This window comes from Vipera ursinii (assembly GCF_947247035.1).
Source record: "Vipera ursinii genome assembly, chromosome: 2".
NCBI classification, from domain to species: Eukaryota; Metazoa; Chordata; class Lepidosauria; order Squamata; family Viperidae; genus Vipera; species Vipera ursinii.
The window spans coordinates 93,175,552-93,319,730 of NC_139513.1; the positions used below are offsets into that span (position 1 = coordinate 93,175,552).

Consider the following 144,179-nt stretch of genomic DNA (forward strand, 5'->3'; position numbering starts at 1 on the left):
GTAAATGTGTGGAGAACTGCTATCTGAGCTCCAAGCAACATCCCAGCTTGGCCTACAGGAACTTGCTTTAAGGCTGGGGAAGGAAAAAAATGACTCTTTATCCAGGCAGCAGCCTAGAAGACAGGTTGCTCTGGGCTTAGGTGAAAGCTGCCAAGTAGTATCTAGAACTGAGACTGAAAATTAGTTCAGATAAAAACAAAAACAACTGGTAAAAAAGAATGGTGTTGGAGTTTTGTGGGAAAATGCATGGATAATAAAGAGATGATAAAATATGACAGAATGCATATTGCAACCTATTCAATCTTTTTCATGATTTAGAAACAAAAACTGGGAAGAATGCCCAAGAAATATTTAAAAGAAAGAAGATAGGGTTCCAAACAAATAATATGCAACATAAAAAGACCATTTGGGATCCAAAAGTTCTGGCAAAAACAGTCTTTTGCTAGCAAAAAAAAAAGTGGCCCTATCAAGAAAAAATGAAGTGAACAAATGAGCTTCCAGCTGATACAATATTTTTTGATCCCTCAGCACCTTTATATTCTTTTACATTCATCTATTTCTTTCTCCCCATTTTTTCACAAAAATCCTGTAGCAGTGAATGAGTGGTAAGGGAAAAGCAGAAGCTTGTAAAAATGCTTTCCATTCTTTTGTTCATATCTGATGGAAGGAGGATCACTAGAGGTTGTATACATAGGGAGAATTGGATGGAGAGAGACTACATCTTCTCTGGGAATGAAAGCCTCAGCGATTGCTGCTAATAAAACAACAACCCTTCATTTATCTGAAATTCCTGCCTTTCCCTGAGTTTCTTAAATAAGAAATGTAGAAATGATCATTTAAGTGCACAGATGGGTGATATACCATTTTGAAAATTGGTGATTATAAGTAAGCCCATTAAATTTGGTATATACATCAATTTATCTGAACTAAATCTATATGTAATGTCTTTTGGTGCACTTAAGGAGCAGTGCTACAAAAACATCAGGTGCCATCAGAATAAAAATCACTTCTTGCACTGTATAATCAATTATCTGTAAATAAATAATATCCTTCTGCTACTATTCAAATAACTTGTAAGTGCAGAAAATAACTATCGCTGCCATTGTGAAGATGAGAAGGAAGTCATCTTATTTGCTAGAATAAGAAATCAGAGTAGAAATCAAATAAAGTAGCTTGTGTATTGGGTTTGATGCATTCTTATCTGTTGTGAATAAACTCTGCTTTGGAACATGCTGATAAAAGCATGTGGGATTGCATTTTTACAATGGAAGCCTAAATATGTTTGCTAAGACATTCACTGTAGTATTATCACTGGGATTTATTCCCTAGTAAGCCTGTTTAAGATTACGTTTTTACAGAATAATAGCTTGGAGCCCTACTTAGCAGTAAATCCAGCTGAATTCAATTGGTTTTCCTTTGAAGTGGGTGAGTCCTCAGGTTTCATGGGTGCTTGAACATTATGTTTCACCAGACACTAAAAATGTGAAAAGTAATAAGTTATCATAGTAGTTTATATTGAAAGAAGCTATAGGAAGAAAATTAATAAGGTTCTAATAGTGTCTTGTTTACATTAGATGTTCAATTCGTATTGGATCACAGTTCTAACTGTTCCTCGCTGCTAACATACTGCCTGGAGTTTATGAGCCTAGCAACCCAAACATTTGGAGTGCCAGAGGTTGCTTATTGCTGGCCACCAGAAGTTGCAACGTTTGAGTAGTGTTTTGCTGCTTATGTGTTATATTGCAATCCAACTTTAAGTAGCTTTTACAGATTCCTTGCTGGGTCTGCTGACTAATGATTTCAGTCATGGTTTATCTCTGATCATCTATGTTATATGTGTTTTGATTACTCTTTAATATGCTCCTTTTATTTGAGAACAATATTTTTTTATATTGGCCTCTCACAATGTTTATTAGTAAATTTATATCTCACCTTTATTTTGTATAACCTAAGGTGGAGTATATAATGTCCCTTTTTCCTATTTTTCCCACAACAATAATCCTGTGAGGTGGGTTAAAGTTGAGAGTCATTGGCCCAAAGTCACCCAAATGGCTTTCATTTCTGAAAGGACTACTGCAACTTACAATATCTAGCACCTAAATTCTCTTCTATTTAAATATTTCATTTTTTTTACATTAAACTGAATAACCATCCACCATGGGGAAATTCATGTATCTTCACATCTTCTGTCTGAATTCTAGTTATCCATTTAGGAACCACTTCTACACATCCTTCTCCATATTATTACTAAGTACAAATACTACACACACATTAGAAAACATTGAAAGTAGAAATAGGGAACTAATCCATGCAGCAAGTAAAGTTTTGCCTGGGACAAGCTCTTTCACAACATTCCAAATAAGTGTAGCTGGATTTGTTCATGGTCAAATTCCTACAGTTTATTGAGCGGTTAATTCTCTCCTTTGCCATTCTGCATTATTTTAACTTCTTTAAACTGTGGCTGGCATGTTAGAGTTCCCCAAATCTGCATCTTAATATTCACAGAATGGCAAAATCCAATAAATAGCTGTGATAAAAAAAAGTCTACCGGTACTCCTTGACGTACAACCACAATTGAGCCAAAAATTTCTGTTGCTAAGTGAGACAGTTGCTAAGTGAATTCTGCCCTATTTTTCAACCTTTCCTACCACAGCTGTTAAGTGAATCAATGCAGTTGTTAAGTTAGTAACATGGTTGTTAAGTGAATCTGGCTTCCCCATTGATTTTGCTTGTCAGAGGGTTGCAAAAAGTGATCATATAACCCCAGGACACTGCAACCATCATAAATATGAGCCAGTTGCCAAGCATCTGAGTTTTGATCATATGATCATGGGCATGCTGCATTGGTCATAAGTGTGAAAACTGGACTTGAATCATCTTTTTCAGTACTGTTGTAGCTTTGAACGGCCACTGAATGAATGGCTGTTAACTCGAGCACTACTTGCACTACCTTTAGTAAAACTAAGTACTGTAGGTGGTCTTGCTTAGAAGTTTCTCATTCATCTGAGAAGTCTGGATCCAGAATTTCAACTCTAATTTGGAGAGTTTCTCATTCTTCACTATTCTCAAACTACAAATATAGTAGAATACTGTCATTGCTAGAGTGATGAATTTTGTGTGTATCCTCAACAGAAAATCCTGAAAAAGTTAAACTGAAAAGGAGAAATGAAATATTTCAAGACTAACAAAGAATGTACATCTAAATAAATTTAGTTTGGGGCTATAATGGTTAGCATTATTACTCAGAGAGAAGCTACAACACTTGATGTGGAACTACAACAATGTTTTAAATCATTGTCTGAACTTGATATCTGCAGGCAAAATAGTAACTGATTAGTTAAATTAAACATTAAAGAAATAGCCATACAGCCAGGCACAATGAGATAAGGAAAGAATGGGATGTCAATCACAGAAAATATTCTTACAGTAGGGAGGGGGGGAAACCCATGCCTACTGCAAAATCAGCATTTAAAGCATAAGCTACTATGGTATGCAACCTAATAAAGCTCATGCTATTTTTAGACAGTTGCTGCAGTGTCACCCAACATTTGGTTCAAATACAAGCTCACCATTGCAAAGCACAAATAAAAGGACTGGAGGATTTGGTGCAGGCAGATTGGAAGATTTTTTTTTATGGTGAACTACAAAGGTAAATAAAATTAAAGCCTTGAGGCTTGTATTTCAGGAGCATTTGTGCGGCTATTCTGATCCATCAGTAATATAATTTCAGGAATAATAATTGGCACAGTAGATTTATGAATTGGCTTTTGGCCAATCATTGTTTTGCATAGGGAAGGACATCATTCATAGAGAAGTATGAATGGTCACTGGAGGCAAGATTTACAGCCCCCTATGGTTGATATTTTATCTTTATTGCCAGAAAACAACAATTTCCACCATTTTCCTTTCCATATGAAACTTTGGGGGATTAACAGGTGTTTCTCCTTTCTTCACGTTCCCCCAAGCATAGCATGAACACCGATAGTTGCTTGTTTGTTTGTATCCTTAATACTTTTTACTAAAAATAGGTTTTTTTCATGAAAAATATTAATGTTTATATGTAATGAGTTTATTATTGTTATTTTTACATGATTCAACAAATAAATAAATATTATCCACATTGGGAGAATTTAATTTTTAATACAGTAAATATGACCTATACCAGGGGTAGGCAACCTTGGCTCTTTTATGACTCGTGGACTTCAACTCCCAGAATTCCTGAGCCAGCATGGCTCAGCTTGGAAACCTCTCCCTTTCCCCTCAGCATGGCTGGCTCAGGAATTCTGGGAGTTGAAGTCCACAAGTCATAAAAGACCCAAGGTTGCCTACCCCTGACCTATACAAACAAAAGCTCTTTTGGAGTCCTCCATAATTTTTAAAAGTAAAGAAAGGGACCGGGAAGAAAAAAAAGTTTAAGAAACACTGCTCTAATTTGCCACAGGCTAGGTAATTTATCTCATTTTGTAAACTCAAAAAGTTCTACTTTGTTAAAGCCCTCAGTAGGCTGCCATCATACATAATTAGTGACTGTATTTGCTCTTTTCACATGAAAGTTTAATATGTGAATAGTTTATCAGCTGATTGGCTTATTTAGCTATTTGTTGTATGTACAAGCTACTGGTTGCAGAGATGTTGTACACAAGAAAGGTTAAAATTGGCATTCCACACCATTCCCCATATTCTTCTATGCTGCATTTGTCTGTAGCATGGCCAAATAAATTATTTATTTATTTACTTGTATCCTAGTTTTATTATTTTTATAAATAACTTAAGGCAGTGAACATATTTATTTTCCCCACAACAACAACCCTGGAAGGTGAGTTAGGCTGAGAGAGAGAGTGACTGGCCCAAAGTCACACAGCCAGCCTAAAGCAGAACTAGAACTCAAGGTAATAGCAGTAGCAATAGCACTTAGACTTATATACTGCTTCATACCACTTTGCAACACTCTCTAACAGTTTAGAGTCTCCCACTTTCTAGCCTGATTCCTTAATCACTACACTAAACTGACTAGACCAAATGCAGTTGAATAGCAAAGCCCCCCACACCATGGTATTGTTCAGGATGAATGGCACTGGAACACCATGGTGCCATAGAGTTTTCAAGAAGCAGTTAGATCCCAGGAGCAAGGAAGTGAGAGAAAGACTGAGTTCCTACTAATGGGCAGCCAGTTGTTCCGTGACAAAAATAACTGCATAGTCTTCTCTTGAAAGAGTAGCTAATCCAGGAAATGTTCAGAGTAAATCAGTTACTTCTGCAAAGAGGCCTCTTGGGGTTATGGGTGCACATATATAGTGCCAATCCCAGGATTGCCCTTAGAAAGAAGCGTTACATGTGTTAAGATTTTGTCCGCAAGTTCAATCTTACTTTGCCATATTCCCCTCTGGCATTACAGTGAACCCAAAGATCGTTGGTTTGAGGATTGTTAAAACTCCTGGCTTTGTACCAGTTCTTGTAACTGTTATATTCAGGATGAGACAAAGTGGAGAAATTTGACATTTAACTGCAACAGTACAGTTAAGAAGAGAAAGGGTTGACTATACAAGCATAAGGCAGCTATGAGTTCAAACAAACATAGTACAATGCCTTTTCATATAATGCCACATTTGGAAGACTTTCATAAGAAGTAAATTCTTTTGTCAGGATTGGGATGCATCTAAAATGACAAAAGCATAGTTGAGTTAGGAAACTTAATACGGTAATTTGCATGGATAGAATAAACAGCCTTTGATCAAGCTGTATTGTAATTATAATTGATTTCATTTTTATCACTTTCTGCAGCCAGAATGGTTCTCTGAAATAATGCACTACCAAATAAAGAATGTACATTACATTAAAAAAAAGGTTGTACATTGTATAAAATATGCAGACATCTACATCTGCTGCTGTGTGATGGAAAAGAGTTTCTTTGCAAACTGTCCTTTCACAACTGTTTGAATTACAATTATAATTGTAGGAATTTAGATCTTTCTTCAATTATACAAGTCCAGATTTTTATATAAGCTGAATTTAAATTGAAGGGCCTTTTTCAGTCATAACATGTATAATGATTGCTTTGTACATGAAAAATAATTGCTTTGTACATGAAAAATAATAATTTAAAAGATAAAGGTTCCCCTGTATAGTCATGTCCAATTCTAGGGGGCAGTGCTCACCTCCGTTTCCCAACTGAGGAAACCAACATTGTCTGAAGACATCATGTGGCCAGAAGGATGGGAACTCACCCCATCACACGTTACTTGGATCTCGAATTGCCAAACTTCTGGTTGACAAGCTCAGTGTCTTAACCCCTAGGCCACTGCTATTTTTGGCAAGATTTCCAAATTGACTTGCCATTGCCTGCTTGCTAGGACTGAGAGACAGAATGACAGGCCTAACTCACCCAGCTGGCTTTGTTCTCCAGGTAGGACTAGAACTCATGGTTCTCCTGGTTTCTAGCCAGAAGTTGAAACTATTGTTTCTCTCTCTTTCTAGCCTACTGCCTTAACATTCACTGGGAATATGAGGGATATTTAGTCCTTTTTGTTGTTAGTTCCAAAGTCATTTCCAACCCATCACGACCCTATGGACAATGTTCCTCCAGGCCTTCCTGTCCTCTACCATCTTCTGGAGTCCATTTAAGCTCATGCCTACTGCTTCAGTGACTCCATCCAGCCACCTCATTCTCTGTCGTCCCCTTCTTCTATTGCCCTCAATCTTTCCCAGCATTAGGCTCTTCTCCAGTGAGTCAAAGTATTTGAGTTTCAACTTCAGGATCTGGCCTTCTAAAGAGCAATCAGGGTTGATCTCCTCTAGGACTGACTGGTTTGAATGTCTTGCAGTCCAAGGGACTTGCAGGAGTCTTCTCCAGCACCATAGTTCAAAGGCCTCAATTCTAAGGCATTTCTTATGGTCCAACTTTCACAGCCATACGTTGCAACTGGGAAGACCATAGCCTTGACTATATGCACTTTTGTTGACAGGGTAATGTCTCTGCATTTTAGTGTGCTGTCTAGATTTGCCATGGCTTTCCTCCCAAGGAGCAAGCGTCTTTTAATTTCTTGGCTGCACTCTCCATCTGCGGTGATCTTGGAGCCCAGGAAAATAAAATCTGTCACTACCTCCATTTCTTCCCCATCTATTTGCTAGGAATTGAGAGATCCGGATGCCATGATCTTGGTTTTCTTAATGTTAAGTTTCAACCCAACTTTTGCACTTTCCTTCTTCACCTGCAACAAGAGACTCTTTAATTCCTCTTCACTTTCTGCCATTAGAGTGGTATTATCTGCATATCTTAGGTTGTTGATATTCCTCCCGGCAATCTTAATTCCAACTGTTGATTCATCTAGCCCTGCCTTTCTCATGATGTGCTCTGTATATAAGTTAAACAGGCAGGGTGACAGTATACAGCCTTTCGGACTCCTTTCCCAATTTTGAACCAAGCAATGGTTCCGTGTCCAGTTCTCACTGTTGCTTCTTGGCCCGCATATAGGTTTCTCAAGAAACAAATAAGATGGTCTGGTACTCCCATCTCTTTAAGAACTTGCCACAGTTTGCTGTGATCCACACAATCAAAGGCTTTAGCATACTCAATGAAGCAGAAGTAGATGTTTTTCTGGAACTCCCTAGCTTTCTCCATGATCCAGCGTATGTTGGCAATTTGTTCTCTAGTTTCTCTGCCTCTTCAAAATCCTGTCCGTACTTCTAGTAGTTCTGAATCCTATACTGATGCTAAAATTCTGTAGGTAATTGCTGGCCTCCCCATTATGCAGAAATAAATCAGTGGAATAATATCTGGTGGCACATCTTTGGTTAATGTGCTAAATTACTACCTGTTGCCAAGACTACCCAGGTAAGTCTAAACATGCTTGAAGGGGATCCACTTAATTCTGAAGCTGCAGAATCTAAAATCGATTTATTTATTGTTGCTTTTGCTTTAGCGCCCTATTTTTGAGCTCTTATGTATGTGTGTGGAAACTCCCAACAAAATAGCAAAAATCCAGATACAAAAACACCTGAATGATAGAGAGGTAGGTATGAATTATTCATATTCCTAATTGATTCACTTTTTTAAAAAAAGCTTTTATTAGTATAATCTCTCTTCCTCCAAGGAAGGTTTTCTTAAAAAAAATGCAATTTTTTTATCATAGCTCAGCATGGAGAAATGTAAACACAATTAGCACTTTGTGCCTTAATTATATAATTATATAACAAATCTCAAAGCTTACTGCTAGAAAATAACCATTAATATTCTCTAGCACCCTACTGACATTGTTACAGGTTATTGCTAAAGGTTTCAGACACCCTGGTGAAAGTCTCCACAACTCTGATGAAAAATACAGCTGCTAAACTAGATAATAGCAGGTACATTATTTCTACTGTGTACAATTCTACCATTTCCAATGTGGCTTAAGTAATTATTTTATAATTGTGCTGGTACAATGTATGCTGTTGAGGGTTTCTTTGTGTTTTTCCCCATAAACAGATGGGGAATAACATGCCAACAAGTTGGAAGGGGGGACAACATAGTAGACAGTGGTTGTTGTTGTTAGCTGCGAAGTTGTGTCTGACCCATCGCGACCCTATGGACAACGTTCCTCCAGGCCTTCCTGCCCTCTATCATCTTCTGGAGTCCATTTAAGCTCACCCCTACTGCTTCAGTGACTCCATGCAGCCACCTCATTCTCTGTCGTCCCCTTCTTCTATTGCCCTCAATCTTTCCCAGCATTAGGCTCTTCTCCAGTGAGTCCTTCCTTCTCATTAGGTGGCCAAAGTATTTGAGTTTTAGCTTCAGGATCTGGCCTTCTAAAGAGTAGTCAGGGTTGATCTCCTCTAGGACTGACCGGTTTGATCGCCTTGCAGTCCAAGGAACTCGCAGGAGTCTTCTCCAGCACCATAGTTCAAAGGCCTCAATTCTTTGGCACTCAGCCTTTTTGATGGTCCAACTTTCACTGCCATACATTGCACTGGGAAGACCATAGCCTTGAATATACGCACTTTTGTTGACAGGGTGATGTCTCTGCTTTTTAGTGTGCTGTCTAGATTTGCCATGGCTTTCCTCCCGAGAAGCAAGCGTCTTTTAATTTCTTGGCTACAGTCCCCATCTGCAGTGATCTTGGAGCCCAGGAAGATAAAATCTGTCACTACCTCTATTTCTTCCCCATCTATTTGCCAGGAATTGAGAGGGCTGGATGCCATGATCTTGGTTTTCTTAATGTTAAGTTTCAACCCAAGTTTTGCACTCTCCTTCTTCACCCGCAACAAGAGGCTCTTTAGTTCTTCTTCACTTTCCGCCATTAGTAGACAGAGAAGTGAGTAATAAATGGAGATGCCAAATAGTACAATAAAAATAAGGCATTCATTACAGAAGAAACACCCTGCTAAATCCAACATGGACTTTAGCCATTTATAAAATCCAATAAAAAGGAAATCTACAGATTGTACCAAGCTTCCATCTGAAAAAGCAGGTAACAACATTTATATATCTGTTGTTCTGGTTAAGAGCAGAAGTAGGAGTTGTTTGTCTGCCTGCCTGCCTTTCTGTCTGTCAGGACAGTGAACAGCAAAACAATCAAACACAAATATTTAACTCTGAAGAGGCTTTTGAATGAATCTTATTCATGTCTGTTCTGAACACTTTCCAGGTGGACTAAGATGGCTCTCTGAGATCTAGAAAAATGTGAAAAATAAATAAGAAAATGTTATGTAATAAATTAAATTAATTAAAATATCTGTAAAGAATTATGATATTCCCAACACCTTAAAACACAAAACAGGGCAAGAAAACAGTTCATATTCCTTCTCAGTTCAGCAGTTTCAGTAGATTCCTTTAGTTGGCCTATGATGACAGCAAACCGATATGTGGGAATCTTTGGAAGAGATGTGAATACCCAAATATGCTTTGTCCTTTTCTTAACATAAAAACCACCAACTTCAGAAGGTGTAACCAAAATTCTGAGAGCTAATTACATACAATAGTCCATGAAGGAAAGATCATCCTTTCAACAAAGTTCTGCCCTCTCATCTGAGGCAGGTAGTAACATGTAGTGTGAAGGAGAGGGAGGAAATGTTGTTTGAAAATATCCCAAACAAACCTTCTCACAGACACATTTTGAATGTTTTCTCAGTGGCCTTCAATTTTTAGCCTCTTGTCGAAATAAAAAACACAGTTAATGTAACTGAAATCAGAAATTCAATAGTGACTGTTGAAATGTAATCGAACAAGTAACTAGGAGCCCCACATTGCCAGTTGATACATTCAATATTCTCAATGATGTAAATAAAATCATATGAAATGAAAATAAGAAAATGAGTATCAAGGCCTTTAGGGACTATATTTCATTTGGATATTTTATGCACACTTATCCTTTCTAAGAGTATTTACGCATGTGTAATCTTTCTACGGTATTTTAATTGTTTTATGTTTATGCTGTTAAGGAGATATTATGAATACTTTCTCTATAATTTGCATATCTTTTCTTTCTTTTTTTTAACTCAGACATTCTGAATTAAAGACGCAAGATTAGGAATCTAACATTTTTCTATATGCAAAGTGGGTGCTAGATTAGGGCTGCAAAATGCAGGTGACCATTAGATGGAGGTGCAAAAAAACTCTCTGCTGCTATCTGGTGGTCATTTAGATGTTGCAGCCCAGATGTGGTCCTCTTAGGCATGATCAAATAGCATTGATTGAATGTTCCTATTTTCCAGCTGTGATAGATCTGGATAGATCCCATTTGCACTGGGATCCCAACTGGAGCTTTCTTTGGCATGTTTCTAAAGCAGAAGGTATTTGTGGTTGCACTGCTTCATATATTTTTGTTGTTGCAACAGTAGAGAAAACTGTACTACAGTACTTCTTCCCTTAACTTGGCACTATGAACATATAGAATAGCTGGAAGGGACCTTGGAGATCTTCTAGTACAGCCCCCTGCTCAAGCAGGAGATCCTATACCATCTCAGACAAGTGACTGTCTAGTCTCTTCTTAAAAACCTCCAGTGATGGAGTGCCCATGATTTCTGGGGGCAAGCTGTTCCACTGGTTAATTGTCCTCACTATCAGGAACTTTCTCCTTAATTCCAGGTTGCTTCTCTCTTTGATCGTTTTGCAAACATTGTTTCTTGTCCTGCCTTCTGGTGCTTTGGAGAATAGTTTGACCCCCTCTTCTTTGTGGCAGCCCCTCAAATACAGGAACACTGCTATCATGTCTCCCCTAATAATATGCACCACTCAATGTTGGCAGAGGAATTATAGGATCTGTGGTCCATTGTCTTTGTAGGCCACCAGAGATTGGCTTTATATGGACCATTGCTAATGTGATCGTGATTTTATAAAAACAAAACTATTGAGAAGTAATTACAGCCAAGATAGCATTTTATTCCAGCAGCTGGGTTATAATTACAAAGGCAGGAAATAAAAACTCTCCAATAAAATGAACTGTCTAAGCAGGAGAAAACACAAGAAGAAACACTGGTGAGTGCAGATGAATAGTTGAAAGATTATTGTGTTAGATGGGAGAGATTTATCTTTCCTAGTATATCTTCCTAATCTAAGAAAAATAAATGTGGACCTTCAGATGTTGATGACCTGGAACTCCCAGGATCCCTTGCCACTAGCCATGCCAGTGGAGGCTCTTGGAAATTGTGGTTCAGCAATATTTTAAGAGTCACAATTTGCCACCTGCATTCTACTTTTATACGGCCTTTTTTTAATTTTCACACACGGGAAAGTCACACCTGTGTGCAACCTGATTCTGACTGGCCTAATGATCAATAGCAATAGCAATTTGTCACATATAGTAAATTACCTATGTTGTACAACCAGCTTGCAAGAAAAATAATAAACATATAATTTTCATAACAGTAGTTTCACATGCCCTTTCTCAATAATCCCATAATAGACATAAAATTACATATGTATTTCATTCCAAATGTGGTCTCACCTATGTGGAGGATTACAGGGGTCAGTTCTCTCGCCCCTCCTGTTCAACATCTACATGAAGCCACTGGGTGAGATCATTCGTGGTTTTGGGGTGGGGTATCATCAGTACGCTGAAGATACCCAACTGTTTTTCTCCACCCCAAACCAACCCAGCGATGCCCTTGCCGTGATGTCCCGTTGCCTGGAGGCGGTCCAGGTCTGGATGGGGAGAAACAGGCTTCGTCTCAATCCTGCCAAGACTGAGTGGCTGTGCATATCGGCATATCGGGTTAACCAGATTATTCCACCTTTAATGATAGGGCTCGCAACTTGGGCATCCTCCTGGATTCACGGCTCAATTTTGAAGATCATATAGGAGCCGTGACCAGGGGGGCTTTTGCCGAGGTTCGCCTGGTGCGCCAGTTGCGACCCTACCTGGACCAAGATGCCCTACGTACAGTCACTCATGCGCTCGTGACCTCCCGTCTAGACTACTGCAACGCTCTCTACATGGGGCTGCCCTTGAGGACCACTCGGAGGCTTCAGCTGGTGCAGAATACAGCTGCACGAGTTGTGATGGGGGTTTCCCGATACTCCCATGTAACACCTCTACTCCGCGAGTTGCATTGGCTTCCGGTTGCCCTCCGGGTGAGACTCAAGGTGCTGGCGATGACCTATGAAGCCCTAAATGGCTTGGGTCCAGGATATCTGAGGGAACACCTGCTGCCGGCATCAAGTTCCCTTCGTCCAGTGCGCTCCCACAGGGAGGGTCTTCTCAGGGTGCCGCCGGTAAAAGACTGCCGGCAGATAACACCCAGGGGAAGGACCTTCTCTGTGGGTGCACCTGCCCTCTGGAACCAGCTGCCCGTGGAGCTTAGGACTGCCCCCGACCTTCGTTCATTTCGCCGGGACCTGAAGACCTGGCTCTTTGAGCTCTCCGGCCCAGGTTGAGAATTTTTAACTGGGGTTTTTAATTTTAGGGATGATTTAATCTTCTTTTAATTGTTTTTAACTTTTGTACTGGTTTTGTTTTAAATACCCTGTAAACCACCCTGAGTCCTTCGGGAAAGGGCGGTATATAAATCTAATAAAATAAATAAATAATAAAATAAATCACATTCCATCTCAGGAGCCCTGGTGATGCAGTGGTTAGAATGCAGTATTGCAGACAAACTCTGTCCACAGCCTGGAGTTCAATCCTGACCTGCTCAAGGTTGACTCAGCCTTCCATCCTCTCGTGGTTGGTAAAATGAGAAACCAGAATTGTTGGGGGCCATATGCTGATTCTGTAAACCACTTAGAAAGTGGTGTGGGACACTATGAAGCAGTAAATAAATCTAAGTGCTATTGCTATTGCTATTACTTGACTTCAGTCTTAACATGGTCGATGAAATCTCACCAGGAAATGATGCATTCTCCAGCTTTCTCTGGAGGTGTTTGCGTGGAGTGCGAAAGAAAGAAAGAAAGAAAGAAAGAAAGAAAGAAAGAAAGAAAGAAAGAAAGAAAGAAAAGAAAAGAAAAGAAAAGAAAAGAAAAGAAAAGAAAAGAAAAGAAAAGAAAAGAAAAGAAAAGAAAAGAAAAGAAAAGAAAAGAAAAGAGTGTTTTGCCTGTGTTGTTTCTTTCTTTGTGGCATGCTTTGTTCCTTACAGGTTATTAATGAAATAGCATGCTTAATAGTGTGCTAAATTGCCCCCAAACTACCATGACAAGGAAACTCTTGACCATCCTACGCTGCCTTGGTCAAGTTTAGAGGATGAAATAAGAATATGGCTTATTACAGAAAAGTTTATACATCTGAAAGCATATGTGTAAGATCAGAGGGATCTCTGTTAAAACAATGAGCTAGCTCTTCAATTAAACCAGCAGAGTATAATATTCTAGGCATACAGGATATTCATTTCAAAAGTGGCTGAAAGCTTTCTTTTAAAAAACCCCAAATAAAAGAGTTTGTCATTACCACCAACTGAATGAAAGCATTGTGAAAATATGACATCTGCTGCGGGGTTGTGTGTGTGTGTGTGTGTGTGTGTGTGTGTGTGTATACACAAACATTGAATTTTCACAAAGGAGCTAAAAAATTTAAACATGCCAAAATAAAAATAAATTAAGGATTTAACAAATTGATAAGTATTCTCATAATATACTTATCATGTAATATGCAATATGTAATATACATACAGACTGCCTATTGGGATCCTTACATTAAAGCAACATATTTGAGAGTCAGTTCGGTGTAGGTGCTGGCCTAGAAACCAGGCAATTATGAGTTCTAGACTTATTTTAGGCATGCAAGGTTGCTAGGTGACTTTGGGTCAATCACTCTGAGTGTAATCCACTTACAAGATTGACTCAGGGGAAGATAGGAGGAGGAAGAAGAAGTATTAGATATGTTCACCACATTGAGTTACTAATAAAAGTAATTAAAGGCAGAAAGTAAATAATAAGATAATAAAATACAATAAAAAATAAAATATTTCATGAGTATGTGTAATCAGAACCCAAATATTATACACAACACAGCCCTTTATCTGAATAAATTGTACAATTGAGAACTGCAATGTGTATCTGACTGGAGTAAATTGTAGGGATGACACAGATATATCATTTCCATCCTTTTATTTCAGCCTTTTACTTTATTTTATAACACATGGTGTTAGCATTGCTTTTTGTTTCGTATTAGAATGGCCTAATGGCTAATCAATAAAGTATCATGATTATAAGTGTGCTGGCTTCATTAAGCCATTGTTTTGTGAAAATTTACACACAGCATCTCTTTTTTTTTCTCTCCACTAAACATTATAGAAAGTACAAACTTTAAGATTTAGTAATAATGGCACATTTGATATTAATAATAAGATGTCTATAAAAGGAAAAACTTCAGAAAGCCCACAAAAGGTAAAGCTAGATTTAGCCCCTGCCAATCTTGTTTTTGTTCATCTTTGTTTCCAGCCCATTGGAAATCCCTGGCAAGAAGCAGAAATGATGTTTCAGGGCCACTGAGAAAGAGGCATTTCAAATCTTCTTCCAGAAATCCCTCTGGCTGACAAAGGTGCTTAACAACATGTAGTCGCAAAGCTATCTCCCAGGGAGATCAGGAAAATATATTGTCTTCGCTCTCCTGATTTTCCCAATATAACACAACACATTGAAAACAACAGATCGGCTGTAAATCATAGGAATGGGTGCATTTGGTTCTCTCTCCGCTTACCTGGGAGAGAGATGGGGGGTTGTTATAAAAATAATATGAGCCATTGAATTTATATAATATCCTTTGCCATTGACAATGCAGTAAGGCCTTTCTCCAGGAACTGAAATAAGCATGAAGATTAAGAATACATATTTCTATTTCTTCACTTTAAAAGCACACCTGCGAAGTTGAGAGAAAAAGGCAGCATGACATAGGAATGGCATGCATTATGTATTAAATGTTATGTATTAAAGCATGAAATTTTAAAAACTAGAACTTTACTCTTCACCGTTTTCGTTCACAATCAGACTTCTTTTATTATCAAACCATTGGGGGTTCAGACTTCCTATAGGAACTCTATTAGGTAGAAAAAAAAGTATTCCTAATTTCCATCCTCTAAACACAACAGAATAAATTTCTTTTTTATTAGACATTCAAGATGCATACAAAGGTGTCCTATTTGTTCAGCATTCTTACAAAATCAAAAGAAGAAAACCTTGGGCGAAATACCAAAGGAAGGGTTATATTTGGGCATTGATTGAGAATTCTGCTCCCAAGTACAATCGTTAAGCCAAGATTATTTGTAAGATCCTTGTCATCAATCTCACTTGTAACCTGCATCTGCACCTTGTTTCACCCCTTCCCCTGACCTCATCCCAATTTAAATTCTATATCAGATTAGTAAGTAAGGTGAGTTTATTCTACATCATTTTACTCCATCCATCCAACAAAGAGTGCTGTACTTCACAAAAAATTATGACTTTTAATAAAATGTGTGACTTTGAAAGAGCGATATTCCTATTTATTTTTGGCTACCAAAGACTAACACAACTCTCCTCCTGTAACATCCAAAAATGTTGTTCAAACATTTTAGAAAGTCTGTTCTGGAGATATAGAAGCAATCTGCCATAGCTTTCTTTGGAATAAAATGAAGCAATCCAAGGAAATTTCTGCTTCAACACTCACGGATGAATTGAGTCTACTTATATTTGTCATTCTTTGATTCAATACTTGCGCAGTTATAAATATCTGATAAAGCTACATTCCCCTCCCAAGAAAGTTCAAGAAAGTTAAGTCCAAAATTCTGGATGTTGGAGAAACTCAGAAACCACAACCATTGTGGTTTTGATAGATGTTAAAGAATGTCCATCAGCAAATTTGGCACATTGTATATGCGAAAACTTGTTACACTGGCATGACCTATTTTTGCACTGAATCAGTTATCCCTCCTTTTTATTTTTTTACTGTTCCCATGTGGATGCCACATAGATAGCAATCTGAAAAACAAATACAATCTATTTTACCCTATTCAACATGAATCACCTTCATTTTAATCCCAATCAAGATTGGAATCACAGCATGTGTGGGATAGATAATAACCCTTTTCCTCTGCTTCATACCCTCAGTGAAAATTGCTCTCTATAGTTCCAATGTTATGTGTTACCTTATATTCTTAAGCCCGCTTTTGTATTTATCCTCTTCTTTTTCTCTCTCTCTGTTGAATCTTACCTGATTCTCCGAGACTGTCTGAATAAGTCCCTCTAGTTTTCTTGATAAGGGTTTTTCAGAAGTGGTTTGCTGTTCCCTCTTTCCTCAGGTTGAGAGAAAATGACTGTTCTAAGGTCACCCAGCTGGCTATGTGTCTAAGACAGGACTAGAACTCCCGGTCTCCTGCTTTCTGATCCATGGTGGCACAGTGGTTAGCATACAGTATTGCAGGCTAACTCTGCCCACAGCCAGGAGTTTGATCCTGGCTGGCTCAAGGTTGACTCAGCCTTCCAGACTTCCAAAGTCGGAAAAATGAGGACCAAGATTGTTCAGGACCATATTCTGATAGTATAAATCATCCAGAGAGTGCTGTAAAGCACTGTGGAGTAGTATATAAGTCTAAGTGCTATTGCTATTTCTGGACTGATGCCCAAGCACAACACTAAACTAGCTCTTGTTTATCCTCTAGCATTTTAGAAAAAGGTTTGTATTACCAGTGTATTGTCTTTTTTTACCTTTCAACTGTGTCACAACTCACCTCAGAAAAAGTCTGATGTGAAAAGTTGGCTTCTCCAATTTTCGAAGGCAATAAAAATAATTATGTGCATTTTTATTACCAGGTCATATTGCCTGGCCTTTCTTTCTAGTCATGGATTATGGAAAGGCTACATATAAGGCACATTTCCCTTCTACTATATTTTAGAAGAAGGAGAAATGAAAAACTTATTTGAGCTTTCTTGGCATTCACTCTGTTTTTTTCCAAGCAGGAACCAGGTGCAGGCAATCCCAAACAGCTGCTCTTTATGCTAGGCACACAAGAGAATCAAGAAGCCGGTCTCAACATTTTTCAAGTAATCAAGCACAACAAGATATGCATGCCTTCTTGAAAAGTTGATACTGTGATTTTTTAACAACACAAAACCCCCAGAATGTATCATATCGGCAGAGGCAAAGGAGAAAGAAATGGCTGCAGATGAGAAAACATACCGTACATGCATGCCAAGTGAATTTCCTTAGCTAAAAGGAGGGTGTTTCAATGCAGCTTGGCAGATTCTCCAAACAGTTGGTGTCTCCCTATCTCTTTTGTTTGCAGATAGACTTTGGCCTTTGTTCACATGAAGGTGTCCTCTTCACTGCAGTTTGAACCTGTGTTTGTCATTTTGAAAAGCCTGACTGCTTTGGCATCTTAATCTGGGCTGATTGCTCAGGTTTCTGCCCAAGTCCTTTTCCAAGGACTTATTACATAGAGAGGAGAATGTAACTTCCCAATGAAGGGGCTGTGATGCTGGAATGCTGAACTATGAAGGGAAAGCAATGAGCAATGCATTATATTTGCCACCTGAAGGCCTCCCATAAAACTGTCCTCGTGATGGTTTAATCTCCCATTGGCCTGTCAGAGCACCTTAGCTACAGAACAACTTTAAGTTCTACAGCAGCTACTTCCCCCCCCCAGCTTTCTCCTAAAACCAAGTGATACTGAAGCATGCAGTAACCTTTTCACCGCTCTCTGAGTGTTTGTTACAATCCAATGTTTCCAATATTACAAACCTGTCAAATTCCTCTTCCTTCTCTGCAGATTGCACGTCTCTCGGGTTTTCCAAGACTTTCAGCTTTTGACAAAATAATAAATAGGGCCAGCGCTGATGTAAAAGCAAAAACAGTTCTGTAATAGGATGCCAGCTTAAAAATGTGGGTTTCCTCATCCCCAAAGCAATACGCTTCCCATATGGATTATCACTCAGACTGATGCAGAAGTACAGCAGATCTTTGAATATTGTTTTAATATATTTGTCAAGGCTCAGGTCTATTAAGTCGTCCTCCATCAAAGATTGCATAATTCAGAGAATCCAGTTTGTCATCCATCAAGAGCAAGGAAACACATGTTCTCTACTTTACAAGAAAAAAAAGGGGAGCCAGCTAGAAAAGTTAAAGATGTGGTATCATGAATATAGAAGTTACACAGAAGGGTGGATGCAATCTTCTGATTCTTTTTTACCTGCAGGGTATGGCCTTCATCAGGAACCTCTTGACTTTAACACCCATACAAAAATCACGGGTGGGGGGGATTTCTTTGAGGCATGATCTCTTCTTCAGAGGCATTTCCTTTTCCTTTGTGTACTTAGAATGGTAGCAGAACTGTTACTGACCATGTGGTTGTCCTTTCTCCTACTTGTTTATTTCCTTGATTATATGCTGTCTCTCAGCATGGCTTATAGTTCCAAATAACATAAAAGTTACTGATGCCATGGCTCACAATCAAGAGTAAATGCAGCCTGAAAACTCCTCTACCCACCATGAGCCCTTCCATACTGTGCAGTTGCAGAAAATCAGGGTGAACAGCTCAGCGAGGTGGATGGTGATAATACGTTGTGCTACTTTTAAACCCTTCATTGCTTTGGAGATTTAGAATGCTTGAATGGATCTGAAAACTAGCAATACAAGGAAACACCAAGCCAGTCATCTGGGGCACTTTTCTAGCACTCTGTCCTTCTGTTCCCCCAAGGAAGAATGGGGAATACGGGAAGAACTGTGGCGAATTTCCACCCATTCAACTCTGCCTCCCATTGCATTGCCATTTCTAAAGGAATAGCACGGTGCATCAAAAAAAATGATAAGATGGAGGTGTTTTTTAAATTTTTCTGAGCTGGGAAAGGTACACAAGATGTATCAATCTACAGTGGATACTCAGTTTTCACCCTGCTAGTTATTGTTCTTCTGCATCAGTACTGAGTCATGATAAAAAGAGGGATACAAATGGGATGTTTATATGCTGTACATCTGCACACTCTGGTGCTTTCATTATGGGAACCATTCCTGGTGTCTTTGCTGCCATGTTCTTCTTTTCAACATCATTCACTATTCCTGTCTACAGATCTGGGTCCTGAAGAAAATTAGGAAGCAAGTTTTCCCCTCACTGAGGCTAATGGCATCATTCGCTTCCCAGGGTAGTCATACACAAATACAGACTGTGCTTTTTGTCCCCATGCCAATGTAGTTGTGTTACCTGAATTCATATCTGCAAAAAGATGAATAATATATGTAGAGTCAAGTTATCATCAGCCGGAGCTACCAAACCCTCCATGTAAATATATTATCATTTTTTTTCCTTCCAGATGGTGCAATTCCCTCCAAAAAAATTGTTTTTAAATTATGCCTTGCAGAGATGCTGAGAAGTGCTGCTAATAACAGGCATATTTCAAGTGAATACTGACCCCTTTTTCTTCCCCATCAAGCTAATGCATCCAAAGTGCTGCCTGTATTTTGTATAAATTACCTGCTCAGTAAGAACTTAAACTGGAGCCTCTACTTAATTAGAGCCATTTAAGTGCCATCTCTTTCCAACAGCTTATGTAGGTTTTGAATTGAAGACAAAAATGACTGCAAATATATATATATGATTAAATTGCAGAGAGACAGACAGAATACCAATCTTAGTCAAAATTAAAGTGTGTTATTTTTTTAAAGGCAAACCAAATTAATGACACTTCTATACAGGGCAGTTCTGACTGCTTCTACGTGCTGACCTCTCCCAAACCAGGTTGCATGAGACCTTCAATCTTCTCTATTTCAGCCAGTTTCAGAACCCACAGAGCAAGCAGGAAATATGAAGCAATAAGTTTTCTTACCAGCTGATCAATGGAAGAGGAAGGAGAAACAGATGGGGAGAAGCAATCCTGCTGTGAATGAACCATTACTTCCATTAAAACCTTATATTAGCTACGATGCTCAAAGGGTAGCATGGCAATGATTTTACTAGTTCCGCTTCACAAGATTATAGGTTAAATACAGGCACATGTGTGTCTTTTTGTGTTTATGTGTGTATGGAGGGAAAAGAGGAATATCTCACATCAACCTAGAAGCAAGGAAGCAAGGGAGGAAATAAAGCTGCTTGTGTAACAAGGGAAAATCAAATTAGACACTTTTTTTTACAGGAATTGCAAAATTGACTAGAAATTGTCTTACAGGTGTAAAAGAGCATCCACTAATTACATTGCAATTATTCCTCCCCCCCCTCCGCCCCCGCAAGTTAAGTTTCGGCTCGAACTAAACAAGAATTTGCTTGCAGTCAAAGATTAGGAATACTGAGAACAACGTTATAGAAAATAAATTGCAATAAATGTATAAAAGTTAAAGTAGGTTATTCTCAAGCTCCAGAATTGTAGATAAAAAGTCCAGCTTTGCTATGGTTTCAGAGAAATCAACATGGAGACAGAAAACTGCCAATTCACTGCCAATGGATTTAAGCGTGGGTTGAAAGGGGATTCTCAAAATTTCAGATTTTTAAAATGTTGGTATAGTTTTATTATCATTTCATATATGAAAGTATGGCTCGTGTACCTTTCATTCATTATGACATGTTTTGTTTTTGCTATGTTTCCCTCAAAACATAGATTTGTGGTGCAGTATGGTGGGTATTCTCGCAAGTTCAATTGTTGCACAGACTTATTATCTGCCAGCACTTCCTAAATCTAATCTCTACAACTTCTTGTAATTTAGGGCCTAGCCATGTCTAAATCCAGCCTTACAACTCAACAATATCCTACATGGGACAAGCCCAGAACCACTCCAGAAGCTATCCAAAGAGTGTATCTGAGAAAGCCATTAGTAATATCTTTTATTTCAGTGGAAAAGTGAAAGGTTAATTTCATGGACAGGGCTAATGACATCCTTTCTTTGAAATGGTTCTCCATGCCAGTTTTCCAAATCAACTCCAATGGGCTCCTTCTATGAAAATAGATACTAGCAAAAATTACCATTCCTGCTATGCACCAATAACTGACAATCATGTTATGGTAGAAGAATGCTTTCAATAGATTGCACCGGGGGGCAGTGAAAGCAACTTTAACAGCTCTGTCCTGCGTTGATGAGGTATGTAAAATGGAGTCTGTCCACAGGACACACAATATAGCTGCCTTGAAGGCAAGTCAACATCAACATCAGGGTATTATTCCAAACACATTCTCCCCTTGGATTTTCCCCTCCTACTGAGCTTGTTTTGTGATTGTCGATAACTGGAACACATCCAGATGGGTCAGTGGCAAACACCTACAGTCCATTTCATAAAGAAACTAACTTTGGGGGAAAGGGGTGAAATGGTCAGCCTTTCAAGACAAGTGGCCAGTTTCAGCAATTCTCATGTAATCAATCCATCCCAGCTGAAAAGGAAGGAACTGGAACATTAAGTGATACCAAATATCCCAAATACGCTTTGCTCTCCTTTTATTCTGACTGGCAATTGTTTCAGTGCTGCTTTTAAGAGCAGAAAGACATCAAAAGATCAAGTATTGATTTGGCAAAACAAAAATGCATTGGTCACTAGGGCCAGCAGCTCAAGCAACACCATTATACTGTAGAACTGATTGTGCCAGCCATGGGAGGGGAGAGGAGAGGAGGGGTGGGGAGGGGAGGAGAGGAGAGGAGAGGAGGGGTGGGGAGGGGAGGGGAGGAGAGGGGAGGAGAGGGGAGGGGAGGGGAGGAGAGGAGGGGAGAGGAGAGGAGAGGAGAGGAATTCAGTCATAATGGGACTAATAAGAATGGAGAACAGGAAAATTAGGTCAGTAATTAGAACTGATATGTATTCATCTGTAATTGTATTAACTGTTAGTTATGTTACATCAAGTTATGAAATGGTTTCAAATGCTACGTGAGGTAAATCACCAGTGACAGTTCAGCACGCGGCAATTTGACAGCTGTCAAATTGCCGGTAGCAACTACGCAGGCGCAACGTTGACAGCTCCACACGCGGACCCGAGCTGTCAGAAACCAATGCAGACGATTGGCCCATCCGGCGAGCGGGAAAGCAGCGGGTCCAGGATTGGCGGAACCAACGAACAGCAGGCTATAAAAGGGAGCTGTAACCCCACTACCTCGCCTTGGTGTACCTCAATAAATCTAAGTAGCCGAGCCTGCTGTCTCCGCGTAATCCTTGACCCACGTATAAACCACTGGCAATGAGGATGGGATCGGCTTGCTAAGCTGAAGTCACTGAGCTTAGGAAGGTTCCCTTCTGGAGGCTCAGAGCTAGTCACTGGAAGTTGTAACTTCCACCTCAAGCAAGCCGAGGGAGAACCGAGACAGCATGGCAGCTTTCGGCCAGATACGCAAATTTGACACCCGATTTCCCGAGCGTTGGGAATCACACCTTGGCCAAGTTGAAGGGTACCTGCTGGTTAGAAAAATAACCGAAGACCGGGCTAAGGCAGCAGCACTCTTATACCTCAGCGGGACCGCGGTGTACGACGTGGCCGTCGGTCTGTGCAGCCCGGAGCCGGTCGCGCAGGTAACCTATGCTGAGCTCACAGAAAGGCTCAGCAAGCACTATATGCCAACCCATTCCGATATCTACTGGAGGGTCCAGTTCGTGAAGCGTCGCCAAAGACCAGGGGAAACGGCAGCCGACTTTGTAGCGGGGGTAAGACAAGCCGCCAGATGGTGTCACTTTCCGGACCTGGAGGACCGGATAAGGGACCAACTGGTCATCGGCCTCCGAGACGAGCACCTCCAGAGAAAAATAATGGCGAAACTGTCCCTGAATCTAGCTGAAGTCACTAGGGAGATTCAGGCGTACGAGAACACCCACTCCGAAGACTTCGCCAAGGCTGAAAATAACCAAACCGGGGCTGTGAATCAAGGGGAAACAGTTCCCAGAGACCAAGGAGAACTAGAAGACCTCACCGACATGGACGCCATCCACCGTCAATTCGAAAAGCTCCAAACCCGAAAAGCCGACAACAGGGAAGGGGCGAGACCCAAGAACAACAACCGAGAGCCCCGAGTCACTTGTGCCAGCTGCAGAGGAAACTACATCAGATCCTCCTGCAGATTCAGGAACGCCCAGTGCCACAACTGTGGAAAATCGGGGCACATCAAAACGGCATGCAGAAGCCGCAACCGCGGGGAGCTCCACGAAGTTGAAGCAACGTCCCCAGGTATGACACCCCGGGGCAGACAAAAAACCAGGCCCCCCAGCCACCTAGTACACGCTATTAACAAAAAGGTAGGAGGGGTGGTAGCCACAGTCTAACCCCTAAAGTAAAAATTAAAGCCAAGCTACAAGGGGTACCTTGCGAACTGGAGGTAGACTCCGGCTCAGCAGTCACCCTCATTTCAGGGAAAACCTTCAAGGAAATTTGCCGCAAAAACAGGAGACAAATCCCTTTAAAACCTCCCCAGGTGATCCTGGCGGACTACCAGAAGTCCCTAATACCCCTAAAGGGTCAAGCAAAAATTCTAGTGGAATTTAAAAAATTCCGAGGACCCCTTAACGTCCTAGTGACCCAAGAGAACAGATCCAACCTAATCGGACTAGACTGGTTCAGGGCACTAGGCATAAAACTAACGGGCATCAACAGGGTACAGGCCGCAAGCCTCGAAGACATCTGCAAACAATTTGCAGACGTCTTTGACGGCTCCCTTGGAACTTACACAGGGCCCCCGATCACCCTTAATCTAAAACCAGAGGTACCACCCATAAGAATTCGAGCTCGAAGGGTCCCGTTCGCCCTCAAACAAAAAATTGAGGACGAGCTGGACCGCCTCGTCAAAATAGGAGTCCTAGAACCCACCGACGGTGGGACCTGGGAAACCCCTATAGTGACACCTATAAAACCTAACAGCCAAATTAGATTATGTGCTGATTATAAAGCTACTCTAAACCGGGCACTAAACGCACATGCTTACCCAGTCCCCGCGGTGAAAGACGTCCTCTCTCCTATTAGGTCCGGCGCCATCTTTGCCAAACTTGATTTGGCACAAGCGTATTTGCAGCTTCCAGTAACTCCTGAAACCGCAGATGCGCAAACGATTGTAACTCACCGCGGGGCTTTTAAAGTCAAACGCTTACAGTTTGGCATTTCAGCAGCCCCAGGAATCTTCCAAGAAGTAATGGAAAAAACTTTAAAAGGGATTCCTGGGGTATGCCCCTATTTCGACGATGTCCTTATCGCCGGAGAAAATAAAGAAATTTTAGCAGAGCGCCTGTCAGCTGTTCTGACAAGATTCAGAACAGCAGGTCTTAAACTTCACAAACAGAAATGCCAAATAGGGGTTCCCTCAACAGAATTTTTAGGCTATAAAATAGATGCCCACAGAGTTCACCCCACTGATGCTAAAATCAAAGCTATCAAAGCTGCCCCAACACCTAAAAATAAGCAAGAGTTACAAGCGTTCTTAGGACTCTTGAACTTTTATCATGCATTCTTACCGCATAAGGCTACTCTAGCCGAACCATTGCACCGCCTCTTAGATAAGGGACAACCCTGGCTCTGGACATCCAAACACGATGCCAGTTTTAATACACTCAAAAACGCCCTATGCCACAGTTCTACTGTAACATTATTCAGAGAGGACCTCCCACTCTGCATCGCCTGCGATGCATCTCCATACGGAATAGGAGCAGTATTAAGTCATCTCTTAGACTCAGGGGAACAAAAACCTATAGCATTCTATTCTAGGACCCTTACAAAGGCAGAAAGAAATTACGCCCAAATTGACAGGGAAGCGCTAGCCATCGTTGTGGGGGTCAAGAAGTTCCACGACTACCTATATGGTAGAACGTTTACCATATACACCGACCACAAGCCCCTTCTGGGCATATTCACGTGGAACAAGCTAACCCCGCAAATACTTTCACCTAGAATACTGCATTGGTCAATCTTCTTGTCAGCTTATTCGTTCCAATTAATCCATAAGCCGGGAAAAGAATTAGGACACGCAGACAGACTCAGCAGGCTGCCCCTGCCTGACTCAGATCCAGACCCAGCTCCAGCTGGGCGTATTCTGGCAATCACAGAACTTCCAGATACCCCCTTGACAGCTAAGGACATCTCCTCGGCTACAGCCACTGACAAAATTTGCAGCCGAATATATCAATCGGTCTCCGAGAATGGCCAACCACTTGCCCGGGGGAGGAATTTAAGCCATTTTATGCTAGACGACACGAGCTATCAGCCCACCTAGGGTTGCCTTCTATGAGGAAACAGGGTGGTAGTGTTCTGAACCAGCCTGCTACCGGCCTTGCAATAAGGCAAACCCCTGTTCAAACAGTAGAGACTGGAGAGCGTCTGAGGCTGAAAAGCGTCTGCCAAGATTTATTACTCAAACAACAGAACAAGAAACAAAAACACTGGAACTTGAATCCTCAAACGGAAGGGTTGCTTTCAGCAACCAGCCCTTCCCCAAACACTCCTTTTATTTAGAGTTCAGGGCGTGGTCTCCCTGTGCCTCCTCCCGAGGAGTCCCACAGCCTTTCTCTGCTTGGTCCTGCTCGACTGCCTCCTGCGTCGGGCGTCCTTGAACAGGGCCAGCTGTGGGTCATCATCCTCCGCACTATCGGGCTCACGCAGCTGAGAAGAGGGCCCCGGCTGGGGGCTCTGTGAAGCCTCCAAGCCGTCATCAGCCAGTTCGTCTTCCACACCCTCCTCCTCCCCCTCATCTGAGTCATCCGAGACATCTGAGCCGGCTGCCGGACCCACAGGCTGGCCCTGAGTCACAACACTATCCCGCACCGCAGGGCCCTTCCCCCGGGGCTGCCGATCCGGATGCGGTCGGGATGGGAATTGTTCGTGAAAAGTAGTCACCAACGCAGGGGCATGAACGGCAGTCGCGTCTTCCCATGTGAAGTCCTCCGGCCTGTACCCTTTCCACTCGATCAGGTACTGGAAGCGACCTTTCAACCAACGGGAATCCCTGATGCTGGCGACCTCGTACTCGGGGGTGCTGCCTCCATCACGAGGTCCTGATGGGGGAGGTTCCGCTTGGCGAAGTGGACAAGCCGGTTGTTCGGGGACCAACAAGGACCGATGGAAGACGGGGTGCACGCGCAGGGAACGTGGCAGAGTTAAACGATAGGCGACCGGATTGATGACAACCTCGACTGGGAACGGTCCAAGGTAACGGTGGTCCAGCTTCCTCGCCGGCCGTGTGGATGGTAGGTTCCTGGTGGACAGGCAGACCCGATCCCCCACCGATAGTGGAGGCGTATCCCTTCTCGACCGATCGGCGAACCTCTTGTAGTCGGCCTTGGCCTTCTCCAGCTGTCGTCGCACCAACCGATGGATCGCCTGTAACTCCGCCATGAAGTCGTTCGCTGCCGGCTCCGGTGAGTCCACGGGAGAAAGGGGGAAAAACCGGGGGTGATAACCCACATTGGCCAAGAACGGTGTCATCTGCGTGGAGGTGTGCTGCGAGTTGTTAAAGGCAAACTCGGCTATGGCCAAATAGTCCACCCAATTGTCCTGCTACAGGTTAACGTAGCAGCGCAGATACTGCTCTAAGATACCGATGACCTTCTCGATACCCCCGTCAGTTTGAGGATGATGCGCGGACGAGAGGCAAACCTTAATGTCCAACGCACGCATCAACTCCTGCCAGAAGCGGGCTGTAAACTGGGCCCCCCTATCGGAGACGACTCTATCGGGGAGGCCGTGCAGCCGAAACACCTGTTGGATGAACATGCGACTAGTGGCACGAGCTGACAGTAAGCCGCGACAGGGAATGAAGTGCGCCATCTTGGTCAGCATGTCCACCACCACAAACACTGTCGTGAAGCCGGAGGATGGAGGTAGATCCATCAAAAAGTCCATGGACACAGCCCCCCAGGGTCTCTTGGGTGTTGGCAAGGGCTGCAGTAAACCAGGCGGGGGCCCTGTCGCTGACTTGGCCTGCCTGCATGGGATGCAGGAGGTGACATAAGACTGGACGTCATGTCAGACTCGGGGCCACCAGAAGGTACGGGAGACCAGGTTCAGAGTCTTGAACAGACCAAAATGCCCCGCAGCCGGGTTATCATGACACTGGCTGAGGACGAGTCCCCTGAGTGGCCCTCCCGGAACATAGAGCCGGTCACGATAATACAAAAGTCCATCCGTGACTGACCAAGGCGAATCTGGCCCCACCTCTTCCTTCCGCTGAGCCACCCACGCCTCCTGCTGCTGCGCCTCCCGGATCCGAGCCCGTATATCAACCGGCTCCCGCACCGCAGCAAAAGACTCGACAGGGATCACTGTCCTGGGCAGAAGCTTGTCTTCCACTCGGGTATACTCGGGCTTCCTGGACAGAGCATCCGCTCTCTGATTGTGCCCGCTTGGTATGTACCGCACCCGGAAGTCAAACCTCGCAAAGAAAAGGGACCACCGGATCTGGCGTTGGTTCAAATTCCGAGCGGTCTGCAGGCTTTCCAGATTCTTGTGGTCCGTCCGGACCTCGATTTGATGCCGCGCCCCCTCCAGATGATGCCTCCAAGCCTCGAACGCCGCCTTGATAGCCAGCAGCTCCTTCTCCCAGATGGTATAGTTGAGCTCCGAGGGATTCAATTTCCGAGAGTGATACGTGCAAGGGAAAAGGGTACCGCTGGGCGTCGTTGCCTGGAGTAACACGGCCCCAATGGCAATGTCGGAGGCGTCCGCCTCCACGACAAATGGCCGTTGCGGGTCAGGATGCTTCAAGATGGGCTCCTTCATGAAGGCGTCCTTCAAAGCCTGGAACGCCTGTTGTTCGGGGGCGTTCCACTGGAACCGAGTCTTCTTCTGCAGGAGCCGGGTGAGGGGGGCTGTCAAGGCAGCAAAGCCAGGGATGAATGTTCGATAGTAGTTGGCAAATCCAAGGAGTCGCTGAACATCCTTCACGCGACGCGGGGGTTGCCAACTCTGCAACGACTCAACTTTACTCGGCTCCATGGCGATGCCCTCAGGAGAAATGCGGTGACCCAGGAAATCGATGGTCACCTGGTAGAACTGGCACTTCTCCAACTTGGCAAACAGCCGATGTTCCCGGAGGCGCTGCAGGACCTGACGGAGATGCTGATGATGCACTTCACGCGACGGGGAGTAAATCAGGATGTCGTCCAGGTAGATTACGACAAACTGGTCCAACAGATCCCGAAAGATGTCATTCATAAAATGCTGAAACACAGCGGGGGCATTGGTCAGGCCAAACGGCATCACCATGTACTCGAAATGTCCATAGCGAGTACCAAACGCCGTCTTCCACTCATCACCCGGCCGAACCCTGACGAGGTTGTAAGCTCCATGCAGGTCCAGTTTCGTGAAGATCTTAGCCTCCCGGAGTCGGTCCAAGAGCTCGGGGATGAGGGGCAGCGGGTAACGGTTGCGCACCGTGATGGCGTTGAGTTTCCGGTAGTCACAGCAAAGCCGTAACTCGCCCGACTTCTTTTTGACGAAGAGCACGGGCGCAGACACTGGCGAGGACGAGGGCCGGATGAAACCGCGAGCCAAATTCTTTGTCAGGAAGTCCCGCAATGCAGCCAACTCGGGCTCCGACATGGAGTACAAACGCCCCACTGGGAGAGGCGCATCAGGGACTAGATCAATGGAGCAGTTGTAGGGCCTGTGCGGGGGTAATTGGTCCGCCTCTGACTCGCTGAACACATCAGCAAAGTCGGACAGTTCGGAAGGCAAGGAAACCCCTGAGGAACCCTCCACCTGGCCGGCACAGATATGGCGGGTGTGGTCCACGCACTGCAAACTTGGGAAGGTGACCAAGTTCTGAGACCAATAGATCTGTGGATCATGCGCCCGGAGCCACGCCAGTCCCAAGACCACGGGGAAGTGCAGATCCGAAGTGATGTAGAACTGGATGGCCTCCACATGGGAACTGATGGCCATACACACTGGTTGCGTGGTGGCCGTAATAGGCCCGGACAGGAGCACTCGACCATCGATAGTCTCCACTAGCATGGGCGGATCCACCGGACACTGGGGAACAGCCCATTTGGCCACAAAGGCCGAGTCCATAAAGTTAGTGCTAGCCCCAGAGTCAATTAAGGCATGGACCGGAATCCCCTCTGGCTTGCCAGGAAGGATCAGACGTGCCTCCAAAATCAAATGCCGTGGAGGTTCACAGGCACCGTCGGAACGGCGTCGCTCGGCGTGGTCGTTGTGGGTCGCCCGATCTATCACACCGTCTAGATCGGGCTCGGGCCGTTTCCCGACAGCAAAGTAGGGGACTTTCTCGGGGCAGGCTTGGTCACTGATGCCCGCTGACGCTTCTTTGGGCAAGAAGCAGCCAAATGTCCAGGGTCCCCACAGTAAAAACACAACCCCCCCGATCGTTGTCTGTCCATTTCCGTCACCGATAGACGGGACCTGGCGGCACCCAGCTCCATTGGCTCCTCCCTCTGGACTGGGGGCTCACGCTCAACAGGGGCGGCAGGGGTCTGTGGGGTGGCACGGCGACTCTTTCGCTGCTGCAGCCGGGCATCGATCCGCAGACAAAGATGGATCAGCCCATTCAGGTCTGAGGGAATGTCCACACGGGCCAGCTCATCCAACATCTCCTCCGACAATCCATCCTGGAAGGCATCCACGAGCGCAGCCTCATTCCAGGCGGAATCCTGGCTAAGCAGCTGGAAATCGCTGATATAGGCCTGTAGGGGGCGCTGACCCTGCCTCAGAGCTTTCAGGCGTCGGGTGGCAGTCTGCGCCTTAATTGGGTCCTCGTACATTAGGCGCATATGGTCACAAAACCCCCCAAAGTTATCCAACAAAGGGCTAGGTTGTGCCAGCAGAGGCGTGCCCCAACGAGCTGCATCCCCCGACAGAAGGCTTAACACGGATCCCACCTTATCCCGGTCAGTGGGGAAATCAGCTGCTCTCACGCTGATAAAAAGCTGGCATTGTCCCAGGAAGGCAGGAAACAGTTCTGGATTGCCAGCAAATTTATCCGGCATTGCTATCTGACATTTCCTCCTGGGTGGGGGTGCAGCATGTACCTGAGCTTGCAGTTGAGCCACCTGAGCTGCCAGCAAAGTGAGTTGCCGGGTGAGCTGAGCATTCTCGGCACGTAGCTGCTCCATCGTAGTAGTAAGGGGTGGGAGGCTGAAAGCAAACTGTTCTGAACCAGCCTGCTACCAGCCTTGCAATAAGGCAAACCCCTGTTCAAACAGTAGAGACTGGAGAGCATCTGAGGCTGAAAAGCGTCTGCCAAGATTTATTACTCAAACAACAGAACAAGAAACAAAAACACTGGAACTTGAATCCTCAAACGGAAGGGTTGCTTTCAACAACCAGCCCTTCCCCAAACACTCCTTTTATTTAGAGTTCAGGGCGTGGTCTCCCTGTGCCTCCTCCCGAGGAGTCCCACAGCCTTTCTCTGCTTGGTCCTGCTCGACTGCCTCCTGCGTCGGGCGTCCTTGAACAGGGCCAGCTGTGGGTCATCATCCTCCGCACTATCGGGCTCACGCAGCTGAGAAGAGGGCCCCGGCTGGGGGCTCTGCGAAGCCTCCAAGCCGTCATCAGCCAGTTCATCTTCCACACCCTCCTCCTCCCCCTCATCTGAGTCATCCGAGACATCTGAGCCGGCTGCCGGACCCACAGGCTGGCCCTGAGTCACAACAGGTAGTTCCCCAAAAGCACAGAGAAAAGACCCTATTAACACTTCACGAGGGCCACCCCGGGATCGTAAAAATGAAAGCCCTAGCAAGGAGCTATGTGTGGTGGCCGGACATAGACAGTAACATTGAGAATTATGTCACGGGCTGTTACCCATGCCAATTGACAAGATAAGCCCCACTTCAAAACACACCACACAGATGGGAGGCAACTAAGAACCCATGGTCCAGGGTCCATCTGGGTTTCGCTGGACCATTCCAGGGGCAAACATTCCTAATTGCAGTAGATAGTTTTTCAAAATGGCTTGAAATTGCCCCAGTCCACAGCATCACCACTACCAATACAATCCAGGCTTTACGGGGTTTTTTCGCTACACACGGCCTCCCTGACACCCTTGTTACTGACAATGGACCCCAATTTACATCTCACGAATTTCAGATATTCACGAGGGGCAACTCTATTAAACACGTTACATCAGCTCCCTTCCACCCCTCCTCCAACGGGATGGCTGAAGTCATGGTAAGGTCCACCAAAGACGCCCTCAGAAAAATAGTACAGGGCAACTGGCATCGCAGACTCTCCCAATACCTTCTCGCCCAGCACACCACTCCATGCACCACCACTGGAAAATCACCGGCAGAACTACGATGGGGACGAAGACTGATCACCCGACTGGATAGAATGCACCCGGACAGAGGCAACTTCGAAAGCGAACAACCCCTTCCGTCAAGAACATTTTCCATAGGCCAAACCGTATGGGCCCGTAACTATGCATCGGGACCAAAATGGCTGCAAGGCAAGGCACCATAATCGACCAAACAGGGCCACTCTCATACATTATACAGACTCAATCCAATGGACACATCCGCAGACACATAGACCAATTACGGAACCGGCAATCCCAAAACATCCCGCCACCAACCCCGCCCCGCACATCACCCCCACAAATGACAACCGGAACCTGTCAAATTCCCACATTCCACCAACCAGCACCAGGGGAAGGGGAACAAGAGAACGACGGAACCCCAAGACGCTCCTGCCGAAGGAGACAACCACCAACATATTTGCGAGACTATGAATGGCGGGGTAACACACAACAACATAAGGAGAGGAATTGCACCAGTTCGGGGGAGGGGTAAGGGGTGATATGTATTCATCTGTTAATTGTATTAACTGTTAGTTATGTTACATCAAGTTATGAAATGGTTTCAAACGCTACGTGAGGTAAATCACCAGTGACAGTTCAGCACGCGGCAATTTGACAGCTGTCAAATTGCCGGTAGCAACTACGCAGGTGCAACGTTGACAGCTCCACACGCGGACCCGAGCTGTCAGAAACCAACGCAGACGATTGGCCCATCCGGCGAGCGGGAAAGCAGCGGGTCCAGGATTGGCGGAACCAACGAACAGTGGGCTATAAAAGGGAGCTGTAACCCCACTACCTCACCTTGGTGTGCCTCAATAAATCTAAGTAGCCGAGCCTGCTGTCTCCGCGTAATCCTTGACCCACGTATAAACCAAGAACATTTAATATTACTAATATTAGTAAATTAAAAAGAAGCTTCAATTTTTACTGTAGCATAGATTCATTATGTGGTACTATCTGGAAGACCTCCAGGTATCTAATTGACCCAATCAGAATTTAGAAAACTGAAGCTTATTTCCTTGAGCCATATATCTGCCCACATGCTATGCAACTTGATAGATGGATGCCAAGATACAGAAGTAATGGACGATTAATCCTTAACCATTTCTTTGATTGTTAGCAGCTGCTCTTAGTCTAGTGCCAACAATAAAATTAAAAAGGCTACATTTCTTAGTATTCTGTGCTTTCTGTACAGCAGAGATGCTGAGCTGAATGAAGTTTGCACATTTTGTTTTTAGGAAAACTCTTGCAAGCCTACCAATAATATGCTAAAATTCACCCAGGCCAGATAAGAATCAGGGCTACATTTCTCTACAAATATTCTGAGCAGACATGACATCTAAATAATGACCAAGATGAAGAAAAAATAATAAAACCAAAAAAGGAAGTGGGGTTTTTTACATTATAATACTGGAAAATAAGGAATTTATAAGGATGGGAAATAGGTGAATTTTTTTTAAAAAAAATTGCTGCAGAGTTTTGAACAACATTCCTTTAAAATTATATTTTTTTAGGTGTCTGCAGCATTGTTTTAGGAGAGACAATGATGAGATGCATAGTAAAGTAGCCCCATGGCAAATTTCAGACACATAATTTGAAGAAATTTAGGAGGAAAGGGTATTCATAAGGAATTGTGATTTCCCTTTGCTGAGTATGACAGAACTGACTAATAATAACAATACTAACAAAAACAACAACAACAATAATAATAGAGTTGGAAGGGACCTTGGAGGTTATCTAGTCTAGATATTGCAATGGAGTTTGGCTTGGACAAATGTGCCACACTTACTCTCAAACAAGGAAAAATAGTGAAAACTTAAGGAATCAAGATGCCCCACAAAAATAACATTAAAAGTCTGGATGAGAAAGATTACTATAAATACTTGGGTATCCTTCAAGCTGACAACATCAAGCACACTGAAGTCAGGAAAAAGATTAGAGGTGAATACATCGATAGAGTGAAGAAGATCTTAAAGTCCAAACTCAATGGAGGAAATACCATGAAGGCAATCAACACCTGGGCAATTCCAGTCATTAGATACACAGATGGAATAGTAGACTGGACTCAAGCAGACTAAAAGCAATGGATAGGACGACCAGAAAAATAATGACAATGAATCATGCCCTTCATCCACACAGTGACATTAACAGACACTATCTACCAAGGCAAATAGGTGGACTTGGGATGCTGCAAGTACATCAGATGGTTGAAGAAGAAAAAAATGGATTTGGAAGAATATCTGAAGGACAATGATGAAGATGCACTGAAATTAGTATATCAGGAAGGCTTACTGACTACTAGAGAGACCAAACTGGTCTACAAGAAAGACCAAATGAAGAACAGAATAGAGGTATGGGAAGACAAAGCACTACATGGCCAGTACATTAAAAAAAATAGCTGGGAGAGCAGATAATAACAAGACCTGGCAATGGCTAAGAGCAGGAAAAGAAAGAGACCGAGGGACTAATTCTGGCTGCACAAGACCAAGCCTTAAGGACAAATGCATACAAAGTCAAAATTGAGAAGACAGCAACAGACAGTAAGTGCCGCCTATGCAAAGAAGCTGAAGAAACAGTGGACCACCTGGTAAGCTGCTGCAAGAAGATCGCACAGACTGACTACAAGCAACGGCACGACAAAGTAGCAACAATGGTGCATTGGAAGATCTGCAAGAAATATCATTTGCCTGTAAGCAAGAACTGGTGGGATCATAAAATAGAGAAAGTCATAGAAAATGATAAAGTTAAACTGCTCTGGGACTTCAGAATTCAAACAGACAAGCACCTGCAACATAACACCCTGGACTTAACAATTGTCGATAAGAAAGACAAAAAAGTCTGGATAGTGGACGTGGCAGTGCCTGAAGACAGCAGAACAGACAAGAAAAAACTGGAGAAGATAACAATATACAAAGACCTACAAATAGAAATAGAAAGACTGTGGCAAAGGCAAGCAAGGGTAGTACCAATATTAATAGGTGCCCTGGGTGCAATCCCAAAACAACTGGAGCACCACTTGAACACCATTGGCATTGACAGATTCACCATTAGTCAATTGCAAAAGGCAGCCTTACTAGGAACTGCTTCCATCCTGCGACGATATCTGTAATACCATCAAACACCCACGTCTGCCTATCCCAGGTCCTTGGTAAGGTCTCGATAGGTAGACAAAAATGCCAAATCCAATCTGAACATCTGGCTGACTCTGTGATGATCAATAATAATAATAACAATAGAGTTGGAAGGGACCTTGGAGGTTATCTAGTACAACCCCCTGCTCAGGTAGGAAACCCTATACCATTTCAGATAAATGGTTGCCCAGTCTCTTCTTAACAACTTACAGTGTTGGAGCATTCACAGCTTTTGGAGGCAGGTTGTTCCACTGGTTAATTGTTCTAACTGTCAGGAAATTTCTCCTTAGTTCTAGGTTGCTTCTCTCTTTGGTTAGTTTCCATCCATAGCTTCTTGTCCTGCCTTCAGGTGCTTTGGAGAATAGCCTGACTCCCTCTTCTTTGTAGCAACCCCTAGTGGAAGGAATGAATTCAATGGCTACTTCCATAAAATAAATCCAACACTAAGTAAAGAGACATAATCATTGCAACTGAGAAAAGATCATTAAAGATTTGTCAAGGAAGGAAGAGTGGAGGCAAGATGCAGAGCCACAGGATTGAATAGCAAAGAATCTTTCTCCACCTATGCCTTTCCCTCCCTCAAACATTTGTGACTGAGTTCACCAATGCTGGCCTAAATCAAAGAATCGTTTTAACTTGGTGAGATAGACCATAGTCGCCAATCTCAGGTCGCCTTCCTTTTCACTAGAAGTTTCGCAAAGGTGACTAAAGAGATTGGACTGGCGAGTGTCATGTGGTCACAACTCTTTCCAAAGTTCTCCAGAAACAGTGAGATCATTTGGAATTCTCTGGTGGAAGAGGTGGAATTTTCTCTGGTGGAAGAGATGTTTTGGAATAAAGCCAGGCAAAAACAGAATTCCAAATTATCTCACTTGAAGTCATAAGTGGGACTAGATCAAATGCTCACCCTTAATATATAATATAGTGTTTCATACCATGTGTAGAGTTATAGGTTTCAAGCATAGAAATTCATGCATAGACAGAGGGATGTCTACGGCACAGGAACCATGCATATCTTTGTTAATGTCAATTCTCTGCCAGCAATTTTAATTAATTCAGTGCATCTAAAGGTCTGTACTTGCCTGAATTATCTGATATCACTTAAATATTGAGTGTCCTTGTCTTGACAGATGTTTGGCAGGGCCTATTGATCTCCATTCTAATCCTGTTGTAAAACATTTTTTCAGTGTTCAAAGACACCCTTTATATATAATGGTAAGCCAGAAAAAATTTGACCATTCTTTTTCTGATCCAGTGTGTGTTGAATGCATAGTTGGTACATCACGCTAAGCCAAAATCAAACATTCCATATGATGGCTTAATGTTACATCCAAGGAAAGCCAGGAGGATATTAATCTTTTATCACAAGGAAAAGGAAGGATGTGACACTCAGAGCTGTACCAAACTCCATGGTTCAGAGTTCGTAAAGATACTCATGCCTATCTGGCAAATAATTCTGGTTATAATTGTCATATTATCAGTAAGCTTTGAGGAATATTTGATGATTGGATATATGATGATCACAATTTACCCATTCATGAATAAGGATGGTGTACCAAAAAGGTGTTTTCTGGCCAGGACTGAGAATTTTAATTGTAATTTTATTTTAATTGGGTTTTAATTGGAGTTTAATAGGGGTTTTATTTTATTCAAGGACTAAATTTAATTATTTTAATTGTTCTTAACTTTTGTAATTTGTATTGTTATTTTAAATTCCTTGTGAACCGCCCTGAGTCCTACGGGAGAAGGGCGGTATATAAGTCCAATAAACATAAACATAAACATCCTTATAGTAATCTGTGTAGTAGAACTGTGCATCTACTTGAAATGACAACCAAATATTATACTGGGGTTTTCTAGAGGAATTTCTTTCTCAGAAGCAAGCTGGGCCTTCATTGGAAAGTCCAAGGTAAACAGGATAGAAAGCTCACACACTTAAGTGTCTGAGCAGGGTGAGTTTTTAACATTCCCCCCCCCATCCCACTAATGGATTAATTACATAAGCTTTTACACCCAAGAGAGAACAGCAGAAAAACATTCTGTGATTGATAAGTATATCTACTAAATATCTCTTTCCCCCAAATTTGGAGTTCATCAGTGAAATGTTCGGGGAGGGATAATGGAGAAACATATCAGAGTTCTTTTAATACCTTCAGCACTCATTTCAAAGTATTGAAAGAAAGCAGAAAGAGGCTCTTCAGCTTTGCAGCTATGACCTTATTCAAATCCCAGTTTGTTTCTGATTCCTTGCTCCCCAATTCTTGTTTGCTGTTATTATTTGTCTCTGGTTTGAGTGTGAGTTTCCTTCTCATCCACCCACTACTGTGGCTTTCTGGGTGTTTAAATTAGGGTTTAATATTTGTAGATTTATATGTCTCAGACCTCCCTCTGTGGTTACCTTTGAACACAAATGGTTTATTTGCCCTGAGAAGCAGACCAAATAGAACAGCGTTTCCACCTGAACCTTCACTGCAATAAATTTCTGCAATGTCCCAAACCATATTTTTATTTTATTTAGGTATTTTTTATTTTTATTAGATTTATATACCGCCCTTTCCCGAAGGACTCAGGGCAGTGTACAGGGTATTTAAAACAAAACCATATAACGATATGTCCTTTATCTACAGTCCTTCCCAAATAACATTTTGGATTCATTTCTATATTATATTTTAAATTTTAGTGCAGTTTCTTATTTTCTATTGCTGTCCCTTTTATTTTATTTTATTTTATTTTTTGGTAAGAACCTGAGAAGTTGCATAGAGATATTCTTGTTACATATTACCCTATGAAATTAATGTATGGTTGCACATCTGTTGAACATTATTATTTGGCCACAAATGAATAGTATGTGACACAATTAAGCTTATCACAGGATGAGAAGAATGATTCTTGAGAAGAAAATTATGTTCCTGAGCCTTATATCTTCTCTAATAACCATTCCTGAGGGAATCCTCTTAAGGGGCAGGAAAAAAAAGATAGGACCACCATCTCAGCAGCTGCTTCTGCCAGAGTTCTTGGTTTGGCTTTACTGTAAGGTACAACTCCACCTGTTTTGGTTTATAAACTGTTGCTTGGCATAGTTTTCTGAGCCAAGCCAGGATAGCTTGTTTAAGAAACTGTTGAAGGAAAATTCTTCATCAGGGTCCAGTCCAAATGGAGGCTGTTTAGGGAAGAAGGTTCTGTTTATTGAGATGCCAGAAACTTCAGTGACACAAAATGTTTCTGGGGTAGTTGACAAAATGGAGCTGGGAATGGGTGGGTTTTTTATACCTTTTTAGGGGGTTGTATTTAGAGTTGTTCCTATTTGAGGTTGTTCCTGTTCCTGTGTCGTGTACCTTAATCTGAGCTTTTGGAATTTTAATGGTGGCGGGTTAATCCTATTATGTCGTAAAGGTCATGTTCTGTCCTTGGGAGTCTTTGTTTTTCTAATCCCATCAGCTCAAACCTTCTCTGGGGCTGTGGCTGAAGGCATTTTGCTTATGAATAGGTGGCCTAGTCTTTCTGAATAGAATTATCAGATCTGCATTTCTACAGAGCTGGCCTGCTCAGTTTCTGCCTGGGGGAGACGTGGGCAGAAAAGCCTTTTAAGATTTTTTTCCCCTCCATTATTCCTTTGGGGAAATATAATATTCTTCCTTTTTAATATCCCCCAAATATTTCATTCTCTAGGGAGGGGTGCTGACTTCCTACAAAACCATGATGAAAATAAATCACATCTTAGTGTGATATGTGATCGCAATATACAGTAAGTGGACACAGGAGGAACTTAGAAAAAAAAAAGAAATGATCAATATAAGAAGAAATACTTAAAAAATCAGTTATGGAGCCTGAATGGAAAGACTGTTCAGGGGAAAAAAACTATGCATGAATTTGATAGTCACACTTAATTAGACTCAGTAGTACCTAGCAGAATCAGCCAGATAAGTTTTTATAGCTGAAACAAAAAAATTATGATTTAGTTCCAATTTCTGGCACTAAGTTAGCGTAAGTTAGCCTTCCTTTGGGCTAGAAATTTTCTTTTCAATTTTCTTCTGTTAATAAATGCAGACTTCATCCTACTTAGTGTTGGCATAAATTCCTCATAAGATTCCCACTGCCTTCAATCAGAATTCCCCTGAGCCTTAAAGACTGATGTGTTAATCAGCAACACATAAAAGTTGTAACAGTCCTGAACTCATTTCAGCTCACATGAGGTTCCTTAAATCACTCAAACCAGAAGGCTGACTCCCCATACCTCCAAACTGACCTTTGGGAAAATCAAGATCAACAATATAATACGTGGGATCAAAATAAAATACAGCCGTGGCACAGAAAGTATTTCATCACAAAGTTGCTTTCTTTCTGATATGAAATTCATGAATAAGATTTGCAACCAGCCCCATCTCACAAGTTCTATTTTACTCTGGATTTCATTTCAAGCAGGAAAAGAGCACACAGGTCTTCTATATGCATGTGAAAGCTGAAAGACAAGCATCAGCTAGCCTATATATTCACTCTTTGCCCAGTTTGTTGCAGGTGTGCAATGCAGAGATAGAACAGAGTTGAAACGTACCACACTTCTTTCCTGAGAAAAAAGTCTGCTACAATACAATGTGGTTGTGCCAGTTGTGATAGGTATGGGGGAACATCCTTTCCAGGCAGAATGTCTGGAGCAAAATCTAATATTATGATCTGTCACTCAGCTCAGGCGTTTTAGTGCATTAGTTTGGCACATATCTACAGGTAATAATGAAAATATTCAGAAACTTTCTTGGAAGTAATGGTAGATTAAAGACAGCTCTGCAAAAGCTAAGCCAATGATGACAACAGAAAGAAGAGCTGGCGAGTAGACCAGCTGTTCAATAATTCCTTTCCAAGCAAGGAGAGGACTTGAGATTGCCCACAAGTGCTCCAGATCAGGGGTCCCCAACTCCTGGGCCAGAACTGGGGCACATGAGTGGTGGGTGAGCATATATGCACATGAGCAGCCTCACTTGCATGAGTAGCAGGCGCTCGTGCTCATGTGAGAAGCTACATTTGTGTGAGGAGCAGACACATGTGCATGCCGCTTGTACAAATGGAGTTGCATGCACACGCATGCCCACAGCTCATACGGAACCATGACCCCCCCTTGCCAGACCACCAAGGCAGAAAGGTTGGTGACCACTGCTCCAGACAGTTGCTTCTCATGAGGAGATTGCAAGACAGATTTAGACAAGTCAGGGTAATAACCATTTTGCTCAGACTGTGATCAGTGCCTTTGAAAGGCCACTAGATTTATAAACTTTCTTCTCTAATCACTTTCTAAAATTGCTTGTTAACTGCTATTCAGGTATTAGGAACTTTTGGATCAACAAGTTTTACAGTACCAGGTGAGCTTCCTCCAATTATTAGGGGGGAAAAAATTAAAATACAAGTTTAAAAATATTTTCTTGGAATAAAGAGCAAAAAAAAATGATTCAGACTTTGATTTTAGAAAATTACAAATGGACCAAGGATCCAGATAAATTTGAAAATTTGGAAGATTATAAAGAATCCTAAAGAAAATTCTTTAGTTCTTATTTTTTTTAAAAAAGACATAGTAAGCTAAAACATTTTTAAAAATGGCCATTAGAGGGAACTAAAGAAACTAAAGATTACAATTAAAGGAGAAACACACTGAAATTTGACTTATTAAACAGAGTGAAGCAAAATATTGAAGGATATTTTTGTCCATTGGACTCAGATGTTAATTTTAAGAGTGTTCATTTCTATAGATTGAGTTTGAAAGATATTATGAAATATATTTTACCTGATGAAATATGGATTGATCTGAAAGTGGATTTAAAAATGACAGACTACAAAAATAATATGGAATAAAATGCTACACTGGACATACAAAAAAAACCCAGTTATTTGAATAATTAAAAAGAATATACAAATAACAAACTAAAAGTAACCTGGATAATGTTCCTATATTAGAGTTACAAAAAACATTTGTTAAAACTTTGAAGAATGTAAAGAAGGAATAAAAAAACAAAGTTTTAGGACATTATGTCAAAATTGTTAAGAGTAAAAGGAAGGAATATAGCATTGGTTTAATTGATCAAGGTTAAAATAGAAAAGCACTGGACCTTAGAGAATTGGACTTTTATATCTCCCTGTGAGGGTTGAGATGTTTTGAAAAATACAAAAGTGAAACATGCAAACACATATGTGCAAGTCCTTCTTAAGTCTATTTTCTTATATTCATTTATAATATACAATGTTCTCTATATTATATTCTACTATATTCTATATTATCACTTGTGCATCTATGCTGTATTATTATTCTACTACAGATTATACTATTGCTACTATACTAATAGCAATACTAGTATACAAGAGTGTTTTTAACTCTTATAGACCTTGGTCTGTTTTTAAATCCTCTCTTTCTCTCTCTCTGATTTTCTTCTGTTGCTATTTTCTTCTTTGTTGATGGGCAGCGAATACAGCACTGACATTTTCCCAACACCAAGCTTCGCTTGGCTTTGTTGTGCCTCTTCTTTTTACCCCAGACCCTTCATTCTCTGCAAAGAAAATCCCTTCTTTTATTTGGCTGCTGCAGCTGCTAAATTTCCAAAACACACATCTCCTACCCCCAGCGGTTTCAAGGTGATAGCTTCTATAAGCAATTCCACCATGCTGATGCTGGGACAAAGCTCAAAGAGGAGGGGTGAAAGGCAACACGGGTGCCTGCAGTTTTCTCAGCAGCCTGCTCTTCCAGCAGCTGAAATAATAAGCTTTTAAGGATTTGTTTATAGATAAGGGATGGAATATGGGAAGAGGTTGTTTTATATTTTAAGAGATGGTGATAAATTAATAAATGGTTTATACTTGTGATGAAGGGGAAAGTCACTTCTTTATATATTTTTTATCTTTTTCTTTACTACATTTTTTTCTTTTCTCTTTTTAATTTTCTGCACTTTCTATTTTTTTCTTTTTTACTGTAATTTTTTTTAATAAAGTTACTATTAAAAAAGAAACTTCCAGAGAAAATATATTGAATTCTTCCAAAAATAATAATTTTTAAAAAACCACTCAGAACCAAAGAACTGAAAGATGTACAAGTTGAAATAATAGAAAATACTTTTTTATTGAAAAGTTTTAAAATACATTTTGAATACAAAGAAAAAACCCCCTCCTCCCCCCCTCTCCCCAACCCCCCCACCCTCCCCGACTTCCCAGAGCTGAATACAGGGTATAAAAATACAAATAAACATAATCTAAAATATGCTAACAACAATAAAACATTAAATTCTATTGCACTTTAACTCTCCATCGTCCAAATAATAATAAAATAACTACAAACTAATTATACATCATATAGATCCACTACTTATTCAAATGAAACTTTTTGGTCCCATAATAGAAAATACTTGTAGCTCGACTTTTAGATTTTGGCAAGTGGTTTGCTCTCCAAGCTTGTTTCAATTTAGTTTCTGAATGTTTTGTTACCAGTCTAGGTAACAGCATCAGTAGGATTTTCTGGTCCTATTCTCCTTAGCTTATAAATGTCTTGTGTGACAGTGTGGTCAGTTGGTCATGTGATTGGTTGTTCGTTTGGAGCTACATTTAAATTCTGAGCAGCTGATTGGTTCTCTTGTTGATTGGTAGTTTGAATGGTCTGGTTTCTTATATATTCAGATGCTGGATCTAGATCAATGTGCTTGTTAATTGCTCCTTTGGTGGAATACCAGGCTTCAATAAATTCACATGTGTGGTGTGTGTTGGCATGCCCAATGATTTTTGTTCCATCCCAATCAAACTAGTGTTGTTATCAAGTTTTCTTGCCAAAGAAAGTTCCTTAGCTGTAAGAAATGTATATATTGTGTGTTTATATCTTTAAATTTGAGTAGTTTCCAGCCAATTAATCCCTGGTGATTGGCAGATGGCACTTAATAGGTATAAAACAGAGTAGCAGATAGCAGAGATCCCTTAGAGGGAGCTTAGATGTATCTGTATCAAGCCTTTAATGAAAAATTGACTTTGGTTCCATGGTGGATTCCTGAATACACTGACATGATTTGAGTATGCAATGCTACATTTTGAAGCCTTAAGTGAACACTGACAGGTGATGCTCTTCTGGAATTTAAATGTCGCAATGCTGCCATTAAAAATACAGTTACAAAAGCTAAAAGAAATTGCTGGGAGCAGTTTTGTGGAAATGTTTCTATCACCTTGATATACAGAAAGATAATGAACCTGTGTGAAAGTAAATCTCAGCAGAAAAATTAACTGCATTGATAACTGATTAGGTGCATCATTAATGTGAGTGACACTGAAACCTTGGAAGAAGCTTACATTAGAAGTAGCACCCTGGAATATTGGACAAGAAATTTTAAGCAACAGCAGTTGGCTCAGTGGGTTAAGACGCTGAGCTTGTTGATCAGAAGGTCGGCAGTTTGGCGGGTCAAATCACGAGTGCCGCGTAGCAGAGTGAGCGCCTGTTACTCATCCCAGCTTCTGCCAACCTAGCAGTTCGAAAGCACGTAAAAATGCAAGTAGAAAAATAGGGACCACTACGGTGGGAAGGTAACAGCGTTCCGTGCGCCTTTGGCGTCTAGTCATGCCGGCCACATGACCACGGAGACGTCCTCTTTGGCTTTGAAACGGAGATGAGCACCGGCCCCTAGAGTCAGAAACGACTAGCACGCATGTGCGGGGGAACCTTTACCTTTACCTTTTAGTTCATTTTTATTAATTCACTAATTTGGTGCACATCGTAGACTAAAAAGACTATTGAAAAGGAAAAACACAACTAAGACAATTCACATAAAAGCTTTTGAAAATAAAATAAAAATCAAAGTTACAAGCGCAGTGAGGTGTCTTATGACCATTTTTCACACTTTCGGCCATTGCGGCATCCCCATGGTCACATGATCAAAATTGAGACACATGGCAACGGGTTCATATTTATGATGGTGGTTATGTCCCAAGGTCATGTGATCCCCTTTTGCAAACTTCTGACAAGCAAAATCAATGGGGAAGCCAGATTCACTTAACAACCATGTTACTCTTAACTGCAGTGATGCACTTAACAATTGAGGCAAGAAAGGTTTATAATCTTTATAATGAGCAGATTAAACTGGTATCTATTTTAAGAGTAAAGCTTTCCTAGCTGATTAAGAAAAATTGTTGGAATTTTCTGCATGTGAATCAGCTTCAAAATAATTGTGAAATAGACTGGCTGTTGTACAGACAAAGACTTTGAGATTAATTTGATTTATACAGCCCTTGTTATCTGCAATATTCTACCAGGAGAAAAGGAAATAGCCTTTGTCTTTGAGATAGAAATCATCCATTTCTAAAACATACATTTTTGGAAGATTTAGAACAAACCAACCCCCCCCCCAAAACCCACATCTTGACAGAGAGCATAATTAACCTGTGGATTCATTATCTCAAGATGTGATGGCCACTAACCATACAGTTTTAAATGGCGAATGGGTAAATTCAAGGAGGTCAAGTCTAGGTAGTCCTCATTTACAACAGTTCATGTAGTGTCAATTCAAAGTTACAAGGGCACTGAAAAAGTAACTTCTGGCCATTTTTCACCCTTATGATCATTGCGGCATCCCCATAGTCACATCATCAAAATTCAGACAATTGGCAAGTGACTCCTTTTTATGACGATTGCAGTGTCCCGGGATCATGTGATCACCTTCTGAGAAGGAAAGTCAAATTGGGGAATCAAATTCACTTAACAGCCCCGTTACAAACTTAACAACTGCAGTCACCCACTTAACAACTATGGTAAGAAAAGTCATAAAAGGGGGCAAAACTCACTTAACAAATGTTTCACTTAGCCACCTAAATTTTGGGTTCAGTTGTGGTCATAAGTTGAGGACTACCTGTATACCAAAAGCAAGAAGTCTTTAAACATCCAGGGTTTCCTCTGGATTCCCTTTACATACCACCTTCACAAATTTGGAATTTGGGAGGTATGTCTCTGACTCTTGTTTTTGAGCACCCCGTTATAATCAGTTGGCCACTGTTAGAAACTATATACAAGATTAACCTTCACCTGATCCAGCACGGTTAAGCTTTTATTCTTGCATGATTTTATTTGCCACATTTTGCTCTTAAATGTGCAGTATGTTCATTTTTCTCCCCAAATTGCCAGCTTGAAGCTCTATCCAAATCAGGTCTCCCATGCCTGCAATTTTTATAGCCAAATCTAAAGAAAAAAGAAAAAAAAATCCTTTAATGAATAAATAGATATTTAGTTAGACATGGAAGACTAACTTCTTGTAGTACTTTTAAAAGGGAATTATTGTTATTACTTTGCATTAAAATTGGAAGAAATGGGGACATAGCTATTTAAACCAGCATGTGGGAATGACGGAATCTTTCTATGGCCAATATTTTATTATCCCTCAGAACTATCATAAAAAGTGTGTCATTTTTGTACCAGTTCAAATGATGACACACAAACAGTGTTTGTTGTTATCCGGGTGAGATTCAAGGTGCTGGTGATGACCTATAAATGGCATGGGCCCAGATTATCTGAGGGAGCACCTGCTGCCAGCGTCAATTTCCCATTGTCCTGTGCGCTCCCACAGGGAGGGCCTCCTCAGGGTACCGCCGGTCAAGGATTGCTGACGGGTGATCCCCAGGGGGAGGGCGTTCTTTGTGGGCACGCCTGCCCTATGGAATCAACTGCCAATGGAACTCTGGACTGCCCCCGACCTTTGTTCATTTCGCCGGGACCTAAAAACCTGGCTCTTTGAGCTATCTGGTCTGGACTGAGGGGTTTAATGTTTTTAAATTGTGATTTTAATTTTTTATGGCTAGACTTAATTTAATTTAATTTTAATTTTATATTGTATTGTTTTTAAATTTTGCCTTGTAAACCGCCCTGAGTCCTTTGGGAGTAGGGCGGTATATAAACCGAATTAATAAATAAATAAATAATGCTTCTACTCCAAAATAATTATCTGTCTCAAAGACACTCAGGGTGTGGGTTTTTTTTAAAAAAAGTTATTTTTTATGGATGTTTTAAATTTGCTCTCTACTTTTCTCTTTAAAAATATGCTTCATACGTCTAACAACACGAAATCTGAAAATAAATTAAAAGTTAAAAATAATTGTATATACAAAATTAAAATAAGTAAAAACAACAATGATAAAATTATGGGAGCAATTCAAAAGGCCATAAAGCGTTTTGAAACATTCTCTACACAATTAGACAATACAACTGCTGATACCTTTAGAATGTGTGACAGGTTAAAGTGTTTTCTTTATGAAAAGCACACACTATAATAGTTAAACCATATTACTGCTACATTTCAAAATATATTCCCTCAATGTATTTTCAGCATTTTGATAGTTCAATTTCCATGCAATTTTTAAGTAATGTGAAAATCAGGAACTTAAAAATGAATGTTCAAGTCTATATACCAAAGAATTATATTTCATTGTTGTAAAAAAGTTCAGTGAATGAATCTGCCAGTCAATAGTATATGATATAATTTATCATTATTCTACCACTTGAAAAAAGCTACTTTGAGCTCCAATAAATACTGCTTAATGTTTTCACTGATATTCTCATTTCCTTTATCTTATTCAGGATATTAACTCTCAACTTGTAATACATTTGCAGCAGCTGAAGACATTTTTTTTCCATTTGATGAGACTTGATCACTTGAATAACTTGTTCTAATTATCTCTAATTGGTTTCTCTCTATGAAAAGAATAAATTGGGTAGATCACAGTTAATAACCTCTAGAAATAAAAGAAATGGTAAATGGTTTGGATAATGACATAGGATGGAATGTATCTGTGTGCCACCAAATAATTCAGTTAATAGGAAAAGATAATTAATAATATCACCATCACCAATATTGCTGTGGGGAATCATGTTGTGGTTATTCAGTTGCTAAGTCATATCCACTTCTTTCCAGTCCACAGGAAATAGCATTCCAGGCACCCCTGTCTTCCACTGTCTCCCAGAGTTTTCCCAAATTCATGTTCATAGCATCAATGACACAATCTAACTATCTCAATCTTTGCCCTACTCTTTTTGACTTCAATCTTTCCCAATGTCAGGTTTTTTTCCAATGTTCTTCTTTTCTCATTCAGTAACCAAAGTATTTGAGCTTCAGCTTCAGCATCTGTCCTTCCAAAGAACAGGGGGCCCGGTTGTTCACCAAAGCACAGAGGGCAGGACGAGAAACAATGGTTGGAAACTGATCAAAAAGAGAAGCAACCTGGAATTAAGGAGAAACTTCCTGACAGTGAGGACAATTAACCAGTAGAACAGCTTGTCTTCAGAAATCATGGGCGCTCCATCACTGGGGATTTTTAAGAAGAGACTGGACATTCACCTGTCTGAGACGGTATAGGTCACAGGTCTGCAACCCGCAGCTCCAGAGCCGCATGCGGCTCTTTCAGCCGTCTCCTGTGACTCCCAGTCCTCTGCCATGTGCAGTCCAAAAAAAAGAAAGTTCAACCAATCAATTCAAATATGCAGGGTAGGTGCATATCTTGCCTTGGCTCCACTCTTCAGTCAAACCCTGTTCTGGGCATGCGCGCATGTATGCACATGAGCACACATTTTTTTGCGGCTCCTTTTTTCCTTTTGTGAGGGAACCGGTTCCGAGTGGCTCTTTCACAGTTTCAGGTTGCTGACCCCTGGTATAGCTTCCCCTGCCTGAGCAGGGGGCTGGACTAGAAGACCTCCAAGGTCCCTTCCAGTTCTATTCTATTCTATTCTATTCTATTCTATTCTATTCTATTCTATTCTATTCTATTCTATTCTATTCTATTCTATTCTATTCTATTCTATTCTATTCTATTCTATTCCTTTAGGATTGACTGATTTGATTTCTTTGCAGTCCAAAGGACTCTCAAGAGACTTCTCCAGCACCACAATTTGAAAGCATCAATTCTCTGGTGCTCAGCCTTCCTTATGGTCCAATTCTCACAGCCATATATTATCACTGGGAAAACCATAGCTTTGACTATACGGACTTTTGTTGGCAAGTTATGTCTCTACTTTTTAATATGCTGCCTAGGTTTGCCATACTTTCCTTCTAAGGAGCAAGCATCCTTTAATTTTATATCTGCAGTCACAGTCTGCAGTGATCCCAAGAAAATAAAATCTGTCAGTGCTTCAATTTCTTCTGCTTCTATTTGCCAGGAATTGATGGGGTTGGATGCCATGATCTTAGTTTTTTTTTATGTCGAGTTTCAAGCCAACATTTGCACTCTTCTCTTTCACCCTCTTCAAGAGGCTCTTTATTTCCTCTTCACTTTCTGCCTTCAGGTTCTTTGGAGAATAGGGTGTCCCCCTATTGGTATTGTCTGCATATCTGAGGTTGTTGATATTTCTCCTAGCAATTGTAATTTATAGCTTGTGATTCCTTAAGACAAATCACTGGTTATCAAACAATGAGACTACATGAGAGATGGATGGATGGATGAATAGATAGATGGACGGACAGATAGACAGATTTTGTACTTGTTTTGGTTTTTATGAAAAGTTTCTCTATAAATCCTGTCTTGCGTCCTTCCATTTTATTACAAAATGGAGAACTACTACCACCTACCAGGTAGAATAAAACCATTACATCATTTGCAAAGCTCTGGTTTTCTTCTTCCTCCACCTTTAACCTCAGATAGGTATCAGTTTCCCATTCAAGGATGGTGTACATTTTTTGGGGGGGGAGGTTCCTCCTGGATTAATAGTTCAGGATCAGCGACCGGCTAGAAGCTATGTCCAGGAAGGGCTTTGCACAGCTTCAGCTGATGTGTCAGTTTCACCTTTCTCTAGATCAGAAGGTCTACATCAGTGATTCATGACCTGGTCACCTGCAGCTTGACTACAACAATGCACTCTAAATGGGATTGCTCTTGAAAACTATCTAGAGGTTCAATTGGTCCAGAATGGAGGGGGGTGGATTGTGATGGGCATTCCCCAGTATGCCCTTGTAAAACCTCTGCTTTATAAGCTAAAGCCATGTAAAACCTCTGCTTCATAAGCTTCTACTAGTTGTGATTCAAGATGCTGGTTATTACCCATAAAATTCTATATGACATGGGGTCTGGTTACTTAAGGAACTGCCAGTGTCCCATTATATTTGCCTGGACAATTCATTTTGGCAGGGCTGCCATGCATGAGGCTTTGTCAATTAAACAATGTCATTTGAGGCTTTGTCAATTAAACAAGAACCATGGTGGTGCAGTGGTTAGAATACAGTATTACAGGCTAGCTCTGCTGACTGCCAGCAGTTCAATCCCGACCAGCTCAAGGTTGACTCAGCCTTCCATTCTTCCAAAGTTGGTAAAATGAGGGCCTGGATTGTTGGAGGCAATATGCTGAGTCTGTAAACTGCTTAGAGAGGGTTGTAAAGCACTGTGAAGAGGTATATAAGTCTAAGTGCTATTGCTATCTATCAGGACCCAGGAAAGGTGCCATAATAATAATAATAATAATAATAATAATAATAATAATAAGAAGAAGAAGAAGAAGAAGAAGAAGAAGAAGAAGAAGAAGAAGAAGAAGAAGAAGAAGAAGAAGAAGAAAATGGTTGCCCAGTCTCTGCTTAACAACCTACAGTGTTGGAGCATTCACAGCTTTTGGAGGCAGGTTGTTCCACTGGTTAATTGTTCTAACTGTCAGGAAGTTTCTCCTTAGTTCTAGGTTGCTTCTCTCCTTGACTAGTTTCCATCCATTGCTTCTTGTCCTGCTTTCAGGTGCTTTGGAGAATAGCTTGACTCCCTCTTCTTTGTGGCAGCCCCTAAGATATTGGAACACTGCTATCATGTCACCCCTCACCCTTCTCTTCATTAAACTACACATACCCAATTCTAGCAACCGTTCCTGATATGTTTTAGCCTCCAGTCCCCCAATCATCTTTGTTGCTCTTCTCTGTACCCTTTCTAGAGTCTCAACATCTTCTCAGTAAGAATACCTGCACTTAGGAATGAGGTTCCCCTGAAAATTCAGGTGGCTCCTATCTTGTTGGCATTTTCAAGGGATCCTCAACTGACTCTTCACCCAGGTTTTTGGTGGGGATAAATGAAGCCCCCATCTAAGTAGTGTGGGTCTGTTCTTGTTGTTGCCAAGATTTGCCATCTTTTGTCCCTTTTTTAACTGTTGTATTTTTTTGTTTCTTCTGTGTGTGTACTTTGTGAACCTCCCAGAGTCACAACGTAATAACAGTGACAATAATTATTTTAATCAAAAATAATTCAAGCTGTATTTTTGGTCTCTTTTTAGACTCTTTTTGAACATTTTGGACATTACCCTGCCAGGTTTCATCTGAACACCTTTTATCTGCAAACCCATTTTGGAAATATCCTAATTCTTGATTTAGGGTGGAAATAACAGTCATGAGGACCTATAAAATCAACACAGAAATTCTCCTATTCCAAATTAAAAATATAAGCTATCTTTTTTTCCCTTTAAAAACTAATCTTTCATTACTTTTGTTTCGCCTGGGTTGCCTGACTTGGAATGGCATGAAAGAATTGCCACTGATTGTCTTTGTGGGGTGCTGTGCTGTGCCTCTGATCATTGGTGCTCCAAAATAATTGTCACAGTTGATTTGCTAGCTTCTCCCTCCTAGAAGACATCCTCTTGCCAATGGCAGGGCTTTGTAATGTCATGCTTATGCCTTGCCAGGAATATTCTATGATGATTTCATAGTTAGTTAGCAAAGGTAGTGGAAACATTTGGCACCATGAGATACAATCCCACATAAATAGTTGGGCCATAAACAAAGAAAAGGTGCCCAGTCACTCACTTTCAGGAGATTTAAACCATCTCCATTTGTGCAAAGTTTAAAAACAAACTTTGAATGTAATATATGTGGGCCTTCAGCCTGCATGGGCAATGCTGATTGATGAGTTGAAATTTCAGCTATATCGGCAGGACCATTCTGAAGCTGTATATTCCATTAGGACAAGGGAAGACAAATTAAGAGTTTGTGGCTGGCCACATTAAGGAAGCTAAGGATTGCAAAAGCAAGTAAAGCACAAATATTATTTTAAATAATAGGACAAATGTTAGGATTGCCATGCCCCTAACCCTATCCCCAGCCCTAAATATCTGATATGCAAAGGATTTAATGAGCCATTACATTATTTGGCAAGCTATGTATGTCAATTTCAGAGGGCTCATCACAGCACTTAACCCTCGTTCAGTCTTCTCCAATATAAAGTACTGAATTTGAAACATGAATTCTGAGCGCTGGAGCAAGGCATATGCAATACAGGTAGTCCTCAACTTATGACCACAACTGAGCCAAAAAAAATTGTTTTTAAGTGAGACATCTGTTAAGTGAATTTTGGCCCATTTTACAACCTTTCTTGAGACCTTTGTTAAGTGAAGTACTGCAGTTGTTAAGTTAATCTGGCTTCCCCATTGATTGCTTGTCAGACGGTTGCAAAAGTTGACCACATGACACCAGGACACTGCAACCGTCATAGATATGAACCAGCTGCCAAGCATCTGAATTTGATCATGTGACCATGGGGATGCCGCAAGAGTCATAAGTGTAAAAAAAATGGTTATACGTTCACTTTTTTCATGGCCGTTGTAACTTCGAACAGTTACTAAATGAACTGTTGTAAGTTGAGGACAACCTTTATTTCTACGTTGGTGGGATATGACCAACAATATAGTGGTTTGCAGACTCTAGATTAGAGATTAGAATTATATGAGCAAGCTTCGGGTAAAACCAGACTCTGGCTATAGTTATGGCATGCTGGCTAATTTGTGTGAATATTGACCAGCACTGATACTTTAGCAGGGAATGCAACAAATAGTAAGCTACAGCTAAGATTAGCAACCTGGTCTGCACTTTCTCTATCTTACCCCAAAGCATGTTTTGTGAAAACCTTCATTGGCAAAATGATGATGATGATGATATCTATGAGCCCATCTGGCAAGAATCATGGTAAGGGTAGGACATAAGACCTGTAAATGGTAAAAAGTATGAATTAAATTAAAGGTATATGGTGTGTTGACAGAATTAATAAAAAAGTCAAGGATGCAGTGGATCTGCATGAAGGTGGTCTATGCTTGTACACTATAACTGATGAATACATTTGAGGATATGTGTGTGTGTGTGTGTGTGTGTGTGTTATGAATGAGAGGTATAAATTGCTGTATAAATTGCTGTCACAGAGATTATTGTAAATTCATATGAAAATAAGAATCCATGCAGTGATAACAAATGTATTTTATGATCCGATAAATGGTGATACAGTGTGGTACTTTTAACCACTACATCAGACTGGGTCTCACTTTTAGCACCTATTACTTTAAAAAAATCAGTATTTTAAACAAGACATTTTTATTTGCTTTCTGAAGCTCACAGCCAAGGATAAACATCTATTTAAAATGATGACAAGAATTCCATTTTATTTTCCAATTTGGAAAAGACTTCTTATGTCATGCCAACTACCCAATTACCCTAAATGGCTTGGGTCCGGGATATCTGAGGGAACACCTGCTGCCGGCATCAAGCTCCCTTCGTCCAGTGCGCTCCCACAGGGAGGGTCTTCTCAGGGTGCCACTGGTAAGAGATTGCCGGCGGACAACACCCAGGGATAGGGCCTTCTCAGTGGGGGCACCTGCCCTTTGGAACCAGCTGCCAGTGGAGCTGAGGACTGCCCCGACCTCCGTTCATTCCGACGGGACCTGAAGACCTGGCTCTTCGAGCTCTCTGGCCCAGGCTGAGAATTCTAATTTTAGCTTTAATCTTATTTTAACTGGGGTTTTACTTATGCAGGGACGAATATATTTTTTTTCTGTTTTTTTTAATCTGTTTTTAACTTTTGTATCTGTTTTTTAATCACCCTGTAAACCGCCCTGAGTCCTTCGGGAAAGGGTGGTATATAAATGTGATAAAAATAAAATAAAATAAATATTTAACATCCTGATTTTATTTTCCACATTCACACATGAATATGCCCTCACTTACTTTTTTCCTATCTTCTCTTTGAGATAAGTATACAAGTTACAAAAGATGAATTCTAGCCAGTCTTGTGTCTAGCTGGCACAAAGCCAGCTGGGTGACCTTGAGCCCGTCCCTCTCTCTCAGCCCTAGGAAGCAGGTAATGGCAAACCTTTTCCAAAAAAAACCTTGCCAGGAAAACTGAAGGGATTAGTCCAGACACATCGCCAGGAGTCAAAAACTGACTTGAAAGCAGCAACAAAACAAATAAAAAGGGAGGGGGGAGGGAGATCAGGCAATAGGCTACATTACTAGTTAATGTGAAATATAAATAAATACAATAAATAATGAAGAAAGTGAAAGTCCAGAATGTGATAGGAAATTATAGACTTTAAGAATGGTGAGGCTAGAATTATAGGCAGACAGGTAGTCCTCAAAACTCAAAACTTCGAAGTTATAACTGTGCTATAAAAAATTAATTTACAATAGGTGCTCACACTTATAGCCATCCTAGCATCCTTTGGTCACTGACTGTGATCCAGGCCTTGATAAGCAGTTATACTTATGACAATTGCAATGTCCTATGGTCACACAATCGCCATTTGCAACCTTCCCTGCTGGCTTCTGAAAAGCAAACTTAATGGGAAAGGCAGGAGGGAAGGTCACAAGTAACAATCACATGATATCTCACTTAACAACCATGGCAAAAAGGGTTGTAAAATTGATCACACAACCCATAGGCTAATGAGTACAACACTTAATTATGAATTTTCTAGTCCCAGTTGTGGTTGTAAATTGAAGACAACCGAGTATTTGGGTGGATCGAGTATTTCGGATAGAATTAACAGAGAATCAAGATCATGTGAAGTGTTAATACCACTTTATAACACCTTGATAAGGCCACACTGCATCCAGCTTTGGTTGCCACAATGTAAAAACGATGTTGAGACTCTAGAAAGAGTGCAGAGAAGCGCAACAAAGATGATTAAGGGACTGGAGGCTGAAACAGATGAAGAACGGATGCAGGAATTGGATATGTCTAGTTCAGAGCCCTGGGCTGGATGTGTCACGTGGAAGCTGTGCACACCCCAGCTCCAGTAAGGGGGGAAAAGTTGCAATACATCATGACACATCACATGATGTGGTGAGTTTTACACCCCTGGTCTAGTTTAATGAAGAGAAGGACCAAGGGTGACATGATAGCAGTCTTCCAATATCTCAGGGGTTGCCACAAAGAAGAGGGAGTCAAGCTATTCTCCAAAGCACCTGAAGGTAGGACAAGAAGCAACAGATGGAAACTAACCAGACTAACCAAAGAGAGAAGCAATGTAGAACTAAAGAGAAATTTTTTGACAGGTAGAACAATTAATCAGTGGAACAACCTGCCTCCAGAAGTTGTGGGTACTCCAATACTGGAGGTTCTTAAGAAGAAACTGGATAGCCATTTGTCTGAAATGGTATAGGTCTTCTGTCTGCACAGGGGGTTGGACTAGAAGACCTCCACGTTCCTTTGCAATTCTGTTATTGGGTAGATATAACTGCAGAATTTGGTGTTTTTTTCTTTCTAGGCCAACTCAGAAACAAACATACGGTATTTGAAGTGATACACAGTAAAGTCTCTGACAATAGGGGAATTTGAAGAACTTTGATCTCAAGATGATAAAAATCTAATACAGACATTTTTCTATAACATGAAGTAGTATGTGTATTTGAAGCTCTGCCTCCTCATCCCTACTGCTGATATTTTTATGTACAGGGATGCCAAAAGCAACCAGACATGTGGAGATTTATGGGCTGGGTACAAGATATGTGTACATGCAATCCCCATTAGATTGCGGGATATTGCCTGCATGGGACTAGGAATGCTCAGTATGCCATAACCAGCACAAAAGAAGTGCCTAACCCAAGGCAGTTCTGAGAGACTTTTATTACAGTGTTTTGTAGATTGAATAAAGCATTAACAAAACCATTAGGTTTTCACCACAAAACTGCAGTTCCAGTTGCTACTTTTATGGGCCACCACTCGAGCTTTAAATAACTGCAAAAATAAAACAGGTGGATCTTTTTCTCTCCTAGAAAATTTTGAACCAAGCATATTCCCCTCTAAGATTTTGCTAGGGAGGCAAGTGCTGATAGATCAATGAAGGGAGATGGGTTCATTAAATTGGCAATAAAAGAAATACTGTTGGATCTAATGCTTAATACAGTTTTCCCCAACAAAGCACCAGCCAGATGTGCAATAACATCTTGTCTAGGCATTCTGGGAGATGTATTTGCAAAACATCTGAAGAGTATCACATTGGGGAAGGTTAAGTTACATTTACCCTATGGACAGTACCAAAAGGCAAAACGATATGACGCTGGAAGATGAGCCCCTCAGGTTGGAAGGCGTCCAATATGCTACTGGGGAAGAGCAGAGGGCTAGTACTAGTAGCGCCAGAAAGAATGAAGTGACTGGGCCAAAGCCGAAAGGACGCTCAGCTGTGGATATGTCTGGTGGTGAAAGGAAAGTCCGATGCTGTAAAGATTTTTTCTCCATAGGAACCTGGAATGTAAGATCCATGAATCAAGGCAAGCTGGACGTGGTCAAACAAGAGATGACAAGACTGAACATCGACATCTTAGGTATCAGCGAACTAAAATGGACAGGAATGGGTGAATTTAATTCAGATGACCATCAGGTATACTACTGTGGGCAAGAATCCCTCAGAAGAAATGGAGTAGCCTTCATAGTCAATAAAAGAGTAGGAAAAGCAATACTGGGATACAATCCTCAAAATGACAGAATGATCTCAGTTCGAATCCAAGGCAAACCATTCAATATCACAGTAGTCCAAGTCTATGCCCCAACCACCGGTGCTGAAGAGGATGAAATTGACCGGTTCTATGAAGCCCTACAGCACCTTATAGAACTAACACCAAAAAATGATGTCCTTATCATCATGGGGGATTGGAATGCTAAAGTAGGAAGCCAAAAGATAACCGGAATAACAGGCAAGTTTGGCCTTGGAGTACAAAATGAAGCAGGGCACAGGCTGATAGAATTTTGTCAAGAGAATACGATGGTCATAGCAAACACTCTTTTCCAACAACCCAAGAGACGGCTCTACACATGGACATCACCAGACGGTCAACACAGAAATCAGATTGACTATATGCTCTGCAGCCAAAGATGGAGAAGCTCTATACAGTCAGTAAAAACAAGACCAGGAGCTGACTGTGGCTCAGACCATGAGCTTCTTGTTGCAAAGTTTAGGCTTAAACTGAAGAAAGTAGGGAAAAGCACTAGGCCACTCAGGTATGAATTAAATCATATCCCCGTTGAATATACAGTAGAGGTGACAAATAGATTTAAGGAATTAGATCTGATAGACAGGGTGCCTGAAGAACTATGGACAGAGGTTCGCAACATTGTACAAGAGGTAGCAACCAAAACCATCCCAAAGAAAAAGAAATGCAAGAAAGCAAAATGGCTGTCTGAGGAAGCTTTGCAAATAGCTGAGGAAAGGAGGGAAGCGAAAGGCAAGGGAGAAAAAGAAAGATACGCCCAATTGAATGCAGAATTCCAAAGAATAGCTAGAAGAGATAAGAATGCCTTCTTAAATGAACAGTGCAAAGAAATAGAAGAAAACAATAGAATAGGGAGGACCAGAGATCTTTTCAAGAAAATTGGAGAGATGAAGGGAACGTTCAATGCAAAAATGGGCATGATAAAGGACCAAAATGGCAGGGACCTAACAGAGGCAGAAGAGATTAAGAAGAGATGGCAAAATTACACAGAAGAACTATACAAGAATGAGCTTAACGTCCCTGATAATCACAATGAGGTGGTCACTGACCTCGAGCCAGACATCCTAGAATGTGAAGTGAAGTGGGCCTTAGAAAAGCTGAGCAACAACAAAGCTAGTGGAGGTGACAGTATTCCAGCTGAGCTATTCAAAATCTTAAAAGACGATGCAGTAAAAGTGCTACACTCAATTTGCCAGCAAATTTGGAAAACTCAACAGTGGCCACAGGATTGGAAAAGATCAGTTTACATTCCAATTCCAAAGAAAGGCAGTGCCAAAGAATGTTCCAACTATCGCACCATTGCACTCATTTCTCATGCTAGTAAAGTTATGCTTAAAATCCTACAAGCTAGACTCCAGCAGTATGTGGATCGAGAACTACCAGAAGTACAGGCAGGATTTCGAAGAGGCAGAGGAACTAGAGATCAAATAGCCAACATACGCTGGATCATGGAGAAAGCTAGAGAGTTCCAGAAAAACATCTACTTCTGCTTCATTGACTATGCTAAAGCCTTTGATTGTGTGGATCATAACAAACTGTGGCAAGTTCTTAAAGAGATGGGAGTACCAGAACATCTTATTTGTCTCTTGAGAAACCTATATGCGGGCCAAGAAGCAACAGTGAGAACTGGACACGGAACCACTGATTGGTTCCAAATTGGGAAAGGTGTCCGGCAAGGCTGTATACTGTCGCCTTGCCTATTTAACTTATATGCAGAGCACATCATGAGAAAGGCAGGGCTAGAGGAGTCAAAAGTTGGAATTAAGATTGCTGGAAGAAATATCAACAACCTAAGATATGCAGATGATACCACTCTAATGGCAGAAAGTGAAGAGGAACTGAAGAGTCTCTTGTTGCGAGTGAAGAAGGAGAGTGCAAAAGTTGGGTTGAAACTAAACATTAAGAAAACCAAGATCATGGCATCCGGCCCTCTCAATTCCTGGCAAATAGATGGGGAAGAAATGGAGGTAGTGACAGATTTTATTTTCCTGGGCTCCAGGATCACTGCAGATGGGGACTGTAGTCAAGAAATTAAAAGACGCTTGCTCCTCGGGAGGAAAGCCATGGCAAATCTAGACAGCACACTAAAAAGCAGAGACATCACCCTGTCAACAAAAGTGCGTATAGTCAAGGCTATGGTCTTCCCAGTTGCAATGTATGGCAGTGAAAGTTGGACATAAGAAAGGCTGAGCGCAAAAGAATTGAGGCCTTTGAACTGTGGTGCTGGAGAAGACTCCTGCGAGTCCCTTGGACTGCAAGGCGACCAAACCGGTCAGTCCTAGAGGAGATCAACCCTGACTGCTCTTTAGAAGGCCAGATCCTGAAGCTAAAACTCAAATACTTTGGCCACCTAATGAGGAGGAAGGACTCACTGGAGAAGAGCCTAATGCTGGGAAAGATTGAGGGCAATAGAAGAAGGGGACGACAGAGAATGAGGTGGCTGGATGGAGTCACTGAAGCAGTAGGCGTGAGCCTAAATGGACTCCAGAAGATGGTAGAGGACAGGAAAGCCTGGAGGAACATTGTCCATAGGGTCGCGATGGGTCGGACACGACTTCGCAACTAACAACAACAACAACAAGTTACATTTTGCATTTGCATTATTGATATTTAATGGTGGCGGTAGGGAGGAAGGAGAATTCCAAGAGATTACTAGTTCAAAAAAAATGCCATATGTATAGGGCAAGTCTAGTAAAAACAATTGTTGAAATAATTTAATGGAGCATTAAACCAAGCTATGTGAAACTATCATTCTAACTTGCTAGACAGGGACTAACAACTACAAGATATATTTTCAAGATGGATTTAATCTTCCACTAGTGGGGAATTTAGAAGATGGCCTCATAATAGTTCTTCTGCATCTCTGCATTATCCTGTTTCAAGACTAAGCCATAAAACCCCAGTCCAGACAGATTTATATGTTTGCTCCCATGGATCTCTAAGTGCAGGAACTTGCAATACCATAACAAAGCTTTGTGTTATTCATTCCTCATTGTCTTTCATAAGCAAAAACTGGAGAGGGAGTATAAGAAGGGAACAAGTCAGCACATTAAGTAGTCCTAAAACCAATGGCTACAATTCAGTTCATATTTGCAGTAGCTTTTGCAACTGCTGACCTCAAAATGCTAAGAGCCATCCATTCTTCTTCCCTACTGCATGTTCACGTTAAGTGTAAGTCCCCATTGAAATAAGCAGTTACTGTGGAAGGGTTACATACCCACCATGGAACTAACCTTCCACTGCCATAAGTCAATCTGTTGAAATAATAGTGCCTCGGCATAATAATGGGGGCTGGACAATTAAAGAGAAATGGAGAATCTAGCTTGAGCTCAGGAGCAACAAGTCAGGAAAAGCCAAATTATTCCCAGTGGACAAATGACATGCCTGTCCACAAGCTCTGCAGAACTTCAGCACTTCAAATGGAGATCATTTCAAGAGTTTTTAGATAAATTCAGCTGAGCAAAAACTAAATGGCAAACACAGCCAAAGGCTGAGCAGACAAAGCTGCTTCTGGATAAGGAGCCAATATTGGAACATTCCTCTGTTATATTGCTGGACACTGCAAATGAAAACTTTTTCTTCTACTAAGGAGCACCTCTTTAAGGGCTACTGAGTAAATGCAACTGAAGTAAGCCGTAGGTAAGATCAGAGGCTTCATTGCTGGAAAACGCCTTTGTCCTCCATTCCAACATCTTCTCTTCATCCCAACGAATAGCATGTAAAGTTACTTGGGGGACAGAACTGATCTCTTGTAAAAGAGTTGTGAACTTAAACTGAGGTCATATCAAATTAGCCCAAGCATTGCATGCGTCCATAGGGCCAAGGGAATCCCACTTTGGCTAGATCAGTTATGAATTGATGCTATAACTGGATTACATGATTTAAAGTGTCACCATTTTAGGTCATTGTAACTTTTAGGATCCATTACCCAGAAAACAGTTATACAATTTCAACCCATCTACAGAGGCTTCTCTCCTCCCCACCATAACATGTATGTGATTATACGTGTGTGTGTGTGTGTGTGTGTGTGTGTACACCCACTCTGCAATTTAAATATTGTAGAGATAAATATAGCTTGGGATTCAATCTCTTGGCTTGTTTACTTTCTTGTGTTTGGGTGGAATTGAAGGGCTCCATTCTTTTGGAATGGTTTACTGATGCTGGTCAGTCACCTTATTTTGAAACAATCTCACAGAGAGTCAATGGGACCTTTTTCTAGGATAATTGATTTGGAAACTGTAGCCTTTGTCATTCTGGCCAGCAAACTATCTAAAACACATTTCTGAGTGGAAGATAGGCACTTTGATACAGTCATTCAATTTCTGTCTACTGTTTGGAGGCTGAACACATTTCATTTTCTCTCCCGCATGGTTCTTCCCAGTTGTTTTTATTGCTCCTGCTAAAATAAAACTTTCCCAAACTGCAATGACATGCCCACATTATTAGCAATTCTCTGTCTAGGGAGATATTGCTGAATAAGATTTATAACGTTGGATATGTAAAATCAGTGGTAAGTGAATACCAACATTTACATGGTTAAAAACCTCTTATAGCTTGTAAAGCAAGCATTAAGGGTTGGTTCCTTTCTATCTTTGCCAATATGTCTAATATAATGTATTGATCTTAACCAATCACCTTAAATCTGTCTATGCTGCTTCTATGGGAAGGAGTTTGTGTGCTATTCTTGGGAATGACAAGAAAAAAATGCCAGGTGTGTACAGCAATGAGTATACTTCCAACAGGATCCCTCAAGATGTGAAAGTCACCCCAGCTGCCCAGCTAAAGCAAGCAGGGGGCTGTATTGGGCAGCAGAGATCTAGGAAAATTCTAGAAGTAGATGATCACTGTAGTGAAAGTAGCAGATTCCCCTTTTATACTGTATGGGGAAAGGTAATGGTAAACCACTCCTGTATTTTACCCAAAAAACTCACATGGAGACAAAATAAAAAGATTGATGATATTGTGCCCAGTTGTGAGTCCCTCTGGTTAGATGGCACTCAGAATGCAAATGAGGAATTGCTGAGGGTCTTTTGAAATACTAATGCCATTTGTGATAGAGCTAGGTAGAAGCTTTTGGGATGTCTAATGGCTAATGTTGCCATGCATGAAAACAAAATCCTAAATTGCAAAGACAAAATTGTGGGAACATGGAATGCAGGGAGCATGAACATGGGGAAGGTCAACAGAGTGAAAGATGAAATGAATCAATCCACATTGACATCTGAGCATCAGGAATCAAGTTGGGCTAGAACTGGACACTTTCATCATAAAATTATACTCTTTATTCAGTACTTGAAAAATAAATAATGCGGTTGCTTCCATTATGGTGTTGGAAAAGTCTTTTTAACTTAGTCACAAATTAGGCAGGACTAAGAACATCTTAGGGATGTGGTGGCTCAGTGGGTTAGGACGCTGAGCTTGTCGATCAGAAGGTCGGCAGTTTGGCGGGTCGAATCCCGAGTGCTGCGTAACAGAGTGAGCGCCTGTTACTCGTCCCAGCTTCTGCCAACCTAGCAGTTCAAAAGCATGTAAAAATGCAAGTAGAAAAATAGGGACCACTACGGTGGGAAGGTAACAGCGTTCCGTGCGTCTTTGGTGTCTAGTCATGCTGGCCACATGACCACGGAGACGTCCTCGGACAAGCGCTGGCTCTTCGGCTTTGAAACAGAGATGAGCACCAGTCCCTAGAGTTGGAAACGACTAGCACCCATGTGCGGGGGAACCTTTACCTTTTTAAGAACATCTTATAGTTTCTAATGTTCCTTAACCATCAAATGGGCTCTAATAATACATTTTTGATCATTAAATACTTTTACCAGGTTTCTGAGAATGGAAACAAAGAAAGTTAGGTTTTCTATTATGTATGTACAAATTCAGGATCAGAACCAAGAATGAGAATCTGTGCCATGTTCACCTGGCTCATAAATATGTACTGGAGTTTTTAAAAAGAAATTAAAATTTAAATTTATTTATTTTTATTTTAATTCCATTTATATCCCGCCCTTCTCCGAAGACTCAGGGCGGCTTACAAGCTTAGCAGTAGCCTTAGCAGTAGCAGTAGCAGTAGCAGTAAATGAGTACCAAATCACTTTTTCAATTAACTTATTCTTCCTTTGGGGATCAAGCTCTGAAATAGCCAGTCTATAGGCATCAGTGGAAAAGTCTGGCAATGTAATTGACTGCACTTGGTAATTCACATGCAACCTAGAATCCCATTTGATCTTCAAATAGCATTTTGGCAACTGTAGCACAAAGGGAGTTGTCTTGGGCACTATTATGGAGAACTCACTGATGTTTCCCCCTCCAATTGTATTCATTTTTGCAAAATGAAAATGGTAGTAGCAGTGGTAGTAGTAGGTTGAAATAGGAGCTTAAGACAAAAGTTCATCTTTTAAAAATAAGAATTAACACTTCATGTGATCTTGATCCCTCTGTTAATGCAGCCTAGAACTGTGTTGGCCTTTTTGGCAGCTGCAGCACACTGCTGGCTCATATGTAAGTGATTGTCCTTTTTTTGTCAAATACTTCTCAATAATTGAGGGTATATAGATAGAAGTATTCCTTAAGTTCCTTGAAAACAGGTACTCCTTTTATGTGTGCTTTTTCACATAAAACATTTAAAACTTTTTTTTTTGGAGACCCAATAGTCTGAGAAAAGATTTATGAGATGTTATTTTGACAAAGCAAATTTTTCCCATGGTAATCCATGAATCCAAACCAAGGTTTACAAAATAATGGTAAAACATTAAACTCAAATTCTTATAATAGGTTCAGATAGAAACTATGTGTCTGTATAAAGGAGATAATGAAGAAGAGATTGCACCTCCACTTGACATAAATTGTTCTTTGTAACTATTGTTATTTACATTAATACTCCAAGAACTAAAATGTTGGGAGTAGATTGAGCAGAATGACTAAACTGTAACACGTAGAAAGGTCAGCAGTGTACTGAACAAAGGCCCTATTTTTGGGAGTATGGAAAACTATTCTGAAACTTCCAGAAATAAGAAAGATAACTGCCATGTAGCAAGTCACGATTGACCCAGCAATCTAGCAAGTCCACAAAAGGACAGATGAGGTGATACATGATAGAATACTGATGGAATGTAGCTGGTAAAGGATAAAAAGAAGACTTGACAGGGGAACTGGTCAAAACAATCTGCATACTATTCATGGCAATGTGCATGCCATTCTCATCTACAGAGTATCTACCTTTCCCAATCCCTGTGAATCATCTGGGCAACATGCAGGGGAGCAAATGCTGAGTATGTTGAGAACATGAAGTGATTGTGGCAAGAACCACAGCACTTTTCACTCTAGACCCCCTTCTGTACTGACACAGGTACACACACAAACTCTGTGAGATAGATTGGGCTAAGAGGGACAGAACAATTTCATCTTGGAGTTTCCATACCTGAGGTTTCACCTGAATGCAAGTTATGTCCCTCAAAATAATAATTTTACGTAGATATGTTATCAGTTTTTTGGAGGACCCAGTCCATTGCTAATAATGATGTAGGTGAGAAGACTCACAATACCAAGATTTAATGACTGCTCCAAACCAGCCATATGCATATTGGTGGTTGCCAACTTTGCTCTAAAGCAAAGGCATTAACTTTTTGTGCTAAACTGAGCATGTGGGGGTGAGCACCATCTGCCTTAGACTGACCTCCTCATGCTCTGTTGCTTTGAGCCATCTTTTCCCCAGGCCATCTTTCCAGTTCTGCAGAAACAAAACTGGGAACTATAAAAAGTCTTGCACTGTGGAACAAAAGTTAATCAATAAAAATGTTCTCTTTATGTATTTTGTTCACTTGTCAGTTTAGCTATTATTAGAATTGTTTCCACACAGCAGTGTTCTGAAACTCTTAATCGACTCACACACATACACACGCCTGAGAATATGATTCCTAATACGATTTTAAAGGATAATGAAAGCTTTCCCAAGATCCAGCTGCTTTGATCTTTTGATCACAAATCTCTCACTACTACCAAACCATGGCTATATTAATCATCTCTGACAGTTCATCAAAATCAATTTTAGTTGGTTTTGTGAGATTGGCATAAAGACTTCCATGGTATCTCTGGCTGTAATCATTTTATACACTTACCTGGATGAAAAACCCATTCTGTAAGATGCCACTGAGTTGAAAATGAACCTGTCTTGTATTATCAATAATTTTGTGAAAGAACCAATGAGTAATGATGATTAAAGTTACTGGCTGATACAGGCAGAAGAGCACTGTAGCATGCGATGCTGTTACTGCAAAATATCTTAAGAGAGCATAACTGGACTCCTTCAAAAGCAATTATGAGATCCAGAGATTCATAATCTACAGTTAAGTTAAATGTTAGTGACAGGAAAATAATGTTCAAGAATTAATTAAGGGGAAAGGTTATAGAAACACATCGGCTTTTAAGAGGCACAGTCATATTATACAATTACAAAGGGGGAAAAATAGATGCTAGCAACACCTTAACCTAATTGGCAATCAGCTCAAACTCTGATAAATCAGAAATTCTCTACTTGCTTTATTAGTTTAAAACTATATTTAAACCATTTTTCTATGAACTCTAAGAGCTGAAATTTGTCATCTGCCTGCCTGTCTATAAATCTAATTATTATTTATTAGACTTATATACCACCTTTAATTTGTACAATTCAAGGCGGTGCACATAATGCTCTTGTAAGGTGGATTGAATGCCAAAAGGACTAGAACTCATGATTTCCCAGTTTTTAGTCAAATATCATTAACACTACATCAAACTGGCTATCTCTACCTACCTACCTACCTACCTACCTACAGTACCAATTTACTGGCCTGTTCGTGCATCTGTCCTTATTAAAACTATAGTCACTATGTTTACTTCAAATATAAAAACAAATTTATTTCTGAAGTTGGAAAAACTTCATTTCTTTTGGTGTATTTTAAAGTTCCAATCATCCATCCTCAAAAACAACTACAAAAAATAGAGACTGGATATATAAGATAGATCAGGATGCTGTGGGTATATACTGTGTTGGAAATCCTTCATTGTGTACAGAGACAGACAGAAGACTATAAACATCCCCTTATGATTTTTTAAAAGTGCATATTTAAGGACATATTTTGGAAATAGCTTATCTTGCAAGATGATGCAAAAAATGCTCCTCTGCCCAGTATCCATACATTAGATCGCCGATACAATAGCCACATCCATTCTTTGTCCTGAAATTAATGAATTTTCCACCTTTGCTTGCAGAATGAACTTTCCTTCATTTGGACCATTAATTGCTAAGAATAATAAAACAAATAGCCTTCTGAAGATGAATTGATTGCCTGTGAGGCCAGTTGTATGAGAGACTAATGTCTGAAATGCAACCTTGCAGGAACCCTGTTAAGGCCATTACAAGTTGGACAAAATAAACTTAAGTGGGGAGTAAGAAATGAAAAAAGAGGAGACAGGCTCTTACAATCATTTTACAATGACTGGGCAGTAAAGATATAAACACTGATTTATAAACATTGGATAGGTCATTGCTAGAATCCTTAGCTGAACTGGATATGTTCAATTTAGAAGAGACAAATTTGAGATAATGGTCCTGTTTCTTATTCTGTTGCCTTAATAAATAAAATAATTATAAATGAAAGGAACTAGCTCATATTATGCCACTATAATAAAATATGCTACAACAGGTCATTTCTATAAGAAAAATTCTTTTGTGTATCCACTTCTATGTGTCCAAATCACAGATTCCTGACATATAAAACAATGCCAAGTTTGAGAAGTCTCATAAAGTATTCAAAGTGTTTTTCAGCTTTAAAGGGAAACATTAAAAAAACCAACACCTTTTGTTCAATGTCTTCTAGTTTTTACAAAAATACATCATAATAGAAAAAGGACATCTGTATGGTATTAATGGATTTGGCTAATTTTTCTAATATTTTTTTCACCATCTGTTCTGACAATTTAGCAAACATTGTCATTTCAGAAGCTAAGCTCAAAAAAGAAACAATGGCAGGTGTTTTCAAAAAGTAATAAAGTTATCTCAGGCTGCAGTATCTGGTCTCTGGAAAAGAGTGTTAAGAGCCATAGGTGAATGCACCAATCAGATCAGAGAGTATCTCTAGCTTTGAAGAGAAGATCCTAGGATTAGATGCCCTCTCCTGATTCACTACCAACTTCTAAGGCTGACTTTCACACAGGGAAACTGCTCCTTTTATATGCATACAGTATATGGGACAAATTTTGAAAAGGGGGGAGAGGCATGAATTCCATGGTTCTGCCTGTTATTTTGAATGCAGTGACCCTTGCTGCAGACAGCTCTATGGAGAAGTGTCTTATGGACATTGCTGTTTGGGGAAAGAGCTAAGAATTGAGGGGCATGTTCTCCTGGTTGAATGTGGGAGCAGATTAATGTGTCCAAAATCCATTAGCAGAGCCCATTCCATATCAAGCCAAAACTGAATTTAGCAAGCAGTAATTGAGATACAAATACATTACTGCACATGCAGCTGAATTTGGAAAGCCACATTTTGAAAAATAATATCAATGTTTTTTCTCCCATGAAATATTAAATGGAGAAAGAGAGACAGATGCATCAGAAAAGTGTCAGAAATCGAGTGCATTTTTAAAGAGGAAGATTTATTAAATACCTTTAATACAAAAGGTTAATAATTCTTGATTGGGGAAGATTTTAAACATATAATAGTTCAGAAACGTAGTTTTAAATTGGATTGTTGCTAAATAAGATTTGTGCTGTCAATCCCTCTGACTAAATAATGCCAGAATAGAAAATAAATGCTGTCATTTTCAAGTGTGAAAATGGTGACTTTTGCTCAGACAACAAATATTTATTTTCTTTAATAGAACTCAGATACGTTCAGGTAATTATTTTTGTTTTTTTAAAAAAATGATATGTTGACAATAAATATCACAAAATTCCTCCTAACTAATCTGGAGATCTGAGCATAATAGTGTCATAATATGTCACTCAAACTCAGAGAACAACATTATCTTGAAGAATTAGAAACCAATATGAAAAAATAAACTGCCTTTATTGCCATCAAGCATTTCCTAAAGTGGGCTCTTGGCTATTGTGTGGGCCGGCTTTGAATTTTTATCCAATAGAAAGAAGGCTGCTAAGGTTCTTCATATCTTATACTCTATGGAAAACTATAAAGGTAAAAAAAAGTTTTCCCGTCCAGTTGTGTCTGACTCCAGGGAGCGGTGCTCATCTCCATTTCTTAGCTGAGGGAGCCAGGATTGTCTGAAGACACTTCCGTAGTCATGCTGCCAGCATGACTATATGCTGAGGCTCACGGAATGCTGTTACCTTCCCGCCAAAGTGGTACCTATTTATTTACTCATATTTGCATGCTTTCAAACTGCTAGATGGCAGGAGCTGGGACAGGTAATGGGAGCTCACTGCATTGTGCAGCGCTCAGGCCTCAAACCCAAGCTGTCAGCGTTCCATCTGACAAGTTCCAGCCATTGCACCAACACACACACAAACACACACACACACACACACACACACACAGTATGGAAGACTATATTCTAGATCTAACAGTGATTTGGCAGCAAGTCTACTAATTGTAGGCAATAGTTCAGAGACTCAGATGTTCTAACAGCAAAACTTCACAATTTTGAGGGCAACACAGTTAAGATCCTTTTCTAGATCTTATCTTGTGGCAATGAGGGTGGCAAAGCGCGCCTACTTCACCACCCTCATTGCGTCCGCAGATAATCGCCCGGCCGCCCTATTTAGAGTGGTCCGCTCCCTTATAAGTCAAGAGACGGGAGAGGACCCCCTACATGGACGGGCTGAGGAATTTAGTAAATATCTGGTGGACAAAATTGCTCAGATTCGGGCTGGTCTGGACTCTGACTGGGCAGTATCTAACGAGAGGAAAATGATGAAGTTGGCCGAGTACATTTGGGAAGAGTTCGATCCTGTGAATCCGGATGAAGTGGACAAGATCATGGGGAAACTAAGTGCCGCCACATGTTTGTTGGACCCGTGTCCCTCCTGGCTAGTCTATGCAGCTCGGGAGGTTACACGAGGCTGGCTCCTAGCAGTTATCAATGCCTCACTGAGTGAAGGGTACTTCCCTGCTGCCTTGAAAGAGGCGGTGGTAAGGCCCCTCCTCAAGAAGCCGGCACTGGACCCAGCTGTTTTAAACAACTTCCGTCCTGTCTCCAACCTTCGCTTCCTTGCGAAGGTCGTTGAGAGCGTGGTGGCACGACAGCTCCCTTTGAACCTGGAGGAAGCTGAATATCTAGATCCGTACCAATCGGGTTTCAGACCCGGGCACAGCACGGAGACGGCATTGGTCGCGCTGGTGAATGATCTCTGGCGGGCCCGAGATAGAGGTTATTCCTCTGTCCTGGTCCTATTAGATCTATCAGCAGCTTTTGATACCATCGACCATGGTATCTTACTGCGTCGTCTTGAGGGGCTGGGAGTGGGAGGCACCGTTTTGCGGTAGTTCTCCTGCTACCTCTCGGACCGTTCGCAGACGGTGTTGGCAGGAGGGCAGAGGTCAAGCCCTAGGCCTCTTAAGTGTGGAGTGCCTCAGGGTTCGGTGCTCTCGCCCCTCCTGTTCAACATCTATATGAAGCCGCTGGGAGAGATCATCCGTAGCTTCGGGGTGAAATATCATCAATATGCTGATGATACCCAGCTATTCATCTCCACCCTGAACCAACCCAGTGATGCCCTCGATGTGATGTTCCGTTGCCTGGAAGCGGTACAGATTTGGATGGGAGAAAACAGGCTTTGACTTAACCCGGCCAAGACTGAGTACATACCGTCATCTCATTTAGTTCAAAAGGTTCCATCTCTGACTATTGGAGGAGAGATGTTACCTCCCATTGATAGAGCACGCAATCTGGGCGTCCTCCTAGATTCACGACTCAGTTTTGAAGATCATATCGGAGCCGTGGCTAGGGGGGCATTTGCACAGATTCGTCTTATATACTAATTGCGCCCCTTTTTGGACCGAGATGCCCTACGTACAGTCACCCACGCACTCGTTACCTCCCGTATTGATTACTGTAATGCTCTCTACATGGGGCTGCCCTTGAAGACCACCCGGAGGCTTCAGCTGGTGCAGAATGCGGCTGCACGGGTTGTGATGGGAGCTCCCCGATACTCCCATATTACACCCCTCCTGCGTGAGCTGCATTGGCTACCAGTTGCCCTCCGGGTGAGATTTAAGGTGCTGGTACTTACCTTTAAAGCCCTACATGGCTTAGGTCCGGGATACTTGCAGGACCATCTGCTGCCGGGTACAAATCCCCATCGTCCAGTTCGCTCGCACAGAGAAGGCCTCCTCGGGGTACCGTCAGCTAGGCAATGTCGACTGGCGACCCCCAGGGGGAGGGCCTTCTCTGTGGGAGCGCCAGCCCTATGGAATCAGCTCCCCCCTGAGCTTCGGATGGCCCAAAACCTCCAATCCTTTCGCCGCGGCCTCAAAACACTCCTGTTCCACCAGGCTGACCTGGACTGACAGGCATTTTAATTAATTTATATTTAGTATTTTTAATTTATTTTTAAATTCTCTAATTTAATTTATTGCACAGATGTTCTCAATTTTATTTCTATCTTGATCTCTGTACTTATTATATGTTTTGCTGTTAGCCGCCCTGAGTCCTTCGGGAGATAGGGCGGGATATAAATCCCATCAATAAATAAATAAATAAAATGTCTTCACAAATATGCCTTTCCCAGGATGGGGCACTGAAACATTGTAAAAAGAAACAAATAAACATGGTATATGTAGATAAATATTCTTAATTTTATTGGGTTTCCCTTCTCTTAGAGAGCTTTGCAAATAAGAGCATTTGAAAAGCTATTTTTAGGGACAAATTGTTTTTTTTCTGAGTATGGTTGACAATGATTTAGTTATTTGTTAAAGTTGAAGGGTTATCAAAAAATACTGTTTAGGAATGACTGGTGTTTAAGCCATTTATATATTAGAAAGTATAATAATTCCTATAGGAAGAGGTATACGTGCTATGCAAAAATGTTTGAGAGAAGAAAACAGTTACAAGTTTTGAAGCAGGACAGCCAGAAGATTAAATACTTCTGGGATTGAATGAGAAGGATACATGTTATCTGGGAAAATTTAAAACAGGATTAGCAATTGAATTTCCTGTTGCAGAAACCTATTTACCTGCATTGTGTTTCACTTGAATAATACAAATAAAAAAATGATTACAAAGGGATTCTAGGTTACCATTAGATTACAGATTCATTCGTACATAAAATGGATGGCATGAATTACTGATGTTCACCACTATAGATAATACTCAGACCAATTTGTAAAAGTGAATATACACTTATTAAAAAAGCATAAAACTTGCATTTAAATAAAATGCGTAACAAAGGAAAATTGAGTAGAAGTCATGGTTAACAATATCTTTAGTTCCATAGTAAACAGAGATACTGTATTAAACAGGTAAGAATTTTAGATGAAACAATTACAACTTTGTATGAGAGTTGTGACTCAGTTTTGAAAATGCCTGCTATTCTCCTAATATAATTATTAACAGCAATTATTATTTTTGAATCTATAGCCAGATTAGAGTTGCCAAAAATGAGAGGGGATAAATTGCTGACCATGGATCTTTTAACTAAGGACAGGAAAATCTGTCAATACTGTATTCTTATTTCTCCATCTTTATCTATAATTTGTTCTATTTCTGCATTATTTAGTTCTGCACTAATCCTTTTTAAAAAGTTCAAACTTCTATGAATATTTTTTAAAATGTCTCCTCATATGCATTTTTTAAAGGTTGCCTAGTCAAGCTTTTATTTTTCTTAATGTACACTGCCTAAAGTATGCATTTTAAATTAAATCGGAGGATTCCATTCTCACATTCAGGATCATTATGAAATATAACCCTGAATTATGGTCATGTTTTGTGGACTAGAAGTGCAAAATTAGATAAATTTGAATGAAAAAAATTGAAACCATCTTTTTCGCCATCGTTTCATCTAGCTCATTATAAAGTTTCAGTCAATAATGCTACCCCTGAAAGGGCTGCAAATGTCCAGTTCCTATGTCCCTTTCTCCCAGGCAATTTGCAGTCTTTCCGCTCTCCGTCATTGATTTAATGTCTCAGAGTCTCTCGCTCTGCCCCTCGCCCTGGCCGTCAGCCTATTCTGACCACTCACCCAGGCACCTCCACTGTCCTCCATTTCCTCCTGGTGTGTCTGGCGCCCCCTCTCGTCACTGGCCTAGTCTGGCTCAGCTCTCCTCTTACATTGTTGGATTACAACTCTGATCATCTCCAAACATTGGCAATGGGGGTTTGGGATGAGGGGAGTTGGAATCCCAAGATTATCTGGAGGGCTATAAGTTCCACCCTTTATTTGCAATAAATGCACACAGTCATGTCTTATTTGTTTTATATAGTAGCTGCTGTCCTGGGAGCAATTTGTCACAAGCTGAGCTCTTTGCTCATAAATAAATAAAGAAATGGAAAACCAAAACAACCTATTGCTCCTTGAGACAGCTTTTCATGGGTTGCCATTAGATTTTGCGATCACTGAAGAGACACAGAGATAAGTGGGCAACAGCAGGAGTCTTCCAAATGTGGCGTTTGTCCTGTTTGAATGCCACCACACTAATGCAAGTGGACAAAGATCACCCACGGTCTCCAAAGGTTAAAAGCTTTCTTCCTTTCCAACTTTATGCTGAATGTAACTTTGTAAAAAATAAAGCAGCACCAAAAAAACAACAACAACCCATGCCTTTTACTTTAAGGATGCTGGTAAGAATGAAGCAACATTACTCTCTGATTGCTTCAAGGAAACCCCTCAGGAGGCCTGGGAACAAAGCACAAAGAGAGTTGGGCCCTAACAGCTACTTGTGTGTTGTTGCATATGTTTTGAGGAAGAGACGGTTGAGGGATATAATCAAACTGGTGACAGCAGAATGTTTCGAAAAGCAAAGTGCAATGTAAGCTAATCAAAACTAACCAAGGCTGTAGATCTCTGATCAGACACAAATTTCTCCTTAGTTCTGTTTGCACCTTAGGACTTTGAGCTCAGCTATCTGCTCTTTGGATAGATGCTCTCCTGGATTGTTAAGGTGACCTGGGTATATCACGAGTGAGTTCTAGCGGGTGTAAATTCTTGAGTTAGGGAGTTTGTTTCATTACTCTTAAAGAGGCCTTGGTTCACCCCCTCCTCAAGAAGTCATCAGTGACTCTACTCTACCAGACAATTTTCATCTAGTATTTAACCTCCCTTTCAGAAGAAAGTGGCTGAAATAGTAGATAAAAAACAATTTTACTGCCCCTTGGATAATAACATGGATTATCTGGAGCTTTTATTGTCAGGGTTAGAGAAATGGCATTGGTCAGACTTTTGAATAACATCTGACATGGGTGGGATAGGGGTTCTACACCCATTCTTGTTCTAGTGTGAAAATCCAATAATCAGCGTTCTTAGCCAAAAAGAGCTAGCTCTGGCACAGCACTGGATGCAAGATGCAGAATTCTGGAAACCTGGCCTGGGGCAGTGTGAGGGAGAATATGGTGTCTGACTACAACTACTAGTAGCTACAAGTACTGGCTTATTTAGCTCCAGCATCACCCTTCTTGGATAATGATAATGATAACTTTATTCTCACTTTGAATGTACACCAATCGGCATATATCAAAATGAAATTTCGTTGCATACAGCTCTCAAAGGGTCACCACCTCCGATAAATACTCCTTGTTCGTGGCCCGCTCAAATTTCACATTGTCCATTTAGTCTCTAGGAAGTGAACGATGGCAAACAGGACAGATGGAAATGGGGCTCCATATGGATTAGCCCTCAAGTTAGCTTGTATTCTGACAACCTCGCCTTCTTTCCTTTTTCATGTGGTCCTTGACTAGTACTTGTAGTCAGTCACATAATAATAATGATAATAATAATAATATGATAATGATATGATGAAGATAATAATAATAATAATAAAATAATAATAATAATAATAATAATAATAATAATAATAATAATAATAATAATAATAATAATAATAATAACAAAAAATTGGGAGCTTGGAAGTTATCTAGTCCAACCCCTTGCTCAGGCAGGAAACCCTATACCATTTCAGACAATCTCTTCTTAAAAACTTGTAGTGTTGGAGCATTCACAGCTTCTGAAGGCAGGTTGTTCCACTGGTTAATTGTTCTACCCATCAAGAAATTTCTCCTTAGTTCTAGGTTGCTTCTCTCTTTGTTAGTTTAGTTAGTTTCCATCTGTTGCTTCTTGTCCTGCCTTCAGGTGCTTTGGAGAATAGCTTAACTCCCTCTTCTTTGTGGCAACCCCTGAGATATTGGAAAACTGCTACGTCCCCCCTCATTCTTCTCTTCATTAGACTAGACATACCGAATTCCAGCAACCGTTCCTTATATGCTTTCACCTCCAGTCCCCTGATCATCTTTGTTGCTATTCTCTGTACTTTTTCTAGAGTCTCAACACCTTTTTTACATTGTGGTGACCAAAACTGGATGCAGTATTCCAAGTGTGGCCTTACCAAGGCATTGTAAAGTGGTATTAGTACTTCATGTGATCTTGATTCTATCCCTCTGTTAATGCAGCCTAGCACTGTGTTGGCTTTTTTGGCAGCTGCAGCACACTGCTGGCTCATATTTAAGTGATTGTCCACTAGGACTCCGAGATCCCTCTCAGTTACTGCTATTGAGTACCCCCTATACTATACCTGTGCATTTGGTTTTTCTTGCCTAAATGTAGAACCTTACTTTTTTCACCACTGAAAAATGAACCCATTATCAATTAAACAGAAATCAAATCTGTATTTTCTCCAACAAGAAGTTATCCTATTCAGTCTCTTCTGGATTTTAAATAATACAGGCAGCCATGTAAATTGCTTAATTTTTTGTAACTTTTAAAAAAAAATACATTGGTGCATAATAAACTGATCAGATCTAACACAGGCAATTTTGGGAACTGCCAAAATCCTCTCAGCTGGTTGTTCTATTCCGTCAGAAATTATTCATGACTTCAGAGTTGTCATTAATTTCTGGCCTGACCACTTAAATGGAAGTGGACTCTCTCTTCTGGGTCTTCCTATGTTATAGAACATTATTTATTCTACGTTCTTTTTTCATGTTGAGCAGGAAGGTTATCTATAGGTGGGAAATATTATATAGAGCCATCACTATAAACAGCTCCTCACTTGCTCAGATTTAGACCCACCGTCACCCATCCAAGAAGTCAATATTCCTCCCGATAACCCTCTACCAAGGCAAACGGCTTGAAGAGTTGAAAAAAGTAAGTTGATACTAACTATCCTATGATTAAACAAAGGTGAGAGGCTACATTCCAGCTTATTCTAATGGGCTAGCAAAAGAACATATCCAACAACACAATAAAATAAACTATTTCAAATACTGAATGGTCTATTACAAGATGAAACCATAGGCCTAAGACTCTTGGTAATCTATTGCAACCAATCTGTAAGATTTAACAGATATAATTATCCTATATTAAGTTAGATGCTGCAATTAGAGTAGATAGTGGAGCTTTAGTCAGCTTAGTTGGCTCAGGAGCTGGGATTTTGTCTATGGTGTGAAAGCTCTCTGCTTAAGAACAGAAGATTGTTCTTTGGCAAGAATTATACTATAGTGAGATCATTAGATAGAATTTTGAAGAACAACTTTTCACATAGAACACTAGAATCGTAGAGTCACTTTCTCTCAGCCCTAAGAAGGCAATGGCAAACCACTTCTAAAAAACCTTGCCAACAAAACAGCAAGGTCAATCAGCATAATTAAATGGAAGGGGAAAAAAGAAAGAAATCCAGTTAGTTAAGCTTGTTTATTTGATTTATATAAACACCCATCTCACAAACATGATGCTAGGTAGTGTACAATAAAGCAACCTGTTGGAACATCTATGGAGATACCAGTTAAAAACAGACAAAAGAATTAAACAATATAAATGAGAATGAACCAGCATCCCAACACACAGTGCTACAATTTTCTGGGCTCCCCATTTCCATGGCATCCCCAAGCCTGCTGGAAGAACTGTTTTCAGGGAGTTCCTAAATGCCTATAGAGTCTCATCATGGGGAGTGGAAGAGGGTGAGAGGCAATGATGTTCCAAAGGGCAGGTTCTGTGGCGGAAAGGGCCCGCCTCCCAGATACCATTAGATGGAATTCTTCAGTAGATAGGACTCATACACACTCCTCCTGCTGCACCTGATGGGATGAGTAGAAGTATCCAGGGAAAAGTGGTCCCTCAAATAACCTGATCCCATGCCCTGTAGGGCTTTAAAGATCAAAACCAGCACCTTGAATTGAAACAGAAGCAAATCAACAGTCAAGGCAGTGCATAGAGCAGAGGTTGAATGTATGCCATTCTAGGGGCATGCATAACTGTGCTTTTCTGGCAGTTGACGCTTGTGGATGCTGTTCAAGGGCAGCCTCATATAGAGTACATTACAACTGTCCATTTGGAAGGTGACCTGGGCATGAGTAACTGCAAGCAGAGCAGATTGGGGCATCCAGTATTAAAGTCACAGATCCAGAAGGCCCTAAAATCCAAAGCCGTTTGGTCTTATTAGGTTCAGTTGAAGGCTGCTGTTTCCCATCAAGACTCCCACATTTATACCCATCATTTGTATATATTCATTTATTGTTCATTGGGTATTGCTTCTGGACCTTCTTCTCTAGGGCACCCTTTTATGTACCTGAACCCTGAGATATCTTTCCTCAGTCTTTTCTCCAATCTGATCACCCCAAGTTCTTTTAGTTGTCCTCACAGGGCATGTCATGTCTCTGTATCAATATTCTTCCCCTCCTCTGAACTTATTTTAACTTGTCAATCCTACTGGAAATGCAATACCCAGAAGCATTCAGTATGTTCCAGGTGTGATAGATTAGAGGGGAATAACAACTTCAAACATATTTGATGCAGTGCTTATTTTAATACAGCCCATAACTGGGTTAGCCCTTCTAGCACTGACTGATACACATCTAGCTGATACACATCTGATAATTGGTATGTTGCCATAATTATAAAATGATAACACCCAAAACTTTTGATTCAATAATGATGCATTTTTACATCCATCTAACAAAATAATTCTTAACAACTTCCTTGGGGGTTCAAAACTACTTCTATTATGTTCTAAGATAATATATTAATGCATGTGTGTATTTTTAGGTGGGAGTTTTGTTGGTCTTCAGCATTTCAATAAACTGCAAGAGCAACATTCATATATCAATCCTGCCTTTGTAACAATTAGAATGCACATTAATTTTCATCTTTTTGCATTCTCTCTATGTGAATGTTTCGTTCACGTATGGAAAAAATGAGGGCAAAATTCAAACACAGCAGGAAAGGATTGTCTCCACCATTGCTCAGTATTCATATTGCTGGGATCATCCATCCTGCTTTCAACATGTTTAATAAAAGAGAGGAAAAAGTATAGGGAAGCAGCAGTCAGTTGGCACACTTTTGGGTCCATTAGCCAGCTGTCCAACAGCTGTTCAAATGCTTAGATCATCTCATTGCTGAAAGAAATTAAAAATGACCCAATGGAACTGCTATGCTTAGTAAATGTAAATTCACTCCATCTCATTCCAGCAATCTTCATCATAAAAGTGCAAGTTGGAAAAATATCTCTATTGCTCCAGAACATAATTTTATTTAATCAAAAGTTAAATAATTTGAAACTCAAATATTTATCTAAGCGTCACCCAAATCTCTCTTTGATGTTGATAAAGTTTATTTAATGCAATTAATTTGCTAGTTCTGGGTAGATATGTTAACTACCACTTGGCACTTCAGCTACTTGATGTCCCAATAGTGAAAAAAAAGTATGTAGAATATATGTACATATGTCAATGCTTATTAAAAGCCTGATATCTTCACTAGTCTACAAAGAATTTTAAGATCCATTAGAATCTTGTGACCTTGATCTCTACGTATTTTCATCAAATATATTTCTCACTTCAAAGAGACTGTTTATACCCACAATTTGAAAAGCAACAATACAGAATAGAACAGAAGTGGAAGAGACCTTGGAGGTCTTCTAGTCCAGCCCCCCAGTCAAGCATGATAACCTACACCATCTCAGACAAGTCTCTTCTTAAAAACCTCCAGTAAATGGAGCGCCCACAATTTCTAAAGGCAAGCTGTTCCAACTGGTTAATTGTCCTCACTGTTAGGAACGTTCTCCTTAATTACAGGTTGTTTCTCTCTTTGATCAGTTTCCAACTATTGTTTCTTGTCCTGCCCTCTGGTGCTTTGGAGAATAATTTGACACCCTCTTCTTTGTGGCAACCCTTCAAATACTGGAATACTGCTATCGTGTTGCCCCTGTTTCTTCTTTTCTTTAGACTAGCCAACCCAAGTTCTGCAGCCATTCTTCATATGTTTTAGTCTCCAGGCCTTCAATCATCTTAGTTGCTCTTCTCTGAACTTTTTCCAAGGCCTCAACATCTTTTTTGTAGTATCAAAATTGGTTGAAGTATTCCAGGTGTGGCCTCATTAGGGTTTTATAAAGCGGTACTAATACTTTGTGTGATCTTGATTCTATGTTTATACAACCCAGGATTGTATTAGCTTTTTTGGCTGCTGCTGCACATTGCTGGCTCATATGTGCAGTTATAATAGGACTCCTCAAGTTAAACTTCCATTTCATCACACAGTACTTTAAGTGAAGTAATTAAATACAATCACTGAAAACCTTTTACAATATAAAAATAGTTTGCCATTCTATATTAAGATAGATACTACTTTAAAACCCTAAGTTTTGGAATGGTTCAGTTTACAGAGCTATATTGGTAATCCAAAATATATTAATAACATTTGTGTATGTTTACCATTTTTGTACTATAAAAGAACAATGAATATTTTTTTAAAAAAACTAAATTCTTAGTCTTTATGTGTTCATATAGTACAAATTCACATCATCTCTTAATTCTCTCAGTTTCCATGTAATATATTCTGTCAAACAAAATTATGCATATTAAAATACAAGAAAAACCTATTCCTTTTGGCTAGTAAGCTTTTCCTTAGAACCAAAGATCTGGGAGTTATTTTTCAAATGGATGGTTTCTTATAAATATTTACATCTTTGAAATCAGAGAACAAGTACACGGTGATGTATTTTTCAAAATAAATATTTTGTTCTGGAGCATGTATTGTTCAAATTATGTCATTCCATGTCTGTTACTTAGGGGAGACTGCAAATCTTTCTCTTCTCTTCAACAATCTTTTCTTCTTCGTTAAAACAACCCACAGGGTTAACTTCAGTAAAATGTAAGGTTGGAAATAAGGATGTAGCGCTATGTATCAACTTAGATATATGGAGACTTTAGTTCCTGGGGGGGGAAAAAAGAACCCCTGCAATAAATATCTTTTAAAAAATAATAACTACAAAGCAATCAATAGTCATTTGCTCTCTTTCCTAAAGCCCACAGGATTATTTATTTATTTATTTCTATGTTGTACCAACCAACTTCAGAACAACTCATTTAAATATAGCTGGGAGAGGGAATGTATGTATGTATGTATGTATGTATGTACTGTTTAGAAAACAATGCTATAACAGCAACCATAAGAAGACTATTTATATGACAAAATCTGCTATTAGAATTTAGCCAAAGGTTTCAAGTACTGGTCCTAGTACAAGCAAAACCTAGTATGGCTCTACAAGACCTTGTAATGAGATGCTTAGCCATGCATGGGAACACAAAGGAAGCACCACTCTTTTTATAGCTACCTTAGGCTAACTCTATCATACAGCGAGTCATGAAGAACTTGTGAAAGTTCTGGTACAAGCAGAATTCAAGATATTAGACTTTTCAAATATGCTCAGAATCAAATAGGCTATAAAATCTTTTAACTTTATTACATTGAATAAAACGGTTCATCTATACACTCACATTTTTCATTATAAAACAGGCCCTCCAAACTGGTCTTGCAGAAGTCTCTCCATGATTGAGATACTCTGTAAAAAAAACCATCACAGACTAGATCACTTTGAAATCTAAATATTTTACAAATAACCCTATGCATACTCCAGTGTCATCACAAATCTCTTGCTAACACAATTAGAGTCACTCACTGGAGTCTAACTGCACTAACCCTCTTACAAGTTTCACTGATGATCTGCTAACTTTCAGGATAAATAGAAACCCATGAAAAATCACAAGAGGAAAGTAGTCAAACAATAGGGCATTCTATAAATTCTATCTATATCTACGATTTTGGGAAAACTGCTCTCGAAAGGAACTAATGTAAAAATCTACATAAAAAACTAAGCAATGACAAGTTGCAAATTCCTAAAAAGAAGTTTCTCTTTTAGATTCTTAACATTTCATGAACAGACTGCTTGGGCTTTTGGCTAGTAATTTTGAATGTCTTTCTGGTCACAACCAGCAAACATTTCAGGGAGTGAGTTGGGAATTATATGTATAAAGCTCATACTTCATACATTTTTTTTAATTCTGGGAAGTTAAATATATATTGTTTGCACTGATTTCTCAGCTCTCTTGTAACTAGAAACTTGAGCCCTAGCTTGTTGCAATTTTGACCAGTGTTCCAATCAGAAATTGCTAGTTTGATTCTAGTATTTACTATATTCTGTTTGTTTTCAGATCGGGATGTCAGTGGCCGTAGTTCAAGTTTCCCTGGTAAAGGAGAAACATCTGCATATGTAACAAAGAACTGGCAGCTCAAACAGTGCAATGCACCTTCAATTCCTCTTTTCATAACAGAATTTGGAAATTGTGTTTACCATGCCAACTCTGGATCAGTTCCAAATCAATAACCCAAATGATCCACATTTCAGAATGGCTTGCAAACTGCTTCTTTATAAACTTTAAATATTGGAACTTGCAGCTCCTTTTTCTGTTTTCATCATCTCCACAGGAAGTGAGAACTAGCTAATACAGCTCATCCATCTAAATTAAGTTTGCCACCATTTACTAAATACAGCACGAACTGACAAATGTGAGAACTCTTGAGTTTTGCACTGGGAATCTTAACATGTTATTTATTGAATCAATTATGTTCACAGTGCGAAAGCTGATTTCTCTTTCTTCCTCACAGCACTGCTGCCTATAATATAGGGGTTAGGAAAGAAGGGGGGGGGAAGGAATATATAAAATGACTAATGGTCAATTGCAGATCACATATGACTGAAAGAATGGTACTGCTCAATAAATATATTCCTTACAACCGAGATTCTAATACTTGTCATTTTAATTTTATCAACTAAACTGATCTTTTTGCTGTAACAAATCTTGTTTGTTATGTACAAATGTAGACAGTGGAACTTAACTGACCTCTGTAGTGAAAGGAAAACCGTTAAGTATTTTCTTCTAAAGGTAACTTTGGGCTTCCTTCGCCTTGCTAGACCTCACATAAAGTGAATTAATATAAAATGAGAGAAAGCTGTTATTTCATATTAGTTTCAGTATGTCATAATATCTGCTGCATCATGTGGCTTTGCTCTGACTTTTTAAGATTGCAGCAAGTATGTCCAGTGTGTCCATGTACTTCTCACTGAAAATGAAATTTGACCTCTTTGTCTTGTTTTGCTTGTGCCGTTATTACAGAAAGTGATGAAAATAGAAACAACTGAAAGAAAAAGGTGAACCATCTGCAAGTAAGATGAATGTCAAGTAACCACTGCAGCATCCCAGAACAAATCTGACCAGATGTTTAAAAAAGTTATCAAAAGAAATAAAAAGATCTCATGTAGCATCATTATGTTCTATCTACACAATCTTAATCTATTTCGAGTTCTGACAATTATCCCCAAGAACCCCAAAATGGGCCAGGATCAATTGTTTACATTATTCAAAAGTGCCAGGAGTTCTCAATTTTTCTTCTAATCAATTTTATAATGTACATTATCACATGTTTGCTTGACCATGTGTCTGTTTGTGATTGAACATACATACTCAGTCTTATAATTAGATTCTGAGAAGATGCCATGACAGAACAACCATAAACAGCAGCCTCATATAGCCACATTTGCTGCTAGCTAAATATCTCAGGGATAATTTATGAATTAAAAAGAGTTTGGATTAGCTGAAAATGAGGCACTCAGATGAATGACTTTGCTTCAAGCGCTCCCCCAAACTCTACCTGAACGAAAACTTCAAATAAATACAGTATAGGCAGTTGGTGACCTATTACATTAGTTTAAAGAAATACATATATGGGAATTTCTTTTGTGCCAATACTTGTTTTGACACCTTTTAATATAAAGCAACTAGAATATTGCACATAGCAGAAGAAAGCACATTAAATGTCAAGAACCTGGGGATTAAATTTAAAAAAATAAAGCACTTACCCTTTTGACTCCTTGATTTAAAAAGGATTGTGCAAAAATTTCCAGTAAGCAATTCAGCAGTCCAGCTCCTTTTACTGTTATATTTCCTTTCTGAACAAACTCTGTCCTACAAAATGAAAACGTAACTGAATTGGACCATTGTCTGCAATACCTGCAGTGACTGGTACAAGGTCACCCAATTGCCTTCATGCGTAAGATAGGATTAGAAAAACCCACTAATAAAGGATCCACTCACCCACAATTTCCAATGACAAAAAGAATGAGTTAAGTATGAGAACAGAAAAATGCCTTGGGCTTCATATATTTTAGTAGTGGCCCATGATTGTCATGGTCATTATAAATTCCAAAACAATGTGTTAATAAAAACAAAAATAATGAGATCACAGCTTGGAAAATATTAAAAATCATCTCTCCAAGGTCACATATCATATACCATAAAAGTGTGGGGGTTTTGGCTGTAGTTTTATGTCTAGTTCATTGGTTTCACATCTTCCTTATGTCACCAAAAATATCTCTGCATTATGCAAATATTGTAACATACAATGTAAGCACTATAATGTTTTAGAATGAATATGTAAATAACATATTATAGTTTAAAATTCATTAGTGATTATTAATGAAAATCCTGAGATCATTTTCTCTACTTCAGCCCTACACAGTGGTGCATATCATATGCAATGTTTCTACTGAAGTGATGTGACAGCATTGTCTTTTCTAATGGCATTTAATAATCATGCCTTGAGTACATGTGTGAGCCAAAGAGACTGCAGACAGCTATTTCCCTCTTCCCCAACCTCCATCAGTAATTATCATTTTTCAAAGCTGGAAGAAATAAGAACTAAAATAGGTTGGCTGGCATTACTGTAATATCCATATGAAAGAAAGAGAATTATCGAATTTCGCCATTCCTTTACCTTACCTAATTGAAAAACTACAAGGCTGCAACCCACGGCTTATCTTCCTCAGAAGAAATCTCTCTGAATTGTTGTTCATCTGACTTTTAAACAAGTTTGCATTGGTAATTATGGAAGACAGGTCTAGATAGTATCTGCTGATATCTCATCGAGGAGTTAAACCCAACCTGACAGCACCTAAGTATCTGTGCCACTTATTAAATTTTAAACTAGACTGTTAAGATTAAGAAGAAAGAGAAAGGGAGGAGTAGCTTACTTTGTCAGATTGCTAAGCAACAGACTGTTTTAAGTATTGGATAAAGTGATATAATCATAAGTATAAACAAGTACAAGAAAGCAAAGCATGTCCATAGTAAACGTCGTTATTCTTAGCCATGATTCTATAAAATACACCAGAAATATGCATGCATGCATGGAGAAGGGGGGGTATGCAAATTACTATGTCCCCCCCTAGTAATTGCTTTATTGCATTGTAAGATATGAAAATCACATTATTAAATACAGGTAGTAGCTAGGCACAGTGGTTTAGGTAAGTCAAACCTTTAAAGAGAAAAAATGTATGTCAATGTTCAACATAGTATCTAAAATGTAAATAAAGTTGCTTGAATTTTACAATTAAAATTGTAAAATTGATAGACTAGACAATTCCATGCATTTATTTTATAATATCAAAAATGTTCTGACCTTAATGCTTAATAATGTCTCCACCATGTTATTTACTATTGTTTATATTTTTTTTTAAAAAAGATGAAATAGTAGATATTTGATTTTCAACGTCCTCCTTCTTTATACTCTGTCCAATTTGCAGTATTTATATTTAGATCCCCTTAGAAACTATAAAGTGTTTGTTTCTCAGACTCACATCTCCAGTATCAAAATTAAAGTTAATTCAAACTTTCACTGCACTGCATAGATATGCCTTTGAAATCAAGAACCCTGTGTTATATACTAAAAAAAAAATCATGAGGGACTACTGTAGACACAAATGTTTACATCTAAATAGCACTCTAAATGACAATGCAAAAAATTCTGCAGTGTGCTTCTCATCCTTGACATCGTTTCCCTGAAGCTCCTAAAATTGGCAGCCACTTTGGTTACTGGCACAGCTGGTGTAATTCAGAGCTCTAGATTGTACAACGACTAGAATATACAACAGAATTGCTGGTCTGTTTGTATTAACAAAGGATTTATTGCAGGAACAGCTAGCTTTTGTGCTGGTTACCACTTATACATGATCTTTGCACATCCCTTTATGTTGTTTTTTTATGTAATAGTGAAATATAGAAATCTACAGCACCAACAAGGAAAAAAAAGTATTCCATGAAATAAAGAAAACCTAGAATATTATAGTAAATGAAGCTAAACTTTACAATAAAAAGAAACCAATAAATGCATGGAGAGAAAGAAAAGATCTGTAGAATTAATTCCTTAAGCATATCATCAATTATAGACCATACGGAAACATTTTGTTTAGAATAGAATAGAATAGAATAGAATAGAATAGAATAGAATAGAATAGAATAGAATAGAATAGAATAGAATAGAATAGAATAGAATAGAATAGCAGAGTTGAAAGGGACTTTGGAGGTCTTCTAGTCCAACCCCCTGCTCAGGCAGGAAAAAGTATACCCAACCCCTGGTCCGTGGACCAGTATCAGACCGTGGCATGCCAGCAACCAGTCCACACAAACAAGCAAAGCCCTATCCATGGGATACAGGCAGCACACAAAACCACGCTCCCTCCGGTCCGCGGAAAAACCTCTCTCCACGGAACCGGTACCTGGTGCCCAAAAGGTTGGGGACCTCTGCCCTATACCATTTTGGACAAATGGCTGTCCAGTCTCTTCTTAAAACTTCCAGTGTTGGAGCATTCACAACACTAGAGGCAAGTCGTCCCACTGATTAATTGATCTAACTGTCAGGAAATTTATCCTTAGTTCTAGGTTGCTTTTCCCCTTGATTAGTTTCCATCCATTGCTTTTTGTCCTGCCTTTGGATGCTTTGGAGAATAGCTTGACTCCCTCTTCTTTGTGGCAGCCCCTGAGATATTGGAATACTGCTATCATGTCCCTCCTCGTCCTTCTCTTTATTAAACTAGACATACCCAATTCCAGCAGCCGTTCCTTATATGTTTTAGCCTCCAGTCCCCTAATCATCTTTGTTGCTCTTCTCTGTACTCTTTCTAGTCTCAACATCTTTTTTACATTGTGGTGACCAAAACTGGATGCAGTATTCCAAGTGTGGCCTTACCAAGGCATTGTAAAGTGGTATTAACACTTCACGTGATCTTGATTCTATCCCTCTGTTAATGCAGCCTAGCACTGTGTTGGTTTTTTTGGCAGCTGCAGCACACTGCTGGCTCATATTTAAGTGATTGTCCACTTGAACTCTGAGATCCCACGAGATCTCATTTCATCTTCATTTTTAGAAGAGGCTTTTCCAATCTCCATAATTATTTATTATACAAGTTTATATGGCTACCCAACCTACGCACAGGTGACTCCAGATAGCTTACAACATTAAAAAAATCCACAACATAAATACTAATAAAAAAACCCTCTCCTCCGTGGCAGCAGCCACACAATCAAATCAACCCATTTGATCAGCTTCATCTTCATTCAGGTTCCCCAGGTCCACTGACAAAAACACATCTTCAGGGCCTGTCAGAAAAGCAACAAGGTGGGGGCCAATCATACCTCAGTTTATAATTGATATAATAGACATATTCTGGATTTATTCTTTAAAATCAGGGATGTAAGTTCCTTTCCAGTTATATTCTTCCAAAGCCCTTCATGAACTGACAAATTCCATGTTTTAGGAATATAGTTCAACATCACAGTAAGATTCTTATCTACAGTAAAATACAAAATTGTACTTATATAGGCAATAATTTATAAAAACAGATGAGTATATTAAAGAACTGTCACATATCTTTTCTTTTTGATAATTTTTTAAAATTTTATTTCTAAAGTTAAAATACATGCTTCAACAAACATAAATAAATAAAAGGGAAACAACAAGCAAAGCAAGAATTGTCACATATCTTTAACACCAATATAAAAATAAATAAAAATTAAAAAATCTAATGTCCATCCCTTTTTAAACTTCCAGCAGTCTAGTAAATATGAAATAATATCTTCTGGAGAAATATTTTCTGGTGATTTTTTTCATTTTTAAACCATAAGACATGCATTTTTGTTGTTGTTAGCTGCAAAGTCATGTCCGACCCATCGCGACCCCATGGACAACTTTCCTCCAGGCCTTCCTGTCCTCTACCATCTTCTGGAGTCCATTTAAGCTCACACCTACTGCTTCAGTGACTCCATCCAGCCACCTCATTCTCTGTCGTCCCCTTCTTCTATTGCCCTCAATCTTTCCCAGCATTAGGCTCTTCTCCAGGGAGTCCTTCCTTCTCATTAGGTGGCCAAAGTATTTGAGTTTTAGCTTCAGGATCTGGCCTTCTAAAGAGCAGTCAGGGTTGATCTCCTCTAGGACTGACCGGTTTGATCGCCTTGCAGTCCAAGGGACTCACAGGAGTCTTCTCCAGCACCATAGTTCAAAGGCCTCAATTCTTCGGCGCTCAGCCTTTCTTATGGTCCAACTTTCACTGCCATACATTGCAACTGGGAAGATCATAGCCTTGACTATATGCACTTTTGCTGACAGTATGATGTCTCTGCTTTTTAGTGTGCTGTCTAGATTTGCCATTGCTTTCCTCCTTCTGCCAGAGATATTTCCTTACCTATACACAGAAAAAGAATGTTTGTTGTTGGGCAAAAAATCAATAGGAGTGGACCACCTTTCAGCTTCCTGCCAGCTCTTCATTGAGAAAGATGGTAGGGGGCATCAGAAGTCAGTCTTCCTTCCTTCCTTCCTTCCTTCCTTCCTTCCTTCCTTCCTTCCTTCCTTCCTTCCTTCCTTCCTTCCTTCCCTCCCTCCCCCTTCCTGCCACAATTGATTTTAGACTCCCTGCTAGTTCCCCACTGACTATGAAAAGTTGTCAGGGAACATTGGAAATGTCGATCACATGACAGCAGCTGGCCATTGTAATGCAGCTGTGCTGAAGAAGCCAAATTTCAGGATGGGATTTTGGATGCCTTCTCTGTAAGTTCACCTTAGGTACCTTGGTTGAAAAACTGTTGCCCTGTGAGGCACTGTTTTGCCAAACTGAAAGTTACAGAGAAACAGATATGAGCGTTTAAGTAGTATATACAGTAGATTCATTGTAGAAAGATTTCTCAAAGAATCTTAAAAAAAAAATTAAAAAACCAAGAATGGCACTGTGAAGACTAAGCATGGTCTATTGTTCAGGATTAGTTGAAAAAGAAAAAAAATGATATCCACAAAGAAAGTATATATGCATAGAGAAAGATAGAAATTCAGATTTATGACTGTCCTGAAAGCACCTGCTTATCTGTTGTGTTGTTTAAAAAATGGACCCGGTAAGTTCTGATCTGATCCAGAGAGCTCTTCCTAAAGAGATAAGCCTACATTTGGCTATAAGTGCTATCTAAGGTTAACAGATGAGAAGACAAGGTTGCCACTTAAATTGAAAATTGCAAGGTAAAAGATGGATCATTCGCTGTCTTTTCTGAATGAACAGTATTAGTAGACTATTCATTTACTCCCCAGTCACAGTGTATCAATTGTGGATTAGCCTATGTGATTTTATCATCAGGAGAAAAAAAACGATTAGGAAGCTCCAAAGAAAATAATGCACCACACTGTAAAGAAACAGCAGATCTGTGATATGAAATACCAAACCATACGTCAGTTACTGTTTCACACAAGGGAATTTTTCTTGAGGCTTATCACCAGTCATATTACATGAGCTAGCTTTTGTTGACCATTCTGCTGAAGCCTTTGATAATACTTTATATTCCCCTTTCCAAATTAAATCCTAAGACTACATCAGAGTTTACACAGAATCCTTAGAAATCCCTTTATTTTGAGGAGCCATGGGTTCTGTTTATACAATCTACAAAAACGTTTATCCTTGACTCATCCTGCTAGGCTAACTGGCACTTGAGTCTCTCTTCCTGAGATGCGGCCCTGGTGCGCAGTTGGGCTTGCTGCTGGTGTACCTTTCACCTAGTCACGCAGCAGCAGCCCTGCCTGAGCTGCTCGATGTCCTCTCTGGGCTGGTGGTTGAGTTCCCGAAACTTATAGTTTTGGGGGACTTCAATCTACCATCGCTGGGAGGATCATCTGAGTTGGCTCGGGAGTTCATGGCTTCCATGACGGCCATGGACCTGACGCAAGTAATTTCGGGACCGACTCATGAGGGAGGCCACACCCTTGACCTAGTTTTCTTATCTGGACGGTGGTTAGATGATCTTGGTGGGGGCTCTCCAATTATTATGCCCCTGTCATGGACCGATCATCATCTCCTGCGGCTGGTCTTCCGTTTTGCCACCCCCCGCCGTGGGTGTTTGGAACCAATTAAATGGTACCGCCCCAGACGCTTGATGGATCCCCAGAGGTTCCAGGCAGCGCTGGGGTCCCCACCTGCCTCCCTTGCTCACAGCTCGGCAGATGCCTTAGTGGAAGCCTGGGAAAGGACGGCCACTGAGGCTCTTGACCGGGTTGTACCCCTGCGGCCCCTGACCCGGTGCAGATCCCGTCGAGCTCCATGGTTCTCTGCGGAGCTCCGGGAGATGAAGCGTCGGAGACGGGGCCTAGAGAGCGGTTGGAGGTCCAGCCGATCCGAAGCCGACCGATTGCGACTAAGAGCCTACATTAGGTCTTATCTCGCTGCGATAAGGGAGGCGAGGTCTAACCACTTCGCCACCCTTATCGCGTCCGCAGATAATCGCCCTGCCGCCCTGTTTAGGGTGACTCGCTCCCTCCTAAATCAGGAGGTGAGGGAGGATCCCTTGCAGGGTCGTGCCGAGGAGTTTAACCAACATCTGTCGGACAAAATCGCTCGGATTCGGACCGGTCTGGACTCTGACTGGGCAGAGTCTGATGATCAGGACACGGGCGGTCTTGTCGAGATCACCTGGGAGGAGTTTGATTCTGTGACTCCGGAGGAAGTGGACAGGATCATGGGGAGGCTGAGCACCACCACATGTTTATTGGACCCGTGCCCTTCCTGGCTGGTCTATGCAGCCCGGGAGAGGACACGCAGCTGGTTCCAGGCAGTTATATCGGCTTCTCTGAGTGAGGGTAGCTTCCCCGCCGTCTTGAAAGAGGCGGTGGTGAGGCCTCTCCTCAAGAAGCCTGCCTTGGACCCAGCTGTATTGAACAACTTTCGTCCTGTCTCCAACCTTCGCTTTCTTGCGAAGGTTGTTGAGAGTGTGCTGGCGCATCAGCTCCCTCTGGTCCTGGATGAAGCGGATTATCTGGACCCGTACCAATCGGGTTTCAGGCCCGGGCACAGCACGGAGACGGCATTGGTCGCGCTGGTGAATGATCTCTGGAGGGCTCGGGACAGGGGATATGCCTCTGTTCTAGTCCTATTAGACCTCTCGGCGGCTTTCGATACCATCGACCATGGTATCTTGCTGCGGCGTCTCAGGGGATTGGGAGTGGGAGGCACAGTCTTACAGTGGTTCTCCTCCTATCTCCAGGGACGTTCGCAGTCGGTGTTGGCAGGGGGGCAGAGGTCGACCGCGAGGTCTCTCATTTGTGGAGTTCCTCAGGGGTCGGTCCTCTCGCCTCTCCTGTTCAACATCTACATGAAACCGCTGGGTGAGATCATTCATGGCTTTGGAGTTGGGTATCATCAGTACGCTGATGATACCCAACTTTTCCTTTCGACCCCAAACCACCCCAGTGATGCCCTCAACGTGATGTCCCGTTGCCTGGAGGCGGTTCGGGTCTGGATGGGGAGGAACAGACTTCAACTCAACCCCGACAAGACTGAGTGGCTTTGCATACCTTCATCCCGGGTTTATTCGGACATTCCACCTCTGGCTATGGGGGGTGAACTATTACCCCCCGTAGATAGGGCTCGCAACTTGGGAGTCCTCCTAGATTCACGGCTCACCTTGGAAGACCATATAGGAGCTGTGACTAGGGGGGCCTTCGCCCAGGTTCGCCTGGTGCGCCAGTTGCGGCCCTATCTTAGCCGGGATGATTTGTGCACGGTCACTCATGCGCTCGTGTCCTCTCGTCTGGACTACTGCAACGCTCTCTACATGGGGCTGCCCTTGAGGACCACCCGGAAGCTCCAACTGGTACAGAATGCAGCCGCGAGAGTTGTGTTGGGAGTCTCCCGATACTCCCACGTTACACCTCTGCTCCGTGAGCTGCATTGGTTGCCAGTTGTCTTCCGGGTGAGATTCAAGGTACTGGTAACGGTGTTTAAAGCCCTCCATGGCATGGGGCCGGAGTACCTTAGGGAACATCTGCTGCCGGCATCAAGCTCCCTGCGCCCTGTGCGTTCCCACAGAGAGGGCCTCCCCAGGGTGCCACCGATCAGAGAATGTCGATTGGTGGCCCCCAGGGGGAGATCCTTCTCTGTGGGCGCCCCTGAGCTGTGGAATCAGCTACCGGTAGAGCTCCGGATGGCGCCCGATCTTCGCTCCTTTCGTCGCGATCTTAAGACGTTTCTGTTTGTTCAAGCCGGCCTAGCCTGATGGGGATTGGTGGGGTTTTTTATTTTTGGTGTCTTAATTTTAACTTGGTGTTTTAGAATTTTATTCCAATTGTTTTAACTTGGGCAATCATTTAATCTTTTTTTTAATGTTTGTATTTAGTATTTTATTCTGCCCTGTGAACCGCCCTGAGTCCTCAGGGAGAAGGGCGGTATACAAATATTATTAAATTGAAATTGAAATTGAAAAGATTCTCCCAACTATGGAAATGAAATTTCAGAATCATTGCCATTATCATTTGAAGGACTGATACTGCATCTCATTTTGTGTTCTTTGTTTAATGTTAGAGTCTAGCAAAGGGGTCCCCAACCCCCGGTCCAGGGACCAGGCCGCAGCATGCCAGCAACCAGTCTGCACAAACAAACAAAGCCCCATCCGCAGGATACAGGCAGCACACAAAACCACCCCCCCTCCAGTCCATGGAAAAACTTCTCTCCACGGAACCGGTCCCTGGTGCCCCAAAGGTTGGGGACCTCTGCTGTAACAGAAATGAGAATATATGTATGTTTAAGGGGAAAACAATTCAGATAAACCGATGTGATTCAGAATAAAAAGCTGACCGCTATACTTAATGTGGAGAAAAGCAAAGTTTTACTTACATTTAGGCAGCAAGTACAGATTAGGTGAGAACTGGCCCCAAAACAGTAACTGTGAGAGAGATCGTGGAGTCCTAGTGGATGATGATTTGAATATGAGCCAGCAGTGTGCAGAAGCAGCCAAAAAAGCTAATACACGTAGTCCGAGTTGTAAGCGTTCCCTTAGCAAATTTTTGAAGTTACGCAATAAGCGTTCCCTAGTGCTTACAAGCAAATCCCAAAATTACAAATGTTGCCACACCACGGCAGTCGTTCACCTTTACGAGTGATCGCAGTGGCACTACAACATTCACCCTGGTTATTCCCTCCCTCCCCATGCCCACCCCATGTCTCCCTAGGCACTAGGCCTTCAATACTGTTCCGTTCCAGCCTATGACCATCCCAGTTTGCTTCAAGGACAACCCCTTTTTTCTTTTTAAATCAATAGGCTGGAAAAAACCCAACCCAAATTTATTTACAGTTCCAAATAATAAAGCCCTTCAAACAAAAAAGCATTTTCCTTAACAAAAATAAATGATTCAAACATCAAACAAGAGTTAAACAGGAAGATTAGCAAGAACAGACCAGGATTTTCTTTGGATTTCTATGAACAGTTGCCTTCAGCAACCAGCACCGCCCACACCTTCCCCTTTTATTAACAGCCCCAAAGCGTGGCTTCTCAATGCCTTCTCCTCCTTTCGCTGAGTTGCTTCATAGACTTCCTCTGGCCTGCTCTCTCAACTGTCTTCTGCTTTTAGCGTCTCTAAACAGATTCAGCTGTGACTCCTCTGAGTCTGAACCCTTCTCCTCACACAGCTGAGCCTCATAACGAACATGACTGGATGGGCCAGGCTCTTCCTCTGACTGAAAGTCTTGCAATTTATCAGAGCCTCCCTCCGACACCAAAGGCTCTCCAAACCCCTCCTCCTCCTCCTCCTCCTCCTCCTTCTCCTCAGATCCCTCGGAATCAGCTGCTAGGAGCACAGGGTGACAGGGAATCACAACAAATACTCACCCTGAGAAGATCGAGATCTTTTACTTTCTTGGCTGCTCCAGGGCTTTGATGCATTCGCAGAGAATGGAGGCCAAAGTAATGCAAGATCATGCAAGATCAGTGGCGTGAGATCTCACACTACTGATCTCAGGTGATCTCATGAAACCTGAGGCCAGGAGATGCTTCCGCGTGCCTCCGGAGGTTGGATCCAGCCATCAGAGGCCTTTTCCAAGCCGCTGCCACCCAGATCTGAGGCCAGGGGACACTTCTGCAGCTCTCCAGAGCCCAATCCAGGCACCAGAGGTATTTTCCAGGCTGGTGTGCCTGGAAATGGGCCTCCGGAGGACCGCAGAAGCATACCCTGACCTCAGATCCGGGCAGCAGCAGCCTGGAAAAGGCCTCCGATGCCTGGATCAGGCCTCCAGATGGCCACGGAAGCATACCCAAGCCTCAGATACAGGCAACAGCAGCCTGGAAAAGGCCTCCAGTGCCCAGATCAGGCCTCCGGAGGCACGTTGCACCAACCCCTGGCCTCATTTTCAGGAGCAGCGGCCTAGAAAAGGCCTCTGATACCCAGATCCGGCCACCAGAGGCACACGGAAGCGTCCCCCGGCCTCAGAAACAGGCAGCAGCAGGAACCGCGGCAGAGAGGAGACAGATCTTTTCAAGGTGAGTCCAGCGTGGCATGAAGGGAGGGGGAAGCATGAGGTATCTTTGTGCGGCGGGGAGGCCTTGGGGGCCTGTTCCATCACTGTTCCATGGCCTTCCACATCGAGATACCTCATGTTCACCTATTGAACCGCGTGCATTTTAAGGAGCAGGGAGTGATCTCATTTCAAGGTACGAGATTCACTCCTATGAGTTTTTGAGTTACGGATGGAAAAAGCAGGCTCCATTACATTTGTAACTCGAGGACTATCTGTACAATCCTGGGTTGTATAAACAGAGGCATAGAATCAAGACCACGCAAAGTATCACTAGCACTTTATAAAACCCTAGTAAGACCACACCTGGAATATTGAAGCCAATTTTGATCACCATGCTACAAAAAAGATGTTGAGATTTTGGAAAAAGTTCTGAGAAGAGCAACTAAAATGATCAAAGGCCTGGAGACCAAAACATATGAAGAACGGCTGCAGAACTTGGGTTGGCTAGTCTAAAGAAAAGAAGAAACAGGGGCGACACGATAGCAGTATTCCAGTATTTGAAGGGTTGCCACAAAGAAGAGGGTGTCAAATTATTCTCCAAAGCACCAGAGGGCAGGACAAGAAACAATGGTTGGAAACTGATCAAAGAGAGAAGCAACCTGGAATTAAGGAGAAAGTTCCTAATAGTGACGACAATTAACCAGTGGATCAGTTTGCCTTCAGAAATCATGGGTGCTCCATCGCTGGAGGTTTTTAAGAAGACTAGATAGTCACTTGTCTGAAATGGTTTAGGTTCTTCTGCTTGAGTAGGGGGCTGGACTAGAAGACCTCCAAGGTCCCTTCCAACTCTATTCTATTCTTTCTACTTTTATAATGGGCCTGGTGTTTCCAAGACCAACTTTCATGTAACAGTCCCAACTGATTTGCTCTCTTTTTCATCCTCTACACTCCAGTCTTTAAAAGTGAGCCACAAAACACTAATGCAGACAAAAGTTATGAGGGCTGCTTTCTTTTCATATCCAAGACTGAAATCAAAAGCACATCCTTCTCAGTCAAGACTTTTTTAACCCAGTTAATTCTAACTATTCTAAAAATATCTCTGCACAAAGTTTTCACTTTCCATAGATTCAAACCAAAGGAAAATGGGTCCCAGTCCACATGAACAAAGTGGACTAATATTTGCTGTACATTCTAATTATCAACTAAATGCATTCCTTGCAAAAGACAGAGCTCATATAAAAAATGCCATGTATTTTTTACTTCAACCAATATTAACTTTTTATAATACATTAACTTTGCCAGTTACCATTACTTTTCATTTTAATTTTGTGTTCTAAAAAGATTTATTGCAGTGAGCTAGTAGTTTATAGCATGCAGGAAAAATTTTAAGCTTCACATATTCTTCCTTTATACTACAACTGTCTGGATGCTATTCCTGTTTTTATCAATGGTTCATTACTTTTGCTTATTTTTCCAGAACAACTGCAAAACAGCTCAAAAATAAAACCATGTTTGCCTTCATTTGAAGAAATCCTTATTAAAATGTAACCAGATTTTAGAAAATACACCTTATAGAGTACAGCTTTTTTTGTAATTTTTTATGAGATTTCTATGAAAAAACATAACTTCTGCATGTCAGCCTCATTCTGCTACATTTATTTTACAGATATTTCACTTTGTATTATATCTTCAATTCTTTTGAATATATATTTTAAATATAAAAGTAATGAACTGCATTGAAAGTATTTTGCAAATCAGATTCATATAACTGCCAGACAAAAATATGATAAGCAATGGGTTGTCTTTGCTTATACAAGGGATATGGTATTTTCTATTTCATTTTAACAAAACAGCCCCAAACATTATATTAGTCTATTGTTCCAAACCAGCCAAACTATTACCATCAATACAGAAGGCCTTCTTAAGGAATTGTGTATTCACATAAACACATTTGCCAAGCAAGATTTTCTCTTGTGTTATTTCCAAAATATAAAATATATAGTATTTGTAATGGGATTATCAACAGTCTCACGGTTTGGAAAAGTGTTGATGGGACTTTCAAGCAGGCATTTAGTAGGACAATGCTCTTCTCTCCTCAAGGCCCCTTAGGATTAGAGCCTTCAAGAAATTATCCAGTAGCCTCTGGGCAATGCAACCAATAGTGGGAGCAGAGGCATTTGATGTTATGTACTGGGCTTTTTGAGGGAATACCACGTAGGTTGCTGGAGCAGCTAACAGCTCTCCAGCAACCCAGACTACCAGTCTCCTGTGCTGCAACTGGCTATCCCCAGGAGGCAATGGTTGATTCAAACCTATTGGCTGCCGCCTAGGGGCTAGACTATATATTGCGGCTGGTTGCAGCCATTTCCCTCAGTACAGTCACAGCACGAAATAAAGTATGAGTTACCTGTACTCTGTTCACGTCTTCATTCCTGCGTCAAAGAACCCGCTATTTAACATTTGAGTCTTACCCTCCAATCTCAGTTGCAGTATTAATACACATACACACACACACACACACACACACACACCTTTTATTGTTGTTCAAAAAGAATGGGAAATAATTCTATTAAATCAGCTTGCAGGGTTGGTGTAAGTTTTCTTTCTGGGTGAAGTATTATGAAGGATTGGGTTTTTCAGATTCTATATTATCTTCCCCACTTTTCCTTCTCCTAATGTTGGCATTCTAATGGTTTGCAAACGTTGAAAAGGGGGACTTGTTGCATTTCTCCCTTCAAGGTGGGATCCCTTTCTCTGAACTTAGGCTGATTAACCCCTCCTCTGTAACAGTCCCGGAATGCCAAGGGCCATAAGGTTACAGTTTACATCAGTCTTTTTACAAAAAATAAAAAAGTGGGAAATAAATAAATTTCCAGGACCACATTGTCTTAGTGATTTTAATGGGATGTTACTGTTCGTTTTGTATTTTTCTGTTTCTTTTTAATTTGAAACAGTCTTCCAAAAATTATTTATTAATCAAATGTTTATGACCAACTTCTTAGCATGAAAAGTGGCAGAAAAATGTTGTAACCAATAAATAATGAGAGCAGTATAAAGAATATAAAAGTAAGGCTTTAGTCAACCAGGTACCAGAAGGATTACTTTTGTCCTGTCTCTTATGACTTTTAGAGAGGTGCATAACATCCTATCTATCAATTGTAAGCTGTTTGACAAACTAAAAGAACATGTACTTGCAAGACCACCTGCTGCCATTGTCAACCTCCCTTCGCCTGGTTTGCTCCCACAGTCAGCCTCCCCAGGGTTCCGTCGGCCAGGCAATGCTGGCTGGCAACCCCCAGGGAGAGAGCCTTCTCTGTGGGTGCGCCGACCCTCTGGAATGAACTGCCTTCGGAGCTGCGGACGGCCCCTGACCTTCGGTCCTTCCGCCATGACCTGAAGACATGGATGTTCCAACAAGCGGGCCTGGACTGACTATGGTTTTATATTTGGCTTTTATTGGGTTAAATTGTCATTTATTTATTACATCCATTGTTTAATTCTTTTTTAAATTTTGTACTTTATGTTTTTTTTTATTGTTGTGAGCTGCCTTGAGTCCTTGGGGAGAAGGGCGGCATATAAATTTAATAAAATCTAAATCTAAATGTTAAAAGTCTTAGAAGGGCCCCAAATCAGTATTTTCAATGGATAAAGCAAGCAGCCCTTGGTTTGGTGGTTCATAAATTGTGCAGACTTACTATATCACCAAGAAGGTAAAACCTTTAGTTCTTCCTATTGAAGGAATGAAAATCCATATACCACTTTCCAATAAATGAATCTACTACACCTTACCAATTCGGATTTTCAGAGCTTTCTCTGAAGACTGATTCTTCATTTAGGGTAGCATACTCTGTCCACGTAAGACAGTGACTCTTCATAGACATCATTCTTTCTTGCATATTAAGCCACGACTCCTCTTCTAAGTAGACTTCTGATACTTTCAGGATACTAATCTGCCAGATGTAACATTTACAATGGTCAATAAATGGAGTGTGGGGAAAAAGATCAGATCATGTACATTAGTAAATAATTTCATTTTTAAAATCATTAATAGTTATATTAGGGCTAATATCTATCAGTAACATGTAACTACAAAAAAAAAACACTGACCTCTGATAAACATGCAAGCTTTTACTGGTTATTTTCATTGCTTAGTAATTTGTTAAATGTTGCCAATTGCAACATTTTAAAGCAAAGCATTAACTTAATGTGTGTCATTTTATTTGTCTTTTAAGTCCACTTAAATATAACAAAACAAAAGCATCAACTGTTTGTACACAAGACATAATTACTCAAAACATTTGGGTTTATTTTTCATTGTCTTTGGTACCTGTAAATTTTATGCTTTCCCATCTAGATGAGGCATGAAAAGAGTAAAAAGAAATGTGGTAAAACTGAATTATTATATTTTCAATATGTAAGATTAAAAAAGCATTTTACAAAGTTGCATGGTACATAGCAGAATATATATTATAAATATTTTAATTTAATTTGGAAGTTGAAGAATAAGAAGCTTAAAACAAGAGTCGCCATCCTGCTTTGATTCTAGAGCTAGAGTTCCTAAATTGTAAAAATGTTCCTTTGATTGTTCTACAAATCCTCATTTTGAGATAAGGACTTTGAACATTAGCTATCTCATCTCTAAGACACAAAGTCAGATTTTAAATGCTGTCAACTGTAACTCCGATAAGTTAAACTAATGAATTTTGAACAAAAGCGTAGTTTGCCTATATCACTTTTATAATGAATTTCAATAGACTGAACTTACTTACCTTCCTTAAAATGTGTGGAATTACATTTTGGCATGTTGCAATCCTTCTCCGATATATGACTCCTGTAGACAAGTCTGATAATAAAAGAACAAGTTTTCAGAGTAACAAACAAAATCAAACAATATCAGCAAGAAGTCTTAGAAGCCATAAAGGGATTTAGTTAATGCTTCCTGCGTTAGCACTCAAAGAATATTAAAGGTAAAGGTAAAGGTTCCCCCGCACATGCATGCTAGTCATTTCCAACTCTAGGGGCCGGTGCTCATCTCCGTTTCAAAGCCAAAGAGCCAGCGCTTGTCCGAGGACGTCTCCATGGTCATGTGGCCGGCATGACTAGACACCAAAGGCGCACGGAACGCTGTTACCTTCCCACCATAGTGGTCCCTATTTTTCTACTTGCATTTTTACGTGCTTTCGAACTGCTAGGTTGGCAGAAGCTGGGACGAGTAACAGGCGCTCACTCTGCTACACGGCACTCGAGAATTTGACCCGCCAAACTGCCAACCTTCTGATCGACAAGCTCAGCGTCCTAACCCACTGAGCCACCGCATCCCTTTACAAAGAATATTGCAGTTTGGTAATCTAGTAAGAATTTTATGCCAACAATGCTGCCTAGTAGTGCTGGAACAATCAATTTAAATCTACCACTTTATGCCTTGGTAATAACATAGCATAAAATACAATGCTAAATTCTAACTTTTTAGAACTTCCTGGAACTGCACTGAAATGGCAGTAAATTTTGGCAAATAGCAATCAGGGAGTTAATTTTGGAGGCATTTATATTGCTAGTTACAAGCTTCAAGTATCTTCCTGGGTCAGCATTTCAGAGCAAAAACAGCTCATTCTTGTCACTCTGCATTCTAAAGTACTTCCTAAGAGCATAAACTACCTCTCTGCCATCTAGCAATGCCAATGTTTGAAGTCTAAAGCAATTTCCTTGGACAACAAACATTTATTTTTGCTCCGAACTGAATCAGTGACAAGAATAAAGCTCCTTTCTGAAAACTAAAGCACAGCCTCTTTCTTGAATTATACGTATTGACCTACAATGCAAACGTGACTGGCTTCTAAAATCAATTTGCATTTTAATTTTTAATGATTCCTGATTAAGTCCATATGCTTCAGAAATATGTTATTTGATAACCTGGGTGGGTAAATAGCCTGGAGCAAGGCCATTTCTTGCTCTTGAGAAAAGGCAACTCTCTCTGAAACCTTATCTGAATATTTGTTCCCGGGGAAACAGCATTCTGCAGTAAATTTTAAATAGACGTAGTGGCATTGTATATGGATTTCCAACTTGACATATTTACAAGGAGTCATATGCTAATTATTTCCAAAGGAAAAAAAAGTATATTAAAATTGCATGCAATGGTGAATACAAATTTTAAATATTTTGAAAAATAACTTGCCATCCTTTCCATCAGATTATTTCCTTAATAAACAATCACGTAGGGCAACAGTTAGATACTAAGTTGGTGGAATGATCAATCTTGGTTCTACAGTTCCTCCCAGAAGTAGTAATTACTCATTTCCTGAATAGTATTTGTATTGTAGATGCAGATCCTTTTAATGTATTTTGTACTAGTAACTATATTGTAATGAGATCTTTTTTTCCTGCAGACATGACATTTCTACCTCTGTGACCCTAATCTGACAGCCACATTGGATAAGAAGGCAGTTCTTGCGGGGAGAGGAGAGAATTGGGGCAGCCATTTTAGGGACAAGGAACAATAGCTGAATAAATCTGCGATTTAAAAAAAACAAAAACCTAAGAGCTTTTTTTTAAAAAAAATGCTTGAAGAGTTTGAGTAATAGAAAAAGAAGACATAATTGATACACTTCATAGATGATGATTATTACTAATTTATTCTGAACCACAGAAATGAATCACGGAACTAAGGAATGAATTATCCCTTTTGACAGCAACCAGAGATTGCCATGGGATTCACCTTTTATCCTAGAAAAATTGTTCATAGGAATTTTCTCACAATCCTGAACTTGCTTATATTTCTGCTCCAGCATTAATTTTTAGCAGGTATGCAGTAGTCATAAAAATATATGAAACTGATTGGGATGCTTCTGCATAGCTGAACAAAATTGCAGAGCTCCATTTTACTTACTGCTGCAAAATATCAAATACTATATTATAACTGCCAGGGACTAGCAATTAAATACTTTCTGCCAACTGAGGAGAAGACTTTTGTATGCATGTATGTTAATATTTTCCTTCTTATCAAGATGGATTGATAACTTCTAGCAGTCCATCTCAAATGTGATCAGAATGTAGTCTCAAGGAAATCCCACCAGAGGGAGAGGTATCACAGGACAGAAAAATAAATAGAAAACTGGTGGTCCAGGCAGGTAGGCAATGAAAATTAAGAAGCTATGGATTAACAGGTTTTTATCTCTAAAGCTTCCAGGGACATGTCAGCTCAGTACAGTGGAAGATAAGTAGAAATTGACAGAAAACCTGGCTTTCTACTCACTCAACTGCACCTCAAGTCAATGTTTACCCAAACGGTAGGAAGGAAAAACTACAGAGCCAAAAAAACAAAGGATTATGTCTATTGAGTTCTATTCATCAGCCGTCTAAATAAGCTGAGTGAGGAATCTCAGCCAGCAGGGTTATTGATGAGAGATCCCAAAGTCTGCATTCAAGCACCATCTGAAAATCTACTGATGCTTCATCTCTGGTCTAAGTCATTTAACCTGTAAATCACATGTTGCAGGTGAAGCAATGGTTGTCATATGTCCAGTGGTGGGATTCAAATATGTGAACAACCAGTTCTCTGTGTGGATGCCGCTTCCGGAAGTCCATCCTGGGCCTGGACAACAAAAAATTAGCTAACAGTTCTACCGAACTGGTGCGAGCCGGCTGAATCCCATCACTGCATATGTCTCTTATATTTTGAGATCAGCATCCATAAAAGGCTAAGACACTAAATATGTCCACTCAGTATCTGGCATTTGAATGACTATCAAATGACAATTTTTATGATATAGAAATCATTTTTAACCAAATATATGTGCCTCCCTTTCACATCATTTTCCCCTTAAAAATAGCCAGTTTTTCTTTGATGTCCATAGCTTTAACAGCACTGCTGTATTACTTAGGACTTTAGCCACTCTTCTGTAACTCGTGAGCATTTTTGACCTCAAGAATTTTCCTAAATTGCTGAAACAGATTATTTCAAATGAAACAATTTAAACTCAAAGGAATGTAGGTGGTTCTCATTTAGTGACTACAATTGGGACTTTGCAAATTAAGCAAAGGGGATGACTAAATGAAACTACAACTCTACTTAGGATCTTTAGTTTACCTTTCCTTTACAGACCTGTGAAGGTCATAATTTCAAATAGTCATTAAATGAGGCAGTTGCTAATTGAGGATTACCTGTACACCCAACAGTACAAGAAATTTACTAATTAGTGATTTTTAGTAATTAGCTGGCAGTGCAATCCTATCCATGTTCACCCTAAAGAACCACAGAACTCAATGCAGCTTACTTTTGTTAAGTGAATACATCAGCCTTCCCAAGCAATGTTACTTCAAATGATGAGAGATGTGGGTTTTTTCCCCCATAACAATGATTTCTCACCACACTGTCTGTCATCTCCTGACCCAAGTTCAGCTTAATTCATTTCTAATTGAATCCAAGGTAGACCAATTTTCAATCACTTTCTCCCTTCCTTGCCCATAGAGGCTTAGCATATTGTTATCCTGCTATTTATAGCTTGTTCTCCCTCCATTCCTCTACCAAGCAGAATGGTGTTTGTTTACAGCTTTAATACTATGCTGTCCCACTTGCAACTATGCAGGGAGCTTTGAATGCCAGTTTACTTCTTTGTCACCAAAGAGCTAAAACACACAAAACATTCACATTGTTTAGCTCATCCAAGCCGGATGAAATGATCTTTTTCTCACAGAGTACAAGAAACAAGTTAAAACAAACTACGATTGGTTGACTTTGCCTCCCCCCTCCCACATACACACACATAACAGAAGAATGATCAAAATATATTATTTTACCTAGAGTTTTACAATCATTTATGCTACTTTGGGATTTTTAAAGTTTATTTTTTAAAAGGTCCATAACACACTTAGAAGTACCTTGCATGTATATTTGTAAAATGACCAAGAATAGATAAATGCATGGTTGATGAGGGATGATTATAACAAGCTTTTTCTTTTGGAAAAGGAGGTGAAAATATGTTTGTTAGATGCATGCAAAGGTGGGACCTGTAAATGAACACAAAGGACAAAGAACCATTAGCTAGCTAGGAAGCAGGAAGGACAAACAGTGATTAACTTTGTCTAAAAACTCTAGACTACCAAAAACTATAGACACAGCATCATAAGGAACTGTACAGGATAAAGACAAGAAAACATATTCTGATCAAAAATAAAGTCCAAAGGTTTGGGTGCTCTGGAAATTCTGAAAGTATTTTTCAATTGCCAGAATGGAATTTAGGAAAGCTAAGGCTCATAATGAACTAAAACTTGCAACAAAAGTCAAAGATAATAAAAACAAGTTTCCTTCAACATATAAAAAACAAGAAAAAAAGTCAAAGAAACAATTGGTCCACTAATGGAAGATGGAAAGGAAGTGATGGACAGTAAGGAGAAAGCAGAGTTGCTTAATTCTTTCTTTGCATCTTTCTTCATTCAAAAAGAAAAAAAAATAGCCTAACCTACCAAAAACAGAACTGTAAAAGACAGACTAGGAATTCAAATTAAAATAAGCAAGAAAATTGTAAGAGAATACCTGTCCACTCTAGACAAGTTCAAATCACCAGGATCTAATACAGGGGTCTTCAAACCTGGCCCTTTTATGACTTGTGGACTTCAACTCCCAGAATTCCTCAGCCAGGCATGCTGCCTGAGGAATTCTGGGAGTTGAAGTCCACAAGTCATAAAAGGGCCAAGTTTGAAGACCTCTGATCTAATGGATTATATCTCATAGTTCTGAAGAAGCTGGCAGAAGTGATCTCAGAATCATTGTACCATATCTTTCAAAGATCCTGGAGCACCGGGGAACTACCTGAGGATTGGAAAAGAGCTGATGTGGTTCCTATCTTTAAAAGGGGGAAAAACAGATCCAGGAAAGTAAATAGACCAATCAGTCTGACATCAATACCTGGGAAGACCCTGGAAAAGATACTCAAGTAACAGATTTGCAAACACCTAGAAGCAAGCGAAGTTATAACCAGAAGCCAACAAGAGTTTGTCAAAAACAAATCATGCCAAACAAATCTTATTTAATTCTTTGGCAAAGTGACTAAATTAGTGGATCAGCAAAATGCTGTGAAATAGTATATTTCAGTACAATAAATCAGTGGAATGGCTTGACTTCAGAAGTTGTGGGTGCTCCATCACTGGCGGTTTTTAAGAAGAGATTGGATAGCCCAGGGGTCAGCAACCTGAAACAGTGAAAGAGCCACTCGGAACCGGTTCCCTCACAAAAGGAAAAACTGGGAGCCGCAAAAAATGTGTGCACATGCACGTACATGCGCGCATGCGCAGAACAGGGTTTGACTAAAGAGTGGAGCCAAGGTGAGATATGCACCTACCCTGCATATTTGAATTGATTGGTTGAACTTTTTTGGTCCCACTTTTTTTTCCCCGACTGCACATGGCAGAGGACTGGGAGCCGCAGGAGATGGCTGAAAGAGCCGCATGCGGCTCCGGAGACTTGGGTTGCAGACCTGTGGGATCATTTGTGTGAACTGGTTATCATTTGTTGATGGCCAACTCATACCCAGAAGAATCTGAAATGAAGGAAGCTGCTCAAGATGCTCAGGACAAATATTAGGCTTAAAGGAAGCCTAGCAACTAAGCACCCAAAGCTGACATGAATGAGGAACATTCCAGTCAGCTGGAAGCAGATGAGGGCTAGATCGCACATCTCCTCCCAGCCCTAGAACATGCTGAACCATGTGCAAGGAGAACAGATCAGACTTACTCCTTCCATGGCAAGGGCACTTCTTGATGGCTTGATGGCACTCTCACGCAGGATCCATTTAAGAGCCATCATTGTTCGGCAATCCTGTTGAGAATAACTGCTCTGCTTGCTGAAACACTATGCATTTGCATCCCAGTCCCTGTTGCCTGAGACAACTCCGTTTCTTGGAACAAGGATCTGCAGAGATGCCATTTGGATTTTTTTTTGGATTTCTGGACTATAACCTGTTTCTGCTCCCCACTTTGCACTCTGGCTATTCAGAGCTCACTGTAGGCAGTCTGGGAATTTGAGTTTTTGCTGCTTTGTGCGTGTATTTCCACAAAAGCTCTGCTTGTTACTGCCTAGATTTACTAAGTTCTAGTAAAGCTTTTACTTCTCAAGTGTGTGTGTGTTTATAGAGGTGTATGTAGGGGTTTTTGAAGGTCAGCTGGGGGCACAGGTAGAAACTTCTAGGAAGAGTCCATTGGAGTTTGGTGGCTTATAATTCAAATAAATAAATAAACATTCTTCTCATAACATGGTCTCATGCCCTAAAGGGCTTTATAGATTAATATTAGCACTCGAATGAGAACTGCAATGAACTGAGAGCCAAAGAAGCAAACAGAAAATTGATCTAATATTTTCACAATGCCCAATTCTAATCAGTATTCCTGCTGCTGAATTTTGGACTACTTGGAAGTTTTCAGATCATTCACAAGGGCAGCTCCATATACAACATATTGCAGTAATTTAAACAATAATTTTCTAGACCACAGATTATAGAATCAAGGCTAAGTAGGGCACAGCTACACATTTTTAAAATGCTTACCTGTTTTCTCTTCTACTGTTTTTACAGCAATAACATTTTTCTCCATGGGACTGGGATACTAGAGAAAAATGCAAAGGGTAGACATCAGAAATTATTATACAATAGAAAAAAAAATCCCCAAACTACTTAATTAATTAACAATTAATCAGTGGAATGGCTTGCCTCCAGAAGTTGTGGGTGCTCCAACACTGGAGGTTTTTAAGAAGAGATTGGACAAAAACATTTGTGTGAACTGGTTATAAGGTCTACTGCTTTAGCAGGGCTTTGGACTGGAAAACTTCCAAGGTCCTTTCCAACTCTATTATTCTGTTAAACACTTTTTCTTTATTTCTCAAGTTGCAGAAGGAATCTTAATTTAGGCCAATAATTTTGCTGTGATTGTTGATTAATTAAGAAATATATACAGTATGGGAACCAAAATCAAGAAGAACACCAAAATGTTCTGACTCAGTTACAGTGGTGATAAGTGCACCATTGGAAGACTTGACCGAACAGATTGGGGATGGATTGGCATGGAGAAAATCTATCTATCTGGTCACTAGGAGTTGAAAAGGGCTTGATGGCACATATTAAACAATCAATCTGTTCTGAATTTTAACTCTTTCAAATTCAAAGAATCCCATTTTGAGTATGATGTTGCTATTTGGGTTCATTTAGAGAACATTTCTGAGCTCAAGTTTTCCAAAGTTGCCAAAATAAATCACTTTAAACAACACAAAGTATTACACACAACACTACAATACTTTTAGTAATTAGCTGCTTGGCAGTGCAATCCAATAGTCATATACAGTACAGGTAGGTCTCAACCTATGACGACAATTGAGCCCAAAATTTCTGTTGCTAAATGAGACATTTGTTAAATGAATTTTGCCTCCTTTTACAATCTTTCATGCCACAACTATCAAGTGAATCACTGCAGTTTTTAGTGATACCGTTGTTAAGTGAATCTGGCTTCCCTATTGACTTTGCTTGTCAGAAGGTTGCAAAGGGGATCACATGACCCTGGGACACTGCAACCGTCATAAATGTGAGTCGGTTGTCAAGGGCCTGAATTTTGATCACGTGACCATGGGATGCTGAAACGATGGTTAAGTGTGAAAAATAGTCTTAAGTCATTTTTTCAGTGCTGTTGTTAACTTTTTTTTTTAATCCCATTTATATCCCGCCCTTCTCCGAAGACTCAGGGCGGCTTACAAGCTTAGCAGTAGCCTTCATTCTATGTATATGCCTGCTTATTAGGGCTTTTGGGCCCCCCCAAGCGGCATTATTACAAAGTCAGCTTATTGCCCCCAACAATCTGGGTCCTCATTTTACCTATCTTGGAAGGATGGAAGGCTGAGTCAATCACTAAATGAACTGTTGTAATGTGAGGACCACCTGTACTCAGAAGAACCAGGTCAATATAGCTTACTTATTTACAGTGAATACAAAAGCCTCCCCAAGAAAATTTGGGTAGGGGGAGGTAATGCGCTATATTAAGACTATATGAGAAGGCTAGGTATGAAATTTATTCAACAATAAGGTAAAAAGGTAAAGGTTCCCCTGCACATGCGTGCTAGTCATTTCCAACTCTAGGGGCCGGTGCTCATCTCCGTTTCAAAGCCGAAGAACCAGCACTTGTCCGAGGACGTCTCCGTGGTCATGTGGCCGGCATGACTAGATGCCAGAGGCACACGGAACGCTGTTACCTTCCCACCATAGTGGTCCCTATTTTTCTACTTGCATTTTTTATGTGCTTTCGAACTGCTAGGTTGGCAGAAGCTGGGACAAGTCACAGGCGCTCACTCTGTTACGCGGCACTCGGGATTCGACCCGCCAAACTGCTGACCTTCTGATCGACAAGCTCAGTGTCCTAACCCACTGAGCCACCGTGTCCCTTATTCAACAATACCACACCCAAAAGAGCTTTAAAACGGATAAAGGGTGGAGAAGTGCACACTATCATTGCCCCTACTTTGCCTATCTACCATGTTCAGCTGTACAAAACTTTCCAAAGCATGCTACACTTGGGGTTTCAAATCAAACAGGCAGCTGTACTTGAATTCTAGCAAACAAAAGGGTAATTCTTTAGCCCTCTGTCTAAATACATGGAGGTTAGAGAAAACAGGAGGATGGATCCCCAAGGCCCTCCTTTTGCTCATTTTTAAATCCTTGTGTGTTTAGGTGAATGCTTTAAAACTGGAATATTTTGATCTTTTTTTAAAATTCTGATCTGTTCTCTGAAAATGCTGATCTGGGTTTCATCCTCGAAATTCTGCCCTAGCAATGCTAGCACTTCAAATTATCATTATTATATCAGATACCTAAGTCACATACTAAATTTCACAGAGGACATTTTAAAATCTCTTTATGATGTCAGTCAAACAACCGTGTTAAGTATATGCCAAAACCTTTATGGGAAATTTTGAAGTGTGCACCATTTTACTATTTAATAGGCCGAATTTTAATTTCAAAGGTCAGCCTCTCTTTTAATTTTCAGTCAGCCACATCATTTCATGAACTGGAATGTCCTTAGTGCACTTCAGTGGATCGATTCTCCCTTTTGTGGGCTACCATGAGATCAGAACCATTTTTGGAAACCAACCTTGGAGCAACAAAAAACTTCTGGAGGGGAACAATCAGAGCCACAGCATTGGAAGTGTGAAAGAGGAAAGGAGAAGAAAATCAAGGCAGAAAAGAGAAAGATGGCAGTCATAAAGGAAGAAAATAGGAAAGCCGACAAGAAGTCCAAACAGACTGAAAGCCTATAGACTGCACTATTATGTTGTTGGCGGGTTTTTTTGACCCCTGTAATCCCTTATATCTGGGTGGAGTTGGGGCAGCTGAATGGAGCTGAACGTTTACTAGCTGGATGCCTACACGGAGTTTGCAACAGATATTTTCTCTTTGTATGCTGATAGAGAAAAAACTGCCGCTGCCTAGGATTGAACTCTCAGCCTCCCGAGTGTGAAGCGTGCATCTTAACTTCTAGGCCACTGTGCCATATAGACCACGGGTGTCAAACTCAATTTCATTGAGGGCCGCATCAGCATTGCGGTTGCCCTCAGGGGGCCGGGAGGGTATGGCCAGGGTGGGCGTGGCCTACTGGGTGGGTGTGGCTAGAGTGCGTATGGCCTACTGGGTGGGCGTGGCCAGCTCTACATCGTTTGCATCAAGGGTGCCTATGGGGGCCTGGGCAGGAGTGGGACAGGGAATCTGAGGGTCTCTGGCAGAAGAAGGGTCTCTGGGCCAGGGCCAAGGCAGTGGGGGCCGTTCCCTCACTGTTTCCAGGATGGCTTCGCGGGCCACATGAAACCACTTTGCGGGCCGGATCTGGCCCCCGGGCCTTGTGTTTGACATGTCTGATATAGACTATCACTATACCATTAGGAATGGTGGAAAAAGAAAAGACGAGACTATGCAAAGAAAAACAGAAAATGGGTATATATCATAGGGTAATATGCGTGGTGTAACATCTTTCCCCCATATTTCTGTATCTTGTGCAATTTATTCCTTCCTTTGGTCTTAACTGCTGGGCTAGATGAGAGTGGGAATGCAAACTGACTAGCAGAGAACAAATCTTTCAAAAACTGTTGTTGCATAATATATGCAACAACACATTCTCCACATCTTACAGATGCTCATGAGTTCAAACTGGTTTCATACCCCCAACTTCACTGAAGTGATAATTTAGAGTTAGAAATGTGCTTTCCTGCAAACAAGTTAGCACTTGGGAAAGGATGTTAAAGATTTGATTGCGGACAGTTTGAAACTACAGAGCAGAGCTAATGAAAATGTGCAAGGAAGTGATTATTTAATTATGAGGGAAAGTGTTAAAATATATGTCAAAAGTATTAATTGATGTCTGTATTGTTCTGGCTTCATATGAAAGTATGAATCCATAGGTTGCTGACAGCTCATTACAGTGAACAGTGCTAATGAAAAGCCAAATATGGAAGAAAATCATACAACATTCTGAATGAAAGCAATCCAGCGGGGAAATATTTTTGGAGATGGATGGATGGATGGAAGTAAGATGAGAATAGTAAAAGTGATTGTGCCATTCAGAAAACTAAGAATAAAATAGAATAACAACAGGTAAGTTTCGGGGGGAGGGAATCTATTTGGTTTAAGTATTGTCATATATACACATGGTAAAGAATTGAATATAAATCTTAAAAAGTCAGATTTTTTATGAGAAAATTGTTCATTGAAAAGAATTAGTGAAGGTTATAAAGTGAAGCAGGATCCTGATTGTGGGACAGATCATTATTCTATAGTGTTAAGCGTGGGAAAGGAGGAAGTAAAAGAAAAAAAATGAAAGTAGAATGAAACTGCTGACAGGGAAAGTATGAGTTCTGAATGAAAAAGTGTTAGAAGATATATTAGAATGAACAGAAAGTAGATCTAAGAAAGATGATGTGAAAAACTGGAGCAAAGTAAAAAAAAATACATTACAGAGTGCCATTCAGATATTCAGTTTAAACTAAGTGTGAAAAAGCATGGCTGCTGGACTAATGAAGTGAAATTGTGGTGGGTGAGAAAAAACACACATATAAGATTGCTGCAAAATAATGAGAGAAAGGTATTGTGTACTGCAAGGTGCACAGAAACAATAGTTGCAAAGTATGTTGTCAAAAAGAGCTAAAATTAAGAGAGAAAATGCAAACAATTCATTATTTTGATGAAATAAAAACTGTTTTGGAATTGAGCAGAGGGCTAGAGTCCTGCAGAGTGGTTGGAAATAAAAACAAAAGTAATGAAATGATTTGTGATGAAATTTCAGTGAGAATGCTGGAAGGCGCCTTTTAAAAATCCATATGACAATGATAGTTATGTAGTGTTACAAAGAGCAGAAGTAATAGAATTGTTGTAAAATTAATGTCCAAGAAAAAAAATGATGAAAAGGGTGTCATAAATGCTATGACAATGTTAAAAATAGTAACGCTGTTAGCTGTAGGTAGCATAACCGTGCCTGAAATAGTGTTATTACTGTTAGTCTATATTATATACTGACCTGTCTAAATCTTTATAGCATAATTATGAGTTTACAAAATGATAAACACTTCCTAGATTTTTTTTCCTTAAAAAAATACACAATAGAAGTGCTGACCCAGTCTCAGACATGATCCCTCAAGACAAAATGGCCTTGGGTCTATAAGCCAAATAATTTTAGCAAAGCACTTCCTTTGGCTCTGAAGAAGGCTGTAGTTCCCCACTCAGATGTGATTTACAATTTCATGGGCCTCCCGAGCAACTGCTGGAGGAACAGGTAGCTCCTGTGACAAGAGGATTTCTGCAATTACATCCTATGTATCATTTGCAGTGATTCCTGCTCAATCCTTTATGTCCTAGTCACCTCCCATTTGGATAACCATTAATGCATTTTAAATGGAGCTGCTTTTGGAAAGCATTCAGAAGCTGTCACAAAAACTGGCAGCTTGGACAGCAACAGGTTTCTGGATACCCTCAAGTGGCCCGGCCTACAGCATCAAGAGCAAAATTATCTACCACATGGCTTCCAAGTGCAATGCAAGGTGCTGGTTTTCTGGTCCAAATTAAGGGCTGTCTTCTCCCCCAATCATCTGCCCATCCAAGCTGATCAAGCAGGGTCAATTGGCTCCTGGTAAATATCTGACAGGACCTTGGAAAAGGGCTTTTTTTTATTGCTGCCTTTACCTTGGGGAAAAGCCCGTCTACCTTCCCCCCCCCCCGGGTTGCTTAAGAGAAATGAAGATCTGGCTTTCACATTTGGGGAAGGCAACCTTTGAATGTTGGGATGCAGAAACAGACACATTGTGGGTTTTTTGTCTCCTTTTTTATTTCCTCATGATACTGTTGAGATTATTTTTGGCAAGTTTATTTATTTTTAGTGAGGACTCTCTTCCTATGTTTCTGGTTGGTAGTTGCTCAGAGCCTTGGAAAGAGAAGGGGGGTGGGGGGTGGGAGGGAATATTTCAGCACCACTTTTAAATAGATTCTTTGCCTGACATTTTGGAAGCTTGTTTTGACATTTTGGAAGCTTGTTTCCTCATTCTGCTCTCTCTGCATAAAGTCGGAATATTCTTTATAGGAATATTCCAAAAACAGCTTATGACCAAATCCTTGCAGCTACCCAGTTGAAATTTTTCAAGATGATTGTCCTCCAAAGAGTATAACATCCTTGCTATTTTCAACATTCTGCCCCAAAAATATTTTAAATAGAGTAGTTGCACACAATGATACTTTTCCCTACAGTAGCATGTTGACCATTTCTTTTCTAAATCTAATCTCCAATCAGTTAAAATTATGTTGCCTTTGAAACCTGAATTTAGATTTAATTATGCTACTTTTGAATCCCAAATTCAAGTCAGGTCTTAATGATTCATACCTGTCTAGTTACTATTCCTTCCCATCTTAATTATTCTTTTTCAAGTTAAATACTTTCTGAGCTCAGAAATTAGTATAATGCAACTATTGTAATCAATGCATTTTTTAAAAAAAATAAAATGATATCTTACTTCAGTAAACTAGTGCGCAAATGTACAAACATACAGGTAGATGGTAGAACACATTCAAGTAAATATATAGTGGGGGGGAAACAAGGAACCAATCAAAATGGAACTATGAATGGTAAAACTACACTTAAGGTTGTAGCAATAAATGAAATATACCATAATCGTAAAATTCAGATATATGTGTATATATTAGTAATCACAAATACTGTCAAAAGTAAATTTTCAGAATAAAATAGTAACTATAGCATACATTTCTATCGGTATTGCAGGGACGTTTCAACAGAAGAAGAGGGTGTTAAGCATTTCTTTATGGCAATTAAATCAGGCATTTCTATTCTGCTTATTTCTTTCAAATAGCAGGTTACAGTGTAATTACATAATCAATGAAACTTACAATCTATAAGGTCCATTGATGCGAAACAAGACATTTGCATAAATCTTCCACTAAACAGCAGATTCCATTACCGATGCATATTAAAACATAAGTAACTTAAATTTTGTATGCCATTCCAGAGGGATGAGTTACGTAAGATATTTTAATTAGCAGTTACAGTATATTGTAACTTTGACATAAACCAGATCTACAGGGAGTGCAGAATTATTAGGCAAGTTGTATTTTTGAGGATTAATTTTATTATTGAACAACAACCATGTTCTCAATGAACCCAAAAAACTCATTAATATCAAAGCTGAATATTTTTGGAAGTAGTTTTTAGTTTGTTTTTAGTTATAGCTATTTTAGGGGGATATCTGTGTGTGCAGGTGACTATTACTGTGCATAATTATTAGGCAACTTAACAAAAAACAAATATATACCCATTTCAATTATTTATTTTTACCAGTGAAACCAATATAACATCTCAACATTCACAAATATACATTTCTGACATTCAAAAACATAACAAAAACAAATCAGTGACCAATATAGCCACCTTTCTTTGCAAGGACACTCAAAAGCCTGCCATCCATGGATTCTGTCAGTGTTTTGATCTGTTCACCATCAACATTGCGTGCAGCAGCAACCACAGCCTCCCAGACACTGTTCAGAGAGGTGTACTGTTTTCCCTCCTTGTAAATCTCACATTTGATGATGGACCACAGGTTCTCAATGGGGTTCAGATCAGGTGAACAAGGAGGCCATGTCATTAGATTTCCTTCTTTTATACCCTTTCTTGCCAGCCACGCTGTGGAGTACTTGGACGCGTGTGATGGAGCATTGTCCTGCATGAAAATCATGTTTTTCTTGAAGGATGCAGACTTCTTCCTCTACCACTGCTTGAAGAAGGTGTCTTCCAGAAACTGGCAGTAGGACTGGGAGTTGAGCTTGACTCCATCCTCAACCCGAAAAGGCCCCACAAGCTCATCTTTGATGATACCAGCCCAAACCAGTACTCCACCTCCACCTTGCTGGCGTCTGAGTCGGACTGGAGCTCTCTGCCCTTTACCAATCCAGCCACGGGCCCATCCATCTGGCCCATCAAGACTCACTCTCATTTCATCAGTCGATAAAACCTTAGAAAAATCAGTCTTGAGATATTTCTTGGCCCAGTCTTGACGTTTCAGCTTGTGTGTCTTGTTCAGTGGTGGTCGTCTTTCAGCCTTTCTTACCTTGGCCATGTCTCTGAGTATTGCACACCTTGTGCTTTTGGGCACTCCAGTGATGTTGCAGCTCTGAAATATGGCCAAACTGGTGGCAAGTGGCATCTTGGCAGCTGCACGCTTGACTTTTCTCAGTTCATGGGCAGTTATTTTGCGCCTTGGTTTCTCCACACGCTTCTTGCGACCCTGTTGACTATTTTGAATGAAACGCTTGATTGTTCGATGATCACGCTTCAGAAGCTTTGCAATTTTAAGAGTGCTGCATCCCTCTGCAAGATATCTCACTATTTTTGACTTTTCTGAGCCTGTCAAGTCCTTCTTTTGACCCATTTTGCCAAAGGAAAGGAAGTTGCCTAATAATTATGCACACCTGATACAGGGTGTTGATGTCATTAGACCACACCCCTTCTCATTACAGAGATGCACATCACCTAATATGCTTAATTGGTAGTAGGCTTTCGAGCCTATACAGCTTGGAGTAAGACAACATGCATAAAGAGGATGATGTGGTCAAAATACTCATTTGCCTAATAATTCTGCACTCCCTGTATGTCATGAAAAACCCAACTGCTTTCTATTACAGCTTATTACCTGAAATAATAGGTAAGAAAATGAACAAAATTACATACATCAAATTTCACAAGAAATGTACAAAGGAAATTTCTTCCAAAATCAGGTAGATTTTTGTTTTGCTTTGCATTGCACATTAATGTCCCTCTGTTATAAGAAATATGTCTTTATGCTGAGATAAACTGAACAGGAAAACTGAAGAAGAATGTATAGTGACTGATCAAATGGAGAAATTCTCTATAGATTAAGTGTAGAGGGTACTTTCATATTCTCAGCTTGACTCCTCAGTGGAAAAAAAAATCTTCAAACAGTAAACAGAATCACAAGATGGATTTTTTTCAAAAAGTCCAATGGAATAGAAAGTGAGATGCAACCTTTGTAAAACATCCTAGGAATTTATAAAACAAATCTTGACAGGGAATTATATGGCATTTATTAAGTTTATTAAGAACTTAAATAATTAATATAAGTATGGCTTTTTCTCAGAACATGCTTAAACCCAGTCCCAAACTGAAAGGGAAGCAAAAGGATTAAGTGATTCTCTTTGCCAGTCCATAAAAACACACCTCGCACTCGTTCTAATTTTCTCATATCAGAAAGCCAAAGAATATAAACTGAGCTTGGAAAACCAAAGTTGTGGGCAGGAGTAGGATTTTCCTGCATATACTGTACACATGGTGATGCATATTTGGATTTTTTTTTAAATTTAAACTGCAACTTACCCTATTAAAACTACCCTGATTTACATAGTTATCATTTTCCGGAAAACCTACACGACTGATGTAGTGCTCTTTAAACAACAGGGAAAAGGTGGAAATAATTGTTTTTTGGCTCATGCCTTGCAGGTCCCATTGCCTCCCAGGTGCTCCAGGCAGTTGGATGTCTCTGAGATGGTGGAGTTGCGAATAGCAGCACATTATGGAATCAAAAGCTATTATTGAAACAAAAGGAGCCCTTTCACTTCTGAAAGGCTCACTTGATCTCCACAGAAAACTACTTGCTTTAAAAGAGCATCTAAGTCACTTGATTACTTTTAAGGGGATGGTCTCATCCTGTTTACCGCTCACCTAAACCTGCCATCTCAACTATTCTGAATGAGAGGTAAACATTTCAAGACTGGGTTAGTTGTAGATTTCTGTAAAATGCAACACCATATTTATAGAGGAAAAACAAAATGAAAGCAAGAAGGAACTTACATCTCCATTCGTCTAGTGTTACATACAATTAACAGTTTGACAATGTCATAACTGAATAAAAAACATACACATTCATTATTTATAAATATAAAACAGGAGATTAAAATGGAAAAGAAAACGGAAGATGTATGTAGCATGATGGAATATTTCACTGTTGGAAGAGATATTTGTTTTGAAGAGATGAAAATATAGATCAGCAGCCTTAATGGAAGCCTTTATCAGTGCACAAGGTTAATATTTTCTAAATACACAAACTTCTTTAACTAGAACAGTGCCTTCAAAACAATTTAATGCCATCTTGTGGTCAACTGTGTAAATGAATTCAATAAATAAGAATCAGATCAGATTATTTTTATGCATATATGGAGATAGTGGGAATATCAGGCAGATCTAGGACATACAAATATCATAAACAAATAAAGAAGAGAATTACATGATTTCCTGGCTTATCTCAAAAGACTATTCAGATATTCAGAAGGATATTTTATCTGAAGGAAAGCACTCCTTCAAAGTAAACTGTTGAGTGCCACAGTATTGCTTTTAAACAACCATCATGCACAATGCTTCATTTCAGGTAACAAAAGTGACTTTTGTCAAAAGCAAGTAACAATCAAGGCACACTGCCCCAGTCTGATGTTTTGTGCAGGTGGAATATGCTTTCATGAGATAGGATTGGATTGGATTGGATTGGGGGGGGGGGTACTCTTTGGCTCACAACCATTCTTAATGACTGTTCAAAGTTATGACAGCACAGAAAGAGACCCAGATTTTGGACAGATTCTGTAAATTAGCCATTTGAGATAACTTGGTTTAAATGTTTTGCCCATTTTGCCCAGTTGCTTACCAGATTCCTCAACGCCTTCAACCATGGAAGAACTTCTAAAGCACTGGGAGAGTTCTTAATAATTCAGGGAGATACTCAGAAATGTATCTGCCTAGAACACAGCCCATGTTGAATTGTATTATACAATCAAACATCAGCAGCTGACCACGGGAAATGCTTTATGACATTCTGTTTTAGTAGTATATAGATATATTGTTGGGGGCAATTAAGCTGACTTTGTAATAATGCCGCTTGGGGGGTGTATGAAAGCCCTAATAAGCAGGCATATACATAGAATGAAGGCTACTGCTAAGCTTGTAAGCTTGTATATATATATATATATCTTGAAGGCCATCGAACAGGCAGTAGTCACACCGGACAGCTCATATATTTGTGTAAATTACTAACAAAGAATTAAGGGAGACTGAAATGCATTTCTAACTTATTAGTTTTCATCAGTCAGCCATACCCTTCTGAGATTCGAACCTGGGCTGATTGCACATTAGGCAGTTGTTTTTACCTCTTGAGCCACAGGATCTCTCTCGCTTTGTTAGCTTCTGCAAGGGGAGATATGTGTCAAATGTTAACTATTTAGATTACCTTGCTAGGGCCCAAACATGGTGCAAATCTTTATTTCCTGTTTTCAGCCTATCTTGAAGGCCATTGAACAGGCACATATATATATTTCATATACTTAAAGCTACTAATCCTTAAGAGGGTGGTACTTTTCAGTGATAAAATCATTTACTGATGTCAGAATCAAAAAATACCACTAAATTCTAGAGTATTTATTATCAGAGATTGATGACATCATATTTGAATATATACAGTGAAAATCAGGTAAAGGGGGAGAGAGAAAAAGGTTTAGTTAGGACAGAGGTCCCCAACCTTTTGGGCACCAGAGACTGGTTATGTGGAGGTTTTTCCGTGGACCAAAGGGGGCGTGGTTTTGTGTGCTGCTTACATCCTGTGGATGAGGTTTTCCTTGTTTGTGCTGACTGGTTGCTGGCATGCTGCAGCCCGGTACTGGTCCACAGACCGGGGGTTGGGGACCCCTGAGCTAGGAGACTACTGGAGAACAGGTGATAGACTTTTCAAAAAATGAAAAATATGATCAAAACCAACAATGAATTGAACAATACCTAAAAGAAAGATAGAGGAATTAATAAGACACACATGGCAAAATTACATCACTGGATGTGATTCTATTGTGTGTGTTAGAGTATGAAACAGTAAGAAGACTGTATTTTAAAATGAATGTAATTCAAAGTGTGCAGTGAGATTACACTGTTAGAAACACCTGTAGATATCTATTTTCTTACAATAAAAATCAAACAATAGAAACTAGTTCACACGTGTAGGGCTACCTGTGAAGTTGAATTGAATTGCAGAGCTCCATAAAATTGAAGGTGCCTTGTTGCTTAAAAATTACCTTTTCTTTTATTCAACTTGAATAGAATAGAAAGTTTTGAACTAGGTCATTTGATCTTATATGATGGGTAGAAATCAGTCAGGGAAGTAGTAATTATTTCTTTTACTTCAGTTTCATTTCTAAAAATTCACAGCTAGAGGGCAATAAAGTCAGCATATTACCCAATCTATATAATTAAACAACTTGTGCATCCCTATTCATATAAAGACAAAGGAAAACAAGAATGTCCAATATCAGAAATTCACACATTAGGAAGAAATGAATGTCACTCTTTAAAAATGTCCCTTTTAAAACTTTAATCCAAAGCACAATAAATGCAAAAAGGAAGTGTACTTTTCTAAAGATGCTTTTCAGTTCAAAAAATTGTTAGAACTTATACTTCTACAGTAATGCCCAAAATTGTGGAAACCTTTTGGGAAAAGTGTAGATTTGAGGTTTGATGGCTAATAACACCACTTTTTCTGGATTAGTATCATAAAATTATATATCAATGGAAAGGTAATTTAATCAAGAATGTAATGCAATAACGTTTATGAAGGATTTGCTATTAGAATAGCAGTTATAAAGAAGAAAAGTGAAACACATAGAAAAAATGAGATATACAAAAATTTCCACCATAGAAAAAATAATATACAAAATTATCACATCAGTTAATACTTAGTTGGGTAACCTTTAGCATGAATTACAGCCTTACAATGTCTTCCCATGGAGTGAACCAAGTCCTTTAGTTCTGCAGCTGTTATAATGTGAAACCAAGATTGAATGATTGCTTCTATTAACTGGGTTTTATTGCTAGGTTGCTTCTGATTAACAAGTTTCTTTAGTCAGCTCCATAGATTTTCAATTGGGTTAAGGTCTGGGCTATTCCCAGGCCATTCCAGCAGTGGAATATGATTATCCTGAAACCACTTTTTGCACACAGCAGCAACATGACATGGAGCTGAATCCTGTTGAAATATACATGCTTCACTGTCTTGGAAAAGATCATGTGCAGAAAACTTCAGTTTGGGCTCAAGTATTTCATTAATGCATTTTAGGCCATTTATATTGCCATTAATCACACAAATTCTGCCCATACCTTTTGATGCCATACAACCCCAGATCATAACACTGACGGGGTGTTTCATGGTACATGTAATCAGGATACAAATCTCCCATTCTTCTCCTTACGTATTTTATGCCATCACTACCAAACAGGGAGATCTTATTCTCATCACTCCAAATAACTGTCCCGTTGCTCTGTCCAGGTAACATGGGTTTTAGCCCAGTTTAGTCTTTTCAACTTTTGTTTGAGAGATAAAAGTGGCTTTTTTCATGGAATTCTAGATTTTAGGCCAAATTCCTGCAGTCTGCGCCGAACAGTCCTTGCGCTCGTCACAATGCATTGCACCATGTCATCTTGCTATACCCAGATTTTCTTCTGTCACGTAGGCAGTCTCTTAATTCTTCTATCATCACTTGCCGTTGTGCACCTTTTCCTGCCTTTACCAGTGTGGTTTTGTAGTGACTGAGTCTCCTTATACCTCTTCAAAAACTTAGAAATGCCACCTTTGGTTAGGTTTCCACCAATTTTTCTTCTAATTTCTTTATAACTGTAGCCTTGTTCACTTAATAATACTATTTTACATCGCTTTCTGGGCGACCAGTCAACTCTTTGCACCATTACTCAATTTTATTACGTTTTACAAGCCTACAAAATGAAAACACACACACAAAAAACCCCTAACCAACTCCGTAGTGATCACATCACTGACAAATGTCTTCCTCTCAGCTTCAATAGATGACATCAATAATTGAATCCTACTGTGATTTGATTGGCTCATTGCCAAAAGAAGTTGACACCTGATTGGCTCTCTAAACACTCGTGCTCATTGGCTACAATCAGATGAAGGAAAGCTACCTGATATCAACCTAAGCAAGTTGTGCTTCCTTTTTCTGGTTATTTGGCTATAGCTTTTCATAGAATACAGATAATTGAACAAACTTTGTTGCATTACATTCTTGATTAAATTATCTTTCCATTGATATATAATGTTATGGTACTACTCCAGAAAACAGTGGTGTTATTAGCCATCAAACCTCAAATGTACTTTTCCAAAAGGTTTCCACAATTTTGGCCACTACTTTATATATAATATCTGGTTATGCTGAATATATTGGAGTTTCCAGACACAATGTTTTCAAAAGTCTTCTCAAACAGAATTATGTTCAGATGACTATGACTACAGCTCTTCACCAAAACATGAACATTGGTTGTCCTCTCCTTAAGTTTTTCCATCAATATGAAAAATCCAGGGATTTAATTTTTCCATCAATATGAAAAATCCAAGGATTTAATTATTTATGTACTGCCCATCTCACTCTGCAGTTTACAAATTTAAGGAAAAAGGCAGAACCACAGCACACATCATGATTAGCTAAAAGAATAGTGAAAACATACAATTCCACAAGCCAATTTTAACTAAAAGTCTAATGATTAAACTCAAGTCAAGCATTATGAAAAGTACTTAAAATGATATTCAATAAGGGATGCACTACATCAGGGGTGTCAAACTGCCGGCCCATGGGCCGGATGCGTCACGATGAAACCGCGCCCACCACATTGGGGAAAAAGCTCTGATACGTCGTGCAACGTCATGAGTTTGACATGCCTGCACTACAGTTTCAATACTGTTGTACATTTTAATTTCTGCTCCAGTCATCAGTGCCTACTGTGTGAGCTTGACCAGCTATTTGCAAGAAATATAAATCCTTCCATTCCCCACTATCCAGTCAGAGCTGAAGAAGCTTGGATGAGAAGCGAAATGTCTTCAAAGAAAGAAAAACAAGAAAATCCAGTTGCCTCCTGAAAAAGCACCTTTCAGACTTAACAAATAGGGATATAACTCTCCAGAAAAAGAAAAAATACCTGGGTTCCATGTAGGGAAAAATTTCTCTATCTGAATCTTCCTCAATCTTGTTTAACAGTTTTTAAATTACCATATCTGTGGTATTGTCTATGTTTTTCCCACAATGTTCCAATGTTCTAAAAGACTCAAAACATTACACAGCAACTTTCTGGCCAATGCACGTGGACAAATCAGGGCAAACTCCAAAATAAATGCAATATGCAGGATTAGCATTTGTCCCCTTTTGTGAACTAACATTTTCTATAGTTATTGCTTACAGCTTAATAATCAAAGCCACAAATAGATTTTAACAGTTCTCTAATTTTCCATTACTGCAATCTAACTTGGAAGATTGGGGCCAATATTGGTTTTTGTGTTTTGTAAATTTAACCGTTGTTAATCAATGTTTTGTGGGCCTCTCCCTTAAATAGGATTTAGGAAAGTAAATCCCTGCAAAATATAGAAAACTAGTATAATGCTAATCTTACCCGAATTAAAATGCTTATCATCTGGCTTCTGTCTAATTTCAACTTTTTTTTAATTTTGACTTTTAAAATTAATTATTCCTCCCATTTTTGAGAGACAAGTCTTCTCTAAATTAGTTCACCTATGTTGGGGGTCTATGGCTGGATGAGACTGCAGTAACAATGGAAACTATTCTATATACATCATTTTAACATGGTTGCAGCCAATAGAGTCTGACATGCATGAGCAACACAGCGTTTACGCACCCGTTTTGATTTAAACGGTTCGAATGCGATAAAACTTAACCACCTTTGGGAAGCATCCAAGGCAGAAAAAAATGTATAAAGAACGAAGCACAGAGCCACTTGGTAATGCAAAACACGCATAAAACAAAGAGCATCCCTCCACCAGGAATCGCTGAGGGAGAAAAAAAACACACGCAAACTCACACAAAAGTTCGCGAGCACTTTCTTTCCGCCCCCCCCGCCCCCCCCCAAACCCTCAAAGGCAAAGAAGCAACAAGGCAGACCGCATTATATGCGATAGCTGACGGGGAAGCAAGAATGCCGCGGCCCAAACAGGTAAAAACAGAAAAAGGCGACGGATACACTCGACGAGGACGTTTAACAGCCTGGTTTCGCCGCAGTCAAAGGCAAGCACGCCAAGGCAAGCCGAGCTGCGCACCCAAGGGCTTTTTGGAACAAACCGACTTAAAAACAAATGAGAAGGACGTTTGGCTGCGCCGCCGCCATTTTTTCCCAGCCCCAACAGCTGAGCTGTATATAACATCCTTTCGGGCGGGCGACGGCACTGAGGGGCTTTTTCTTTCGAGCGCAACGCCAAAGCAGCATTTCCCCCCCCGCGCCCCCCAGCGATTCGGCAGCGGAGGCGCCGCTGCAAGCGTCCGGCCTTTTACGAGCAGGGCGAGAAACGGAGACGGGGAACCGGGGACCTGGCCGCGCTGGCGCCAAGCTGCAGAGAGAACCAGGGCCCGGGGAGGAGCGCACCGTCGCGCTCTCCGGTTTACCTTGCGGAGATAGCTGGCCACCACCTGCTCGAAAGGATATTTATAAACTCTCTGGGCCTCCACGGTCACCCCCATGCTGGGCGCGGAGCCACCACCGGCCCCTTCCTGCTGCGAACTCGGGGCGGCGTTGGCAGAGCCAGCCGCCTAGCCAAAGGGCCCCTTCCCTGCGCCAGGCTCCAGCCCTCGCTTGCTGAACTACGTGTAAAACTTTTATGACGGGCTGTGGCATTGCTCGCAGCACAACACCATCCTAGGTCACAATGTAAACCCAGGGCCAAACCGCGGAGGGGAAAAAACCGCCCTGAGTCCTTCGGCAAAGGGCGGTATATAAATCTAAATAAATAAATATAAATAAATAAAAAAGAGTAGGTCAGAGCTCGCTCGACAAGGGAGGACCGGAACGCCCTTTCCAAAAGCGGCGCCTTCTCTCGGCGCCCCGAAGGGTGCTCGGACTTGGCCGGCCGCGGGCTCGAAAAAAAAAAGGGAGGCGCGGATTATTATCCGGCACGCCGTGCTTAAACCGCACTCTCGACTCCCGTGTCTTTTGTTAACGTAGAAACGCTGCCTTTCAGAGGAAGAAAAAAAAAAGTGATGTAACGCTCTACTTGGAAGAGCCCGCTCAGAATCCAATTAAGGCAGCGGCTTTTCCCACGTGGCTCTCGCCACACCTTCTCGTCCTCCTCCCCTCTCTCCGAACCCGGGTCAAAGCTGGGTTTTCAACTGAAAAGAGGCGATTCCCTCCGGGTTAAGTCCTTCAAGTTTAAGTGCTGTAAAAGGAAACGGGTAGTTGCAGATAGCCCTAGCACAGGGGTAGGCAACCTCGGCTCTTTTATGACTCATGGACTTCAACTTCCAGAATTCCTGAGTCAGCTATGCTGACTCAGGAATTCTGGAAGTTGAAGTCCATGAGTCATAAAAGAGCCGAGGTTGCCTACCCCTGCCCTAGTAGCACCATCGTCGTGGGGAAACCACGGCGGGCAGCGGCGCATTCCCTTCCAGAGTGGTCAGGCATTCGGAGTGGTCGAACGACCCGCATTCGAAGGTGATTCGGCGCGCACAGACGTTCGAGCTACGCTTGCCGGCAACTTCGTACAGAAGTATTTCGTGGATTCGCGCGCGGGTCCTGCTGCTCCGTTCCCAGTGCAGGGATTTTCACTGAGGTGTCGGCAGATGCTACGTGGGCGGCACAGGCTCCGAATAATATTTTCTGCATCGAATCCGGATGAAGTAATTTCAGACGATCCGCTAAATCTTCCGTGAAGATTTACTTAGCTGCGAATAAGTTTTTTGGGGTTGAAAATTACCACACACTTATTTTTTTTAAAAAAGAAGATCTTAGGCAAACAGTAGAGCCTAGCATAGATCTGAATGACTGTTTTTTTTTTTAAATCCTGGTGTCAAATTAGCCCAAGAATTGATGTTAAACCATTTTCCTGTTGCCCCTAACGCCCTCCACTACCTGGGTGGTTATTTGCTTCCAAACAGTGTTGAAGTTCAGTTTGCCTATAGCAGCTGGGAAGCCCTTATTTGAAATGAAATATATATGAAATAAAAATGCTCAGTTATAGATTATAAAACAAGTGGCACAGCATGCAGCCTTCTGGTAATTGTGTTACTGAATGTTGGAAGCAAACCACCAAGAAAAAAGTGCAATTTCTCTTTTCTAATGGGAATTGTGTATAAACTGATCCAACCCAGCTGCACCCCAAATCCCATTATTACCATTCTAACTCATTTTGGTACAGGTCCTGCCCTTCCTACAAATCTTAATAGAACAGAATTAACATCACATAAATACAACACTGCAATATTTATCACTGCTATTCTGAAGTAAATATGATTGAGGGTGCAAAGTTTTACTCCACAGAAGTGGAGAAAATTGACATCAAAGGGGGTTGGTACAGTAAAGAAGAGTCGCCTACAAGGAGATAGGAACCATAACCTCAGAACAACTGCCAAAAAGGTCCCTTTCCACATCTTGTAGTGGAGTCACTTTGGATATTGAATTATAACTACAATTGATTGTTATAGGTGAAGTGGGGTGAAACTTTCAGACATCAACCCATTCAACAGTTTATTCTGGGAAAATTAGAGCAATGAGCATGTAAACAACTTTTTAGAGAAACGGGTATAAGCTGCAAGACTACACTGCAAGAATTTGAACAACCACTGGGTGGCACAAAGGGTTGTTTTTCCTATATGTTTGCTGCCACCTAGTGGTTTTCCATCCCACATTTGGAAGTCCTAAACAAGAGAAAGCTAGTATTAGAAAGCCAACATACCGTATGTACTGTGTGTCTTGCTAACTACCTGTAAGAGTAGCTTCTATATGCTTTATATTATCAGGCACTGAATTCAGCTGTGGAATTAAATGAATCCTAGTAGAGAAGAAAAAAAATTCCAGCGCCCCAAACCTTTCTGTGAATGGAAATTTGGCAGTTCTAGCAATCCATATCTTACTGCATGGATAAATATGTATTGGCTTCAAAGCACCACAGCCATTACTAATCACTCCTATTTTATTTATAATACTTTTGTAGTGGCCTCTTTATTTAGCAAAAGCTATCCCTAGGCAATTTGTAAGCAAAAGTCTTGTTGCACAAAACTTTAAAAAACCCACTGTAATAGGAAATATTAATAGGAGTGAAAATTAATTTAGTTAAAAGAAAATTGGAGAATTCAGTCAGTTACAGACATTTAAAAAGAGTCAAATAGGAAGACATGCTTTCATCTCATAGCAAGTCGTTGCTCAAGGAACAAATCAACTCAAGAAAATCTTGTGTCACTTGTACTCATCAACATCATTGATCTTATTGGAAGCATGTAAGCAGAGCTGATTTTTAGAGACAAGACAGCCATCAAAAGCTTCCATTAACAATGTTCAGAAATAAATATTGTTGCTTTTGTAGTCCAACTGCACACAAGGGGAAGATATTAGTAGGCTCGGGAGAGTCATAAGATCTTCGGGGAAATTTCAGAGTAAACAAAGATTTAAGGAGGCAATTCCTCCCTCACCAGGAAACCAACCTGGTGAAGATCCATCATGTTCAGTGGCCTTAGAATGATGAATGTCTACTACATGTGTGGCAGGAGAAAATTAAGGAACGAGTAAGACATATCCCCAAAGAGAGATATCAGGTTATTACCCTCAAAAGTTGCATACCATATTCAAACTTGTACTCAATTACAGGCTATTTGAAGTGTTTTAGAATTTAGCTTAGTCTCCATTGAAGCAGTGTTATCCTGGTTCTGTTTTCACTGTTCTTTTTTAACACCTTGGTTAATAGAGATTACATATTTTCAGTGTAATTATAGCACTTGGGCTGACACTATATGTGATATAAAAAGGTAAAGGTTTGCCCTGTCCAATTGTGACCAACTCTAAAGGGGTGTTTGTGTGTGTGCGCTTATCTCTGTTTCTTAGCCCAGGGGGCGAACATTGTCCAAAGACATTTCTATGGTCATGTGGCCAGCATGACTATATGCTGACGCACACAGAACATTGTTATCTTCCCACTAAAGTGGTACCTATTTATCTATTCACATTTGCCTGCCTTCACATTGCTAGGTTGGCAGGAAAGAATGCTCACCCCATCACACAATGCCTGTCTTGAACCCAGGGCTGTCTGACAAGCTCACATCTTTAATATTTAAGTCATCACACCATCCATATGTGATATAGAGGCACTCAATTTAAGCATGTTTAGATTTTGAAAAATGGCTGCAGAGAAAAATGGCTGCAGACTGAAGAATTGGAAACTAAATAGGGTACTGGTCCATTTCCCAAACTGGCATCAGGGTATTACAAGTGATAGGCTGTAGATCCCGTTGATGCTTCAGCCAATCCTGGAGGTCACTGATACTGTCCAAGAGAAAAGAGATAGAGAGAGGCAGAGGTGGCCACTGAGAGAAGCTAAAATTATGTGATCGGAATCCCACTCTTTTTACATACATGTCATATAGCACAAGTACAAAAGGGATGGTCACTTTGAATAACTGCGGCTGTCATCACAACCCTGTAGAAACCCCTACAGAGGGGTCCTTGCCTCCTTATATTATTCTGATATTTTTGGCAAATAAGATTCCACAGGGAAACTTGGGGGGGCCTGAAAGCCCTAATAAGCAGGCATATACATAGAATGAAGGCTATTGCTAAGCACATTGGTTTGTGCTTCTTAGATTGTAAGCTGCCCTGAGTCTTCAGAGAAGGGCGGGATATAAATGGGATTAAAAAAAAACTACATTTTTGTATATAGCACTTCAGTCCTCTGCCTTTTGTTTATGTTGCTGGAACAGCTGGAACTGAAAGATAGGAATAGCACTTTACTAGGTACTTAACATTCCAATTTCCCTTTATGTTAAATTTCTGATGTAATTACAGTGCACAAAGATAGGTTGAAACAATTTATTCGTATTTTATATATACAAATAAGAAAGGGACATGCGCACTTCCCTGTCTTGATGTACATTTTTGATTAACATAATTTATTTTTTTAATTCTGCAACTATTTGAAATAAATGAGATAACGAAATGATAAGATAATAAAAGGGAAGTTATAAATCATCCAAATAAATAACATTATTTATTTGTTATTAAAGCAATGTCTTTTTTTACTTTACCCTGCAACCAATTGCTATTTTATAAAATAAAAGAAAAAGTTAAAAACTAGCTATGGCTTTTAAATAAGGTAGACAAATAGTAAATACAGCAAATGCAAAGACTTTTTAGTCATATTCACACAGCTTGTACATTATTTTTATCATAAATGACATTCAGAGTGTTAAATTACCACACCACATAGAATAGCATAGCATAGCATACTGTAGCATAGCATAGCATAGCATAGCATAGCATAGCATAGCATAGCATAGCATAGCATAGAATAGAATAGAATAGGGCAGACATGTCAAACACAAGGCCCAGGGGCCGGATCCAGCCCGCGAAGTGGTTTCATGTGGCCCACGAAGCCATCCTGGAAACAGTGAGGGAACAACCCCCACTGCCTTGGCCCTGGCCCAGAGACCCTCCTTCTGCCAGAGACCCTCAGATCTGTCCCACTCCTGCCCAGGCCCCCATAGGCACCCTTGATGCGAATGATGTAGAGCTGGCCACGCCCACCCAGTAGGCCTTACGCACTCTAGCCATGCCCACCCAGTAGGCCATGCCCACCCTGGCCATACCCACCCGGCCCCCTGAGGGCAACTGCAATGCTGATGCGGCCCTCAATGAAATTGAGTTTGACACCCCTGGAATAGGGGCTTAGAAGTCTTCTAGTCCAGCCCGCTGCTCGAGCAAGAGAACCTATACCATTTCAGACAACTGATTGTCTAGTCTCTTCTTAAAAATCTCCAATGATTTCTGATAAATACATTCAACAAGGAAATTTTCAAATAATATCATCTTTGCACTGTTCATTTAAGAAGGCATTCTTATCTCTTCTAGCTATTCTCTGGAATTCTGCATTCAATTGGGCATATCTATGTTTTTCTTCCTTGCCTTTCGCTTCCCTCCTTTCCTCAGCTATTTGCAAAGCTTCCTCAGACAGCCATTTTGCTTTCTTGCATTTCTTTTTCTTTGGGATGGTTTTGGTTGCTACCTGTTGTACAATGTCGCGAACCTCTGTCCATAGTTCTTCAGGCACTCTGTCTATCAGATCTAATTCCTTAAATCTATTTGTCACCTCTACTGTATATTCAACAGGGATATGATTTAATTCATACCTGAGTGGCCTAGTGCTTTTCCCTACTTTCTTCAGTTTAAGCCTAAACTTTGCAAGGAGAAGCTCATGGTCTGAGCCATAGTCAGCTCCTGGTCTTGTTTTTACCGACTGTATAGAGCTTCTCCATCTTTGGCTGCAGAGCATATAGTCAATCTGATTTCTGTGTTGACCGTCTGGTGATGTCCATGTGTAGAGCCGTCTCTTGGGTTGTTGGAAAAGAGTGTTTGCTATGACCATCGTATTCTCTTGACAAAATTCTATCAGCCTGTGCCCTGCTTCATTTTGTACTCCAAGGCCAAACTTGCCTGTTATTCCAGTTATCTTTTGGCTTCCTACTTTAGCATTCCAATCCCCCATGATGATAAGGACATCATTTTTTGGTGTTAGTTCTATAAGGTGCTGTAGGGCTTCATAGAACCGGTCAATTTCATCCTCTTCAGCACTGGTGGTTGGGGCATAGACTTGGACCACTGTGATATTGAATGGTTTGCCTTGGATTCGAACTGAGATCATTCTGTCATTTTGAGGATTGTATCCCAGTATTGATTTTCCTACTCTTTTATTGACTATGAAGGCTACTCCATTTCTTCTGAGGGATTCTTGCCCGCAGTAGTATACCTGATGGTCATCTGAATTAAATTCACCCATTCCTGTCCATTTTAGTTCGCTGATACCTAAGATGTCGATGTTCAGTCTTGTCATCTCTTGTTTGACCACGTCCAGCTTTCCTTGATTCATGGATCTTACATTCCAGGTTCCTATGGAGAAAAACTCTTTACAGCATCGGACTTTCCTTTCACCACCAGACATATCCACAGCTGAGCGTCCTTTCGGCTTTGGCCCAGTCGCTTCATTCTTTCTGGCGCTACTAGTACTAGCCCTCTGCTCTTCCCCAGTAGCATATTGGACGCCTTCCGACCTGAGGGGCTCATCTTCCAGCGTCATATCGTTTTGCCTTTTGGTACTGTCCATAGGGTTTTCATGGCAAAGATACTGGAGTGGGTTGCCATTTCCTTCTCCAGTGGATCACGTTTTGTCAGAACTCTCAGCTATGACCTGTCCGTCTTGGGTGGCCCTGCACGGCATAGCTCATAGCTTCATTGAATTACGCAAGCCCCTTCGCCACGACAAGGCAGTATTCCATGAAGGGGATGACAGTGGTATCAGGATCTTTAAGTTGAGGGATGTTAATATCAATCCCTTCCCATGGACAGATTAGTCTGGAGTTCTCTGCACCCCACCATCACTACCACACATACACTGCAGTGAGGTAAATCCCATTATCCCATTTGATCACACACACAACCAAGCTTTTGTCATGGCTTGGAATGAAAATACAAGTACTTTAGATCAGAGAGATCATGCCTGTGCAAACACTGCATTTGTGAATCCCATAGGGTCTCCTGGTTTACCAATGAATTTGGGGAAATGAAGTGACACATGAGATGCCTAGAGTTCCACTGGAGAAAGAAGAGGCCAATCAGATGCAGCAAAGGCCTTTATTAGCATTTACAGCTAATGGTTCATAGATAAATTGCATATAACTCATACTTTAAATGTAAGTAGTGGCTTGTATACTTTGAATGAGATTGTAGGTTTAAGGGGCGATATGAAATTACACATATCCATATACCGTGTTTCCCCCAAAATAAGACCAGTTCTTATATTAATTTTTGCTCCAAAAGGGCTTATTTTTAGGGCTTATTTTTCAGTTAGGTCTTATTTCCAGGGAAATACTGTACTAAATGCATCCATCTGGCTGACAATTTTACCTGTGGCTTACTTTTGGGGTAAGGCTTATATTACAAGTGTCCTGAAAAATCATGCTAGGGTTTATTTTCTGGTTGGGTCTTATTTTCGTGTGTGTGTGTGTGTGTGTGTGTGTGTGTGTGTGTGTGTGTGTGTGTGAGAGAGAGAGAGAGAGAGAGAGAGAGAGAGAGAGAGAGAGAGAGAGAGAGAGAGAGCGCAAAATGAAAGAAGCAGAAAATATCAAACCCCTTTCCTGAAGTAACTTTCTAATATTGCTGGCCATGTCCTTTGTGGGTTCTCAGCTACAGGGAAAAGACAAAGTCTCAAACCTTGGTTTCCTACTGCCCTAGTCTATTCAACCTTAGCACAATATTTCAATAATTTACTTGTCATTCTTTTTTACACAAATTTTCAATACAGTATAGTTTTTCTTTATAAATTTTCCAAAGATAGCCTTTACTGTCCCCATGCTAACCCACCCCCCAAATTACCTCTTTTATATAGGCAACTTTAATAAATAAACAATCTTAAATAAAGATGTCCAGTTTTTGACTAGAGAAAGGGATATGTTAAGAGATTCCACGTAAGTACTTCCAAAGTGCTCTTAATTGATGCTGCCGGCATCAATCTCCCTGCGCCCTGTGCGTTCCCACAGAGAGGGTCTCCTCAGGGTGCCACCGATCAGAGAATGTCGATTGGTGGCCCCCAGGGGGAGATCCTTCTCTGTGGGCGCTCCGGAACTATGGAATCAGTTACCGGTAGAGCTCCGGATGGCGTCCGATCTTCGCTCCTTTCGTCGCGATCTCAAGACGTTTTTGTTTGTACAAGCCGGCCTAGCCTGATGGGGGATTGGTGGGGGTTTTTATTCTTGTATTCTTAATATTATCTTTGGGGTTTTATAATTGTAATATATCAATTGTTTTAAAATCGGGCAATTATTTAATTTCCTTTTAATATTTGTAACTTTGTATTTTATTCTTGCCCTGTGAACCGCCCTGAGTCCTCAGGGAGAAGGGCGGTATAGAAATATTATTAAATTAAATTAAAATTAAATGGGGTCCATGTAAAAGATTTTTTCATGGATTCCCACAGAAATTCATGGAGGATTGTTTTTATATCCTTAGTAGTAAGGGAAGCTGATATCCTTAAACAATTCAAAAGCAAAATATAACTAGAGGGTAAAGTCAAGGAATTTTCAAATAAAATCCTTCCTTTTACATATATTCCCTGTATTCATTAACATTCAAAGCAATTTCTCTGTTATTTTTTTAAAGCCAAAAATGGCTTATTGTGATTATATATACTGCTCAAAAAAATAAAGGGAACACTTAACAACACAATGTACTGTAGTTAATAGTAGGATGTCTTATCTTGTGTTCCCTTTATTTTTATTTTTTTTGAGCAGTATATTTAAAGATCAGCTGGATTTATCTGAATGAGACACATACTGGCACATCCAAGCTGGTCTTAGTTGCACAATAGTACTAAAGTGAATAATTCAGCTTTTTTTTAAAAAAAAAAAACCATGTAATGTATATATCTCAACTCTAAATTACCTACTTTTGCAACTTCAGGAGATGAAATGTATAAGGAATCTTAGTTCACATCAAGTCTTTAGATCTTGTATTCTAGCAAAGCCAGAATAGAAAATAAAGTGAAACTTATGGCACCAAAACAAAACCCCAACCCACATTTGCTTATTTATGGGCTGGACGTACAGCAATTTCTATTTGAAGAGGAAAGGATAATTTGGAAAGCAAGTGAGCACACATACCCCTTGTCTCCAACTTTGTAAAGAAGCTTATGTTGCAGCAGTGAGATTCAAGGAGGTGCCAACAGGTGCTTCATGTACATCTCTCCTCTGAATTACCTTTTCCCTTTCAAATCCAAATCATTGTGCAGTTCTGCTTATTAGGAATAGTTCTGGTGCTCCCCACAGTAACATGTTAAATATTTAACACTGCTTCTTCGTCTGAACTAATCAGAACTCATGTTTTAGAAATTACAAGGGGGAATTCTCTTTTAAAGAACACAAGTGCCATTTGTTAACAGCAAATCCTGGGAGAGGCAAAACTTCCCATTAACATCAATTATAGTTTCCCTCTGAAGAAAGGGATAAACATATATGCTGACTGTTGTCTTCCCCTTTTCGGCCAGTAATATATAGAAATAAGTGCTACCTAAAACAAATAACAGAACTAAAATGGTTCTCTCGATAAAGTACGTTAAAAAAATCCATTTGAAATGATACAGACTTGAAAGAAAAGGGTTGAACCAATGGAGGAATAAATGTACAACTAATTGCAAAATGGGTTGCAACATAAAATTGCTCATGAAAGTTAAATATAGCAAGATATTTAGTCAGTCAGCTAAAAGTGTAAAATAGTATGTGACAGCTTATTTTATGCATTAGGAATCTTTTGATAGAAGCCATACCTAAACTTGGATTTAAATAAAGCTTCTATATCTGCAATGCAAAGTTTTGTACAATCTCTGGAATGCAGTCAAGAATTAGAATTTTTTAAAAATCCCTTATAGTGCTAGTCTGGATTTTTTCAGATAATTTTAAGAATGGATACTTTTTTTTCTTTCATCTAGTCACATCCAATTCTCAGAGACTACCTGGACAAGTCCCTGCACTGTTCTTGGCAAAGTTTTTTATTCCCAGAAGTGGTTTGCCATTGCTTCCTTACCAAGGCTGAGATGAAGTGACTGACCCAAGATCACCCAGCTGCTTTGTGCCATAGGCAGGACTAGAACTCACAGTCCTGGTTTCCATCTTGATGCCTTAACCACTACACCAAACTGGGTCTCATTTCCATTTTAGCAAGCCCCAAAACAATAACTTTTGTTTTGCCAAAGGATGCAAGAAATTATAAATACCTAAGGAATCCTGGAAACTGTAATTTACAAAGAGTTTGGATAACCTCAAGAGCTTCCAGATGGCTAATTTCCTGAAAGGTAGACATGCAGCTTTAAAAAAAAATACAAGTAGTTCTCAACTTATGACCACAATTCAACCCAAAATTTATGTTGCTAAGTAAGACGTTTGTTAAGTGAGTTTTGCCCCATTTTACGATTTTTTTGCCACATTTGTTAAGTGAATCACTACAGTTGTTAAGTTAGTAATATGGTTGTTAAGTGAATCTAATTTCCCCATTGACTTGGCTTGTCAGAAGGTCACAAAAGGGAATCACTGGAACACCAACTGTCATAAATGTGAGTCAGTTGCCAAGCATCAGAATGTAAATCACATGACCGTGGGGGGTGTAAAAAATGGTCACAAGCCACTTTTTTCAGTGCCGCTGTAACTTTGAAGAGTTGCTAAGCAAACTGTTGTAAGTTGAGGACTATCTGAACTTACTTATTTGTTTTTATTAGATTTATTAAGGTTGCCTGATTCCAAAAATACATTTTAATCCATTATCATCATCGGAGGAAGCGATAATTAAGAAAATATTGGACCGTGCGGAAATGGATAGACTCACATTGAGAATCGAAGAAAAAGAAGATAAAGAATATTTATTGTATCAATGGTTGGAAAAACAAAATAGAGAGTAAGAACTTAATGTTTATGACTAAGCAAAAACTAACCCAGACAACACGTTCTCTAAGCCCTAATGAATCGTAATGACAGAAAATTAATAAAATACTTTAAAAAAAAACAGAACCATTATTTATGACACGTGTTTTCTTCTCATGTTTTGGTACTCCTGGTTAATTTTTATGACTAAGCAAAAATTAACCCAGACAACACGTTGTTCACTAAGCCCTAATGAATCGTAATGACAGAAAATTAATAAAATACTTTTTTAAAAAACAGAACCATTATTTATGACACGTGTTTTCTTCTCATGTTTTGGTACTCCTGGTTGTAGCAAAACAAGAGTTCCATTTTGTTCTTCTGTTACACTGAAGTCTGAACTGGATCTGTTCTTTTAAAAATTAAGACAATAGGAACCTAGAACATGAGCTGGGCCAAAGTTAGGGTTTTTTATGTAACATTTATATTACTGCAAGAGTGCGGATGGACTTTCATTCGCTGGGATCAGGAAAAGCTGTCTTGAAACATGTGGCAGCTCTTTTAATTCAGTGGAAAGCCTGGCAATCGATAAGACTCTCTTTAACAACCAGGCCATAAAAAGATAGCTTTCTAGCTAAAGAAGATGGATGCGCATAGACTATTTGATGGGGTCTGTTCTGTTCAAAAGAAAGCAAGTCAAGAAAAATTAAAGAACAGGTAGAGTCACTAGACACAAATCTGGCAGGGCTGCTGCCCATTTTCATTACAGGCAGGGCATCGTAGAGCTCTGTATGACTCTTTAAACCGATTAGCCAACATTGAAAACTTGCTTCCGTGACACACAGCACAGGGAGCAGAGCCCGATCCTTTGCACTGTGAGCAGCTGCTCTCCTCATCGCCTTCCTGAAACGCAAAGGCTTGATTAGATTTTTTTTTTATTCCTTCATATCGGTTCACACAGTCCTTTATCTAAAAGAAAAACAAGTGACAGGAAAAGTTCTCCCAAGATATGGCTTGAATAGCCTACTTTTCTGCTGATTTGATTTAATAATTTTGGCAATTATTCCTCACCCCATTTTTTTCCCCTTGGCAAAATGAGCAGATTACAAGATTTGCATAGTTTTCATTCCAGACTTTTAAATACTATTCAAACATAGTTTGGATTTTGCTGCTGGAAGTAGGGAAGGGAGACATCTTGCAGACTTTCGTTGTGACCAGTTGTTTCAATTTTTCAGCGTTTTAAAAAAATAAAACAACTGATGAATAAAGAACAATCAACCAATGGAATGACTTGCCCTCTGAAGTTGTGGGGTGCTCCATCACTGGAGGCTTTCAAAAAGCGACTGGACAACTATGTATCTGAAATGGTATAGGGTCTCCTGTTTGAGCAGTGGGTTGGACTAAAAGACCTCCAAGGTCCCTTCCAATTCTATTATTCTATATTCTAAGTTCATTCCTAGAGTCCCTGCTGCATCTATTTTTAACTTGAAGGATGGCAAAAGGATTATCATACAGAAGATGGAGTGGATTTATTCTCTGTTTCCCTAGAGGGCAGGTCCAGAACCAAAGGATTAAAAGTCCAAGGAAAGAGGTTCTCACTGTATATCAGGCAGAACTTCCTGAATGTTTGAGCGACAGATTACCATAATGGTCTTCGGAGTTTTCCTTCACTGGGAATTCTTCAAAGGATAGATCAACAGATCTAGATGACCTCTAAGGTCCTTTCCAAAGCCATGATACATTTATTTACTTATGTCATTTACCTTCTATCTCAATCCTCATAGACTTTCATGGTTTAGAGATATTAGGTGTCTGTGTCTTATACCAATAGCTTTATCAGTAGGCATATTAAACAGTTGTTCAGAATTCCACTTTGGCAGAAGATGTGTATGTATAACCTTATGAAAGAAATTAAACTAGAGTACATGTTAAAGGACAAGAAAAAAGATAATTGGATTTTGATGTGTGGTTGAAATTAGGGTTATTATGTCTAGGTTGCAAAAGTCAGATTAGATTAGATGATAGTCAAGAATTAGTTTTCTTTATCTCTTTGCCAGCAGCAGGAGCCTGTCTAGATTTTGTCCTTGTAGGCTTCCTACACATGACGGAAACCTTATATTTAAGACTTATCACCCTAATAATGAAAAAGGGCTTGTTTATTACAAGCTCCCCCCCCCCCCCGATGACTTATCCAGAATGTTTTCTAATGCTTGTTGTTGTTTGCTTATTGATAGTCTAATCAAACCTACCAAAAATGTAGATTTTGTCAGCATCTCCATTTTTTACCTCATCCTCAACAGTGTTCATGAAAGATTGGCAACATCATTATGTAATCCAGAACAAAGGGAATGGCACTATTTTTTTCCAATGATTTCAGTGATTAAAATACTGACAAATTGTATCTTGTGGAAGTCCAGCAATCTAATTTTCAAATTCTCATGGGAATCTTATTTCTTTACTTTTATCCTGCTTTTATTATTTTTTTAATTAACTCAAGGCAGCAGGCTTACCTAATAGTCTTTCCTACTACTACTTTCCTCACAACAACAATCCTGTGAGGTGAGTTGGGCTGAGAGGAAGTGACTGGCCCAAAGTCACCCAGCCAGCTTTCATGCCTAAGGTAGCACTAGAACTCACAGTCTCCTGGTTTCTAATTTCATGCCTTAACCATTAGACAAAATCTCACAGGAGAAATATGCCATATTATTGTAATATAAGACTGGGTGGTTTCATAATATTTGGACCATGTTTAATTTTTAATTAATTATCCATGTGGGATTCCTCATGTCCATCTAGAGCACAGTATCAAACTCGATCGTGTCACGTGACTTATTGTGACATATTGTGACTTTTTTTTTGCCTTTCTGGAGCTAGGGTGGGCGTCGCCTGTGCATGATGCATCCGGCCCACAGGCCACCAGTTTGATACCCCTGATGTAGAGGAATCACAAATGCCTTGTTGTCAACCCCCGGGATGGATAACCTGACTTCACTCCAGTGAATGCATAAAGTCGGAAGAAAACAAGAAACCATTTCCTGCAAGAGAACAATTCCTCTCTTCCTGACACTTGGAGAAGAAAGATTGAAAAAGAGACAAACAAGAGAGCACATAATATATGCTTCCCAATGAATGATACCTCTTATATACTTGTCCCCAAAAGTACTAGTATTTGTGTGTTTTTGTGCATGTTAAATACAAACAGTATTTTTTGTGTGTGCTTGTGTATGGCATTAGAAACAGGCCTATTGAGACTTCATTCTGCCAAACAGGGAGAACACGGAATGATTTGGCAAGGACATGCCTTGCCAAGAGCTTTAGCAATACCATTCTTGGAAAAGTTATAGCTCTGGATTCTCTGTTGTTAGCATTGGCTAAGTTCAGGTATTTCAAAATGTTTTTGTTGTAGTTACAAAACAGGTGACATCAATGATAAACATGACAAACTAGTTTATACATCATATGAGGTGTTATCTTCATGTTTATTCATTCTGGTGAGTTAACTTAGAGATAATTATGGAGTGATAATGGGGTGAGTTCCTTTGACCTAGAATTCTTATCTCTGCTAGCAAAACTGTCATCAACATTTCATATGCCCTAAAAGCTCTTAGCTCCTCTTTAATTATATAAATTTTATTTTACTGTAATTTGTGAGTATGTACACCCGCTTTTTTCTAAGTTCTCTTTTGCTTCCAAAATGTCTAGATAACAAAGTTTTTAACAAGTAATGTTGATGGAGTCACACCTGAAATTCTGGCCATATCCAGGAGAATCCTGAACCAAAGAAAATGAAATCAATTGTCTTACCCAAACATGTTGGTTGTGGCCTGACTCAGTTTCATCACTGTTTATGTTTTCATTGCTTTGATTGCTGCTACTTCCTCCTCCTCCTTCAGGGTGCATGAAGGAGCAATCATCAACACCTTTGTTTTGCATGATTCTTTGTATTAGCTCTTTCTTGTTCAGGGGTGTCCGGATTATTTTTAGATTGCTGGTATAGATGATAATCTTCCCAAAATCTAAAATGCGGGGATGCTGAAATGGAATGGTATATGTAGATGTTTAAATTTTTAGAAAGACGGATGATCTTTTTAATGAGCTCCAGCCCATACTTGGTAAAGAGCAGATTGCTTTCTTTCATTGCCCAGTAAAGTCAAGAGAAAGTCCTCCCACTGATTTGCAAATCTTATATATTTGCAAAAGCTCCAACATGTCCAGCCTACCAGACTTCTCCCCAAGTTGAATAAAAAGCCTGACCTCCTCAAATGGGAGTTAAAGAAAGATGGAAATTGGCTAGGTCAGAAGGCCTTACTAAAGTTCATTCTTTCTCATTGCACAAAGAAAGTTATCTGGATCATTTATGGATTACATTTTCAAATCAGCTGAATAATAGCAATAGCACTTAGACTTAAATACTGCTTTACAGCCTTCTCTAAGTGGTTTACAGAGTCAGCATATTGCCCCCCAACAATCTGGGTCCTCATTTTACCGACCTCAGAAGGATGGAAGGCTGAGTCAACCTTGAGCTGCTCAGAATCAAACTCCTGGAGTGAGAAGTGAGTTAGTCTTCAGTACTGCATTCTAACCACTGCGCCACCATGCAGTGGCAGGTCTTCTCATTGCTGTACTGCTTAATTGACTGATATATATTATAGAAGGGAGGGAGGGAATGAGAGAGACAGGTAGAAGGAAAGGTGACCCCATATCTTCACACTGTGGGTTCACCCATTCCTACTTTGGACTCTGGCATCCAACCTAACTATCACTGGTTACTGATATGCAAACCCAACAAGTTTACAATGAGAAATGTCTATTTCAGGCTGAAAAACAGTTCTCCGTTGTTATCTAAGTCCTACATGGATGTCGGTTTTGCTAATAAGAAATGTGTTTGAATAAAATGCTTTGTAAATCATTGCATTCACATTTCTATTCCTTCAGAGTTCATTGTCGGCTTCTATACTCTTATTATTTCAGCAGGTTTACTCAGCAGTTGGATTTTAGTGTAGCACATTCTGTTTCTGTTTCTTGTAATAAAAGTGCTTGCAAATGGCATCCAGAGCTGGATTTAATTCTTTAAGGCACTATATACTAGTTCAAATTGTCCTATTTCTAATTTTAAATGAATTGCTACCACCACTACTGAACAGTTACCCATCTTTAAATTAAAGATTAAAATCTAAATCTTCCATAATTCCAGAACTAGAATGAAGAATCCCAGGCAATAACAATGAAATCCAGTCTCTTAATGATGATGATAACTTTATTGTCACTTTGAATGTACACCAATCGGCATACATCAAAATGAAATTTCGTTGCATACAGCTCTCAAAGGGTCACCACCTCCGATATATACTTCTTGTTCGTGGCCCACTCAAATTTCACATTGTCCATTTTAGTCTCTAGGGAGTGAACGATGGCACACAGGACAGATGGAAATGGGGCTCCATGTGGATTAGCCCTCAAATTCGCTTGTATTCTGTCAACCTCACCTTCTTTCCTTTTTCTGATCCTGACTCTTCCACCTTTTCCTTAAAGAGGCCTTGCTTCTTTTCGCCCCTGGAGCACGCTGCTGCTGCCACCAACTCCTCCAAAAGCCCCACTCCCTTCCTCTAGGCCTGCCGACAGCCTCATCCAGTTCCTTCACTCCATAAGCTCCAGGTCCTCTCCTCCTCTGCCTCCTCTGGAAACAGCCCTGATTTGCAATACAATCCATCAGTGGGCCAGCAGTCAGATCTTGCTGCTGGTAGAACAAATTCAAACAGTGCCAACGACTTTTAACGGTCTCACCAACAGTTCCAAAACAGCTAGAAACTTGCCATGCCAGCAAAGATTGTCGGTCCTATGTCATATGTTACCTTAGTTCCACCATGTTGCTCAAACACATTAAAATCTTCCTGATCATGTGGCCTATATATCTGTCTTCATGTTCAATCCTCCCATGGACAATTAAGGGATGCCTATCCTGGACTGTCTGGACTTTTTTAGACTTATGCGGCAATATACGAGCACGGACTTGTACGCCCTCAGGGGTGCCCCCCTCTCCTGGGTGCGACCCGCCTCCTTAAACATTTCTAACCTCGATGACGGGCCCGAGTTTTGGGTCTCTGAGAGATGGCTGGGCAGGGGCAGGGGCCGTCAATGTAAATCTAGAAAGCCTCTGATTATTTTTTTATCAAAATTTTTTATAGGGCTAGGGAGCGGGGTGGGAGACAGGGGTTGTCTGGCTATGGGGGGTGGCCAATCAACCATGGTTCAGGCCAGACTTGGGTCTGACTGCACGGGGGGAGAACGGGGTGGCGTTGTCGCCGGGGCTCATGAGCGGGTCGTGGGATTATCAATTCCCACGACGGGGAATGGCAGCAGGCAGATAGACAGGGGGCCGTATCGCTACCGGGAGGGCCGTCTCCGCTACTTGCAAGCGGTGAGGCGCTCCGACCCTCTGCTTCTTCCCCGAGATCCCGGGAGTGAGGATGTTCAGCCTCCTGAGCTCCGGCTGGTGTACCTGAACGCCAGGTCCGTGGTTAACAAAGCTCCCCTCGTTAGGGATTTAGTTGAGGGTGAGCATGCGGACCTGGCTTGCATCACGGAGACTTGGTTGGGCCCAGAGGGTGGGGTCCCTTTGGTTGACCTCTGCCCACCAGGCTTCCGGGTGCTACACCGGCCACGAGCTCATGGTAGGGGTGGGGGAGTGGCGGTTACTATTAGGGAGACCTTATGTCCGCAGGAGACCACCATTTCTCAGATAGTCGGGTGTGAGTCTCTCTTTGTGAGATTTGGTTCTGGGGCGCAGTTGGGCTTGCTGCTGGTGTACATTTCGCCTAGTCGCACAGCGGCAGCCCTGCCCGAGCTGCTCGATATCCTCTCGGGTTTGGTGGTTGAGTTTCCCAAACTTATAGTTTTGGGAGACTTCAATCTACCATCCCTGGGAGGTTCATCTGAGCTAGCTCGGGAGTTCATGGATTCCATGACGGCCATGGACCTGACGCAAGTAATTTCAGAGCCAACTCATGAGGGAGGCCACACCCTTGACCTGATTTTTTTATCTAGACGGTGGTTGGATGATCTTGGTGGGGGCTCTCCATTTATTATGCGCCTGTCATGGACCGATCATCATCTCCTGCGGCTGGTCTTCCGTTTTGCCACCCCCCGCCGTGGGGACGCGGAACCAATTAGATGGTACTGCCCCAGACGCTTAATGGATCCTGATAGATTCCAAGCGGCGCTGGGGTCCCCACCTGCCTCCATTGCTCACAGCTCGGCGGATGCCTTAGTGGAAGCCTGGGAAAGGGCAGCCACTGAGGCACTTGACCGGGTTGTAACCTTGCGGCCCCTGACCCGGCGCAGATCCCAGCGAGCTCCATGGTTCTCCGCGGAGCTCCGGGAGATGAAGCGTCGGAAACGGGGCCTAGAGAGCTGTTGGAGGTCTAGCTGATCCGAACCCGACCGGTTGCGGTTAAGAACCTATATTAGGTCTTATCTCGCAGCGATGAGGGTGGCGAGGTGTAATTACTTCTCCACCCTCATCGCGTCCGCAGATAATCGCCCGGCCGCCCTGTTTAGGGTGACTCGCTCACTTCTTAATCAGGAGGTGAGGGAGGATCCCTTGCAGGGTCGTGCCGAGGAATTTAGCCAACATCTGTCGGATAAAATCGCTCGGATTCGGACCGGTTTGACTCCAACTGGGCAGAGTCAGGCGATCAGGACACGGGCGGTCTTGTCAACGTTACCTGGGAAGAGTTTGATTCTGTGACCCCTGATGAAGTGGACAGGATTATGGGGAGGCTGAGCTCCTCCACATGTTTGTTGGACCCATGCCCTTCCTGGCTGGTCTATGCAGCTAGGGAGAGGACACGAGGCTGGCTCCAGGCGGTTATATCTGCTTCCTTGAGTGAGGGCTATTTCCCCACCATCTTGAAGGAGGCGGTGGTGAGACCTCTCCTCAAGAAGCCTGCCTTGGACCCGGCTGTTTTGAACAACTTTCGTCCAGTCTCCAACCTTCGCTTTCTTGCGAAGGTTGTCGAGAGTGTGGTGGCGCATCAGCTCCCTCTGGTCCTGGATGAAGCGGATTATCTGGACCCCTACCAATCGGGTTTCAGGCCCGGGTACAGCACGGAGACGGCATTGGTCGCTCTGGTGAATGATCTCTGGAGGGCTCGGGACAGGGGATATTCCTCTGTCCTAGTCCTATTAGACCTCTCAGCGGCTTTCGATACCATCGACCATGGTATCTTGCTGCGGCGTCTCAGGGTATTGGGAGTGGGAGGCACAGTTCTTCAGTGGTTCTCCTCCTATCTCCTGGGACGCTCGCAGTCGGTGTTAGCAGGGGGGCAGAGATCGGCCCCTAGGTCTCTCGTTTGTGGAGTTCCTCAGGGGTCGGTTCTCTCGCCTCTCCTGTTCAACATCTATATGAAACCGCTGGGTGAGATCATTCGTGGTTTTGGAGTTGGGTATCATCAATATGCCGATGACACCCAACTTTTCTTTTCGACCCCAAACCACCCCAGTGATGCCCTCGCTGTGATGTCCCGTTGCCTGGAGGCGGTTCGGGTCTGGATGGGGAGGAACAGACTTCAACTCAACCCTGACAAGACTGAGTGGCTGTACATTCCGGCATCCCGGGACATTCAAAATGTTCCATCTCTTTCTATGGGGGGTGAGCTCTTACGCCCCGTGGATAGGGCTCGCAACTTGGGAGTCCTCCTAGATTCACGGCTTACCTTGGAAGATCATATAGTGGCCGTGACTAGGGGGGCTTTCGCCCAGGTTCGCCTGGTGCGCCAGTTGCGGCCCTATCTGGACTGGGATGCCCTGTGTACAGTCACTCATGCGCTCGTGACCTCTCGCCTTGACTACTGTAATGCTCTCTACATGGGGCTTCCCTTGAAGACCACTCGGAGGCTCCAACTGGTACAGAATGCGCCCGCGAGAGTTGTCTTGGGAGTTTCCCGGTACTCCCATGTTACACCTTTGCTCCGCGAGCTGCATTGGTTACCAGTTGTCTTCCGGGTGAGGTTCAAGGTTTTGGTTATGATCTTTAAGTCCTTACATGGCATGGGTCCGGGTTACCTCGGAGACCACCTGCTGCCAGCGTCAACTCCCCTCCACCCTGTGCGTTCCCACAGAGAGGGCCTCCTCAGGGTGCCTCCAGTCAGGGAATGCCAACTGGTGGCCCCCAGGGGGAGAGCCTTCTCTGTGGGCGCCCCGGCATTATGGAACCAACTGCCGGTGGAGCTCCGGATGGCATCAGACCTCCGAACTTTCCGTCGTGGCCTGAAGACCCACTTATTTGAATTAGCTGGTCTGGCCTGATGGAGGATTATGGGTTTTAAATTGTTGTTTTAGAATTGTATTATTATTTTTAACTGGGCATTGGTTTAATCTTTTTTTAACTTTTGTATTGTTATTTATATATGCCCTGTGAACCGCCCTGAGTCCCTAGGGAGAAGGGCGGTATACAAATTAAATAAAACCTAAACCTAAACTGTTGTGTATGTAAATAGTTAGCAATAAGCCATGAAAGAGATTGCAAACACAGTGCAGCTTTGCAAGGTTTAAAGCGGGAAAATAAGGTGCAATCATTGGACGCCACAACCAAGGAGCGGGAAAACAGACTGTTTGTATTGGTTACAGTTCAAACGCTTTCTCTATAAAAGGGTTGCAACATTTGACATTTGACAGTTGACTTTGTGTATTCAATAAACTCGTTCAGTGTTAACCACTCTGAGTCCTCGTCAATTCGAACCAAACAACTGGCGACGAAGGTGGGATTGACAGAAGACCAGAGATTAGGAAGAATTGTCGTGAAGGCGGCAAAGTCAGAGCGAGTCACAGTCAACCGAGCGGCCGCGGCAGAATAGGAAAAAAAATTCTCCGAATGGCGCAAATCGGGTCACTGAAGGAATTTGACCCTAACTTCCCCGAAGATTGGGAAGAATACATTGGTCAGGTCGAAGGATTCCTGTTAGTGAACGGAATCACTGACGACCGAAAAAAAGCGGCGGCACTTTTGACAATTTGCGGCACACCGGTCTACAGAGTCGCTGTCGGGCTGTGCCAGCCACAACCAGTCTCCAGCGTGCCCTATGCCGACCTCCTTGCAAAACTAAAGGTTCACTTTACTCCCCGAAGGTCCGAACTTTTTTGGCGGCGCATCTTCGAGAAGAGAAATCAGAGACCGGGGGAGTCCATACAGAAATTCGTCGCTGCCGTCAGGGAAGCCGCAGTACGTTGCAAATACGATAATTTAGAAATTAGGATTCGGGACAGAGTCGTGCTGGGCTTACGCGATGAACAATTACAAAATAGAATAATCGCCAAACCTACCGGCGATTTACAGGAAGTGCTCGACGAACTCCTAACGTATGAGTCAACCGGGTATCGCGACCCCCCCCGCAGTAGCATGGCGACAGCACCTGAAATTAACCAAGAGGGCTATGTGGACTGCGGGGAGGTGGATCAGCAGTGGGAGGAAGAGATCGCCGAAGTCTCCAGGCGATTTGGAAAGATGGCACCCAGACAACTTAGAAGCGAGGGGCCTGAACCAGGCCGCCGGCAACAACCCGCAACACCGCAAAGACCACCGACCGGGGCACAACGACCGTGGCGGGACACCGCAACCAGACCGCGCGACAACGACACCCAGAACCGATGTGGCAGCTGTGGCGGCAACCATCCCCGCGCTTCCTGCCGATTCCGCACCGCCAAGTGCAGGGCTTGCGGCAAGACCGGCCACATCCAGGCCATCTGCAGAAACCGCGTTCGGGACTCCCGTCTGAATGAAGTCGATGTGTGGCCAGAGGGTAAGGTAACCCCCAATGCTAGTGGCAAGGAGACCCCTAGATCCCGGGCGAAATTTCCAAACCTAAGGGAGGTGGCCCGAGTCAATCGGAGACGGCAGGGAAGGGGGCACAATTTTCCGGACGGAAAATTAAAAATTACAGTCCTTCTGCAAGGGGTCCCTTGCAGAATGGAAATCGACTCAGGGGCTTCAGTGTCGATAATTTCCACTGAAACCCTTGAGAAAATCGAACAACTAAGTGGAAAAAGAATTCCACTTAGTCCAACAAATATTCAATTAATGGACTTCCAAAAAAGTCCAATAATCGTAAAAGGAAAGACCAGCCTTAGAGTAAACTTTAAGGGGTTTAAGGGGGTCTTAGATTTGATAGTTACGGAGGGGAATAGGACCAGCTTAATAGGGCTTAATTGGTTTCCTGCCCTGGGAATTTGGATAGGGGGAATAAATTCAGTGATCAGAAATAAGACCCTCGAATCCGTCTGCAAAGAATTTGCAGACGTATTCGATGGATCTCTAGGCAAGTACAAAGGGCCCCCCATTAATTTTAACCTAGACCCCTCAGTAAACCCAATCAGGCTAAAGGCCCGGAGGGTACCTTTTGCCTTAAAAGAAAAAATCGAGGCCGAGCTCGACCGGCTTGTAGGCCTCGGAGTTTTAGAACCCGTTGAGGGCGGTTTGTGGGAGACGCCGATCGTCACACCCCTCAAACCCAATGGGGATGTGAGGATCTGCGCCGACTATAAAGCGACCCTCAACATTGGAATGAAAAAGCATGCTTACCCGGTCCCGACGGTGAAGCAGGTCCTCGCCACGATCCAGGACGCCGCCATCTTCGCCAAGCTCGACTTGGCGCATGCGTACTTACAGTTGACTGTTTCCAAAGAGGCTGCAGAGGCACAGACAATTGTTACCCACAAGGGGGCGTTCCGAGTCCACAGACTGCAATTTGGAATTGCAGCTGCTCCAGGCATCTTCCAAGAAGTGATGGAGAGGACCTTAAAGGGCATACCTGGAGTATGCCCTTACTTTGATGATGTCCTAATAGCTGGAAAAGATGAAGGAATGTTAGTAGAGCGACTGGAACAGGTACTGGGTAGATTTAGAAAGGCTGGATTAAAATTAAAAAAGGAAAAATGTAGCATAGGGGTTAAGTCCACTGATTTTTTGGGGTTCAGGATTGACAAAAGCGGAGTCCACCCTACCCCTGAAAAAATTAAAGCAATAAAAGGGGCGCCTGAACCAAGGAACAAGGCTGAGCTACAGGCCTTCCTAGGCTTGGTAAATTTTTATCACACTTTTGTGCCACATAAGGCTGCCATTGCAGAACCACTGCACAGGCTTTTAGATAAGAAGACCCCTTGGCATTGGCAAGACAAGCACAAAGCGAGTTTCCAGACCTTAAAAGATATCCTTTCCAGTAGCTCAACTGTAACCCACTTTATAGAAAACAGACCAATCTACCTGGCGTGCGATGCTTCGCCTTATGGCGTTGGGGCAGTAATCAGCCATTTAGACACCCAGGGAATGCAAAGACCCATTGCTTACTACTCCCGCACACTAACCAAGGCAGAGCGGAACTATGCTCAAATTGACCGGGAAGCTTTAGCCATAGTGGCAGGAGTTAAAAAGTTCCACGACTACCTGTATGGCAGGAACTTTACAATACTGACAGACCACAAACCCCTGCTGGGACTGTTTACCACAGATAAACAGACTCCCCAAATTATGTCTCCCAGGATGCTGAGATGGTCCATTTTCCTCTCAGCATATTCATTTTCCCTCCAATACCGACCAGGTAAGGACATGGGTCATGCAGACGCTCTTAGCAGATTGCCCCTTAGCACAACAGAGGAGGACCCTGCCCCAGTGGGACAAGTAATGTCCCTACAAGATATTCCTGATCTGCCCCTAACTGCTAAAGACATAGCTGAGGCAACCAATAAGGACCTCATCTTAAGGAGAGTAATGGCCTGGGTCATGAGCGGTTGGCCCAACGCCAACCCGGACGTAAAATACAGTCCATTTTTCCGAAGGAAGGATGAACTATCAGTTCATATGGGTTGCTTACTTTGGGGAACTCGTGTAGTAATTCCAGGAATCCACAAATCAGCTATTCTATTTGAATTGCATGAGGGACACCCCGGAATAGTAAGGATGAAGGCCCTGGCTAGGAGTCACTTGTGGTGGCCAGGATTGGACCAAGACATTGAGGAATGCGTTGCCAATTGCCATCTGTGCCAACGTTCCAGGCCTGAACAACAACACATCCGCACACATAAATGGGAGCTAGCTAGGAATCCTTGGTCCAGGATTCATATTGACTTCGCTGGACCTTTCCAGGGGTTAACGTTCCTTGTAGTGGTCGACAGCTACTCTAGATGGCTAGAAGTAGTACCGGTCAGTTCAGTAACGGCAGGCAGAACAATACAGGCATTAAGGGGCCTCTTTGCCACTCATGGGTTGCCGGATTTAATAGTGTCTGATAACGGGCCACAATTCACATCTATTGAATTTCAGGATTTCCTCAAGGCCAACTCGATTAAGCATAAGACTTCTGCACCCTTCCACCCCTCCACCAACGGATTGGCTGAAAGGAACGTGAGGACCACGAAGGACGCGCTTAAAAGAATCATTCGAGGTGACTGGCATCAGAGACTAGCTGAGTTCTTGTTGGCTCAACACACAACCCCTTGTTCGGCTACAGGGAAAAGTCCAGCTGAAATGAGGTGGGGAAGAAAAATCTTGACCAAGTTGGACAGACTACACCCTGACAGACTCCAACCAAACATTGAATTAGACATTCCTAACAGAACATTTGAAGTGGGGGACTTGATTTGGGCCAGGAACTACGCCCAAAGGGATAAATGGATTCCTGGGGTGGTAACTGAAATCTTAGGTCCCCTATCATACATCATTGAGGGGGAAGGG

At 41.0% G+C, this 144,179-nt stretch overlaps 2 protein-coding genes across 9 annotated transcripts in view; both read right to left on the reverse strand.

Moving 5' to 3' along the window:
* Positions 1-43,299: 43,299 nt before the first annotated feature.
* Positions 43,300-120,126, reverse strand: PRELID2 (PRELI domain containing 2). Of its 8 annotated transcripts, none has more exons than XR_014491831.1 (8): positions 119,465-120,126; positions 102,989-103,046; positions 96,221-96,294; positions 95,241-95,401; positions 80,721-80,826; positions 78,301-78,365; positions 51,522-51,623; positions 43,300-44,876 (listed from the first exon to the last, which is right to left on the reverse strand). XR_014491831.1 is itself a non-coding variant. In XM_083357039.1 (7 exons), the coding sequence occupies exons 1-6, from the start codon at positions 119,537-119,539 to the stop codon at positions 78,309-78,311; spliced, it is 531 nt and encodes a 176-aa protein (XP_083213165.1). In that variant the 5' UTR covers positions 119,540-120,126; the 3' UTR covers positions 43,300-44,876; positions 78,301-78,308. The 8 variants fall into 8 exon arrangements, 6 of the variants coding, with proteins under 6 accessions (XP_083213165.1, XP_083213164.1, XP_083213163.1 ...); XR_014491832.1 differs by lacking the exons at positions 43,300-44,876; positions 51,522-51,623 and adding exons at positions 74,189-74,696; positions 77,486-77,736; XM_083357039.1 differs by lacking the exon at positions 51,522-51,623.
* Positions 120,127-131,182: 11,056 nt separating this feature from the next.
* Positions 131,183-144,179, reverse strand: part of GRXCR2 (glutaredoxin and cysteine rich domain containing 2) — a gene marked incomplete at both ends in the record, with an annotated part of 14,890 nt that continues 1,893 nt past the window's right edge. Inside the window, 2 exons of the mRNA XM_083353372.1 lie at positions 131,183-131,425; positions 134,261-134,488. Of these exons, the coding sequence (XP_083209498.1) occupies positions 131,183-131,425; positions 134,261-134,488 (471 nt within the window). The remainder of the gene's footprint in view (positions 131,426-134,260; positions 134,489-144,179) is intronic.

What these genes read in the sequence shown, in the direction of transcription:
- PRELID2 (XM_083357039.1), bottom strand. Translation starts at nt 119,539, where the DNA reads ATGGGGGTGACCGTGGAGGCCCAGAGAGTTTATAAATATCCTTTCGAG. An exon ending in TGGCCAGCTATCTCCGCAAG is followed by an intron (nt 103,047 to 119,464) that starts GTAAACCGGAGA and finishes ATTTTTCTCTAG; the next exon opens with TATCCCAGTCCCATGGAGAA. An exon ending in TTCCACACATTTTAAGGAAG is followed by an intron (nt 95,402 to 96,220) that starts GTAAGTAAGTTC and finishes TACATCTGGCAG; the next exon opens with ATTAGTATCCTGAAAGTATC.